Raw genomic sequence first — 112,696 nt, 5'->3', positions numbered from 1 at the left:
AACTCTCCATTAGTGTGATAATTATGACTTTGCAACGGACAGGCAGAAGATAATCAAAATGGCAAACAATTTACTGATTGATAGATTGAATGTTCAGACATGTTTCAGCATATATATATATATATATATATATATATATATATATATATATATATATATATATATATATATATATATATATATATATATATATATATATATATAAATAATTATAGTAATATAATAAGTTTAGAACTTTTACCCAGGCTATTATAATTAAGCCAGTAAGGCAGTAATGCAGAAATAAGTCTGTAAAATGATAACATTCACTTTTCCAGCACATTGATGCATAAACAACACAGTTAGTACACACACACAAACATCAATTTATGTTATCTTGTGCATCGTAGCTCAAAAAATTTGAGAACCAGTGATTTGTACAAGCCTGCTTGATTGAAATTTTACCGAAACATCCCAATATTCTGTATTAGGATTAATATAATATCTAAGATGCAATAGAAACAGAGCAGACCATCTTGCTGCCAGGTGAATATAGATGGTTAGGAGAGTGAAGCCCTTTAATTTTTAATTTATTAATCATTAAACATTATTACATTATTCATACGGGTGAACAAGGACCACTTCTACAGAAGGACGTTCACAACATACATGTTACATTATTATATACAGTGCAGTGCATTACAGTGGATTGTTATATGTGTATTACTGAAATGGAGGGATGGGGAAACTGGAAGGAAAGAAGGTTTCAGGAAGGAGAGAAGGAAAGGAGGTGGGTACCTGGAGGAATAGGAAGTTGTGAAAGCAAGTTGACTTTTTATTTTTTCAACCACAGTATAGTTTGTTTTATAAAAGTTAAACCCATAGAGAGAGAGACAGAGTGCCACATTTTCACAGCTACTTTTAGGTGAACCTACTGAAAGTTGACTCTTGTGGGAATATCAAATGACATACGTTTTGTCATGAGATGCTATAGAGAGATGCTATAAAACATTCTTAGATGGTCAACCTCCTTCCAGAGTGTGGAGACCCTGGAGGGCAGGTCAAAGGTCAAAGATCAGAACAACGTGCATGCGTGCTGCAGACATTCAGACATGTTCAGCCACCTGGAAAAATGGCTGACCTTTACCCCAACGTTTTCTCCTTCTGTGTTTAGGAATCATTTTTGGTGCTTTCCCTTTTTATATATAAAAAAATACAAAACATAACAGCGAAAAGAACTCCATTGGTTGTCCTGTTTTTTCTCCATTTTCATTTTTCCCCTAAACTTTTTTTTTTTGTTAGTTTTCCTTGCAACATGTGTTTCTTTTGTTTTTTTCTCCTTCAGTCACTTACATATTGACAAAGTATACAATATTTTACAACTGAACAAGACTGAAAGATAACATTTGATTTGTCCAATCAGATACAAGGCCCATGATCCTATATCCAATTAGAGAAGTCAACTGGAAGCTAGCCAGTAGTAAGCAACACAACAAGCCTATGGTGTGAAGGGAGCTGTCTAAATGCAGCTCTGCATTAACACGAGCACCCGCCCTCAGGAACAGTGGGCTCTGCTGGTTTGTCTAGCTTGATGTCGATCACTGGGAAGAGTCATGTTAGGGGAAAATCACACAGTTGAAAAACTCAAAATAAAGTAAAACATTAGCATGCTGCAAGTCACAGACAAAATCATCAGTCAGTCCTTCATACTTTCAAACATCCACCGTCAAACAAGATGTCACTTCTCTGACGGCCACTGTGTGGCGCTGTACTAGTGCATCCAATATTACCCAGGCTCTTTGCATTCTTTCTCTCTTAAGCATAAATGGTTTAATGGCTGATGCCTCTGTAGACAACTGGCTGGACTGTCTATTTGCACTGGTGCCGGCAGCCACTAAGAGATTAAAAGCAAGATGCCCATTTCTCTGCGTCTTGGCTCTCAACACAGTGAGTCACAGCAGCTGTAAAGGATACTGCCTTCGGGATTTGCGTCGTCCAAGCTTTCCATTCCAGGTAGGGCTGCTGCAACTCGACGAAACAGCTAGGATGAATGTAGAAAATAGAATAAAGACAGAATAAAAAAGATAAGGCCATGTCAGAATAAAGCAATGAGAAGATGCCAGAAGGTTCAGATCTGTTCAAATGTGTATCAAAAGTCCTTGATATGTTTTTTTTAAATGTAAACAGACAGTAATTTAAATGAGTGCTGCTCTCTTTCACATTTCCTCTTATATTGGAGGTGGCTAATTATTACATATTTATGTTAAGATTGAAGATTGGTAAACTTTCAAGGCTTAAATGCTGCTTGAAAACATTTTTGGTAAGGACAGTAGAAGTATTATGAAATGATCAGTAATGTCACACCATGCAGGTAAAATCTGATCAGTAGTTCAGTTTAAAATGTTAATAAAATTTGCAACCACCATAAAATGTGTTTATAGATTCTGCACAGCTCTCATTGGGGTGTCCTGTTGACTTAAACTGGTGATGTTAAATAATGTTCATTAACATTCAATAATGTTAATATTCACCAGTTTGCTAATGTTGCTAATATTTGTTCATATATTTTTTTTACATTGAAACAAAACACAATGTCTCTATTTCTTTTAGTTTGTCTTATTGAAGACTAAATTAAAACATATCTACAAGTTTTTCATTATTCATCTCATTTAATTAATCTAATAGTGAAGCATACATTAAGTATAGAAGTCTGACCACATTTAGGAGCTAAAATCTTTCATACATACAGCAGTTTTTTTTCCCCACTGTTACACACATTTATTTGCATAAATCATATTTAGCTACACTGGTAGCCTGGTCACTTTGGAGTGAAACTGAGTTTCCCTAAATGCTGTAAAACATGGCGAAACTGCAGGGATCACCTGTTTGACATTGCAGCCTGTCTTGGCACTGGTCTCGATGAACATGACGTTCAGCTCTTTGGCTCGCTGCTCTCCTTCCTCAATAGTGATTTGCCTGCAGGAAAAAAAAAAGGGCCAGATTGAAAAGCTGTTGCTTTCAATAGCTTCATGTTTATCTCACAAAACAACTCCATCTGCAGCAAACTGTTTGAATTGAATAAGAGCCAGTAAGTTGTTACCTCTTCTCCTCAAGATCTGTCTTGTTGCCTACTAGCATGATGATGACATCACTTCCCCTCTCTGTCCTGACATCATCAATCCATTTGCAGGTCTGCTGGAATGAATTTACATCTGTGGAGACCACAGCACCCATTTGAATCCAGTCTCCAGTTTCCATCTCAGTGGTGTTAAAACCAACATGTCCAAACACATATGCAATGACAAACAGTGGGAAGGTTACTGCTTACTTGTAATGTCATAGACAACTACAGCCACTGTAGAGTCTCTTATGTAGCTTGGAATGAGGCTCCTGAAACGCTCCTGTCCAGCTGTATCCCACAGTTGCAGTCTTACCTATATATGCACAAACACACACTTTCAGTAACTGCTTTCACATTAACTGTTACACCACACAGACTACACAGAAGTAATGGCCATGCCCACGGGGATAATCAGCTCATATGCAGGCTGGCAGAGGATAATATCCTGACATAGAAACAGCATTAATACTTGCTAAAGAAGATGATGCATAAGTGAGGCTTATTGGGATAAGAAAAAGTCAATGCTCCAAAGCTATTACTGCTAGAAATAACCATGGGATAATCATGTTAGTGTGTGAAGAGAGCAGTAATTAAGCAAATCAAATTAAGGATTTGTCAAAATAGAGAAAATTGGGACATTTAAAGCAGTAGGCACATCAAAACTAAGTGTATTTATTTATCTTAAGGGGTATTACTAAATGCAAAACTTAAACATCAATCAAGTAGTCCTACTGTCCGATCTTCCAGGTACATGGTCTTTGATAGGAAGTCAATTCCAATGGTTGCCTGTGTGAGAGGAAATAACAAGATAGGTTGTAATTAAATAAAAGCAAATACAGAAAACCTTTAAGCACAAATATCAGATTCCAGCACTAATTCAATTTGTTTTGAGCCAGAACATTCTGTATAGTTTTGTTGCTGCCTCAGTCTGCCTCAATATTGTTGAACAGTTGGAGGAAAAATAACCTTTCAGTTCATAGTTAAGTTAATTACTGACCAAATCTATCATTAATTAAAATTTCCCAACAAAAAACATGTTTTTATTGTTCTCTGAGTCTCACCTGATATGTGTTGTCAAAGCTGTCATACATGAACCTAGTGATGAGAGATGTTTTCCCCACTGAAAGAAAGCACACAGATGTTAATTTTGTTTGATGTGATCATTGAGACTCTTTACACTTTTCACATGGTGAAACTGTCATAACTAAGTGATTGTTAAAAAAAAAAGAATACTATACATATTACTGTAAAAATGATTAATACTAAAACTAATTCATTTAAAAGTTTCAGACTAAAAAAAAATCTAAACAAATGATTTAACAAAACATAGTTGTAGACCTACTCCTCAAAAGCTAGCAACTTACAGTGTGTGTGATAATTAATTAAATGTATTGGACATTACCACCAATACAGATCCTGGCAAAGACAGTCTTTTTTTGGTATTTATTATTATTATTTCTATTATGAGGCCATTGTAGTGCACACATGTAAAAGTAGCAAAAAAATTAACACAAAACTGCCTAAAACTGCCATATTACTTTGACAAAACAACTCACTGAAGTTCTTTAAAAGCAATAGAAAATGAAGTAATTATGTTTTGGAGCTGCAACTGTGTTTTTAATGTTGAATCTACCCTCGGGAAAAAGAAAACAACAAAATACCTGAGTGAATCCTGGAAATTTACAATTGTTTTTCACCAAAGGATCCATCAATTACTTTTTTTCCCCCGTTTGTGTGAATATATTAAATAAACATGAGGGAATTGAGATTAAAGTACAGATAAGAAATACCATCAAAGAAAATACATGTCAGCAATTTGTCTCTTGACAATAACATCTGCTTGCTTGATCATATATGGTAACTATGAGGTGCGCCCAATGAACTCTGTCTTTATTTCCATCAAGCCAAGCATGTTCAGCACAATCTTATATCAGGCCTCCACATGAGTGAAGGAGGACAGGGCTTTTCCTACAGGCCTCTGCCCTAAGGAAGAGTCCTCTGTGCAGACAGCAGTAGTTTGAAGCCGATTATGGGCATTGGCCACACAAGGCCCTGTTTCAGCACCGTGGACAGCAACATTGCAGTACAGGCCACACAAACACACAGAGACTTTTAGTCGTGATACAGCCATCTCATAGACATGCAGCACACACACTGAGGAATCACAATGTAAAACTCATACACACTACTGAGACTGCTGTCCAATAAGCCGTAATTATTTAATAATTTTTTTTACACCTCTCTGGAGGTCTAATATCTGAACACGTATTAAGGCAGCTGTATAGCGCTCGACCATTATTGATCCATTCCTTGTAAATGGTGCCATCACACCAAACAACAACCATCCACACCCCGCACAGACGGGTTATTGAATACATAGTATAATGTTGTGACTCTATAAAACCCGTTTTTAATTTGGTTATTTATGGTACCGACGAGGAGGCTGCGTGGTTTGGAGATGGTACAGACAGCGCCAGCCTTGGGTGTGTCCCGAACTGACACATGGGGGACTGTTTGTTTCCCTCTCTAAAAGAATAATAAGAAACCTCACTGGTCGAAGAAACGTTTACAAAAATGAAGGACCTGGCATATTAGAAGTGAGAAATGTGGATCAAATCAGCTGGTTTTATATGTATAAAAAGGACTGAACATTTTTGACGGTCACTGCAGCACATCAGAACATCCACATTCATATCGCCTGTTTTGACACGAATCATGTCCATTTTGTGGCAGTAAAACAATCCTGAATAATGGCACATTCATTAAAGTTGGCACTTTAATGTTACCAATCGTTCTAGTCGTGCTCAATTCTGGTGTTTAGTTCATGTGTATGCGGATTTTTTTCTTTCGTTTTTTTTTTCGCCTCGGTTAATCAAATTCCCTTCTGCCTCAGACAGTGCCAGAAGCAAACATGGGCGTCACACACAGCAAAACTAGCCCGGCGCCTCTTCTGGATTCACTTTAACCTCTAGAAATCAACGCAGATTACATACATGGCCTTGAACAAATACGCATGTTTGATGAGGATAACCCAAACATCCCCGAAGACTGACTCACCGCTCTGTTCTCCCAAAAATACAAGTTTAAATTTCCTCAGGGGATTCCCCAAATCTCCTCCAGCTGACATTGTGGCAGAAAAAGAGCTCAACTTGGATTATTTTATCTGTTCTTATCGCTTGCGCCTCTTTCTCCGTCGTGGATGCGCAGGGGGATCCTCCTCTACTCACAGAATAATGGGAATGCAGCTCAGCATCCCACTGTCAGTTTAAGGAGCTTGTGCGCCTGCGCGACCTCACCTATTTCGATTTCTCACCTTTCCTTTCGACCAAAGGAGAGATATCATATATATATACATACATATATATATGTACATATATATATATGTGTGTGTATATATATATATATATATATATGTACATATATATATATGTGTATATATATATATATATATATATATATATATATATATATATATAATATATATATATATATATATATATATATATATATATATATATATATATATATATATATATATATATATATATATATATATATATATATACATATATATATATATATATATATATATATACAAATATAAATATCTGTGTGTGTATATGTATGTTTAATTTTTTCTTGTATTTATTTGTACTTATTTGTGGATAACTTTGTGATGATCTATAACTTGAAAAGTTCCATATAGATGAAAATGTACTTAATTCATTAAAATTTTATTCAGCAAATTATGAAAATGTAGACTAATCTTAAGTTTTCTGCAGTCTTGTTGTCAGTTAAGAAAAATATCATATCGCATGTCACAATGAATACCTCAGACATCTTGTGTGTGCATCTTCAGCAATTTTACCAGTTTTACTATTTACTTTTACAATACCATACAATGATAATGCATTCTTAACTTTCTCCAAATGAACACATTTGTATAATTTTGTCCATAATAATTGCATTTAAGCTTAACGTTCAAAGTCAAAAAGCTCTGCCTCCTTCTCTTTCCAGAAAGCAAAGCTGCGGTCTATATATTTACAAATTTCTTCATTGTTGAAACAGGAGAAGTCTGTGTCGCTGCCACTCTCATCTGGAGTGGCACTTTGTACTAGAACCTTGGGGACAGATTTGGAGACTGGTAGCAATGATGATGACGATGGTGATGATGGGCAGTAACATGGTCTTGATTCTCCAAAGAAGCTAACTTTGAGGTCTTCAAAGCCATCGCTCCACTGTCGCCTGCCAGACTTGATTTCCTGGAGAACAGCCTTGTGGAAATCACGAACCTTCTCCCAGGGAAAGCAGCCAACATGATCAAAAACTTCAAAACAGAGGAGATGTCTCATTTTCCTCTCCTCAGGTGACAGCTCCTGCTCTAAAATGTGGAAGTAACCTAGCATAAAGAGGTCAAGCGTCAAGCTGTCATGCGTCATTGCAACACCATCCACATCTGGCAGGAATTGCTCTGGGGAGTAGGTAACCTGGGGGAGTGAATTTTGTGAGAGGATAGATGAGGTAGACAAACAGGACTTGTGAGCATCTCTGAGTTCTAGTTTATTCCTCCAGGAGTTCATCATTTTGTCCACAGCACCTCGTTGTTGGCAGAACTGAAACATGGAGGTGATTTTCTGTTGGGGTTGTGCTGTCGCCACTCTGCTCGATTCTGTCATCTGTCCCTGTCTTTGCCTCGCAGCTCTCACTGATATAGCATAAGCAGACTTCTTCCAGTGGCTCAGAAACAGAACAACTATGCGCTCTTTTCTTAAACTTGTAGTCTCCATTACAGGTGCACATCTTTTAGAAACATCATGGCTGAGGCCTTTGTTTACATTATGGCTGTTTATTCCTGAAGGTCCAACTTCATACTGACTCATCAACCCCTGTTCTCCTTGTACAACACCAGCAAAAGGATAAATGCCACCAATCTGACCCTCAAAGTTGGACCTAAGGTTTCTTACTGACACTCCAGACTCCTGGATCTCCCTTACTACCCTCTCTCTTCTTGCTCTGCTGTAGCTGTTGCTTTCCAAACGATGGCTGAAGGCAGATGCCATCCCAATGTGTGGTATCCTGCATCCACTGGATGTCTCTGCAGGTTTCTGTGCCATCTCTTGGCTCCGTTGCACCTGGTCTAAATCAATTCCAGTAGCATCTCTAATTTCCTGCAAGCCCTTCATTCCTTCCACCATTCCTTCCACCATCCTCCACTCATCCTCTTTTTCTGATGCTTGAGTCAGATTGGCGACCAACAGAGACATACTCCTCACAATCTCAGAGACACGGCTGCACCAAACAGGCAAAGCCAGCTGCATTTTCCCCTCAGAGTCCAATTGTTGTAAGACCTCCTTGTTGAGGGAAATGTTCACTATAGGATCAGGTAAAATTGCCCTTAGCTCCTCAGTCAGTCTGGTCAGCTCTAGCTCATAGGCCTGGCAGCGTTTCTGCAGTGAAACTGACTCAATCTGCTGCTGCAGGTAAACCAGGTCCTCTTCTGTTAAGAGCTCACCAAAGGGCCCCAAGACAGCATTGTGGGTCTGGGAGTACTTCCAACCATCCACTGGCACATAACCATTCACAGTATCCTGTTAGATAACAAAAAAGATATCAACTAACAATATAAAGAGATTATTTTGTTTAAGGAACAGTTCAGCACTGAGATGCCTTGAGAATTTTTGCACAGTCTCAAGGCACAAATGGGGAGTACCTGTCTCCTCTGCTCCTCTTCATCCTGAAGCCTCACCTGCAGCTGCCGCACCATCACCTGTCGTTTCCATTCAGCTATGGGGCGGCCTCTTTCATCATGAGTGGGTATAAGGGAGTCGATGTCAGCAAGGATCACATCGACAATTGGTAACTCCTCCAGCACGTCCTCGCTTTCAAGCCGCTGTCAGTAATCAATAATTTAAGTCAGAGTGACACTGCTGACCTTTCTTTTGGGAATTAAAAGTGTTTGGATTAAATCATTGTCATAAAATCCACTACAATGTATTAAGTGAAGGCCTTGATTCTTTAAAGTAGACTATGCCCAATAAAACTCATATTTTCAGCAGTGTGATGCTTTAGTAAGACTCCAGCTGGTAACATGGCCTGTCTGCAGCTCAGACCTGCCACCATGTTATCAAATTAGTTATTAATAATTATTTATCATTTTCAAGTGTTTTGCTTCCTTAAAAAAAAGCAAATCATTTTGAAAAAGAAAACAAAAATCTCAGTTTCAGTATTTGATGTGTTGCATCACATGTAATTGAGGATGTCCAAATTAAAACATTTTTTTATTAACCCATGATACCAGTCTCATCACAGTAATTTAGGATTGCGTATTGGTTGATACTGAATCTCGGTCCAATACGTGTGTTCTGATGACAAACTATACACCACACATTTAGTAAAGAAAATAAACATATAGAATTACAAATAAACTAAATGGTTTTTAGAGATGTAGGTCTGTATAATCTTACAGAGCGGAATGAAAATTTTCAATGATTTAAAAGCTCTGAACATATCTCTGTATTGATAGCTGTGCCATCGAGGTAATGCTTCTGCTCACATTGATCTGTTTGTCTGTTTTTATTTTCCATCTTTAAACAAAACTTTTATTTAACTTTTTTTGTTTGTTTGTTTGTTTTGTTTTTGACAATGTGTCTTAGTCAAGTTTAGATCCCATTAAATTTTGGAAGTGATCTTGAAGGAATTGTGGACACAGGAATTTTGAAAGGATTCTTCATAATATAGGTGGAAATGAAGTGCTTGGCAGAGATCTGCTCTCTCAGAGTGCTTTTCAGCTGTGTGCTAACTCTGCTGTCCCAGCTGACTTAAAAAAACAGAAACTGAGGAGTGAGCTAAACTTTATGATTCTGATAATCTAAAACACGGCACAATCTGCAGCTCAGTCCAATGCTTATGATAGGTTTATAGCCACATCATTTATTATTAATGATTATTCAAGTATAGAGTATGTACTGTGTAGCTTTGGCACAGTGTACCGACTTGTTTCTAAATGTAGTGTCACAGCCACCAGTATTTAGTAATTTAGATCTGTGGTCTATGATGACCAGGAAGTGCAAAACAATATTACAGGAAGAGAAATGCTTACATTTTCATGATACACATTTACATTCACTGTGAAACCTTTACATTGTCGCATTTGCTTGACTTTCTGTCATGTGTATTTGGTGAGTATCTCCCACTTCAAAATATCACGAATTACCAGACAATACCTTCAAACTTTTAAGCATCCTTTATGAACTTCCCTGTAAGAAACCAGCTGGTTTAAACAGTGTCCAACTGGAGGAGGAATGTGTTGGACTTTGTTGGTATGTTCCCGTTCTAACTTTATACAGTACTAAAATCTCCTATGCCTATTTATTTATTTATCTGTTTTTGTGTTGATTGCTGCCATCTTGACCAGGACTACCTGGAATAAGGCATTTTTAAACTCATATGGACCATCCTGGTTGAAAACACTGGTTCCAACATTGTCGCACCAGTTACAATCTGAAGTCTATTTGTATTTTTGCTGAAAGCCTCTTTGTAAAAACAATAGTTTAGCAACTATTATGCAACTAATACTGTTGGGTTTGTCATTTCTCAGTACATCTCAGTGGCTACAAGGCGTTTGTTTCTTATGAGAGACAACAGCGGTTTAAAACTTTATGTGGTGTAATGCTTGACTTTGAAATGTGTGCAGTGCTGCTCACCGTTTGTCCAGTGAAGACTGCAGTGAGGCCAGCATGCCTCAGTGACCTAATAGCCTTCATCTGAGACATTGGCGTGAGGTCCCTCTCCGGAGGCCTCAGGTGATTGAGTGATGTGACCACTGCAAACAAATGCACCAAAGGTAAACAGTCAAACACCAAGTTTTTATTTTCTTTATTAAACATTATTTGAAATTATATATGATGTATGTAAATATATATTCTATGTACACTATTTCTAAATACTATGCTCAGAGTTGGTCAAGTGTAATCTGCATAACATGAACTAACTCACCTGAGGAAGCCACCTGTACATGCTGGATAGAGTTTGTGGGTTGTCTTTTTGAGGTGGTGGTGGGGCTCATGGAGGAGATCACAGGTAATGAGGTGGGGTGACGAGGCAGGGGGAGCACTTCCTTCACTGGCTGCTGGGGACACACACGTTTGGCAAGAATGTGCAATGTTTTTAAAAAAGAAAAGTTTGTGTAGCATTTACTTTATAAATTTACCACAGTCTATTGTTTTATTTTTTAACTTTGCTTATTTAATTTGAGGCCCTGACCACAGGGCGGTTGGAATTTGTTTTAACATGTTTTTTAACTAAATCATTTAATTCATAAACCAGATTCTCTGGTACATTATTTTATGTTAAATTTGATGCAAGTTTTACAACTCATTACAGTTACCGGGTAGACGTGTGATGAGCAAGCCATCTTGTCTGCTCTGAACATTATTTTCCCTCCTCCCATGAGTCTCCCACTGCTATGAGTAGGCATTTTAATTCAATCCCTATAGTGATAACTGGTCACCTTGTTGTTCTCCATGTTGAAGCTGCTTTTTCACACTCTTTCAATGAAGGAGGAGCTCCTCTTTCTGAAATTAAAATGAACAAAATGTGAGACTGATAAAAACAAGAAATAGAGCTGCTGTTCAGCAGAAATGTGAAACAGATCACACAGCAGTGATCGACTCTAAAGCAATCTGCTAAGAGGCTGAGACCCCCCAATGGCACATACACACACACACACACACACACACACACACACACACACACACACACACACACACACACACACACACACAATTTGAAATTTAAAGACGCAGACCCCAGACAAAGAACGTAACTCCCCAGAGTACAGGTGCAAGCATCTTAGAGTTTGCGGACATGATTCAGATAACCAATCTGAATTATAACAGTTTTAACAAGCTGCATGATGTTAAATAGCCTGAACACTAATGGGATGATAACTACCGTGTACAACAGTAGAGAAATAGAAGTACAAGCCATTTTAAATGTGAAGGCTTTCTTAAAATGCATCACTTTATAACTACTCAGTGTTATTTTATAGTCCACTTGATTTCACCTGTAATGTTTTTTTTTTGCTTTTACCAACATAAAAGCCCTCAGTCCTCTTACACTAAAAATAGACACTTTCTAATGTGCTCTTATTGTTATCTTTGAGGAGATGATTGAAAGTTATCTAATTAAATAAAGATAAAGAATCTGTTGGAAGTTCAATGACAAGGTCAATCAGTCCATCTGTATTACTAAAATCAGCAGTCTTCCAGTGTAAAATACTTCACATATAAAATAACTAAAAACTAAAAATGTTCTGATTCGTCCCATGTCACTCTGCAATAATTACAAGGGCAGTAAGTAGAGTAATAACTAAAATCTATTATATACTCACATTTTAATCCTGAAAGTCCTGTAACAACACAAAATGAATAGTGGCAGGTTTCAAAAATGAAAAAGAAAAAAGAAAAATACCATTAAAAAATGAAAATGGACAGAAGGTTCTGAGGCTGATGCGCACGCTTCACGCAGTAGAAGTTAATAAACAGAAAACCAAGGAGCAGCATCACCTGGACCCAAACCTCAGATAGGGGGCCTTCTTACTGTGCATAATTAAAGGGGTGGGATAGGATGACCTGGACCTGGAAGTATAGAACGATAGCTCTCTGAATGTACAGTATATGACAGACCAAATACTGTATAATCCTGGACACGTGTGCTCAGACGTTTGTGTTGAAGATATAAGATGGCAGTCATATTATGCAAACTCACTGCTACTTCCAGCTGCTATTGACATGTCAACATTAGTATTTTCAAACACCAACAGGGTTTTTTTTTGTTTGTTTGTTTTTTTGTTTTTTTTTTATTGTTTCTACGGTAACCCCAACTGCAAACTTTCTTCAGTAATTCAACGTGACCCCCAATCTAAATGACTATTGATAGTTATTTTTTGTGTTTATGTGTGACCCACGATGGTATTCTGTAAAACATCACTCATACAAACAGAGAGAGAAGAAAACTCTTGAACATTTCCACATTGGAGCAAAGGTTGTCTCCCATTTCTGGTTTAACAGCTAAAAAAATATTTATGAATGCTAAAATACATTCTTTTTACAATAAGACCCTATTGCTGGTTGCTTTGTTTACACATGAACACAATATTAAACTTACTTTGCAGTGGGTTTAGACAACAGAATATGTTAAGGTTAAATTAAATCATGGTTGAGGCTAAAATCGCTTTTAAAATGTATTTAACTATTACCTTGGATCAAATTGTTATAACTCATAGGCAGCTGCTCCCAAAATGACAAGTACTAGAGTGTTGTTTTAATCTGTTTCTGATAAATGTGGAAAATTTGTTTATACTTTATTTTAAAAATAAAAATAGTCATGTAAACCAATGAAATAGACTGCAGTTATTCCCACAGTCAGTCAGTCATTTTCAGAACCGTTTAGTCCAATAAAGGGTCGCAGGGAAGCTGGAGCCCATCCCAGTAATCATTGGGCAAGAGGCGAGAGGCAGGGTACATCCTAGACAGGTCAACAGTCCATCGCAGGGCCTAAATCGCGCAGTTTTACATACAAAAAGTATATAAACAAACACATACTTTGTTGAAAATGCTGTAAGCGGACATTGACAAGAAGCCAATGAATATGTGCAATCCTTGAATTTTTTGTTGTTCACAACATATGTGTGATCAGCATTTGGTTACAACGTAAATTAGTTTGTCTGATGTCATTTCAGAAAATGATGCCTGCATATGTGAATACTGTCAAACACCTGTCAAAAGGCACGTCACATAAAAAATGACCAAAAATTGTAATTCAGAGTGAAGAATTTTTTTTTTTTTTTTTTTTTTTTTTACATTTTTATTCTTAAATACACAATTATCTTGGATGACAAATCAAAACAGCAAACCAAGCAAGCTAGGCTAGCTGTCTCAGACTAATGTATTTTGCTATAACTGTTGGGTTGACTAATTTCTTTCTACTTTTTTTTATCCTTAACATAAACACATCAATTTAGAAAAGACAAATACATTACATTTACTTATGTCAAGCAAACTAATAGTTTTGTCATTTTTTTCCCCAAAGTATTTAGTTTAACCCTACCACTTTCCCCTTTCTGGTGTCAGTCGTAGTTTAGTTCCTTGTCCTATAATATCAATATTGCTATAAATTCATGTCTTCAGATGTTGTTAAATGTGTGCTGTTCTTGCTTTAAAGTGTATCATGTACGGATGGATTCGGAAAGAGAAACATGAGAGGTGAAGGCCCCTGACTCAGTCCACGGCCTTTGTGTTGAGCCCAGTATTCCTGCCTCTGTTAATAGGGCATTAGTCTGACTGGCCCCACTGTGCTGGAGAACATGTTGAGTACATAATCAATAATGGAAGGCTGCACAAATGCAGCCTCACACAGACTGGCACATGTGTTCACCTGGAGCAAAAGTACAAACTGTTATGCAACAGACATAAGAGGAGCATTATGCATTAACAAGGTTGCTTTGTTTGAACAAACACTGTCCAGCTGTGGTCATAATTTACCACAGTTCTTAGATAAATAATGAAATAAAAATAAAAATGCCTAAATATCTGTCTCTTACTGTCAAATCTTCCTTAACATACTAAAAATAAGAAGTGGAAATTAAGGTTTGGAGTCAGGGAGTGTGTTATATTATGCCAAGGCAGAATATTAATTAAACTGTAAATAGTTTTTCTAAATGTTAAAAAATGAGTCTAACTAATCTCTGATAATCTAACTATTAGAGATTAAGATTACTGTTTTGAAGCATCATTTGTCAACTGTGCATATGGTGCTGTTTATAGCTTCATAATTAAATAATGACAAAATAATTTCAAGTAAAGAAGAAATCAAAGCTCAGATTTTTAACGATGAACTTCTTTAAAAATATGGACAGCTTTTTAAATAGATGATGATGTAAGCATACTTTGGATCTCTTATGACTGTAACATTAATGATAATGTTTTATTAGCATAACTATAATTTCCTGGATCATTTACCACATGTAAATAATGTTGTTCAGGAGGACACAGTTGATGGCAGGGAACCAGAAACGGGGACACACTGATTTTCTGTGTTTCTCTTTGAGTATATAGTGTTTTTAAGTGTGTGGAAGAAAAACTCATGTTGAGAACAAACCACATTTAGATGTTCAAAGTTTCAACACTCATTTATTTATTTATTCACCTTATTTTGTTTTCTTGACAACTTCTGTTATGTGTCCACAGACATGAGAAAGAACTCCAGAACACTCAAAAGATAAATGTGAGCATTGAGATTAAGATTTAATCGCATGTTTAGACTTGTCTGCTTCACTCAACCAGCTCTGAGCAAGAGTGCAAACCAGGATGCATCCCACGATCCAACACAATGACCTCATGCACACTGAGAGGAAGATATGTTCAAAGATGATCCCTGATCTGCACTCGCCACACTCTGGAAACACTTGACAAAGCAGCAGGTCCGGTTTTCTTAATTTTCATGGCATACAGAGGAAAAGAGAGTTTTAATATCTGTGTGATAAGACAACACAGAAATCTCCATTTATGTACAAGACAGAGGAAGGTTTCCAGTTATCATTACAAGGATCATGAATGACAATACTTTACAAGCAGCACTTCAGGAGTGGAAAGCTGTTGTCATTAGCGAGTGGTAAGGCAGGAGAGAGGGACAAGGCTCAGCAAAAAATGTGTAGACCTGCATGCTTTGATCCACAGCTATGACATTTAAAAGCAAGCCAAATGTAAAAAAAATTGACAAGATGTATCTTTCAACAATTACTGGCTAGCACACTAAGACTCATTATATCTTTTTATTATGATATCCTTGAACTATTGGGACAAGAGGCATTGCAAGCCAGTTGTAAATGAAAACCGGGCTATGCAATGAAAGTGGTGGCATTTTGACTGCTCACACAAAGCTTTTTTGATCTGCTTTTCCTCATAAAATCTGGGCTGTAAGAGTAGTTAAAAACAAACCTATTTTTTTCTAATATTTAAAAAATGTCAGCTTACAAAATAACTTTAAATAAAGATGCTTTGTGCATAAGTGCAATAGTTACATAACATAATGTGTGCTTCAAAATTTCATAAATAAAATTTTCTATTTGTTTTCTGTACCAGCAGACAACACAGCATACAATGACATATCTGTAAGATTAAAAAACAAACAAACAAGGTAAGTATACCAAGATGACCCAAAACCTTTAAAAAAAAAAAAAAAAACACAGATAAATGTAACAATAACCAATAATAGTGATTTCTGTAGGCAAAAGAGTTAGCGTTTATACACAGTTTTACTATTTAAGGCTGCATTGTTCAACAGGTTGGCCGGCCTGTCGAACTCAGTCCTTAAATCTGTCTGCTTCCTAACTGTAAATTAAGTTTGCCAACAATAATGTCATTAACATTTCAGACTTAAAAAATAAAAAAAAAACTACAGAGGTAGACAGGCTGGCTGACCATGTCTTTCGTGTAGTTTTTATTACTGGAAAATGCTTTATCCACCTTAATATATATGGGACCCAAAATTATAACAGCTGTTTTGTTTGTTGCTCCACTTAATTCTGTCTTTCTTCCGACTAAGCAGAAAGTGGCATTTAGGGCCATCTTGGTACAATGCACAGACAAAAGCAATAATAAACCATCCCTGGACATGACACTTACAACGACAAGGTAATCATACAGAACTGCATTCTGACACAAGCGTCAAGCCGTCAAATGTCAAGAAGCTACAGCACGAAAGCTATGAGGGACTCTGCTTATAAAGGCAACATTTACAGTGAGATATATGCTGTACTGTGCTGCTACAGGAAATTACAGACTATAGAGGATTGCTGATCATAGTCACTACAAAAAAAAAAAAAAAAAGACAGATCATCAAACAAATAAAGACATTAGCTGTTATCATTACTCTTTATAAAAATGTAATCTTAAATACTTAAAAAATAACTTTAAGCAACAGCGTTTAAGATGATGAAAGTGGGCAACAAGAAAAAAGGTGAAGAAAGGGAGGCACTATCTGGTGCATGAAGAACGCTATAGTTCACTGAAAAGAACTGCCCTCAACCACAGGTCCACAGGTCAACTTCATCCTTTCTATTGAGCTACAAGAAACAGTGAACTTATCAAATGGCGTCTAGTAACTGCTGGAGCATGACCAACAGAATAAGTGCTCGTTTGATACACAATTAAAACAGTTTGTCATATAAAATACCATTGCTCAATTTGGGTCTACTAAGTTTGCTGGGAATTTATTAAACTATTCTTTTAAATCTGAGTTACTGTCTTAAATCGCCTGCTAATACGACTGCACAACAGAAAACTTAAAAAAAACAATAAAATATAGGAAAACAGTGCTTTGGTTAAAAACAGTAAATGATACAATAATTTGATAACGACATTAAAGTGCCATGCAACAAAACTGTCAGTCTTGTCACAAATAAATAACAGTGCAAAAAACGTACAATAGCAATGATAAACTTTCCTTTGTGGTTATACCAACAAAGTTAAGGAAACACAAAACAAGCACCAGACAAGGACATGTTATCTCTCAGTGTAGTGGATTATTTTTGCCTTAGTCAGCCAACACACTCCGTTTTCATTAAACTAGTTTAAAAAAAATAGCAAAGGAACAACAGCTTACAATTCTGTCCTAACAAACAGCTTGTTATGCTACTTCTGAGTTAAAATGAGGACTGATAGCAATTCATCTCTTTGCTATCTGAAACCTTTGCAGTGAAACAATACACTAGAGAGCACCAAGCCGATCCAAACTGAGGTAATGGACAGTTTACATATGGTAAATGCATATGGAGCTGTCATACCTGTACGTAACACAGATCTGTGTAGAGAAACATCCAGTTAAATGTTTTTTTCCTTTGTCCTTTTCTTGATGCAATTAATGGTTAGTGTTTGGTTTACTACTGCTTTGTTTTTTCTATTTTTTGTCTTTTTCAGTGATGATACATAAACAAGGGTCAGGCCACATACTGTTTTCTTACAGGAAACTAGTAGCCTCACAGATGATTCCTACTTTTATATGAAAACTAATCAGAACTAGTCCCAATGCCCAGCAGAAGGAAGTTAACTAACGGGATTAGATGGTTGGTTTTTCCAATGAATTCATCTACAGGTCAGAAGGGAGCACACCATGCAGGGTTTGACAAGTTGACTGCAAAAACAGACAATGGATGGGTTTTGGCGGATTTTCAAAAGAGCAGTTGGGGCGGTCATCACATGGAAGAATATGTTTGTTAATATGGTTTTTGTTCATCAGAGCAGGAGGCTGAGCTGAGCTTTTAGATTGGATTGTTTATTTGTTGTTTTCCACCAGACTGGTTCACCTCTCACATCCTCTGAGGAGACGGGACCGACTGGACTGACTTTCGTCTGGAAAGCTTTGACCTGAAAGGAGAGCACATATTTGTGAAATGGACCCATAGCATAAAAAAAGCAGTACATTTTTTTCCTCTGCCACCCACCTGATAGTACCAGCCAACAGAGGGTTAAAAGCATACAGCCAGTCGTGCATCTCTTTGTCATTGGTGGCCTGCAGCAGTATCCCACGATGCTCAGTGCACACAGCAAACGTGTTTGGAGTCTGTGAGCACAAAATACTCAGATGTCACCAAACTCTATGCAGATATTGAGCTAGAAGTTTCACTTTTACACTGATGTTTGTTCATACCCGCAGTAATGTTTGCTTGTCTTCACTGTATTCCACCTTAGCAGATGACAGGTTGATGACAGCTCTCTCAACACTATCCCGCTCACTGCGGTACAGGTACACATAGGGCCTGCGTACCACCACGTAACGCCTCACCCAGCCGCTGGTGTGGGGTTCAAGGAAGTGCAGGTAGCCTTTCTTTGACACAATGGGGCTGAATTTAATGAAATAAATATATGTCTTAGAACAAAAGCTTGCTCCCAGAGGGCAAATGGAACTTTGGGGATTATTCTCTAGGGAATTGTGCAGCGTGTTTTGGAGCAACAAATGAAAAAAAGAGGAATGGTTAAAGTCTAATACCTCCAGAAAGTATTACCTGAACTAAAAAATGTATAATCTGAAAATGGTGATAACCAACATGCAGAGAAAATCAGATCTGAAGTTAGATTTTCCTTTATTCCCACTTCAATATCAGAAAATTATTTAATGAGTTTGTCAATCAATGCATTGCTACTTTAAAACACAAGTCACTGTCCCTAATACATGTTAAATAGTAATTTATTATTTAGATGTCGTAGAAACCACCAACAGTAGATGGCAGTCAGAGCTCTCTCAGGTTGAATCTGGATGATTTAACTCCCTGACTAAGAGATTTGTCCAGATCTTTAGTGTTGTGAATTTTACACCTTGTATCCTGAAGCTGATGCACTGCAACTCAAAATTCATCTTAAATTCAGTTAGTCTGATCCTAAAATACTAACAGGAATCTAAAAATAACTTTAAAAAAATAGAAAAGTACAAAAACTTTTATTTTTATTTTTTCAAAACTAATATAAGAAAGAATAGAGTTCTTTGAGATCTTCAGTGTTAAGTAGCTTTCAGTGTTATTCCTCAGTCAGAATTCCTGTCTGTTGTCATACTGGTAAGAGAATGACTTTCCATAAACACTGTGCTAAATTTTGTTTTAAATAATTGCATCTAAACACTTTTACAGTCATCCAAAGTGAAATATTTTGTGTTTTCTGACCTGACACGAATCTCCTGTATATCAGGAACAAAGGTGCATCCTTTGAGAGTTTTCTTTCTGTCCACAGGACTGTATGGGTCCAGGTCTGGTGTGGATGCTCCAGAACTAGGATCAGTGAGCCTACACAACAAAAAATACAGCATTTTCTGTAGTCAGTAAGGTAAAATTGCAGTTTTCAAATGTTCATTTAAGAGTACCCAGTATATTATAGTACACTGTTTATTCATATATACAGTATGTTATGAATTAAGATTTTTTTTTTTTAAATTAAAAAAAAAAAACCTTTAAACTAGAACTAAATTATGAATAACTGCTCAAAAATGCAAAAAAGATGTATTTACTGATGCAGTTAAGATAAAATGGGAATTATTTATTCACCTCATGTCATAATGTCCATCAACCAGTGAGGGGCAGGTAGAGGAAGGAGTGAGCGTGCTCAGTCCCGAAGAGGATGATTCTCTCATGAGGGATGCTGACATCTCAGAAAGCTGAACACACCCATGCACACACACGCAGAGCAACAGAAGTAACAGGGACATACAACACAAGACAGACAAATACAGATACAAACAAAACATACCAGCAACAATTAAGCAAGGACAACACAAACATGCATTCAGAAAACAACTCAATCAGAAGTTTGTCATTTTCCAGTAATGTACTGCAGAACCGACACTCAATCTCTCTGAGAGCCCCTCGCTGATTAGCAGAGTAAATAGGACATGCAGAGTTATTATGTTAGTGGAGGCTTTGCACTTTCTAAAGAGGAGGGGCAGTGAGAAATTAGGTCAGGAAAAGAAGGGGGGGATACTTAATCATGAGGAATAACTTGTGAATTGTGGCTTATAGAAGGTAGGTTATCAACCTGAGTCAATAATATTCTGAAGGAAATCCAGCATACATATTTCATTCAGCAGCTTGAAACAAACTAGGAGGTACCTGAGAATAAAATTTCACTCAGGTCTGCTGGGCACTAATATGTCAGGACAAAATGTTTTAGGAGATTTAGGTATTATGAAAATAATTGGTATAAGGTAAGGTTATGGGGGAAATAAGGGAAAAATCTCTACTGCAATATTTAGGTCACAGATAGCTGTGTAAGAAAAGGGGAATGCAGGTCTGAGATATTCAGTGAAGGTAAACATTAGGTTCAGAGGGATTTATGGGCCGGGTTAGAGGGCCTGGGCTGGGGCTCACCTTGCTCTCACTGGCACTGCTGCTCACCTGGCTGTACTCTCTGTTGAAGGTGTGCATCAGCAGACGCAGACACTGGAAAGAGGACAGTAAAAAAAAAACAAAAAAAACAGAAATTGAACTTGTGTCCAATCAAAGCAAAAAAAGGAGTAAAGTCAGTACAAAGGCCTCAGACACCAGCAGTCACCTTCGCAGCCAGCTCCCTCTGCCTCTGGCTGGGGCTGTCAGGGGTGGGGGCAATGTCCGCACTGTGGCTGAGGACAGGGCTTTTAGCAAAGTCGCTAATGTTACTGCTCTTGTACAGCGCCTCCTGTCCAGCCTGCAGAGTCGCCTCAAGCTTCTCCCTCAGCAGCAGGTAATGTCTCGTCTTCTCCACCTTAACAACCAAAGCACATTTTAACTCACTAAACATGATCTCAAAACAAATCTAAACAAACACTTCAGGAAATGAAGGACAGTGGTGTGCATGCTTAAAAAGACATTAAAGTATGAAGGGGTATAGTACTTAATAAAGTAAATAATTTACATAAATAAAGGCAGCCTATATACAAAAAAGAAAGAAATCTGTGTGATATATACACCAAAAAAACAGCAACATTGTCGCAACAGATACATTTCTCCACCATGCCAACAGAATATCACACGTCTTACTGAAAAAGCTTTAGGTTGCTTCTGATTTCATATAATTTCTTTCTGTGTCACAGCAGTGTTTACAACCTCCTTGGTGCAATAAACTAACCTCCTGCAGTAAACTGAGTTTCTCCAGTTCCCACTGGTGATCAAGAATGAGGCTGTCACTGCGAGGCCTCCATCCAGCCAGGTTTTCCTCTCCTCGCACATACGCCACAGAGGTGTCGAGCACACGCCTGCGACGACGCTGCATGCCTGATAAAGAGCAATAAACAGTTTGAGCTTTAGATACATCAAAACACAAATGAGTTTAATGAGTTTTTATGGATATTTTCGATCACCTGGACTTCCGTTGTCTGCAACATGGCAAAGAGTGAGTTCATAAACTCCTGTCACACGGTTACTGAAAGAGAGAAGGACATTATTGCTGCTGTTAAGAAGTAATTTCTCATTTAAATAAAGATCCTGTCTTTTATGTAGAAATAATTAGTTCAGAATGTGTGTATCCATGCATATCTACCTTTCTGATGGCCGGAGGCAGCCAGTGCTGAAGAGATTTCTGATGGAGCGGGAAGCTGGCAGCTTTGTGTCACGTGAGTAAAACACCATGCAGAAATCTTTGGTGATGACTGTCGGCTGGGTGCAGTTCTCCATCTGGTCACAACATGAAGAACCATTGAAAAACACAATGATAGGTGTCAAATATCTGGCTACAAAGGTGCCATCCTGCTATGATTTCATGAATATTTCTTCCCACATATGTACCTCTAGATAAGCAGAAAGGGTAATATAGATCTTCTCCCCGTATGGAGTGACTCTGTTTAGAAGCAGAGAGTTGTGCATGGAGCTGTCCCATGCCGCCTCGAACCGGTAGAAGGTTCTAGGATGAGAAAAACAATGTATAATGTATACAGGTGCAATTGCTAGAAATATAGCTCAATGAAAAGCATTCAAGCCCAGTTTGTTATCAAAAATAAGAATACAAAAGTATACAAAATAAAATAGATAAATTAAATTAAAGAAACTATAGAAACTATACCTATGGTCAACTCCCAAGGAGACGCTGCCATTTATAAAGGAAAAAAAAGAGAAACAAGTTATGAATTAGAAACTTTTAACTGCAGCTGTTAAAAGTTTGAGGTCTGTAAACAAAGCAGATTCACATGCAAACTGAAAAACGCTTTAAATGTGGTGCTGGACTGTAAAAAACACATGAATAATATTTTAAGGAAATAAATACTGGAAACTGTAATGTCCTGATGCAAAGCAGGTGAGTCAAATAAAAGCAGGAAGGTGTTATTTGAATATCAAATCAATAAAATCAGAATAACAAAAAGTTGGTTCGGAAATGTAAAATCAGAGGAAAAATCATACTTGTCATCATGTTTTGGCCAGAAGTATCCCGAGGACAAGATGTTGAGGGAAAGTATGTTGGGATCTATGATAGTCTCATCGGCCTCCGGAGTGTTTCGAATCCGACCTGTAGGGACATTTGTGATAAATTCTGGACTTTTTTTAAAGGAATTTCTTTTCATTTCTGAGTAACATTAGCAGAGATGCTACTAACCAATAACAAGCTCCTTGACCTCTTTCCACTCAATATCATTTCCTGTTTCGTGAGCGATTGTAACTGTGATCCTTCTCTGAATACCCTGCAGAGTCACCAGAGGATGGGAAGTGAATGTGTTTGTCTCAGTCAAGAAGAGAACATCGTATATAAACAACTATCATATAAACAACTGGATAAATGATGGCAGTATGTAGAAATATAGTCAGACCTGATGTAAGAGGAATGTCCCGTGGCATGGCATCCCACCTCTGTGGTCAACAACAGCTGGGATGTAGCTGCAGAGAAATAATCAACATTTTCCACTTTCACTTTGCTCCTGATATCCTTCTGTATGCACTTACTGTTGTCATATCGTGTTACTTTTATGGTAATCTGGTAGCAGCATAATTAGATTGTACTCACTCTCCATTAGCCTCGAGCTCGCAGATCTCAAAGAAGGCCATGAGGTCGTATTTAGCATAACAAGGTCCTGCAGTGGAGCGAGTCAGTGTGTTCAGCTTGGTGGCTGGCACTAAAACAGACCAAGGGAAAATCACATGTGTGAATAAAGGAATGTAGACCAAGCAAAACTAAAATAAGTTGCTGCTGATAGTGAAAACCAATTAAACTATATTTAAGTAAAAGTAATAAATGCCACTGGACCAGAACTGAATATCTCTGGACTAAACAATAAACTGAATGAACAATTGAAAAAAAAAAAAAAAATCCTGAAGATTCATTGGTTGTTGAGATTTTTGCGCCATGAAAATGGATTCTTAACAACTGCATATTTGACTAACAGTGTGTAACTGTTACATATCGTTAGTTACAGGTTCATCAACAGTCAGATCAAAATTTATAATAAATGACAATTTAGGCTCTGAAATCAGTCAAAAAGCTGAGAAGTTTAAAGATCTGTAAGCTGTACGTCAGTGCGTATGTTACTTGTACTTTAATGCTTGTGATTGCTAACCTGGTTTGGATAATGGCATCACCCGTGGGAACTGCCTCCTGGAGGGCCTGAGTGGGCTACAAAATAAAAAATAAATAAATAAAAAAACATAAAAAGACACATCAAACCATGACTTGTAATAAGCTTTAAAAAGTGAAAACTCAAATCCTCTCAGACCTGATCAAATCTTTACAGAGTTGGGGGAAAGGCTGTTTCTGATAGTGTCCGAACACTTCAAAGACAATGGGCTGAGTCTTTATGTACTCTGTGAAGGACTTGGTCACCTCAACGGTTATCTAACAGAAGAAAAAAAAAAAAAAAATTCAAACGCAATTCAGACTTTGTAAAGACAGGAAATCACCTTCAAACATGAAAGAGAAGACCTTGTATGGTGAGTAAAGTCTGCAGTAGAAGTGTTCAGTCATATTATTTCATAATAACACATAATTGTTTACTGCTCACATTTTGTACATGATAGAAGCCCAGCGGAGGTCCTCTGCCAGTGTTCTTCAGAGGCTCGGTGGAAAAAGCTTCATCATGGCGGTGAATGAAGCTGAAAAAAGTCACATTTATATAATGTGAGCCACGTTTGTTGGTTGTGTCAGTCATCCACAGAAGTAGAAATTGCCAGAGGCATTCAATAAGAACTGTAAGGAGTATAAAAGACATTCAAACCATCCATAAAATATAATGTAATTTTCTGATGCTTATCGACTTACTTAAACTGACAGAAGATGTCGGCGTATTCTGCTGAGATGCTGGAAACCTGTAGGACTGTGACTCTGAATGTGAAGGTGCTGCCAATCTTCAGGTGGGAAAGAGCTTTCTCTGGGGATAGCTCCAGTGGAAGGTCCAGACCAAGACCTAAACTCTTCACCGGGCTGCGAGGAACCTCCAGCGTGGCTGCATGGCACAAAAGGAATAGATGTGCAATAATATTTATATTTAAACAAGTTTATTACAGCAGATGGGCCTGCCTTGAGCTATATGCAGTGTGGAAATAGAGAGCTATGTAACCAATGAAAAAAAATTGTTCAAAGGCACATTATGCAGTCTAGTCTAAGTGGATCCTGTTCACGGTTCCTCTCACCTGCACAGGTATTGTTATTGACTTCATCTGCTGAGATTCCAATCTCAACAGTTTGTCCCTCTCCCTCCACAATCCGCAGATCTTCCTGGGAGGTGTTGGAGTGTGGCAAACCACCTTGACACGACTCAGTCTGGAACTACAACATTGCAATATCAGGTATGCCACATTTTTACAGAAACATGTGACTCCAATCCTCTTCTTTAATTTTCTACATCTGACATTAATTTGAAGTGCAGGACTTATTTAGAGAAAGATCAGTGATAACTGTGTACAAATACCTTCTCAAATTGTTTGTCTTCAAAGGAGATCTTGGCAGTGCCTGACTGCCTCACCCCAGAGCCATAATCAGGAGCCTCCTCATCAGCTAGATGGAGACAAAACAAGATGTTGCACTTGATCTTTGCAACCAGTTCCATTAAAACAAATGTAAAACATCTATGATGACATGTTCAGCAGCTATTATGAGACTATGAGTAATATTAGGTACCAGAAATGGCCTGCACAGCCACTCTAAGGAAGCCCTTAACTTCTCCCTTCTCACTGACGATGGCCACGCGGTGCACCAGGGGCACTGGGTACAGTAGGTTACTCAGGTACACAAAAGCCCTGAGGAAAGGAATCAATGTATTTACAGGTGTTTTTGGTTCTACAAGCATTTATTGAGCAACACCATAATAGAATTTAGTTTCAGGACTCGCCTGCCAACCAGTCGGAACCAGGGGAAGCGGTCATAGAAGGGGTCGCCCCCTGTCAGGGCGTGGTCACAGTCTTCCACTGCACTGCTGGGCAATTCTGCAGCACGGTCATACATCTCTCTCATCAGGTCCAGCCTCTGCCTACAGGTGCCACCATAAACAGAAAAAAACAAAACAATCTGAGGGTCACTAGGTGCTGCTTTATTCAATTAGAAATAAAAACTAATGAAGTTAGCATAAATGACAAGAGATTATCAAACGTAGATGTTATCTTTTGCTTGCTTTGAATAAACATTGAATAAACATTAAATAATGTTACAGATAAATAACTGAGCGTATACACATGAAGTGTGTTGAGCCATAAACCTACTGCTTTAATCACTGAATCTTCAGTACCTCAGTTTTTCCAGTGTCCAGTAATGTGTGGCTCCATTCTTTTGATCTTGTACTTCAACTGCGACTATTGTTCGAGGGAAAGGTCGTCTTTCCCGCTCTTTAGCCACACAGGGTGGCAGAAGGTCCGGCGGCAGTGGAGAGTACAGAGTGTCTGTCAACAGGACAAACTGGAACTGCACCTGTCACGATACAGCATCATTTTAACATTGTGTTTTCTTCTTTACATTCTTCTATTAAATATCTTTATGATCACATCTCACTATTATCAATCTATTTTTTTCTTTATTTTACTGCAGAGCCATGCTGTTATTTTGCTAATTTAGCTGATAAGCTGATCAGAGCATTGTGGCAGGTTCTTCATATACAAGCATAAAATGATACTGAATTTGAATTTAAGTTAATATTCATGGGACAACATGCAGACAAATTTAGGTAAAGCAGGTCAGAATATACAAACATTAGATGTAATGTTTTAGGAAACACTGTCAGTAGAACAATAGTTTATGTTTTACAATAATTACAACTAACCTTCTTCTTGAGCTCCACACTAATAGCATTGGCCTCTTTGAGGAAGATAGCATTGCCCCAGAGCAGATCCCTAAGGGAAGTGAACTGGTAGAAACGCCATTTTCTGAAAGCCCACAATGCCAGCTCAGTCTCACGCTTTGTCCATGGCACTGAAGAAAAATACAGGAAACAAATAAGAAAAAACTTCCAACAAATAAACACCAGCACAGAGATGCCTATCTTGTAACTTTCTAACAGTAATAAGTAATGGTATCACCTTCCTCCTCAGGCTCATCCTCTTCCTCGGGTGAGTCCAGGTACCGAGAGTCCACTTGTCTTTGAAGGGCCTCTAGTTTACTCTCATAGTCCTGAATGAGAACGTAGTTTGTTTTATCACTTTGCGATGATTTAGCACGTTGAAAGCTGACATGTATATGACTGTTTTAACTCACAAGCCTCTGTTGCTCAAGCAGGTTACTGGCTTCTTCTCTTTCTTTACGATACTGATCTTCAAGTTCCTGAAGCCTGGAAAACATGAATTTACTTAATACAAGCAAATTATGTAACAATTTATTCTAAATAATTCACATAACTATGACCAAAATAGCCCCAAAACTGGATGTAACCTAATAAAACCATGTAATATAATGTATCTTATGTTATAATCGTAATCATCTTCATAAATAAAGAAAATCCTCAACACCCACCTCTGCTCCATCTCTTGCTTCATATCAATGCCTTGTTTCTCCAGCAGCTCCCTCTGAGCAAACGCCCAGTCCACCGGCTCCACAGGCGTCTCCGCACATGGTGTCCTTTCTCGCTCCAAGCGAGCCTGCTCTGGGTCGTTAAAGCGAAACACGTGGCTCTTGCCCATGATAATACGGTTCCCTTAAAAATGTAAATGAAAGCATGAAATTTCAAATAACCATCATGCCATAAAAGATGATATTAAAGCTGCTGCAGGATAAAAAATTACATCAGAGATTAAATTGTAGAAAAGTCTAAATTTATCACCGTCCCCATTGACAAGTTTGGTTTAGAATGAAAACTGACATGAATGTTTTTTTTTCCATAATTTTTCTGCCAATATGTTTTATCTTGTATACTCTGCAAAGGACAGTAGTAGTCTTCCTACACATGCTTCTAATGAATAAGAGGATTTATTCTTACCAGAACGAAGAACAATAGGTGAGGTCACCCTCTTGCCATTGACATAAGTTTCTGCTCCCTCACATGGCTCAAGGACAACACATCCTGATCAAGAGAAAAGGTTTATAAACACAAAAATATTAGACAAAGTATTTTAAATTATTAAATTATTATTAAATTAATTCTATTATAGGATATGTATGAATTGGCTCGAAATGATGTGTATGTTGATTCGTGTATGTAAAGTGCCCTGTGACAACATTGTTGTGAAGTGGCGCTATACAAATAAAGTTGAAAAGTTGAATTGAAATTAATAAGAGTCTATTAATTTGAAGGACCATCTAGCCTTTACCTTCTCCCTGGGGCCCAGTGGTGCTGCTGAAGGTGCAGTGTTCATCTCTAATGAAATGGCCACTGAGAACAATGTCTTGGCGAGTCTTGGCATTTTCACGGCCAACCCTGAAAAGGAACAGCAACATTCAAATGATTAAAAACTACAAAGTAAGTAAAGTTTAATCTGAAAAAGAAATTGTTAAACCCTCACTTGGTGATGCCATCCTTGATGTAATACAGCAGACACTCAGACATCAGCGGGTCCTCGTTGAGGTTCACCAGATGAGGGGTCTAAGTGGGAGATATGGTCGTGTTGGTGTGAGTTGATGTGACAGATTTATGAAAAACTGAAATCAAATATTGACTATTGGGTTGGAGGAGTGTACATGCGCTTTGTTAGTGTGTGTGTGTGCGTGTGTGTGTGTGTGTGTGTGTGTGTGTGTGTGTGTGTGTTTGTGTGTCAAAGAGTGACACAACACAGTAAGCTTTGAATTTTTAAATTATTGTCTTTTTACTTTGGTGCAAAAGCTTTGTATTTATTTTTACTAAATATATTTTTTAACAAGCACAAATTGTTTTTCTTATATAAAGCATTTCTGTGTAGCTCTTTGTATGAAACGTGTTTTATAAATAAAATCAAATAAAATTTGTTATGATTTATTATCTTCATGGGCTACGCAACTGAGATAAACATTTTACCTTTTTGGGGGAGAAAACACCCACAGTACCTCCATCTTCTCTCATGGCAACACCCATCTCAGCCAGAAGGGCCTCTCTGCAGATATCAGGCAGAGATAGAGTCATTAACAATGTTTTCATAAACAACAAATTTATTGGGATTAAAAATGGTTGTGATATGATTAGCAGTTATTAAGTGATGTTTTTTTTTGCCAATGATGATGCTTCTATCAGTGTAAAACTCTCAGTGTCTTCTGTGTGAATCACAAAAGTCATCTTCATTAACGGTAGATTTACAGTAAGAAAGAAATTATTGAAGTTTACTAGTTTTAAAATGAACAACTAAATAATGAGTGAAACACACAATAACACTTTGCAAAATACCAACTTCAGCATGTTGATGTGGTCATAAAACAGTTATGTTTAGCAGATTCTCTAAGTGTTTATGTATGTTTTATCATGACTTCATAGTTTACTTGTTTGGGTTTTTTTTATAAAAACAGTAAATTTAGATGAAATGAAATGTGCTACATGAAATTTTGACAATGCCGTTTGTTAAATAGGATTACTTAAAAGGAAATATTCTGTGTCTGTCACTAGAAGGTGAAATGTGTCCAGAGGTATGTGTGTGTGTGTGTGTGTATCTGAGCTGAGTGATTGCCTTAATAATATGACCTGTATCTGTCTGTGGCATGTTGTTTGTTGCTTGATCGACTGCTTAGTTTACATAAGTCTAGTTCTGCTATTTCAAAGTAAAAAACTGTATAAAAAAGTGAATCTTTAACAAAGGGGGTAAATTAAAAACAGGGAACTCTATCAAGACTCTTGCTCTGTATTGGATTTAGCGCATCTGACAGACCCCTGTAATCGCCTCTGAGCGACTAATTTTGACGGTAGCATTATTGTAGATTTGAATTCAGAAAGTGTTTTCAGCACAAAGGCATTTTACACCATATATTCACAGATGTAGTTAAGGCTGAAAAAACAGAGGCTGATTTTGTGTTTTAGTTCTAGTTGCTATAAAAAATAACAAATTCATGACTAAATGCATACAAATGTATTTAGTAACTGAACTGTTTTGGTTTAACATATAATTATAGTATACTTTACTTTGCCATTTTTGTTTTTAAAACTATGCCAAAACTACAGCTGAAGTGGATGAAAATGTCCTTAACTTTTTGTAAATTTTATATTAAATCAAATCTGTGATCAACTTGAAAGAGTGACACAGTTCAATAGTTTTTTTTTTTTTTATAGTCTATATTTAGGGGAGAATTTTCAACCAATTGCTATGACAACCGATGTTAACAGTGCTAAAAAAAAACACAGGATAAGGTCAGATGATCACCAAAACGCACAAATACTCAAACTAACCTTTCCATACGAATGGCCTCAGTGCGACGTAGCTTCTCTTCCCATGTTTCATTCAACTCAGCAATGATTTTCTCTGTTTCCTGTTGATGAAGGAAAGGCGTATTTAAAAACAGCCTACAATGACAAGAGTTTTTGAATCATATCGTTATGCTTTGTTCTTCCCTCATCCTGTCTGTTATACCTTCAGCCTTTCAATTGCTTCCTCGCTAGCAGGGCTGAAGATGCGATCATGAAGGTTGCTGATGGAGCCGGTACGACTGGACAAAGCAGAGAGCGAGGGGGAGGGACTCATTCCCGTCATGGCGTGGGTCACTGTGGAGAGATCACCCCTTTGATTGACAGCCTGGCGATTATTGACAAAGTTTTTGTAATCGCACAGGTCTGCCAGAGAGAGAGGCGGTGCATGGAAGAGAACGAGGAAGGAAGGAAGGAAGGAAGGAACATACGCCAGGTATTCAAGGAGAGACATCAGGGATTGAGAGAAACACGGAGAGACATGGATTTAAAAAGAAAAAAAATAAGGGACCAACAGGGAGGAATACAAAAAAAGAAGAGAAGCTCAAAAATGGATCGGAGAAGCACGCACTTTGCTTATTAAAGCCATTGCAAACAGAGAGCAAACGCAACTGACAAAAGAGCACAAAACAGGCCTGGTGCTGTTTTTCTGGCGCTAAACTAAATGACACAATGAACAAGCTTGCAAGCAAAGTGATGATATGATAAACCTATACAGACCTAATACAGAGTGTGTGAAAAACATAACTGAATGCTTTTAAATAGTTTTAATTTTGGTTTTGTAGCATAGCTGCTAGCAGCACAGCCCTCCAAGCATCTGACTCATAGCTTTTATTACAAGAGCAGCACACAGAGAACCAGGGTAGACACAGTAATCTCAAATATCATCTCCTGGCTGGGTGTTTTAATCTCTAAACTTCTGGAAATATCTTCTCAATATCTTTATTTTTGTAAACAGCTAAATAAGTACATTATGAACAGATCCTCCATAGACATGAAGTTAAAGCTCAATATTTGAGCTTATAAATATAAATATTTGAGTTAACAAATTATTTTTGTTTGCAAAATTAAAAAAAAAGAAGGAAGGAGGAACTGTGTAAACGTGTAGATATCACAGGAGATTTTTTTTTTTTTAGATCCTAATTGACTTTGTGGGGCTACGACATTCATGCAGTCATCATCATGAAAATTATTCAAATTTAATTGGATGAGAACAACTTTGGCTGCGTAAGCACTGGAACAACCTAAAGAAGCCACAAGCTTCTCTATGTGGCAGCTTTGCAGTCTGCATGTTGCTATGCCAGGCTGAGTTCTTAAACATGCATTTAGATGTCAGGTTGTCTTTTATTACAAATGTTTTGACAGAAAGTTATATTCCTGCATGCCATTGCAATAAAGTTGCAAAGTATAAAGAGTTGTCAGAACAACTCTATGAGAAGTAAAAAAAGTTATGAGCCACAAGGCAATATGAGTGAAAGAAAAATAAAAAAAATAGGCAATTTGGGATAATGCTTGAGAAAAAATTACTCCAACGTGTTTATGTTGCTCCACATAATCAATAAATCTTCTATATATTTTTTTCAAATCTGTCCATCCTCAGACTTTAGAAAGCATTATTTTAAGATTATAAATTTGGTCTCTTTGGTTGTGGAGGAGAATTTCTTTTTTCTTTTTGTTGCAAAGCACAGGCTTGCTAGTTAAACACACATTTCAAACCAGTGATTGTGGGACCAGCGCAGCGATACACTGATAGGACAGAAAAAGAAAAAGACCATGTGTGAGAGAAGTCCTCATTTCAAGTTAATCTTCTGTCTTCGACAAAGTGAGAGATTCTAAGATTAGTGTTTTTACGTGTGACACTCACTTTCTATGATGTCTCCCAGTCCCTGTGCATAAAGTAGGTCTTTGAGGCGAGCCACCTCCTCTTTCAGCTCACGCACCAGGCGGTTGTTGGGGTCCTCATTGATCACAGCATTGCAGCGGATCTGTTTGGCACGATCAGCATACCTGGAGGGATGAGGACCATCAGGGTTTTAAAGCCATTGAATTACATACTGTAGTTCACAATTCTTCAACCTCACCACAGCAACCCTGATCAGGTAATAATTATACTGTATCAACAGCTAACAAAAAAATACTGTAGAAGTAAAGCTGGATGCAAGTCTGTGCTCAAAAAAAGTGCACAAGTCCCTCATAGTTACAAAAATAATCCATTGTCCCTACTAATATGCAAATACCAGAAGGAAAAGGTCCAAAATCATGAGTCAAAGTCTACAAATCAGTTTAAGTATTTAATGTAAATGGATCATTTTCACTAAAAATACATAACAGGTCAAACCACTCAAGATGATAACATTCACAAAGAGATTTTTTGACATTTTCCTCACCGGAGAGTACTGAGGGTTTCATCATAGTTAATATCTGCAGGGCTGAGAGCGGCCACCATGGCTGTGCGAGAGTTTCCACCTAGAACATAAGTCCATTTTGATAGAAAGTGAATTTACACATGAAATATCCGATGTTTTAGGTTTGTGTGTGTGTGTGTGTGTGTGTGTGCGTTTGGGGGGGGTAGGTGTGTGTTTGCAAACCTAAGTTCTCTCTCAGCAGCCAAGTCAGAACTGAATCCCTGTAGGGAATGAAGCTCTCCACCTTCTTCTTTTTCTTGTTCTGTGCAGAAAAACAAGAAAATATGTAAATATAAAACATTATTTTTACATTTTAAAGCCACAATAAATTCTACTTTCTGCAGAAAACTGTGATTTATATGCAGTTAGTAATCCCACAAACCTTGTTTGGTGCAGAGTCCTAAGAGTTGAAAGAGAAAAGCAAATGCTTGTTATTTCAATTTTATCACATGAGCATTTCAAGCCAACAACTGTTGAGTAAACTGTAAAAATCCTACCAGTTCAGCCAGAGCAGAAATAACTTTCCCCAGTGTGGTCAAAGATTTGTTGATGTTTGCTCCTTCCTGAAAAAGGACGCGACTTAAAGTCAGTCATTTATGCAGCCATCAGTGTATCCATGAGCACATTTTAGATTTAAGGATTGTTTTGAAACCTTAGAAGATAAATCCCCGCCTTAGTCTTACAAACACTGTTAAGAGCTGTTGACAGTAAAATCCTCTTACTTTCAGCCTGGTTCCTTTGGCTCCAGTTGAATCAGCCCTCTCACTGCCAGCCAAGTCCACCAGACTGATCTTACTGACCTAAAAATGCAGAATGAATGATCGAAGGATTTAACATTTATCACAGTTCATGTAATGTCATAAGTGGAGTATCTGTTTCTTTTCATTCATGTTTTTAGATTTCAGGTTTTGTAAACATGATAGTGAGCTGGGCTTTGTTGCAGAACCTTTTCTGATGTGTTGTCCGTCTCCATGTCGTGTTTCTTCTGTGTGAAGATGATGTTGAAAACAGCATGAGAACGGCTGCTGGTCTCGTTCATGTTGGTGGCAGCCACAGTTCTTAAAGAGGAAAAGGAAAGAAATTCACATTCATGCATCCAAGCACAGACCAAACTACTGCTCTGTCTGCATTCCTTCCACTGGTTCGCTGTCCCCTTGGTTACCTGGCCTTGTTTCCAGAATCCATCAGATCCTGAATGTCGTTATAGGAGGTGACAGCCAGTTTGGACAGATCTTCCACATAGGGTCCCAGCAGCGGGTGTTCTCTGACACGCAGGTTTCCCTTGTTTTTGGGATTCAGTAAGTCGCGCACACGCTCACAGTAGATCTCCATGTAACTCACCTGAGAGGAGGCAGTCATAGAAAGGTTTCATGTCTTACTGACTGTATTTCATGAACACCTAAAGCCACGACAGACTCAAATGTGTGTTTCTGAATTTATGATTACATAACATCACTAGACCTTGTAACATTTCCCATTTTAGTTAATTCATTTTATTTAATTCTTTCACTCACCTCCACAGAGTAAGACATGCTATTGTCATTATTGCTGTCATTGATCTTGGTGAAAAGGTCCTCACATAGCTAGTAGAACAAAGACACAGCAGTCACCATCTTTATCACTCAAAACACAACCAAAAAAGATCAATCCTATACCTTTGTTTAAGTCATATAAATCAGCTTTCTAAGACAGCCTGTTGTATTGTTGGTCTGAGGTGTATTCAGCCTTACCAGAGGAATGATACCCTGCTGGTCTTTTTCCTGCCGGCCCATCATGGTGTAACTTTTGCCTGCTCCAGTCTGACCATATGCAAATATGCACACGTTGTAACCTTCAAAGGCATGGAGCAGCATCTCCTCTCCAATGTCCTTGTACACCTGCATCTGGGATGCATAGTTGATGTCCTCAGGCTGCAGAGACCGTGAGAGTGGAAAAATTATCATTCTGCACTGCATGAATACAGACATCAAAAACACACACATGCCGAGGAGAGAAAATGTTGATCACTTTGATACAGTTGAATAATTCATTCATTCATTCATTTTCCGAACCGCTTATTCCAATTCAGGGTCGCGGGACAGTTAAATAAGTTTAAAGCAAATCATTGATTACTTGTCAATAATGATATCGATTAATAACATAGTTTTATTTGCTGAGAGCCTTGAGACTCACCGTGGTGTGTGACCAGTAAGAAAAGTCAAAGTTGAAGCTCTTGTTTTCTTTTGGCTGCTTTGGGTTCAGGATAGCTAAAAAAAAAACAAACAAAAGATGTAAGTTAAGGGTGTGAAAAACTGAGACGCTCCCAAAAGCTGCATTTATTGACACATGAACACTGAGTGAATTGTTTTGTATTTGCACATCCTGGTCTCCTTTTATTGCACTGAAGTAGTACTTTCCCTCTCTCTGCTCCTCTCTGTAACAGTGTCTGTGAAAGCAGGACGCTTACGCAAGACACCAAGCAGCTACAGTCCAAAAAAACAAACATGTATTCCAGGTCAAGGTTACATGCGTGAGGGAGTCAGAGTAGCTTAAAAACATTGACGGGGGTGCTTCAGTCATTCCTTCATGTTTCCTTTAGGAAATGCTGGATTATTCTTTATCAAAGAAAAAAAGCTAATGCAAATCATTGTAGCACAACTTTCACTGATTGTAAACTTTGATTTTAATGTAAAAAAAAATATTCCACATTTATACTTTTTTATTTTATTTACTTGTTTCTTTTTACTGTCTTATTTTGGTTTCTTTGTTTTTGTGTTAATTGCCAACCTTGACAATAAAGTAATTTTCACACAGGGTTTTTTGGCACTTTTGCAATGTAAATAAACTAATACCTTGATATGTGAGAGGCAAATACAAGAATGAAGTAGATTACAACACAAACAAATATATTTAAAAAAAATAAATGAACAGATTTAGCAAAAGACCTAAATCTCAACATCTTCATGATCAATTCAATTAAGTGTTCTTGTTCTGTGCCAGTCACGACTGCAAAACTTTAGTTACGAGTTACAAATAACTGAGATCAAATGACTTTTAGGATTTGTAAACAAAAGACAATACTAAGATATGACTTTGACAGTTATTTGAACCAAATGTCCGTAACAACTTGAGATAAAACCAGCACTAAGCTGTCTGTCAAAATGGCTAAGTCTGGATTTAACCAGAACAACGAAGCCTTTTTGGTCCTCAAGCGATTGCTTGATCCTACACACACGTATTGGCTTCAGCCCTCAATGGAACTTTTGTTTATTTCTCCAGCTGCAGAGACATTGCAGGCCTCCCTGCCCACCATTACGTAGCTGCAGGGCAAAGCTGCCTACGAGACAAATAATTAAGAGGAAATGTTCAAACTGTCTCAGTGTAGGCCAGACATGTATGATCAAAACAACAGAAGAGCACCACGGATTTCGCAGGTTTTACTCTGTCAAGTGTTATTTTAAAATGTGGGGAATGAAGTTATATCCTCATCAACAGTGAATCAAACTTTCTTAATCATTCAGAGAAAGATGTTGTTACTGAGTTGAGAAGATAGCTGACAGCTTTTTTTCCCCCCAAGTATTTTTTTCAAATTTTCATGGCCTTGAAAAAACATAGGTAAAAATATTTTCTTCCAATTCAATCACTAACAAGATAAATAATTACCATTCGAGCTAAATTGACATTGCATTGATGTATGAGCATTACTGTTTTATTAATGTTTTTCTTTCTGGAATTTATTGCATATCAGTACTTTGAGTGTGTTCTTATGTCTTTCACTGCATTTCTAATGAAAAATATTTTACATTGTAAACTATTAAAGCACTGAAGCATGATAAATCATACAATCAGCTTTAAAAATAAGGTGTTACTTTCAGCCCAAAGTCCTTTTTATTACAGACATGTTGTGAAAACATTAGAAAGTATTTAGCAATTAAAAATCATTTTGAAAAAATCTAAATCTTTTGTGTATATCCTAATTGCACATCCACTTTTCCCACAATGACAACACCTGAATATATATGTAAACATGTTTCCTGACTCAATGAAAAAGTTAAGTCTTCCTATCAATAATAAGAGATTTAAAACTCTGTTTCATGTCATGTTTTGAACTGCGATTGGCTTTACTACAAGACAACTGAACCTCCACAACTTGATGGGGATTTTTTAAATTAAGCACCAGGTAATTTTACCTGTATGATTTTTTTTTTTTTTTAAACTAAAAAAATTAAACTGAACAAAATGAATTTGTTACTGAAGCTAAAGCATCGTAAAAGAAGCTACCTAAAGCTATTTAAGATAAAGGCACTTTAAGTTACCTCTATGGAACAGTTGGACTTTTTTTTATTTTTTATTTTACAGAAACTGGTTTTAACTGGACTTTGAAAAATATACCAACACAATTTTAATAATGATGTAGTCCTCATAAGTAAGTCTGGTTCTGGTAGCCATGTAAAAACAGGATGTAAATGTTCAGAAGTCATTCAACAAGCTGAGGTCAAACTCACTCGTAGTGTTTCCTGACATCTGGATGATGCACTTGCTTTCTTTCCCAATCTCCCTGGAGTTGAAGGGACGGACCCTCACCGCCACCTTTACTGAAGCCCCCGCCATGTTGTATGGGTTGGTGTGTGAATGAGCAGAAGAGCTGGAGATCTATGTCGCTACAAACACACCTGCACAGGTAGATTATGAAATGAGAACATCAACATCACCTGACAACATTAAGCACAATTTATCATTTTGACCTTATAACTCATATATAATTAAGTCTACCAAGTTGAGTATCTGATAACTGTATTTAAGTGCAAACAGAAGAAACTCTTGTTAGTCACAAACAGCACAAACTTAGGGATGAATTAAGTCCTATCTATCGAAAACTGGCATGACACATACTCCTTTTTTAGAAGCTCAGCTTATCTATTGAGATTAAAACACAGTCTGTTAAACATGCTGACTAAATGGCTGTGCCATTACTTGGCAGGAAGATCATCAGCATCCCTGCCATTCTTCAGTAAAATGGCTGCTTATTCGTAGAGCAGCATCCCCACCATGACTCAAGGCCTTGTGATGAAACTGTATCACCTCACCGCTCAAAGAAAAATAACACGTTGTGCTTTACAGTGCGTTTTTTAACATAATCATCTAAATAATCTGCAGTTTCTCTTTAACTCAAGGTAGATTCGATCTTATACCCCCTCCCTCTCAAATCTACAAAAGGATTATGTAAAATCTGTTTTAGATTTGCTTCATCAGTCCGGTGTTTATCCATCGCACATAAATCGACAATGAACAAGAATCCACCATGTTTAATTGGAAACCACGATTAAATATGAGGGACAAAAATGACACGTTTTCTGAGAGGAGAACTGCGTTAAATGCTGTGTATATTTATCCATGTGAATATCGCCTCCATCTTGCTTTCCTTGCCGCACCTCAAAGGGAGGCCGCGTAAACACACACAGCTCAGACGCCACAGCATCCTCCACTGCGTCAGAAAGGAGGTCAAAGCGCATTATCGCACACACCTTTTCATGGTATGAAGATGCTCACACACGATTTTTGTCTGATTAAGCTGATGTAAACGTTTTTAAAAATATTAAATTGAGTATTTCAAACGCAGCCTGATCAAACGTCAAACATCCTGACGCAATGTCCCACAGGCCCTGAAACCATCAGCAACAAAATTACCGAGGCGAGAAATCCATCATTAACGATACAGTGGAGTGAAAAAATATCTGTTGTGTCTTACCTTAGCGACTCAGACTCGACAACCACAGGGGGTGAATCTACTGTCCATTCAAAACGGCGGTGCCTCCTTCTTGAATCTCCTCAGCTGTCTGTATTTTCTCTCTGTCTTTGGTTAGGCTACAGCATCACTTCCCACGGAGCATCCATACATGGAGGATCCGGCCAACAAGAAGAGGGAGTGTGTCTCAGCCAGCAGCAGCGGCGCTGGGTGGGCTGAGATCTGAACACAGAGGTGCGTCAGTGAGAGACGAGTGGGAGACAAGAGAGGGAGGGACGAGCGACAGCAGAGCTGATAAACAAGAGGATGGGTGCGCCGCCAATCCGTCCCTGGGTCAGTGTGCAGGCAGGGAAAATGGCGGTGCAGCTATGTGAGGGATGCTGAGAGGGAGAGATGACATCAGCATCAGCATCATCAGCAGAGGAGGGAGAGGATGGACCATAACATATAGGCAATTTAGAGACAAATATGGGCGACTATAAGAAGGAGGGAAGAGCTTTGACAATTTGAACAAACAACCCGGCAAAAGGATTTCACTGTTACCCGGATCAGTGTCCAACCTTTAAAAGAGAGGATTGCTTTATCATCTTTATTATCATAAGCCATTATGTTTCAAACTACTTTGATACGTGCTTGCCTCACATCCATAAAACAAACAAAAAGAAAGGAAATATTAAAAAGAAAGAAAAGATCATAACGAATATATAGTCTTTCTTTTAGAAATTATATTACAGCTAATTAAAGCAGCATGTTAAAGCTCACATTTGAAGGTACAATACATGGGCATTACGAAAGATAAAGACATAAACACACAGCAAATAAATATGGATTAATCAATTAGATACACCTTGTTTAAGCTAAAGGACCAATATGTAAGCAGTCAATATGAGGAATTGTATTTCCTTTATTCAAAAATAACAAAATATACAGAAAAAATGTTGGTGGATCTGATGGCAGATCTACACTGAAATGACTGAAAGGAATAAACAGTCCTGAATATTGTGAGTGCAAGTTTTGACAAAACTACACTGTGACACATTTTAATCAGAGAATAACAAACAATCACAATCTGTTGGAGGAAATCTGCAACCGAAGACACAGCTCAGGAAAAAATTATAAAATGACACATATATTCTGTATAATACGCAGATTAAAAAGACAAGTGAACCAATATAAACAGTCCGTGGGTACACCCAGAATGGCAAATTACTCCCACAACTCTGTGTGTTGGTGACATTCAACAGTGGCTCTCATACATGTTAATGTGGGACAAAGGAACAAACACATGTTTTAAACTGGTGCTATTATTCAGTGGCATTTGGAGGGCAGGTGCTCAGTGAAAAATAAAGGTACCTTGTGCAGTGTGTGGAACAGTTCAGACTGCCTTAGCAGTGTACTGTCTATTTGAGTGATTCTTGGTGAGTCAGTCAGTGAATTGTGGTACTAAGACCTCAAACCAGACTGTAACTGTCGAGGCCCAACTTCAATACTCTTCTACATTACTGAGTTCTGCAAACACATTTTAATTACCAGTAGGTATTGATTGTTGTCAAGTCCACTGATGTAAATACAAGATTACTGGAAGTGCAATGACATAGAAATCATTTCTGGTTGCTACAAAATAAAATATATTGCTAACATAGCTTCATGACTGATTTTGTGTGACCAAATCACTTTGTGGACAGCTTTTAAGATATTTCAGTAAAATTAGAAGAACGGCTCCATTTTAAAATCTGAGCTTGACAAAGCCCTAAACAGTTAACATGACTTATCTTTACTCTGACCGTTTTTCTTCATCATCTGCCTCCTCATCCTCCTTGCTGCTTGACAGCTGCTTTATACAAGAAAGCAGAAAGTGGCATCCCATACTTTCCTTTCCTTCCCCCATATAATGCTTCCTTTCCAGGCATGCTGCAACTGGTAAATGAAAAAAGACCAACAGTATGAATAAGACTGTGACATTACAAGGCAGACAGCTACTTTTCTGTTGGACATTTTAAAAATAAATTACTTTCTGTTTTTATTATGTAGCCTGATGTAAACCTAGACTGTTGTGACTATCTGTCTATGTTAAGGAAATGAGATACACAGTTGTCTATCGGTCATTTTATCTGGTTTATTTACTTTCTGCTCCGCACGCTCACACAGTCTAGCTTCTCAGTGATCACGCCAGCATGCACCACATGCAGCACAGTCTACGTATTTTTATTTTAGAAAAAAACAAACAAAACAACTTAAACTTTAATAAGGGCACTTACTCTGTCCAGAGAGCAAAGGTCAAGTACTCTATCACCACCTACTGTTTATCTGTGTGTGCCACTGCTATTACTGCTTGTATGTGGAAGTAAAGCTTGTTAAATGCTCCATGAAAAGCAACAACTTTGTTCTTGTTCTTAAGGATGCAAGAACAAAAAAAAATGTTTTTTTGATCTGGTCAGTTTTGGACTATATCATATTCACACGTCCAAATTTCAGTCTCATAAACTTGACTTCAATGCATTTTTAGTGACCCTGCATATTTATATTCAGTAGATATGGTTACATTTAACTCCAATTCTAAGGTAATGAAAACTACGTCTGCCCTTAAAAAACCTACTTTTAATCTTCAAGGATCACATCTGTTGTTATTTTAATGTCATATTTTATTTAGACATTTTGTAAATGTTCTGTTTTATTAATAAATGCATTAAAAAATACTACGCTTTTCTGCATTGACCACACCCACCTCACATTTGAGGTGGTTGTTGTTACAAATCACACAATACTTCTAAGAGCCTCAGAGACGAAAGTTCTGCCTGACTGATGTGTCGAGAACAAGCAACAAGTCGCCTAATCAAGTCCAAGAACAAAATTATGTTTTTTTGTTCTAGTGGCCCCAAGAACAAAAAAGAGGTTGTCTCTTTTAGAGTAAGCAACAAGCTTCCTGTTACATACAAGCAGAGAAGAGAGAACACTTTGTTATTTTCTACAACAGGAAACTGAATACATGCTTGCCACCTCTGTGTAAGTGTACAGCAATTAATTGTGAAATTGAGTGCTTCTTTTCATGTCAAGCTAAAAAAAAAAAAAGGCCAATGGAGGCCCATGGCAGCCCAAAGTATGAATAGTGTAGTAACTAAATTATTAAATAATTATCAAACATAAATCAACATTTTAAAATTTAGATATTATGGTTATATTAGGATGACTTTCGACAAAAAAAAAAAAAAAAAAAAATTAACATGTAAACATCATCATTGCTGGCCAATGTTTTACTATTCTCCTTCTCTTCCTCTTCTTTTTGGGCAGATTTTGAGTGCTGAGTCAAGAGCAACAACCAGTAAGAGAGGAAAACCAAATCTTACTTATTTACCAGCAGTGTAATTATTCACCTGACCACACTCAGAGTAGAACACCTTCTGCTGACCTCTTCATGACACAACAGTTAAGAAATACAGTTACGTTTTGTTCTATTATAGATAACATTTGGTTTTGCTGACCTTGTGCAATTCCTACCACCCCTTCAAACTCTTATCTAATTAGCATATTAAGAATTTTTCTTGTTTGACTGTTTGAAAAATGTTGTTCTGTGAAAATAATAAGTTTGAACATTTTGGCACATGGAAATTGATTTTACACATTTGAAATAGTTGTTTTTTAATAATGAACACAAGTGAAACAAAATTGGCCTGCCTATATTTGCTATGTTTGTCTGCCCCCCTTCTTCCTCTGAGAAAGCAGATTGGCTCTGTGAGAGGAGACTCCTCTTTTACAACTCAAAGGCCACTGTGACTGATGAAAAGGACAAAATCAACAAACCGCCTCAAACCAACCAACATCAACTGGTTCTAAGCAGCCAAGGGAAGGACTTCCCTCTTCTGTTCAGTTCAAGAGTCAAGTGCTATACGGATCTAAACCAGAAAAGTGTCACCAAAACCAGTTATGCTGGGCCAAAACTGTGAGAAAAGTATGAACATGCACTTAAAAGATTGTTTGCTGCGTACAACAAAAGCTTTCAAAGGTTGTGTATCCCTGGGAGACTGAATGAAGATGACACGCAGAATTGCTTAAATAAAAGTGGCATCTTATTTTTCTCTTTTTTTCTACGTTGCTTTAACACATATCAAGGAATAAGAGCTCTTGAGTGATAAATTGGTCTATTTAAAAGATGACACAATGATCCAGAATTTAGGTGCCTTATATGAGTGAACATGTTCTCTATACGTCAAAACTCATTCGTTTTACCATGACATTTTGTTGTGAGATTGTACACCTTGTTGCGTAAAATGACGCACGCCAGCCCTTGACCACCAGGTCAAAGACCTGTTTGTTTTAAATTTTCACTCAACTCACAGTGAGACGCAGTCTCTTCTTCTGTCAGAGACGGCTGTAGCCCTTGCAGGCTCCTCAGGAACAGTCGTGATGCAGCGGGCTTTGTTCAGCCGGAGCGCGTTGCTTGCCCAGCAGGCAGCAGCGGCGCTCGACAGTCCGCTCACCGCAAGGAGCGCATCAGTGCGTCAGCGCCTGGACCGCTCCATGTCCTCGGTCACCATCCCGCCACCGGCATGCATGCTCCGACCGCTAGAGGCGCCTCTCCGTTACCTTTTCGGACCGGGACCCTCAAATGTTCCTCCTCGTGTCTTGGCCGCAGGCGGCAGACCCATAATTGGTCACTTGCATCCAGAAATGTACGAGGTAAATGTTGTCGAAAAGTCAGGCTCAGGATGTGTTATGGTGGATATTTCAAGAACTGTGAGATGGAAATACACTTTATTTAGGCACTGAACTATGGAAACATGAATGGGAATGGTAATTATGCATCTTATTTTACTCAAGCCTTCTTGAAGTACTAAACTGAATGGCCTACTTTATCTAGATTTTTTTTTTTTTTACCATTAAAATGTCTTTTAATTTGTCTGTCATGTGCAAACACACGTAAACACCCCTGCCCTGAGATTATTGTACCTGAAAACTCAAAGTGAAAAACTGTTTTAACATTTTGTTATAGATCATGAACGACATCAAGAAAGGAATCCGGTACGCCTTTCAGACAGAAAACAACATGACTATAGCCATGAGCGGCTCCGGGCATGCCGCAATGGAGTGTGCTATGTTCAACACGGTGGAGCCTGGAGAGAGCGTGCTGGTGGCCATCAATGGCATCTGGGGAGAGCGCGTAGCCGAAATTGCAGAAAGAATGGGTAGGAGATTATACAGGACTTTCCTCAAGCAAGGGTCTTCAAAAAGGACAAGTCATAGTATTATTTGGCTTTCAACATTCTATATAACTTAGTTTTATTCTATTTGAATACTACTATTTTCTTATGAGTCTTTCTTTCTTTCTTTTTCTTTTTTTTCCTTCCAGGTGCCAATGTACACAAGATGATAAAAGAACCTGGAGGATATTTTACTAATAAAGAAATTGAAAAGGTTGGCACTACACCTCTCATTCAACTAACTATAAAAATGACTGAACTTTACTCAGTTGAACACAGTTGTGCCACAGATAACAAGAACACAAGTGTGACTGAACTTCTGCTTATGTTTCTATCAAGGCCATAGAAAAACACAAGCCTGTCTTGTTTTTCCTCACACATGGGGAGTCCTCAGCTGGTCTCTGTCACCCAGTAGATGGCATTGGAGACATATGCAAAAAGTAAGTCTGCCACCTTGCATGTCTGAAACAAAAATTAGGTAAACTTCTTGCTGCAGCTGCCTCATCTCTTGCAGACATAACTGTCTATTCCTGGTCGACACAGTTGCTTCACTTGGAGCAGCACCTATTTTTATGGACAAACAAAGTAAGACTCTGTTAAAAGATTATGCTCCTTTGCGATGTAAAGCCTGCTAGAGGTTTATTATGTTTCTCATTGTTTTCTAAGACATTGACATCCTGTACACTGGTTCTCAAAAGGCTTTGAATGCACCTCCTGGCACAGCACCCATTTCTTTTAATGACAGAGCTTGGTAAGGAGAGCCACTGATTTATTGTTTTAACTCGTGCTTGTTATACACAAAAGCTCTAATAGCAATGACCAGAAATTATTTAAAGATGCACAATGTTTCTGTTTTTTTATACAGCCACAAGATGTTTAATCGTAAAACAAAACCAGTATCATACCTCTTAGATATGACACATTTGTCCAACTACTGGGGTTGCGATGGTAAACCAGCCAGAGCGTAAGTAGTCTTAACATCCTTAAACCTTAACTTTGGCTTGTGACAGTAGCAGCCAAACGATTAGTTTAGTATAAATGCCTTTTAAGTTTTTCAGCGAATAAACCAGATGGCATTCTATTGGGAAGATTCACAAATGTCAATTACTGTGATGATGGTGTTTAGTGTTTGATGTAAAAATTATTAAAATAAATATACAAATAAATAAATAAAATGACAATATGTAACTTAATCATGTATACTCTGGAATTTAGATATCACCACACTGGTCCTGTCTCTGGATTCTTTGCGCTGCGGGAGAGTCTGGCAATCCTTGCTGAGAGGGTAAAGGAATATATTCACTTGTTTGTTTTGTCACACCAGTATATATACATACATACATACATATACATATATACATATACATATATATATATATATATATATATATATATATATATTTTTTTTTTTTTTTTTTTTTTTTTTTTTATTTTTAAATTATTGTATTTTTTTTTTTTTTTTTTTTTTTTTTTTTACAATATCTTGCTGAGGTTGCATTTAATCCAAAATAATCAAGATTAGTGGTTCCTTTAAAGTGTTCTACGTTTATGATGTTTTAGTCTCTAATTCAAAAAGGGTAAGAAGGTATCTAATATTTGTCTTGAATGAAGTCAGTCACAGTTATTGCTGCAAATGGAGATGAAAATTTACGATTACTCAAGAAAGATGAGTACAAAGAATTGCTCTCTCTCTTTTGTTGCTTGTGAGTTTGTACAGTTGGGCATGTGAGTTCCGGATTAACAAGAGGTGTGCAGTCTTATACTTCTGTTGCAAATTATCCACTAACTTAATAAATCTTTGTCTCCCTCTAGGGGCTGGAGGAGTCGTGGAGAAAACACAAAGAGGTGGCAGCCTACCTATACCGAGGACTTGAAGATCTGGGCCTCAAACTGTTTATCCCTGACAAGGTCAGAGCAACATTTTTCTGCCAACATGAAAAAAGAAAAAAGAACAGTAACAGTGATTCACATTATGCTTAGCTTAGTTAGTTTTGTGTCAGCCTACTTCACTAATGTATCCCTCTTTTTAAAATAAAAACTAAAGCAATTAAATGACATATGTCCTGCAGGATATGAGACTCCCTTCCGTCACCACAATAGCCATTCCTGAGGGTTACGACTGGAGGGAGTTGTTGGTCTACATCATGAAGCACCACCACATGGAGATGACAGGAGGACTTGGCCCTTCCATTGGCATGGTAGGTGGATGCTAATATTTCAGCCCAAAACAGAAACAGATGCCAAAGTAATGTTAATTTCAGTTAACTGAATTAATGCAGCTCTCTGAATCATCCTGCTGAATCACTGCAGGCAATGTTCTCATTAAATGTTGTCAAACTCTGTTTCAAAGGTGATGAGGATTGGATTGATGGGATACAACTGTGAGAAGGCCAACGCTGACATGGCACTGCACGCCCTGGCAGATGCTCTCAAGAACTGCAAGAAAAGCAAGGCTTAATAGCTGAAATTCCCACATCAGTGACTGTCTGCTCATTTATTAGGGAATGGAAAATAAATATCCAGTGTACCCACATGCAAGAAAAAGTGCATATATTCTGAAAGCCATCATTGCTTTTTACTACACAGATTTTAAACATTTTTCATGTATGTTCTAATGAGGACTAAGCTGAGGACACTGAATATGTCAATAAAGTTTGCTTTAATTTATTAAATGCTTCTCATGGATTAATGTTTCAAATCAAGACATAACCCGTTGACATCTCAATATGTCTTTTGACACTGAGCGTTATATCCATTTTCTTAAAGATTTTCTATCTTTTTATCAGGCACGTCTTAAGGATACTACATTTCCCAGGATTCCTCACTGTTGCAGTAAGAGTCATGTCAAACCGACGCTGGTGCAGTGCCCCTTGACTTGCGAATTATTTTTGCCTTTAAACATTTTGTGGGATTTATCCTCCATCCCGTGAAACAGACCACATTCATGGCGTGTCCTGTCTCTGGTGTTGGTAGGTTAATTGTTTACCAGTCATTATGAGACGGCTTTGTCACAAAGTGAAAGTATTTTTCACTGCTCCACGATCATGCTAGCTGCCGTCTCTGCTTGCTAACAAGGTTATCTTAGAGAATTCAGTTGTTGTTTCCAAGTTAATTATTGGTAGCTGTTTATATGTAAATAGTAATCTGTCCTTGAAACTGCCTGTACCCTTTTGTTACGTACAATTAAAGTAAGCAAGCAATGTGTTTCTTTCATTTAATCGAAGGCTGTCGACATTCACTGCAGCATCAACTAAAACACAAGACAAACTACGCTGCACGTCCGCTGCGACATCTGTGTGTCAAAGGACTATTTGTCATATTTCACAAACGAAATAAAACAGTTTTGCTTTAATTTAAAGCGGAAAACAACACTTCCTCCTCTGCCGAAACACACATCATAGTTGTTGTTGCATGACTGCCACCATCTGGACTTTATTTGAATAACAAGTACTGTCGTCAGTAGTTTCTTTTAATGCATCGTTTTGGCAGTGCATTTTTATTTAATTTAGTTATTTTCATACATTTTAATGTAGACAAAATAGTGTCTAAATCAACTCATAAAAAGGTTAATCAATTTCAAGGAGGAAAATAGGCTTTTTATAGCTATACACACACACACACATATATATATATATATATATATATATATATATATATATATATATATATATATATATATATACATATATATATATATAATTATGTCATTTATTTTTAAAATAAGCATCAGAAACATTTTTATTTAGACAATCTTTTTTTCCCTTTTAATACAACAGCGAGTGCTGTATGTTATATTGTTGGAAGGCCTGATTAGTCACCATTATACTGAGGTATAACTTTATTTTATAATAGGATCATAGTTTTGGCGAATGAACAACAACTCAGCTGAATGTGTGGGTAGAGAACCCTATTTTCTTCTGTGTGTTATTCTTGTTTTGAGACTCGTGCTATCAGGTGTCTGTGGTGGTATCTGACTAATATCTAATTGATATACAAACATCAAAATGAGATTCTGGAGCCAGTGCTCCCATATCATAACTCCATCCTTCAGAATGGCAACACTCCACATCATGGCCTGCTGTGAGTCCAGACCCCTGTCCAATTATTATTATGGTCGCTATTTTATTTTATTTGACAGGGACAAAGCATTTAGCCAAAAGGCTCATTCTTATTGGTTGTCCTAGGTCGGATCTTACGGATGCTCCCTGGATAAAAACAGACACAGTTTATATTACCATTATTAAAATCTTAACACCTACACACTTGTGGGATTAACTTAGGCATTTTGCTCATGATAGACCATCACTACATTTTCTGTTCTGCCAACCATGTTGTTAACTGACTCATGAAACAAACTGTTCTATGTTTCAAGATGTAGTTTTGAGTTTAAAAATCATGTTCTACACAAAACTACATTACTGTATATGGAGTAGCTTCTATTTTCAAGCTGCTTCTATTTAATTGTGTGTTTCTTGTAGCATCAGTGGAGCTGAATCCAGCTGTCAAACCTCTAAGCTGGCTACTTGGCACCTGGGAGAATGATGAGCTTGGAGAGGGCAGGTTTCCCTCTATAAAACCTTTCCATTACACAGAAAAATTGTACTTCAGTCATGTGGGGCAGCCAGTCATCAACTTCATGTAAGTACTCCAGAAGTTAAACTTAAAGTTTTTTATTTTCAAAGTTACATTTTTTAGCATTTAACTTCACGCCTCCAAAATGCTTCCTTCAGCCTGTTTCGCAATCATTTCTTTTGTCTTTTATACAACTGATTTTTCATTATTGCGTTATAGGTTCAATGCATTTCATGCAGACTCTAACAAGCCTCTGCACAGAGAATGTGGTTTTATACGAATGCAGCCAGAGACCAACAGAGTGGCATTAATCATCGCACAGAACTCAGGTAGGCTTTAAACCACTAAATGTATACTTGATTCTGTTATAAGGGATCACGTCTGTTCTGTGATTCTGTGGTCCTAGGATTGCCGGACTGACATGTTTTGCTTAAAAGATAAACTACTTGTCTCTTCATTTAGAAATTTAACACTCAACATACCTTAAAAATGATGTATTCTGTTTTATGACACATTGCAAGCATGCTGTGGTATTTGTCTCTGCAGAGAAATCCTTGTCTGGTGTTCCCTTGTTTTTTGGGCAAGGAAGATTGAAATAAAAAAAAAATTCTTTATTTATTTATTTATTTATTTTAATTTTCTCTCTCTTTTTTTCAAATTCAAATAGAGGCTTACAAGGTCTGTTTGTGCAGGTCTGGTGGAGATTGAAGAGGGAGAGCTCACAGAAAAGCAGCTGAACCTGCAGTCTCAAAAGTTGGAAAGAGTCTCTTTTGCCAAGGAACCGCATGTACAGCAGGTAAAAACTGTTCTGACAAATAAATGAGCTGATCTTTGCATTCATATTGAGCATTATCAAATAACACTAAAAAAAATGTGATAATGCTGTGTTTTTCTGAAAAAATAAGCTTTTAAATTCCATGAAAGCATTTTAATATGACTGGCATGGGAAATGGGGAAATTGAAGCTCCTGACAGAGGCCAAATACCTCCAACATGTGCTGATTTACCTAAACTCAAATAAACCTGTGCCTACAATACAAACGCCAGTCTTCAGTATTTTTAATACTTTGTAAAACCAGACTTTCTATGAAGTTGTTCTCATTTGCTCTTTCTAATTTACTGTCTCTTTTGTCAGATGTTTAACTCCATTCAAAATTGCGACCCAACAGTTGCCATAATAAGTTTGTGTCAGCTCACAGTCACATAAAGAATTTCCAGATTATAATTACAAACACATTATTTTAATAATGGTTTTTTGTTTGAGAAAATCACTATATAAATACTTGAAAGGTAACTCCTGTGCAGGCAATTCAAGTATATCTATGTGTTTGATAATATCTTAAAAGTTTCCCAATGCTGTTTCAAAAGGCTGACGGTCCAACTTAAGAACAGTGTTGCCGAGGAAGTGTCTCAAGACCTCGACTCAGTTTAGATGTATTACTGCAGAGCAAAATGAGACTTCACTGTCCATTAAATTTTTTTGTTCAACTTATTTTCATAAGCTTTACTGCTTTTGGTCTTTAACCTCACGTGGTCTTTTCCTGCAGATATGTCGAGTAATTCAGCTGCGACCAGATGGAAAGCTTGAGCAGACTGTTTCCATGGCAACAGACAAGCAGCCGCTGACTCAACACTTGCACATCACCTATCGTCGGTCATCTTAGTTCATCTGTCAGCGTTCTCATATGCAGCAGTATGTTGTTCCAGAAAGATGAAATATGTTAAGCACTTCATCAATAATCAACATCAGGTAGTCATGGGAACATATGTACAGTTCTCTAGTGGTGTAGTTTGATTGTATTGGTAAAGAAGTTATGCTGTCATACCTCTAATTACTTGAATAACTTAAAGCATTTTTTGTATATCACATATTTTATATATTAAGTTTGGGAATAACGGCTTTTTTTTCTGATGAATTAGTTCAAAGATTGATATAAATATGACAATTTTGCCTTTCAATCATGTTTTTGCACTTAAAAATGTAATATTGTAAGTAATATTGTGCAAATATCTGTGAGCTGTAAGTCTTTTGTGTGTGGAGTAGCTATAAAACTAAATTACTATATTTAATTTTGTTATAAACTAAAATAGACACGGTCTTGAGTTCAACACCTGATCAGAATGAATGATCACAAGCATCTTTAGCAGGCTGAAAAGCAAAACAACTGTGATGGTCCAAGCAGAAAGGAAACTGACAAAAAACAGAAAATGCCAAATTATGTGACGAATATAGCCACAGTGTGGACTCTGCATGCTATTTTACGTTTGAGTCATAGGGATCTGTTACACTGGGTGGTGTTTCCTTACTTGTGTTAATACCACACATTGAAAATCCAAATACATGTCAGAATTCAAATCAACTAACTCCAAGTAAATATATAAAGATAAGAAAAGCAGTCTCAATGCAATACAAAAACAAAACTGTTTCATTACTGTGCATGTTTACCATTTGTTGAATGTAATTAAATTAATTGGGAACAAATGATGACAATGTTTTATTTTGAAGTCAACTGAATGCAAAACTTTGAAATGTTTTCAGTTGCTGTACAATTTATAAAAATATGACTGACAAAGTACATTTTCTACAAATTTGCTTCTTCAAAAATGCAAGTAGAAAAATCTAAATTTATAACTTGTTCAAAGAGTAAGAAATTACATATTTACGACATAAGCATTTCTCTCTTTAATGTTAGGGTTTTGGCTGTGCCTAATTGGCTTGTTGACAGTTGAGCAATGTCTCAGCGTGGCATTTAAGTACCCCACAATAAAAATGGGGCATTAGCCACATTATATGGAGTATCTTCATGGTTCTGCAGGTGACATTTTTAAACCCAGTCATTTTCTTAGAAACTTTGGCCAGTTAAGGGTCAAGGGAAGCTGGAGCTTATCTCAGCTATCATTGGGAGAGAGACAGGGTACTCCTTGAACAGGTTGCCAGTCCATCTCAGTGCCGCACAGACAACCTTTTACACTCCTAAGGACAAATTAGAGTAACCAGTCAACCTAACATGCATGTCTGGATGGTGGGAGAAAGCCAGATTACCTGGCAAGAACATGAAAACTCCAAAGGCCACTGTTTGAATCTCTGCCCAGTGACCTTCCTGCTGTGAGAGCAGTGGAAACCACTATTCCACCATGCAGTATATGAGCTAAAGGCAGTTTCCCCTGGCATCATTTACAGGTCACTTCACTCATGTGGGTCATCAAGCCACACACTTCCTGCAGGTATCAGACAAATGAAGGTTTAAATTGGACTTTGCATTCTTATTCAGAAATCCTGGTAGATTTTAGTCTGCTGTTCCACCCCAACCATTTTAATTCACTGTCACAGGGAAAAGAGCCCCAGCTATAGTTCCCAAGGAGAGCACAAACATACACTTGTCTTCAAATATCAAGTTTTAAGACTAAAATGTTCCTCTGGGCTTAAATCCCCTGCTCCTCCTACAGAGTAGCCCATCACCAACCACTTCATTGCCTGCAGCTCTGTCAAACCAAACTTCCTACCTTAATTCTGAGCTGCAGTCCCACACCATTTCCTTGACATGGTCCACAGTGTCCATACACCATTGCATAATCACCCCTGAACTCAGGGAAAGGGTTGCAGTCACAGTACTTTGGGAGTAGTACAAATAACCATGCTAGTATAAGCATGAGTATAGATGCACTTCATTCGATTGCTTGTATACAGCAGAGGCAGAATGACGCAAGAAAACTACCTTCCTTGGCATTTATAAATTCACCCAACACCACCAGGGCTGGAATAAGGCAGTTTGACTACGCTACTGCAAGTATAAAGGCTATGAACAGTTGTTCCAAAAGCAGCCATTAGCTATACGCTTTTCAACCACCAAAAGAATCATGCAGGTTACTCAGCAATAAAGCAGGATCAGGACAACTGAAGACCAATTCAATGATTTATTTGAATGCAAACATGTGACAGCACCTTCACAAGAAGCCAACCTTGTACATTTTGACAAGTTATGGTGGAGAGGCCACCAATACCCCACAAGCAGGCAGTACTGACCACATTCAAGTGCTAGCCAGTTGAAAAATATACAAAGTTGAGCAAAACAGAAGGCAAAGAGGTCCTGTCAGCACCACTTACACCACACAAACATGTTAGGAAAAGCTTTCCTCTTTGCTCAAGGGGTTTTAATGTAGGTGATGTTCACGTGCTGGGTCGGCGCCTGCTTGTCTGTTGTCATAGAAACAGTCTGCTCCAACTTCCCATCTGATCGTAGATGAAACACTCGACTAATCTGAAAATGGAGAAGGTGAGGTTGCAAACATACAGCATTAGAGTTTATTCATCCAAATGGAGTTCAGCAGAAGCATTTGGTGGACAGTGAAAAAGTAAGTTCAGAGCAGCCAATTTATGCTGGTGCATGAAGACCGAGCCAATTCACCTCCTGTACGTGGGGCTCCTTGGCAAAGGAGATTCTTTCCAACTTGCGAGTCTTCAAGATCAGCTGCTTTCCAGTGAGCTCTCCCTCTTCGATCTCCACCAGACCTGCACAAGACCACCTTGCTAAGCTTTCCAAGCCTGACAATATTAGGTTGCGTTAAGTGGATGCAGTTTACCAGAGTTCTGTGCAATGATGAAAGCCACTCTGTTGGTCTCTGGCTGCATTCGAATGAAGCCACATTCTCTGTGTGAAGGCTTAGCAGAGTCTTCTGGAGTAGCAGTGAACCTGTGTATATTTTAAAAAAAAACAAAAAAAAAAACGCAGCAACAGATCAGCCATACAGGTCTGATGTCTGCTAGGAGGGATTTCTGAACTAGAAGGAAGCATGGTCCTTATCAAACTATGCAACTGCACTTTGTCTGCAGTGACACCTACATGAAGTGCATTGATGGTTGTCCCATATGGCTGAAGTGTAGTTTTTCTGTGTAGCTGAAAGGTTTGATGGAGTGAAAGCCTCCCTGTCCAGGTTCATTACTCTCCCAGGTACCCAGCAACCAGTTCAGGGGTTGGAGGGCTGCGTTCAGCTCCACTGATGCTATTAGCATTAAAAGAAAAAAGAGCCACGGCATTAAACACCAGTAAACACATGTCAGAACATCTCAAACACACTAGTAGAGGCCACTTTATCATAGAGTTGTCAAAGTGACCTTAAATATAAAGATGTTCAATTCTATTTGTTTATCATTAATGTGGACAAGCCCAAACAAAACCTGACAAACTGTTGAGATCCATTTAATTTGGATCAGGTGTGTTGGGAAGGTAGCCCTCAACTTCCTGCTTCCAAAACAGGAATAAAGATGTAAAGATACTTGCTATTAGAGCTGTTTGAAACCATACTAGACAAGTTAATGTAGTAATTTATAAGTATAAGAGTCTTGTATCTATTTAGAGGTAAACCAGATTTCTTTCAGGTAAGTCATGTAACCTGGACTCAAAAGTTGACCAAAATTAGACATAGACACAGTTCTGCTTTAGTTGAAGTCCAGTAGTTAACTTACAGGCACCGTTGGAAGACGATGGCATTGTGATCTGTTGCGGGAGGATAACTGGATTCAAGCTGAGATGCAGAAGTACAAGACTGGTGCAGCTCTGCAACACTAGCCACTGATGCAGGTTGAAGCCCTTTTATAGGCAGTCCAAGCGCTCCAAGGAACCTTGGGAATTGTAGTTCACTCTCAGATACTATCAATATGAAAATGAACCCTGAGAGAAATCACTTGAGAAAACAAAATATCAACTTTTATTGCATGTTTTTCCTTCCAGATGTCTCACTCAGATGTTTAGCAAGAATGCCCGTATGTGTGGAACAAACAAATCAGAGTCTGTTTGCAGACTGACTTAGAAGATCTCCTGACTTAATAAATAATGTGATGCACAGCCTTTATTCAAGTTCAGGTAATATATTAGATTAATATGATTCTCTCAACAACTTCTGCTGATCATTAAGATTCTTTTCAGCTGCTTTAGGCAGCAAAGTTATGTTCCAACCCAACTAAAGGTGCTTATTTGTGTCGAGACCACCAATTGACACTCTTGCACTTTGTGGACCTAAATGAAATATGTACAAAATGATGGCCATATTTTTCAATTTGTAATATTTTTTATGATAAAAATTTCACCCTGAAAGATCCATGCCTCTTTTGTTTAGGCAAAGAGGCATGGATTAAGAGGCACATTCCTCCGTCATCGCTCAGGCTGATGGTAAAGGAGCAGACCCATTTAAGAATCACACATCTTTTGAAAATTAGCTCTTAAACATTCCTCTTTTTGTGAGTCTTGAGTTTCTATCAGGACACATAATGCCATGTTTGTATTAGTTTTCTCAAATTTGTGGGTCTTAAGTCTGTAAGTATAATTAACTGTGGCAGTTACAGTAAGAGTTATGAATCTGATGTGGTGTTGAAACACTTTTCTGAATCATTCTGATGAATCACTGCAGACAATGTTCCCATAGGTTTTTGTTTTTTTTTCAAATCTCCTTTCTTTTATTCAATTATGTACTTAGTATCAGATTGATGGGCTGTACTTTAGACTGTACAGTACTTTAGGGTACAAATTCCAATGTCTCATTGGTACAAGTAAGTTTTAATCACATCAATCTAAAAGCCAGATCCTTGAGTGTATTCTGAGGGTTTTTAGGTCAGGAGTGTCCAGCCTTGGTCTTCAAGGGCCACAATCCAGCAGGTTTTCCATTTAACCTTGTTCCAAAACATCTGCCTTAGATTATTCAGTTACTGTGCATAACTTAAATGACTGTTGGCTCTATTTAAAGTTAACCAGGTATGTTGAAGCATGGATACCTGAAGAACCTGTAGCACAGTGGCCCTTGAATACTGACTTTGGTCACCCCTGTTTTAGGTGATTTCCCATTCCAGATTAATTGGATCAAACAGTTTGTTGCCTGATTCTGCTGGACCATGGATGTGCAGTTCTGGGTTCTGGTCCTTGAGAACCGCAGTCCTCTAAGGGTGCATTCATATCAGGACAGTCAGCTATTCGATTCCGATTGGTGACTCAGCTTAGTATTGGGGGGGTGTATCCATTCACATAGACATTGTGTTCACGCTGCACTTTAGTCACATGAGTCAAAGCATTGGGTCATTATATCCCTATTTCCACCAAAGGAGGCTCTGCACTTGTATTTAGCAAAAGAGAGGACAAGACCCTCATGAGGAAGAAAACTCTGTTGCGAGTTAAACATAGAGCACAGAACTATTGCTCTTTTGTTTTTTTAATTTTGTCTCATCCAAGTTTACTGCAGAAATACAATGCAACAATGAAAGCCATATAAACAACAGATGAGGCAGAAGGCCCTTAACACCATAGCTGTGTATTTACCCACAATGCTACACTAAGCCAAATACAGGAAATTACTTTTTTTTTCTTCCTGTATTTGGTCTGCTTGATGCGAACAGAGACCTGCATTTGTAGGCGGACCGAGTCTGCTTCTTTGGTCCGAATCAGAATTTGTTTGGCGCATTCACAGCTCCCTAAATGAAACAGACTGTCTGAGCAAACGGACTCAGATTCGAATCAAAAGGCTTATGTGAATGTAACGTAAGTGTCAGGAGTTTCCATGTTGCAACTCACCTGACCAACATCAGACTTAATTAGCAGAGTTGTGCAGAGCTTAAGATCAAATTCTGCACAAGTGTGCTAATTGCCCATTGATTTGAGCCAGGTGTGCTGGAGCTGGGAAACTAACACTTGCAGTACTGTGACTCTGGAGTTACCCACTGTTGTATATCATCCAGATGATAAAAAATAAATAGGGTTATGAGGGGCTGGTGGGTTATAGTCTTCCTCATTATCTCAAATTGTCAAGGTTAATACAAACTTTTGTCTTTTTCATCAGCTACATCAGTCGCCCTGCGATAGACTGGCAACCTGTCCAGAGTGTACCCTGCCTTTTGCCCAAAGACTGCTGGGATAGGCTCCAGCTTCCCCACGACCCTTACTTGGACTAAGCAATTAGGATAATGAATGAATGAATGAACTATATCAGTCAAATATTTTTTGTTTGAAGTATATTTAAGTAGCACGTGAACTTGACTCCTCTTAGACAGACCCCTTCCTTACTGTTTGTGTATTTTGTTAAAGCTACAAAAAAGTCCCCTATAATTTTTTTAATTACTGATATGGTGGCTTTAAAGAGAAAAAACTGGAATTTTTCGTCAGGTATTAATGAAGTATCTTTTGTTTCATCTAATTTTATTTCATTCATTTGATAGTGATGGTAAATTGAGAGTGCAATACAGTCAGTAAATACAGTCCTTTTCTATTTCATCATCACATATTGTTTTTTAGTTACAATGTAAACACTAACTTTTGCTGCTGACAAAACTTTTTTGAATCCTATAAATCATAAAATAAGGCTTAATGTTGTCTTGAAAGTCTGGTTCAGTGATTTCACTGACCCAACACACCTCATTCAGATTTACAGATAAGAGGCTTGTATGACAAAGTGTGATTTAAATATTCCAGATGTGTCAGTGTTACTGGGATTGACTTCCCCAGACATGTAGGATCAGAAAAAAATGCATGGCAGAGCTGATAATCAATTTGGTAATTCAGCCCAGGGTTTTCCTGTATTGATCAGCATGCATTTACATAAAAGGGATGGTGTGGGCAGCACCTGATTGGTCAGGTGATTGGTCAGGTGCTGAGCAGCATACTTCAGATCACTTTGTTACTGCTTGAATGTTTAAGGCAGAGCTTCCTCAATTTGTTCTTTTTCTTTCTTACATTTCATTAAGTGCACATCTTGCTCTGGAGCAGGTTAGCCACTCAGATGTAAGTTACCATGGGGATTTACACTGGCCCCAATCTCTTGAGCCAATGTCCTGTAGTTTAAGATGTTTCTCTGCTGCAACAAATCTAGCTCAAAACAATAGGCCATAAACGGCTCAGAATTTCACGATAAGCTACTGAAAATATTCACAAAAACAGTATCTTCTTGAGTCTCAGCAGTCGGAATAGCTCCCCATTTATAGTGCATCCAAAGCTTAAACGGCTCCACATTAGGTTTAGCTTTTTTTAATTCTGCGTTGGACTGAAATGCTACTAACGCAACACTGAGTGGCAGTCTAATATTTAATGCTTTAATGATTATAGTGACCCGTGAACTCCTGCATCCCCCAAAGCAGAGTAAAGCCCTCATTCAGCTTTAGACTACTCAGATTATTTCATGTGAGAAACTTCTTTAAAAAAAAAAAAAAAAAGCCTGTGATGATAAAACAACTAATCATTGGAACAAACTTTAAGCTCATTGTTTAGGGGTTTGGTTACACTTTATTGTGGATTTCAAAAGAAAAATCAGGCGCACACATTTACAAATTAACACTGACTTTCACACCCATAACACACAATTTTAGAAAGCTGTTGTAATGGCAGTCTTTATACCGCGGCGGTTTCAGTTGTTGGTCATAAAACATTAAAAAAATGTAAAATCATAAATAAACACATTTACACATTAAAAAACAATTCAGAATAGTCAAAACATTCACATTCAGTATTAGTAGTCCTCTAAGTTCTTTGGCTAAGAAAAAATGGCCACAATGTGTCAAAAACAGCAGAATATTTCCTAAGTAATATTAAATGAAAAGAAACACTGTGCTTTGGTCAAGTACGATAGCTTAAACTTATGAAGTGTAAACAGCTGATACCATCAGATATTGCTCTAAAATGAGAGCTTACTGCTGACTGGAACACCTCCAACAGCCTTTTTAAGACCAAGAAACCTCAAAAGTGCCATCCCAGTCAGCTGAGTATCAGTTTCATTGCAAACCCAGCTTTCACCTTCATCACTCCTCTTAAAATACAGATCCTATGACAAACTTCCCACCGAACATCAGTATCAGGACAACTTCACATTGCCGTGGATAAGCCTGATTTACTGCACTCATAAATTCATATAGCAGTGAGAAAAAGCAAGGATGAGGTGGGAAGTTGCAAATGATGTCATTTAAGACATTTAATAACATAGTGAATACGCTTTGGACGAAGGGTAATCACGTACAGGCTTATCTGACCCCAAGACAACACAAACACGCTGCTGATGAAACACTCATTGATGGCCATTCAGCAACAGATGAAAAATCTGCTGGTTGGCTAATTCCTCATCAAGCACAGCAACCCTCTCCAATCCAGCTTTTATGGACAGGTCTGTGATTTAGATTCCATAATATGCAAACTCCTCTGTTCTGTCGCAGTCATTCATGGCTCTTTCATGATGTAGATGTACATTGTAGTGAGGAAATACTTGACGGACTCCACAGCAGAGCTCAGCCAGTTGTATTCAGGGGTGAGATCTCTCTTCATCACACATTTTGTGATTTCAGTCTGTAAAGAAAAAAAAAACAGTACATGAATTTTTAAATACCATAAAAATTTTCTGTTTCATTTATCTGTAAGAAGTTATCGGTGGGGTTTTCCTATTAGTGTTCTCTGCATCGTTTTGTTTTTATTTGCCTTTTGTTTTTTGAACATGTACAAAATCTGCAGAGTTGTCCAAATACTACTGCAGAGAACAACTGCTCTCGTATGTTTCACAATGTAATTAGCCTTCATTAAGATGCGGCACATTCGCATCATACCAGATTATTGTGGTACAATTAAACCAAAGACCAAGCAACTAATTCCCAATGATTATCTTTATCAATGAGCGAATTCTGGGTTGAAGGAGTGAGGACTTATTTGCTTGACTTAAAACTCCTGCAGGGTCTCACTATAAACACATTTTAGAGAGAAGAGCAAATGAGCCATATTAGCAACATATTTTGTGTGTGTATATATATATATATATATATATATATATATATATATATATATTTTTTTTTTTTTTTTTTTTTTTTTTTTTTTAAACTTCAAGTTGTTTCTAAATTTCTCTGAACGATAAATCATGTAGCAGCATTAACATATGGAAATGGTAGCCTTTTATCAAGCGGTAAATAGAACATGCATGATGTTCCTAAATGACTTGATTATCACTCTGGCACTCACCCATCCTCCCCGCCTCTTCAGCCAAGGAACCAGGAATCTGCGGACAAACTGTCCTACAGTATCCACTAACATGTGCACTGTAGAGGTATAGCCTTGCCTGATACAGTCCACTGCCAAGGCTCCAGCTACTGCATACATGGATACCACCTTACCCCACGTTATACCTACAACACAAAAGCAAAACACAAAAAGATACAGCGGGTTAGGTTAAATTATCTTTATGAAAATGTGAAAAAGCACAGATGTTTAATCATTGCTGTATTATTAATCTCTTTACTCAAATAAGATCTCAGCTGAGCTCCAGCAGCTTAAGGTGATATTGATTCTGTTTGCATTCATGGGGGAGTTTGTTTGACAAACTAGAATTAAAAATAACACTAAATCCAGAAGACCTGAGCGTTTCTTCTCTACAGGGACAGAGTTTTCAGATTGGAGTCATATGCACCCTTTTCCAAGTGAGAACACTCATGTGTCTGAGGTTTCTGTTACATATTCTGACTTTATATGGTCCATGTGGGGCAGCAGGTGGACTTTGTACAGAGGTAAAACAGCAAATATCAGGTTCAAGTCAACAAACTCGAGCGTGCGTGTTAATGGGATTGATAAGACTTTTTATGAGACCAGTAAGGTGAAACAAAAATAAGACGAGGTTTCCTGCCAGCAAACGCGAGGTCTCTTGCCGTGACCATGAGTGCAAAGCACAGATCTCAGTTATGGGATGTTTAATATGTTCAAAAGTACTCAGAAGCAATTATGAAAAAAATACCAAGTTGTGATCCCTTGTCCTGGTTAAATTCATCTCGCTTCAAGAAGACCTCACATGAAAACAGCTTGATCTAAAAAGTAAGGGTACTCGGCTATTTCCAGGCACAGTTTCACAATAAAGCAGGGACTGTTATAATGACCATCACTGATGCAGAGCTGGGCCTAATGGCATTGGCCTCTTTCACCCAAGCTTGCTTTGTCATGAATGTTCCTTAGCACTGGCCCACAGCGTCTGACCACAGCTATAAAGGGGATAGAGCTGGGCGAGCTTAACAAGATCACTGTCTATGGAAGCTGCCAGAGCACGTCATGGCTCACTCCCTACTGAGAAGCAGGCCAAGAATAGAGACGAGATTGTCAGGGATAAAAAAGAAGAGGGCGGAAGGAGAATGAACATAAGTGGGAGGCAGGAGAAGATAGATGAAGGAGACTCAGACTACATTGATTTTTGTAGAAGACACCACAGTGCAGATGGCTGCTACACCCTGTCTAGAGACATGATTTTTAACAAACAAAAAAATAATAATAAAATTAAATAAATAAATAAATAAATAAATAAAACATACATACATACATACATACATACATACATACCATACATACATTACATACATACGTGTGTGTGTGTGTGTGTGTGTGTGTGACATATTCAAAAGTTTGTTGTTTTTTGCTTCAGGAGGAATCCCACGCCATTGCCACAAATAACAGCCTCATGATGTCAAAGCCACATTTGCTTGGCCAGAACACAAGCATAGAAATTATTTTAAGCAAGTATTCTTTCTTTTTTTTTTATGTATATCCAGGCAACCAGCCAAGTTTTACTTGTTCATTACACTGTATCCAGACTCTAATCTATCCCTAAGGCTTATACAGAGTACATAAAGTCACTTGTTGAGCAGCTCAACAAGTCATTTCTGCTTTTAAAGATGTATAAAACCCAAATGTTGTCATTAAAACGAGACAAAAATGGATCTCCACAGCAACAAAACATCAGCCAACAGACTCAAACAGTGTTATAGGGGACGCGTTGTTACCTTGTGATTTAACTAGTAATCAAAAGCACATTTTTAGATTATCTTTTTATCTCTAAATGAAATGTTTCAAGGTAATAACTATGAAATTTGCTAAATTCTAGTCATAGAAGCTTGAAAGATTCCTTTACCGCCTCTTTCAGTCAAAGAAAAACACTACCATAAGGACTCAAATAACGACTCAAAATAATGAGTCACTGTGTGGCTGTTGGATCCATTTATTTTGGGTATGGTGTGTTGAAGCAGGGATACATTGAAAACCGGTGGAACAGAGTTCAACAGCCCTGCACTACACTATCATTAAATGAAAAGGAGATGATCCAGTCCCACAAGTTTTTTTTTCCCCGAACTTGCATGTCATAGCATTTTTATTGGATTCAACAGCGTACCGGTAATGGAAATTTTACTCAGGACAGTATAAGTTAAAAAGTTTGTATACAGAGCAGGTTGTATGTAAATAATGTATAGTATATGAAAGGGAAATAACATTATTCCAGATTGTATGTAAAAGACTCCTGGAACAAGGTAACAATGAAAATATTCCATGCCTGCCCTCCTCCTACTTCAATCATTCTTTACCTTTCTCACCCACCCCCTTGCTTCCTCTTATTTGAACCGCTCATCGTCTTTTCTGAAGCTCTCAATGACAAAAGGTAACCAAAAAGGTATGTGTCTGCTGTCCTTATGCTGTACAAGTTTAATAAACTTTAGTGTGATCTTCTCATCAAGAGTCTTAGTAAAATCATTTCCACAACACAAACACATTCCTGTCAAAGACAAATGAACTTCAGTTGTCATTGCTTTGTCTGTCGCTTTCTCTTCAGCCTTATGAATTTTGTTTCAACCATTTACATGGATTTGTGATTTATACTTAAGTCTAAAAACATGTTCAGAAAGAGACTTTTGTGGTTCCACCCTCAGATATCAGAGACAGAAGCTCAGTCTGATCCCAGCTGTCTCATCAATGAGGTGTCTAAATAGCTGTTAAATGAGCAGCACTATTCCTTATAGAGAAAGTTTGATTTAAAAAAAACAGCTTCCTGTCCAATGTTCAAGAAATAAATGCATATTTCAGCAGTTTAAGGTTAAATCCTTTGCAATTTGGACTCCCAAGTTTTCAGACAGTAAAGAAGGTTTCGGCACAGTCATTTCAGGAAAAAAAGATACAGAACTTTATCAAAACTGGAGAGCATCACAACCACAAGACCTGGAAAATTGAGGTAAAACCCACACAAGACTGAAAAATTCAGACAGCAAATTCAAATTTAGATCTGAACTGAGAACAAGCCATAAAGGACAGTGTTATCTCTTGATGTCCCTGTTCAACCTCTGCTTCTGCAGTTGTATAATAATTTAATACAACATTCAAGCTTACATAAGATCATATGAGCTGTAATTCAATCAGGTGGCTACATAAATAACCATTAGTTAGAAAATGGTGAAAGTAATTAAGCCCTGTGCCGTTTTGAATCAGCAAGCATGACTGCTTACTTTTGGTCAGTTTTAGAGACATGGAGGAATAAGATTAAACTGTAGGGGTTTTTTTTTGTTTTTTTTAAGCAGACATAAATGTTGCCTTTTTAATTGGTTGATTTTTTATTATGTTTTATTTCTTGGCAATCAACTTGCCAATTTTAACTTGGGATTCACATATTATTTAAAGCCTCAGGTCAACAAAGAAAGACAGAATATCTTTTATTTCTGATGGTGAGGCTGCTTTGTGTGCAGAAACCATAGCCTGCAGCCGTGTTTAGGAAGCTGTTTCTAAACTTAGATGGTAGAACTAATTATTAGATGAAGTCTGCCTCCACCTACTCACACCCGTCCCCTCTGCTGAAAGCCTCTCTGAGCCAAACAAACCACACAAAAACTGCAGAATTTTGCCTGTTAAATCACGCTAGCTGCCTCCGTCCGTGGTCACACCTCAAAGTCACTTCCTGTGCTGGCACATCTCCTTTGACTCATAGTTAAACGCTTAATATCCATCTTGCTCATCATCAACACCTCCTGGTTCACAGCAGTCATGTACTGTACCTGCTGAGAAGATCTCTGTTGCCACGCCGAGGAAGGCATCTGAAACCATGTTCTCCATGGCAACAGAAATATTGAGCTGTCGTGCCACGTTCCTGTACAGGCCAGGCTGTATACACTCTAGCTCATCTCCTAGAAACAAGAAGCAAAGACAACACCAGAAGAAAATAATGTTAGAAAGAGTTGGGTTAATCTGACTGAACAAGATGAGACATAATAAAGGTGAAACAGTTTAATCAGATGTCATAATATCACATAAATGTAACTAAATTTCACAGATATCACAGCATTCAGGTTAAACATAAAACTGCACTGAGATATATGAACGCTGGACAGTCCAAGGTGGCTTCACACATACAGACACACACACTCAGATCCTTTACTCATCTCTTGCTCCAGGCTTAATGTCTTAAAATAGTCAGTATGTATGGTGTGCTGAAATCAACTGAATATGAAGTCTAAAGTGTTATTAAAGTCTAGTTTATGATATTTCACATCTATTTTTCACTCTTCCTGCTAATCTTGCTCCCCACATTTAATTTTTTTTTTATCAATAGTTAATTGAAACAAAGAAGCTCTTAATTTCAAACCAAAGAAGTAGAGCTGACATCATATGACATGAAAACAATGACTACCATTAAAGAAATTCCAAATAATGAATCAACCTGGGTCAGATTGCAATATATATTTTTCTCAGTGATCCACTGTGCTGAATAAAAAGGCCTAATTTCACACTGCAAATGAACAAATACAGATGCAACTTCTGCCAACTTAAAACTTCACAAAACCGGTATCTGATAAATGCAAAAATGCAAGTATAGTCGATATCTGAGAGATATTTCTAAAACTTACATCAATTCTACTAATGGATTTGGGTGGGGACCTAGAGACGTGATATTTAAAAAGCATGGCCTGATGTTTTTTTTTAGTTTAGACTAACTGTATTTAAGTAAAGTCTTTACAAAGGCTAAAGTATACATATACGTGCAAAAAAACAAAAACAAAAAAGGCTCACTCAACAATTCAAAATTGTCCTTTCCTTGAATACAAAAGTAAAAGTAAACCAATCCAAGTACAAAGCACAACATGCTTCGCCTTGACTGTTTCTCTTACCAAGACAGATGAGCACCATGGAAACCTCAGCGAGGGCTGCACTGGAGGGTGAAAATTTTATTTCACTTTTTGACCATCCCAGCCCATTCTGGTTGATTCTGGACAGGATGTAGTCTCTGCAAAGTTCTTTAGACTGGGACACCAGTTCCTTCTCGGTCAACGATCGGTCAAACACATCCAGGACCTCTGCAGCAAACACACTAGACTTCCGGAGAACCTCCATGTACGCCTGCAGGGAATCCAGGTCAGAGAGTCTGACCTCTCAGGGATCAGCTGTGTAATCAAGAATGTCCTCCTTTTCTCCCAAAGGAGCAAAGATTAGTGATGAAGAAAAAATGCCATCTGTGAGCAAAAAGTGACAGATAATAGAATTATTTAGAATGTCATTTTAGAAAGAACAAAAACCACAATATGCCCATTCGTGACTTGTTTCATACATTAAAAATAAAAATTCAAGAAATGTGGGTGTAGACAGATCCTCTGAATCTAAAACGGACCGGAAAATTACATAAGATCGTGATGGAGGCGTTATTATTGTGAGTCACATGGTGGGATAGTCAAGATATTGCTACATTTCTTGGATTATGCAACAACAAGCTCTGATACCAAATGATAACAGGGGAAACAGATTTTTTGGGTGGGGCAGAATTACACTTACGGTCTGATATTAAAATAAATATGTCATTAATCTCAAGAAATATGACTGACCAGACTGTTTCAAATGTTTAGATTTCAACTGCAAGTAAAGGTTGCACTCACCATCAACATAATATCCACAGAGAGATGTCACTCCTGATATTACAAATTATCCCGATTTATGAAGGAGGCTTTTCACTGCGGTTCCGTGTAGTGTCTCCCAGCCAGGAAAAAAAACTCAGGAGTAAAATTCTCCTGAACTTTCCTCCTTAATTGGTCCAGATAATTAAGAAACCAAAAGGCAAAGTTCTTGTCCTACATTCCCACAGGACGCATGTTTCTCTCGGTCCACTTGTTCTCTGCACGACAACGACAGAGCGACGCTGAATGACGCCTACCTGTTGTTCCACCTTCCCGTTGGCGCCCTGTGGTTGTGTTGGTTTTAGAGCCGGGAGAGGCACTGAGTGGAAGTTTTAGTTCCCGCCTCCCTCCGCAGCAAGCAATAACCTGCCTCCCCTGCGCAGAGAGGGAGACTGAGGCTACTTTCATTCACAGATCTGCGTGGATTAACTGGCGATAAATACTAGGAAAGGAGTCTCGTTTTCTCGTCACGGTTCCAACAACACGCAAAACTGTACTTTTTAGCCGACGTTTGTTGTACATTATATTATTTTTTGTAAATTCTGTTGTGGTTTTATTCATTTCAAAACTTTTTAAACACCTTTGATGCCGCTTAATTCGAGTAAAATGTATTATTCTTTTCAGCTCCACCTGGCCTAATTGTCCTTATGAGACCTCCAGTGGATATTGTTGTACTTTGCAGACTACAAGCGGAAATTAGTTTGTAAAATGTGTATAAAAAATATGGCTTTATTTGGACGTTTTTATTATCTTTTGTTTTGGCCAAGCCCCCTTCCCTTAGGTTGTCACCAGGAGACAAAGTACAGGACCTTGGAACAAAAACAAAACTGAAGTGATCGTCTTTGTTGGAGCCAAAGAGAAACGACTACAGGTCACTACAGAGCAAAGTCAGCTTATTATCACCTTCACAATATATCAAGAATAAAAAAAATATTATGTCACAGCAGGACCTGGATGGAAAAGGCGTCATCACCTGTCCCTCGGTAAACCCCTCGCTGATAAAGGAGCAGACCTGGGCAAACCCAGTCGTTACGTGAGCTTTTAATCTCTATTTTGGCCGCTAGGTGTCGCTGTTTCTCATTAATCGTTCTTGTTCCTCCTTTCCAAGACGCACAGGCTGCCACTGCCTGCCAGTGCCAAAGCGTTTGCCATCAGCTGACACAGTCAACACACATCTGCTTTTGTTTGTAGAAAGTGGTGTTGATTAAAAAAAAAAAAAAAAAAAAAAATCAATGAAAAGTTATGAACACTTATGAATGCCATTTCCAAGTGTAAGTACACATGAGCCTATAAATAGGCAACACATTTTCTCTAATGTGTAACTATTTTGAGTCATTATTTTCAGATGATGAAATTACTTCAATCTATATGGTTCACGAATGTCTTTAGACTGACGGCACTAATTTATAGGAGTCTATGAATCCAGTAATCACGTTTCAAAATCTGTCTGTCTCTCTCTGTCTTAAAACTAGCTGCCTTTGCTTACACTGATACTATACCAACAAGTACATCCTTGTAGATATACTGCTGCGGTCATAATTCATTGTTTTTGGTGTGTCTTAACTTTTTCTGCCATTGATATTGACAAACGCTGGAGCATCACAGTGCTGTGAATAGAAGCTTTTCCTGAAGCTCTACACCAATGATTGTATCTCCCAGTACTGTCTGCTTAAACAACTTGGATGACACAGCCATCACTGCTCTCATCACAGGTAACCACTCTCTTCAGGAATATCGCAGCACCAGCCGATACTGCACCCAGTGGTGTAACAAAAATCACCTTCATCTCAATGTGACAAAACAAAGACAATGGTAATCAGCCCCCCCCCCCCCCCCCCCCCCCCCCCCCCCCCACCCACCCACCCAACAGCACTTCCATTATCACTGACAACCAAACAGTCAGAACTGTTTGTCTGTTATGTCCCTGTGCATGACATAAATGTTTTGATAAAGTTTTATTTTGTTTTCGTTTGTTTTTTTTAGAAAAAGAACAGCTTAAGTTTTTTCTTTAAACAAAACATTTGATGCGATTTTGCTGCAGTTCACAGCTTTTAACAATATCTGGGAGTTATTATATCTGAACAATTTTGGACACACCACGAACATACTTGTTGGTACAGTATCTATGGCAACATCTGTAAACAAAGGCAGCTGATTGACAGAGAGAGAAAAAGACAGACAGATTTTCAGACATGGAACAGAAGACCTCACTATAAGTGTTAAAAGTATGAATGTTTTCAACAGCAGTGATTAATGCTGTACTAACATAAGTCTGAAAACCTAGACCTTCCTTTGAAGGTCTAGGTTACATGTCCCTTTTTCCTGGTCTGAGCCCCTGCTCCTGCAATGCTGTTATGCCTATAGTTCTTCATAAAACTTCATAAAACTCTGACTAAAGTTGTGTATGGTGGCTTTGCTGGTCCATAAAACCCACTGACAATGTGATACGATCTTTCCACAACATCCCCCACATCATTTGTATCATCTGGGAGCATTTTCTTCCATCCTGTGTGCAAAGTTTTTTATTTTTTCCCAACCTGCGAAGCTGCTGCTCAGTAATTAGCATGTCACCAGGTGAGTGTCTAGAAGATTCTGTTCAAAGAAAAGCTTTGTGGCAAAAAAGACAGCCTCGCCCTATTTTCAAACTAATCTGCTGTTATTCACTTTCATGAATTCAAAAGACAAAACCAACTTTTTTAAATTCAGCTTTAAAACATAGGTATCACTTTCTTCGTCAGCTCACAACCAATTCTCCACTGTTACCAAGAAAATGAAAGTTTTAGAAGGGATATGTATGTTTCTATACTGAATTAATATAATCAACTTAAATATATCCTATTTCCACTGATAATCAGAGTCTTTACTACTTTATGGCTAAAACATTTACATCTTTAATTCTTCTGTCTTAGATCTTCTCCATTTCTAAGATGGTCTTGTCGTTCGCAGAGGGGTCTACTTGAATTTGTACGAGATGGTCTCGGCACCTGACTTCTCAGTCAAAACACACAAGTATCAATCAGGTGGAGATGCGCCTACTGCAGGACCCCTGTAGCAGCTAGCAATCTATTGATCAGTGCTGTGACAGCAGAGTTGTGACTTTCCCCCCTTTCGCTGCCCCCATCCAATGTCTTTTCAGGAATTGAAGGTGTCCCTGCATGTCATTCTGGTGTCATGAATCAAGGAGTCAGTACATTCACCATATGTCTCCTTGCAATTACCATTCTTTTTTTTTTCCATGGTTGACTTTCAAAGAGACTGCTTCAGTTTCAAAGAAGTCCTCATTTGCAGTTTGAGATATTTTTATTACCTCTGCTAAGGCGAAAGTCATGTATTCAGCAGCATTGGTTTGCCAGTCATTAACATAACTCAAAAATTATAGACACATCTTGATTAAATTATCCAAAAATCTCAGAAATGGAATAAAAAACAACACCAAATGATTAGACTAGATTTTCAGGGTAATCAGGATCACCACCAGGATCCAGGATTATCTTCTTTCACTATGGGGTTGTAGGGCTTATGGGACTAAACAAATGAGTCCCACAATCATTGGGGGAAAAAAACAAAGCAAATAAATAAAAAACTAATAATATGGCTAATAATACTAATAATATTTTTTTTTTTAGAAATTGAAACTTAAAAAGTTTAAAACTGTTTGTTTCAGGATAGCTATTATTCCTGTTGCTCAGCACATGTTAGTTCCCCGATAAACCAAGGCACTTGAGACGACAAGAATAAATCTATACTCATGCATTGATAAGGATTATTCCACAGAGTAAACATGCAAGAGCACACTGGGTGTATGCGATCACAAGTGGATTTAGGTGAACATGTTGGGGTGAGCTGATGAATCAGTCTGTGTCTTTATGTTGGACTTTACTGTGACATCATCTAATGAAGCAACACAAGCACTACATGAGCTATACATGTAATCTTCAATACATTATTTTTTAAGATATCTGATTTTCATTCTTTTCATGTGCTTTTGGATTTACTTGATTTGGTTTTCATTTGTTGCAGGAATATTAGGTGGTTAAAGTAATTGTATAGCTGTAGATGTATTCACTAAAACCTTTAATCCTGTTCATGTTGGTGGTTGAATGTTTGTGTAAGCTTCATATTCATATGCTGGAATTGAATTTGAGTGTAATTATTGTGATTAATCATGGCATACATCTTTCTGTAGGATTTATCACCCACTTTACGTTTCCTTTTGGTTTTCTCAAATTTACATTATTTACCGAGAGTGAGGATTGTTTATAGTGATGAAGCACTTAGGGACTGTTCATATGAGTTATGTCAAGATGACATCCTCTCGAATAGCCACTGTATCATGAGCCACAGATCCAACTAGCCTAATCTTTCTCACTTATAAAACCTTGATACCCAAGACTATGTGTCAGGGCAGCATTAACCTTGAGATCAGAGACATTCCCTCAGGATGCCTGCCTTGATTAAATGCAGTTTGTTCTAATGAGAGTATTTTCATTTCTACAACTGAAGATACATTAAAAATCACTGCCAAAGCTGCTGCCAGTTAATGTAAACAGCATATAAATATGCCTGCCAAAGGTGATATTAAGACTTAGCACTCTAATTGGCAACCTCTCCATGATGCACCCAATCTGCGTAGCCTGCTGAATGCTGGGATAGGCTGAAGTCTCTCTGCAACCCCGAACAGGAATGAATGGATGCCCATTGTTCCACTCCATGCACCCAAGCCTTTTAGTCAAGAGAAAAGTTGCAAAGTATTTCTGAAAGATTACATCCCTACTTAAGTGTTTTGGTCTTTCCCAAAAATAATATTCATTGTCTCATTTGAGGTCCATTTGTGATTCCAGATACCTCCTTCTTGTCTACATGAATATATATGTATGCATGTATATATGTATATATATATATATATATATATATATATATATATATATATATATATATATATATATATATATATATATATACATATATATATATATATATATATATATATATATATATATATATATATATATATATATATATATATATATATACATGCATACATACATATATATATTATATGTATGCATGTAATTGGGTGTGGCACAGGATTGTGCTAAGACTGAGCAAGTGTCTAGGACCCAAGGACCACTGCACCAGAGGCTATGAATCCTTGTAAGTCAGGAATTTTCCATACACACTTCAAAAGTAGTAAAAAATAAATAAATAAATAAATAAAAATCCACTTTTGTTTGAAGAATGTAGAGTGATGTGCTTATCCATGGAAAAAAATAATTTTAGATTAATCTGAAAAATACCCCTCCAAAGTTGGGAACATTTTAAGTGCCTGAATTTTATGCCTTATTTATTTATTTATTTATTCATTCATTCATTGATTTTCCAAACCACTTAATCCAGTTCAGGGCCGCGGGGAACCTGGAGCCTATCCTAGCTGTCTTTTGGGTGAAGGCAGGATACACCCTGGACAGCTCACCAGTCCATCGCAGGGCTATTTATTTATCTATTTATTTATTAAATTATATAGTTAATTGAGGTTTTTTTTTTTCTTCAAAATGTCACCTCCGGTGTTTCAGAAATGTAACAAAAGTCCATGGAAATTTCTGTTCAGACAGAGCAACATTGCAATGTTGCCATTTACACAACAAGCACTGCACAAAATTACACAGTATTATGCAACACAAACACCCCAAACAGAGTAAAATTCCAAAGATGTCCATGTCACTGAGAAGTATGAGCCTCTGTGGCCATGTGACTGAGGTATTTCATAAACGGACATGTTCACATGTTCAGGTTCATGCTTAGCAAATCCTTATATTAGGGTAATTTAATCAGCTATGCTCAGTCTGACATATCCATAAGTGGTATCTATCCTATCCAATTTTTCACAATTAGCTAATCAAGGACCACTGGCATGTCTCGAGGACACTGTCTATTGTCTGTTCAGGGTTGTTGGGTTGTGTGTAACACTGTTCAATTGGTTTCAGAGAGAATAATTCTGACGACAGGGAGCTTGTTGTGTTGAGATTTGTTAAAAAAAAAACAAACAAAAAAAAAAAAACATGACCATGTATTTAGTGACAAACACATAATAACATTCATGATCACTTCATGCCATAAACAAGCATTTGTAAATAGTCAGGGCCCACATCCTGCAAGTATTGGCTACGGAAAAGCTTCACAGTTTTAGGCACATTCTTGGAATTTCTGCAGTGCTAGCATTTTGTTTGACTAATTGTCTGACGTCTGTGTCAAAGTGAGCTTATGTATATGCATTTTATGGAGACTTTGTCAGTTTGTGACGAAAGAAAACGCAATAATGTAAGGTTTTGGCATGAATGCTTCAGTTTTGCATAATCACTCACGTAAGCATGTGTAATCTTCCAGCTCCTTCAAACATCAGTGAGTGAAACTAAAACGTTAAATAGCCATGCATGTATTAGAGGAAAAGTTACACCTTCAAATGGTCATCACAAAGTTGCTAATCAAGTTTGAAGGGCTCCTGGAATTTTTCCTTTCTTTTTTTAATTCACCAACTCATTAAAACTGCTGTTTGATTTTTTTTGCACATAAAATTTAGCCTCCATTTAATAATAATATGTCCTATGGGCCTGCACTTTACGGCAGATGTACCATGTGCTTGATAATATGTAAACAGAAAGTAAGGACTCCTCCTCCTGTGAGGCAAAAGCACATGTTGCACAGGAAATTTCAAGATCTGTTCAGACCTCACACCCTTCTTGCTCGGAGAACAGGTAAAACCAGAGGCACAGCCAAGCCTGTCAGATGGGAACCCAGCCTCTAAGCTACATCCCTGGAAGGGATGGGCAACACCAAATGTCGGTAGGTGGTGAATGTGGCATATCTGATTTTACCTTTAACCTAAATCATGTGGGCGGGACATTTTTGGAGCAACATTATTACTTAAATTGAAGTGATGATTTAAGTAGATTTTAGCTTACTCGATTTAGTTTTTCGATTGTTTTTTTTAAGTTACCTTGTACTTATTTATTCATAATAAATATTCACATGTGGATTTTTACTCCCAACTCCATGACTCCATCCCCTTCATCACCCATGATGTGACTGTCCAATCACAAACAGGCTGAGTGAGGACATGAAGGTGGAGCTTGGCATTGAAACAGGGTGTGGTTCTGAAACTTGAAAGGTCTGTAGTAGTGACATGGGGTTTAAATTCAGCTGAATGAGTTGAGTCTTCACAGCAGACCAAGTCACTTCACTCAGTTTTGTATCTTCTCACTTAAGACTTTTAAAAGTCTTACTTGCTACACTCAGGTCCTGTTGGATTTCCAATTAAACTACTTCACCTCTGAGCACAGCTGGAGGCTATCACTTGCGCATTCACTTTGTATCTGTACTTCACCTGATCACTGACACACCTAATCTGCTGGATCCTCTGGACTGATTGCTGCCAACTCGGGCTGTGGAACTGTTCCTTTTTTCCTCTCAACCAGGAGTGCTGAGATCTTTTCCTCTGAAGGTGAGTTTCTAATTTATTTTCATGATCCAGGCTCTTCCAATAAAATACTTTGTTTTTATTGGAAGGATGTGTGTTATTCTGATGCAGCCTGGTTAGACTGGTGTGTTTTTATTTACCTTTTTTTTTTTTTTTTTTCTGCTAAGCGTTAGAATGACCTTGATCTGGATAAAACCAACATCGCAGTTCATAACTCATTGCCTCAGTAGGTTGTGTAGAGTTTGTCATGTGGGTCAAGTTTTATGCCTCACCTGTTTGACTTGCTTTGTTAGTCAGAACTGAGGAATCAGATATTTCACAATGTATCTTTGAAACCTCCAAAACAAAAGAATAAAACAGCCTGGGTTGTAGAAGCAGATTGTATACACTGTATTTATCAGAAAGATGGTAGCCAGGGTCACTGAGAGGGATGTTTGATGAGCCTTGCAGCTGTCACATGTTTATTTAGTCAGTGGGGAAGCAGGTGTACAGGTTGCTTTGCTGCCTGACAAACTCTCTTTCAGCTCCACCTGATCTCTCCTGCCTCCTTTAAAAACTCTTTTCTTTAACTTCAAGGCAAGCCACCAACATGCTGCTAGAGGCTATTACCAGCGTTGTAAAATTCCACAGTTATCTACAATCCAGAACTGGTGAGTTTTGTTCATCCTCTCCCTATTTTTTTTTTTTTTTTTTTTTTTTTTTTTTGGTGTCTTTTTATTTATTTATTTTTTTTAAAGGCATATGTCCATATGATTGTGTATATATGCTTTTATATATATATAAAAGCATATATACACAATTATACGTGTGTGTATGTAAAATGTGTATATATGTTATCTGGGGGAAATTTTTTTATAAATAAAAAAAAAAAAAAAAATGTATACCTGCTTTAGCAGTATAAACAGTCAGAAATATCTTATTAGATTTTTATAGATTGGTGCTTCTCGTGTTGCAATGACAGTTGACCCACCCGTGTGTGTGTGTGTGTGTGTGTGTGTGTGTGTGTGTGTGTGTGTGTGTGTGTGTGTGTGTGTGTGTGTGTGTGTGTGTGTGTGTGTGTGTGTGTGTGTGTGTGTGCACGCGCGCGCATGTGTATAACCTTTAAAGACCTATTGAGACAGTCATTAGGGTGTGCTTGCATTTTCCAGATGCCAGAGTGAGAGACTACCCTCTGATGCAAAGCCCCATCCAGATGACCTCCATCCTGTTGGGCTACGTCATCTTTTCATCATACATTGGACCTCGCCTGATGGCAAACCGCAAGCCATTTATCCTCAACAGAGTTATGATCATCTACAACCTTTGCATGGTTTTACTGAATGCCTACATTGTCTATGAGGTAAAAATATGCAAGTTATTTGCTGACTCAATCCAAAGTGCTTGTGTGTTTTTATTACACTTGGCGGGGGGCATGACTTGATAGTTCATCTCTTAGTTCAAGATGACACTACTTATCTTTACCCTGTGACCATGGCTCTAGCTGGCCTTGTCACTCTTACATACTTTAAGGTCTAAGGACCTTACTGTCTAAGGACAGTATTGATAATATTTCTCATCATATATTCTTTTCTTTTTTTTCTTTTTTGTTTTTTTTTGTGTAGCCTTCATATAAACTCAGACTCATTTGTAAAATTTGGCCTGAATAAATATTTTGGGGTTTTTTTTGTGTTTTATTGCACTTAGTTCATGATGTCTGGATGGGCTACCACCTACACATGGAGATGTGACCTCATCGATCCCACCAGTAGCCCACAGGCTCTCAGGGTAAGCTAGCAAATTACTAAAAAAAGCAAACATTATCTCAGGAATAGTTTCACTGATGTAGAAAAGAACTTAATTGTCTTTTGATAACCACTTATTTAGAATAATAAGTGATGTTACAACTCTTCTAATTCCTGCAGATGATTCGAGTGGCTTGGTTGTTTTATTTCTCAAAATTAATCGAACTTCTTGACACAGTAAGAACATTTCCTAATAATTTTTTGTTTGACCTCATGTCCAGTTTATTTAATCATTAATAGACATATCTCATGTTAACTGCATGTCAACTCATTTTTGTTAAAAGGTGTTCTTTGTGCTGAGAAAGAAGCAAAGTCAGATCACATTTCTCCACGTCTTCCATCACTCCTTCATGCCCTGGACATGGTGGTGGGGCGTCACCCTGACACCTGGTGAGCTTTACCCAGCAAACCTATATGCAAATTCATACATATTATAAACTTTATCTGAAAATATTAAAGCAATAGTATCAGTTTTCTAATTAAACTTCAACTTCATTCTCAAGCTGGTGGAATGGGCTCCTTTCATGCTATGGTGAATTCAGCAGTGCATGTTATCATGTACTCCTACTACGGGCTCTCCGCTGCAGGACCTCGCTTCCAGAAGTATTTGTGGTGGAAGAAGTACATGACAGCCATCCAGCTTGTATGTTTTTGTTCTGTTTTCTTGCACCAATTTTCTGTAATTAACACTATTGAATATTTTGGGGATAATAATGAAAGTTGTTTTTTTTTTTGGTTTTTTTTTTTTAATTATTTTTGCTTTTCTCTTTTTTTTCTGCAGACACAGTTTGTTCTGGTCTCCATCCACATCAGTCAGTACTACTTCATGGACAAGTGTGACTATCAGGTCCCCTTATGGATCCACCTGATTTGGATGTATGGTGTCTTATTCTTCCTCCTCTTCTCCAACTTTTGGGTGCAGGCCTACATAAGGGGCAACCGGCTTCCCATCTCAAACCACAAGTCAACACAGAACGGCTCAACCAGTGAACCTGCTGCTGCTGTAGCAAATGGTAAACACTATGAGAATGGATATACTCATTATACAAATGGAAAAATCATCATGGGCAAAGTGAAGAAAGTCTAACTTTATGGCTCTGGAAATGAGAATGAGGCATACAGTTATTTCCACATTGAATGTGCCACTTATTTGTGTTTAGCAACATATACAAGTGGCAGAAAGTTCAACATGCCACTTCTAAATTAAAGAATTGTATGGAAGTCTAGTGTTCTATGTAATATTCACACTAAGGGGATATGAATGGCATACTTTGCCAGTGATCTCTGCTTGTGACACTTTGTATAAAGTTGCAAAAACTGATGAACACTATATGAAATGGTGCTCATTTCCACTGATAGTATTCAACTCAGGCTTAACCTGCAACACTGTTTGGCTTTCACAGCCTTGGTTGCTTGGGTGTATGGCACTGTTTCCATTTATGACTCGTACATGTAAATAGCTAAAGTTAATTTCACCCATTCAAGTGAAGAAAGTCTTCATTGTAAAGGTCTTATTTATCTTTGGAAATAAAACATTGAAAGGTCTGTGTCATTTGGAAGTCAGTGGTGTGCCCAGCGTGAGCAGCATGCCACACCTCATTTTCTATTTGAGAATTGTGGAAATGTTATACTGTATATTACAGTGATGATGCTCACATTTGTGACTGTTCTCATGAAGTTAATAAAGTTAATTTCCTGTGCAAATGGCTTTAGAAGTATTTAAATGTGCAGGTTACATAATTGAGGTAGGGAGCAACTTAAACTGGTTTCAGCCTTTTGAAAGCTGAACTTTTAAAGGAATGAGCTTTAAGCAGTTTAAAAAGCCACATACTGTGAACATGTGCCAAAAATGGCTAAAAGGAATTTGACCCTCACTGATGTTGGTTCCATCCAAAAACCTAAGGTTTTTGGTTAACATTTTCTATGCTGTTCATGTTAAAATATGGTTCTTAATATGGTAATTTACCAATTTATCAGTTATAAGAAATGGAATGAGTTGTAAAGTCTTTTATTTAAAACCCAGTTTAAATGTGCAATACATATCAATACTTTCAACTACAGGCTAAAAATTCACATCAAAATGATGGCAATATAAAGTTTAAAAAAACATAAAAACCTTCTGAAACACCAAAAAGGAGTAAGAACTGGGTGGCAACCTTTATTTGTGAATCATTATATTTGCAAACTTTAGCAAGCATGAGAACAAAATGGAAAAAGGCAAGTTATCTGATTGACTGATGAATGACACTGTTAGTTGATTTGACCATCCTCTCTTTAGCCTTCTTCTTAACAGGATCCATTTCAAAGCTCTTCCACAGACGAATGGTTTCATCTCCAGCAACAGTTGCAATAGTTGAGTTGTCTGGGCTCAGGATCAAATTGAGAACTCTGTCATCATGTCCTGGAGAAAAAAATAAAAATAAAAATAAAAATTTAAAAACAAGCAGGTCAATAACTACTTATGGGTGTTTCTCTACAATTTAACCTTAATTGACACCTGGTATTGAAATGCATTGTCTAGATGTAACCATTCAACATAATTTACCATTTGCGATATCGTGCTCAATTTGCAAATTAACTGGAATAGCTTAAAAAAAATAAATAAAAAAAAAAAAAAAAAAAAGCCTAATTTAATACTGTATACCAATTCATTTTCCAGTGCACACTTCGTGTGCAGCTACAACTATGCAAGTGATGTAAATTGGACGTAAACATGGAGTGTAAAAAGCATCGTTCTTACTTGTATGACATCACATCTACATAGAATTGAAATTACCAAATAATTCAGATGTTAAAGTATTCTGAATAATTTGGAAATTTAATAACAAAATATGATCTATGGTGATGTCAGATGTGAACAGTGCAAAGAAAGTATTAGAGGTAATCCACTCAATGATCACTTACCATTGAGTTCTGCCACTTTGGTCAGAGAAGGGTACTTCCAGATGACGACATTGTTGTGGGCATATCCATGGGCAGAGACCAGCTCCTTATAGTTGGGTGCAAATACCAGTGATGATATCTGAAAAGCAACAAAATAATTCAAGAGATGTGTTGTTAAGGAACCACACCCCCATTTAGGATAACTGATCAAATTGAGAGTCAGTGTATATAGTTACCTGGGACTGAGTATCAAGTGAACTTATGCAGGCACCACTGTTTACATTCCAGATGCGGATGTGGCGATCGCTTGTACCACCTCCAGATGCAAGAATATTTGACTGCCATGGACACCAGGCTAGAGCCTTCAACAAAATAAACCAATTAATTCCTGAATTTCACAGGGAGGGGTTTCAACCTACTAAAGAATCTCACCTTGACAGCCCCCTGATGTTCGCTCCAGCAGCGGACCAGCTGGCTGTCGTTGCTGGCACTACCTTCCTGCACCCGAGGCCATAAACACACCATGTTGTCATTCCCTCCACTCGCCAGGTATCTCCCATCAGGGGACCACTTCAGACCACAAACTTCCTGTGAGTGAGCAGTAAGTGTGAAGATGTGATGGTCTGCCACCCTCACATCATGGTGATGGATGTGTCCCGATCTAGAACCACTGTGGGATGGAAAGAACAGCTTAAGATTTTGTTTTTAAAGTTAGTTTCAGTTTTCGCATCATAGATTAACTTTACCTAGAAAGAATATGGTCGTTCCAACTCAGACTACCAACTCTAGCTGTGTGGCTAGCCATGCTGCGCAAACGTTTCTGATTTTCAACGTCCCACAACTGAAGGAAGGAAGGAAGGGAGTAAAAGGAGAAAAAAAAAAAAAAAGGAAAAAAAACATTAAAATTTACAGTAATTTCAGCTTCGTTTCATCATGAAATTCAGTACCACACTCACTTGAACTTTGCAGTCACTGGTACCAACAGCCAGATAGTTTCCATCTTTTGTCCAGGACAGTGAGCAGATAAAGTCTTCCTCACGTTCCATTTTCATAAGGAGAATGATGTCTCCATGAGTGGCATCCCAGAGGTACACGCTGTTGTGAAGTGCCACAGCAAGTACGTTCCGACTGCTCCAGTCAAGTAGATTTAAATCTGTGGAAGTATATTTTCATTTAAAGAAAAGAAATTATTTCAACATTCAGTAAATTGTTGGATATGAAAGATGTGATAGGACAGTTTTATATGGGTGTCAGGGTGAAATGGCAAGCTTACAAAAATCATTTCGAAGATCAGGTGCATCCAAGATCCTGTCAGGTGTGGAAGAGATGTATCTGGTCTTTTTCAGAGAGGCAGGGGTTGTACCCTGGCTGTAGAGGACCTTCAAATTGTTTTGATACCCTGAAAAAGCAGGTGGAGACAAACAGTTAGGGAGAGATGCATAGCCTGGGAAGATGATGACAAAAAACACATTTTGTGCACAACATAGTGTTTATGGGCACATAGACATTACCTTCTGGAGCATTCAGTGGCTTCCCTCCAAGGTGAAGAATCTTTGCATCTTCAACGTTATATCCATTTAGTGAAACTGACCATGCCTTTTGACTTTCCTTAAAATACACACACAAACTATGAACATGCTAGTTTAAATCACAGTTGGTGATGAGATGTACCATATAACTTACCATTTGGCCTGGTGTGTTTAAGTCAACAGGTTCATTCTCTTTAGTTAGCAGGAAATTAGCCACATCCATTTGTTTGCTGTTTCTAACAGGGATAAAGCGATCGCCACCCATCTTCGAGGGAGTTTTTTTGTTTTTGCCTATGATACAAATGAGTGGTTTGGATTTATACAAAAACATCTTGAGCTTTATTCGATATACATTACATGCGCAAATGAACGCCCTTTACCTGGGGTTTTACTCGGCGTTTTTGATGAACTCAGCGAAACATTAGCAGATTTTCCAGGCGACAGACCACTCACAGTGGATGTGTTGGATGAGCTGGCCTTCCTTTGCCACCTCGCCATAGGAGCGTTTGTGATGGGCATGTCTAGCTTCAAAATACTGTGGATGTCGTTCTCAAACCCAAACTGAGCCATGTTGTCCACGTTTCAACAGTGCTGGACACGAAGAAGAAAATATCATTTTATATGGGCACAAACCGGTGTTTCAGGTAAATATGTTTTAAATTTGATAGCAGAGCTATCCATGCTAATCATAGTGTTCTCTTTATATACAGTATAACAACCAATAGTGATGGCTGCTGTTGAGATTTTGAGGGGGTGTTATAACAAATGTGTTTGATAATAGCTGACTGTGCTTAAATAAACGAAGTAACTCCGGCATTAGCTTTTACAAAATAATCGAAAATTAGCAACAACAAAAAAAACAAAAAAAAAAAACAACAAAAAAACAAAAACGCGATCACTGCTGAGCGGAAGACCAAGCAGGAAACTATTAAATATAAATTAATACAATGGATTAAGTCTTGAGCTCAAAGATGAACTTATGCTTACCTCCGGGAGACAACGTGGAAACAAGGTAGTGCCACTTGCGTTCCGAGTCTTTCTCTAAAAAAAATAAAAAGATTTGAATTTTGTACGGCGTGACGGAAAGCGGTTTAAATGCCAAACATTCTTCTCCTATTGGTCCGTTCAGAAAGCAGTCGTTATGGGTCCCCATTGTTATGGTAACGTTCACCAATGCGTAGCCCTGATTGGCGGACGTCACTTCCTGAGACAAAGTGTACATAACGAACACAACTCTACTATCTATCGCCACCTATGGGTTATATTAATGCAGTGATTGGATTGATTGTAGGGCAAGGCAAGTTTATTTGTATAGCACAATTCAACAACAGGGTGATTCAAAGTGCTTTACAGAGACAATAAAACATTAGAAAATAAAAAGCTTAATTTACAATTAAAACATGAAAGCAAGGAAAAAATAATCAAGAAACATGTAGATTTGGACTTTAAAAAAAACCTCAAAATAGCTTTGAATAAAAAATAATGAAAGGCAACTGAGAACAGGAGGGTCTTTAACCTTGATGTTAATAAACTGAGTGTTTCAGCTGATTTGAGGCTTTCTGGGAGTTTGTTCCAGACATGTGGAGCTTAAAAGCTTAATGCAGCTTCTCCATGTCTCGTTCTGACTCTAGAAACTGATAGAAATAAAATAAAAAATAAAAAATAAAAAAAAACTGCACATAACCTACATTTGGCATAGTTTTAATTCGGATTATTACTGCATTGTTTATTTCTATTGTTTCATAATCAGTGTGCAAATAAAACAATTACAGTGTTTGGTAAAACTGATCAGTTAAAATGTGGAGTGAATTTTTTAAATCATCTGTGTACAGTACACTTGTTGAAATAGTTTAACACCTTATGTTTGTATCATTTTAGCAATCACAGCACTGTTAACTATTCTCTGTCAGAAGGAGTAAACTACGTCTGACAGCACACTTAACACTGAGAAGAGAGTTAGATAAATTATTAACGTTTATAGTTTGAGTTTAAGTAATTTTTGTTCAAAACTCACCATTTTGTTAAAGAATGACTAAATTTAAAAGGTAGTTAGTTCATAAGTAACTGACTCTGCATTTTAGTCCACTCCACAGAATTTAAAAGCATGAAAAAGAAAAGGTTTCCAGAAAAAAAATTAAAAAAGAAAATATTTCGTACACTGTCATTCACTTTAGTTTTATTTTTCAAACACTAATTAAGTAAGCAACACTTATTGCTTACAGAGAAAGTCAGAATGCTCAAGTATAATTTAATCTAAATAACAGAATTTCATCTATTTCACCACAACAGCAATCCCTCCAAGGCTTCCCATTTTGTATTCTTGGAATCAAATATAAAACAGGAGACATTTTCAGTGAATCTTTAATTTCTTCTCCCCCCACTTTTAAACCAAAAGGGGAAAGTGATCTAATCAGTTCAGAAAGTGCTTTTTAAAAACCATCAGAGCCTTGTATGCAAATGAGCTATCACTTGTGATACAAAGGAGAAAAAAAGTCCTTTTGGAACACGTTAGAATCTTTTTTTTTTTTTTAATTTAATATATACAGAACATAAAGAAAAATCAGTTCATACAGCAAGAAAGTCTATACATTGTCATAAGTTAAGTAAGTGTTTGAATCAGAGAAATTAAATAAATCTGCTCCATGAATATTTGGCACTTCCATGAAGAGAAGACATTTACTTTTTGAGGTATTAAAAAATGTGTGTGCCAAAAGCAGCTTGCTTGTGTAATGACATGTAAAATATTCCATGACAAACTTTAGGTCCTATACTCACAAATACTTTTACACTGAAATATCTGCAGAATTTTCTATTTGTTTGCATCTAACTACATACAAGCACAACATGCATTTCTCTGTAACATTTCTACAAACGTGAAGGTTTGTTATTGAGTGACTTTAATATTTATGTGTACAGGAAGATCTGAGATTTTAGCTTGTATTGATCGATAAGGTGCAATCTATTCTCTTTGTTTCAATCGCAATGGTAAACTTAGCCAAGTTAGCATAGATGTAAGCCCTGCTAACAGGATTTCTACCTCGCATGTAAACTATGTAAAGAAACTGAGGTGTGAGGACATTCAGCTTTCCATTTCCTTAATCGCTTAGTCCAATTCAGGGTGGCGGGAAGCTGAAGCCTATCCCAGAAATCATTGGGCGAGAGCATAGACTGTAGGGCGATAGACAGGGTACACCCTTGTCAGGTTGCCAGTCCATCACAGGGCCATGCAGAGAGACAAACAACCATTCACGCTCACATTCACTCCTGGGGATCATTTAGAGTAACCGATTAACCTAACATGCACGTCTTTCAACAGTGGGAGGAAGCCAGCATACCCAGAGAGAACCCACGCATACATGTACAAAACATGCAAAGTCCACACAGAAAAGACACCGTTCAAACCTTCCCACAGCCGAGGCTCGAACCAGCGACCTTCTTGCTATGAGGCCCCTGTGCAGCCGAAGGGCACATCATGGGATTTAATAAAACAATGCCCACAACCACGCAGAACCTTAGACAAATGTCACTATTTTTGGGCCAGTGGTTCCCCAGGACACATCTGATACTGATTTGGGTTTTGATGAAGGCTGTTGAATTTGACTCAGCTATGTCACCCATATGCTTAAGGCAAGAAACTCTTTGGGGATCACCTGTCTTTCCAAATACATGTGTCTGCATTTTTATGTGTAAAGCATTTTCAAAAATATTTGTGTTTGTGTGCACATAGCTTTAATTACAATTCTGACAAAAAGGTCCGAACACAGGGAGCATGGGGTTGTCAGCTGATTGTGAATCACAAGGTTCGGTAACCACCTTGGTTCATATCTGCAGTTATATCTTTTATATCCCTGGGATAATGAATAATCGAGCCAAGGACACCTGCAGGTAAAAAAAAGAAGTCACATTATCATAAACATTACAGAAAAAATATTCATACAGATCTAATGAAATTGCAAACAAATCACAAAACTGAAGAGCATTATTATTTTCATTACAAACAGTTTCTATTTTTTTAAATCGATGTAAATGTCACAAGATGAGACTGTATTGATAAAAATCACCTAACTAAGCCACAATCATCTAAAAACATAAAACATACTCATTCACAGGGTACGTGGTTTAGAGTTCTTTTAATATTTGACTTTTTAATCAATCTTCTAAGAATGTCAGCTGAGAGATGTTCAGACACTAACAGAACAGCAGAGTTGTTGTTTATCTTACCTCCAGCAAGATTTGAACCTAAACAAAGTGGAAAAGAGAAAACACATGACCGTGCTTTACATTTCTGTGAAGTACAAGACATCCTGTGACAGGGCTTTTTTTTTTTCAAATAATGCCAAGTTATGCTGCATTTTGTGAGCCGAAAGAGTCATTAAACTTTAAAGCAGAGGTCAAGATAAACATTTCATGCTGCTAGATGAAAATACATCATGCATTGCTTTGTTCATTTATGCAGAAAGTTAAGAAATAAATATACAATTTATCTATATCATTTTCCAACAATAATAAAAACAACATCTATTTACTTACCATTTTTCATAGATAGAAGGAGACTGACAACGCTTAGTAAAACAAATACCCCTACTCCCAATATTGGGACCAGAATCTGAGAGACTGAAACTCCAGGAACTACAGAAAAAGAAACACAAAAACATTTAAAGTCACGTGAGGTTAACCATAAACAAAACAAATCATTTTAAAACATGCAAGTAGGCCAACTATTTGTAGAGGTGCACTACTGCAATTGCAAAGGCCAAGCTTTTTTAACTTAATATAACTCATTAACTTGAAAAAAAGAGAATAATTGACCCCTTAGTTCTTCAGAAAGCCCGAGTTGTTTCATAAGTTGAAAGCATCCTCCCTGCAGATGGATTCTCTCAGTCCTCGTGCGCTGTACTTCCTGGTCCCAAAGAGCTTTGAGGGCTAGTGCTTGGGGTACATGAATAGTCCATGTGTCATTGTGGTCCAGAGTCAGATACTCTTTATTGTCATAAAATACACGGTCAGCCCAATGCAGCTGACCACCTTCCACTATGCATTCCTGAGAGCGAAGAATGGTGTGCTCCCCTATATTGATTAAATAATTAAATGTTAGTGATTCCAAATTTTTACATGCACAGTTATTAATAGTATAAGATTATTGCCTTACTCAGAAGTGGAATCTGGTCCATGTCAATAGGAGGTGGCAGAATTGTCTCAGCTGACATAGATTTGATCATCTCTTTTACTTCCAGTCTTGAGCTTGTCAGTGGGACTCCATTTAAAAGAACTTGTTCAGAGACATGCTGAGCACCAATCACGCGCATTTTCTGGATCTGAATGATGATTACATCTAAAAAGAGACAAAGGGTAAATCGAAAATTTAAAAAAAGTGCTGCATTGTCATACCTGCATGTAATTTAGCTTCCACTTTTGTTTAAAATACCAAAAGTAAAATAAATAAATGAAAATAAAAGCTTGTCATAAAACGGCGCGAATTTTCATTAATAGAAAAAAAGCGGAATCAAACAATTACCAGTAAAGTTTTAAACCAACACAGTTTCTCCACTCTTACAGCCAGAGACAGCCTCAACAGATCTTTAGTCTCGAAAGTTTTTTTGACGTTGTTCTGATCGATGATGTGACTATTTACAGCACTGATTTCTTTTCTGCATTTAGGGTTGGATTACAAACAGAGGCTGCAAAATTCGCAATTTAAGTCGAAAAAGCACCTTTAATTGAGCAAATTATCATACTTATGAAAAAAAAAAGGGGGGGGGGGGGGGGTAAGTGAAATGGTATCATTTTGAATGTTTGTCTCAAGTTACAAAAGAGTTATTAGTTTGTTTAGATTACAGAATAATGTTGGAAGCCAATATAAATCTGTGTCTGCAGCATTAAAATGCAATGAAAAACAGAGACGTGTCTTACCTACAGGGAGAGACGCAGAAAGCACTAACTGACAAAGAAGTTGCACAAAAATCCCAGGGGAATAGCTTAAATACATTTTTCCTTATTTTATTTATGTATTTTCCCAGGGAGCTTAAGTGTCAAAGAAAAAGAAAAGCTCCGCAGTTGACAGAGGTGAGATTTCCTTTAAGCCATTAAAACTGAATCCTGAAGATAAATAAGTACTTGAGAGTGACTCAGGGACCAAAAACATCTCTGGCTACTTTCGCCTTTCGCTTTTATTTGCAATCATGTGACCGTTCACGTAAAGGGCTCTACACACTGGGGAGGGGAGTGGGGGTGGGGGGATGTTGGGGCTGGTGGGGACGTCGCTCCGCTTTCGTGCATTTGCGCAATGAACCTGCGCAATGAGGCGAAAATCGCTCCCCTCGCCCGCTTCCCCTTCCCTCCCCTCCACTTCCTGAAGCGATACAAGATGGTAAAACTTCTGATGCTGTCGCAGGACCACCACCCAGTGAGGGTTTCAGTGACTAGAATCTGATTCTTTCTGGATTAATCTTGAGGCCATCATATTTTTGTTTGGTTGGTCTGTTTGATCCAGTAAATTACTATTTCATGAACTAAATAACCGAGTATGAAATGTTTCATTATAATGTTTTGTTTATGATTTTCTTTTTCAGAATACTTCTGTGATAGGTCTGTTTTAGCTGATGCCAAACAGAATTATCGGTCTGCACAGAGGGAACTTGGAAATTGTGATGTGTTTAAAAATTACAATGAATGGAAAAGTGGTTTTTTACTACCCTCAAGCCTGCAAATGTCTTATCAGTGAAACGTATTGTAGTATGTCTGTCACGGCGTTGATTGCTAAGAAACTTTAGTTTTGATGGCATGTTTTAAGAAATTAGGAACCAAGCTATTATTACAGAGCCTATCATGTCACTATGGTGACAGTGATCAATGACAACTGTCAAGAATAAGATCCAAAATTTAAATTTGTGTTAAAATGATGAATTTGTTTTTAAAGTGAGCTGAATAGCAGCTTTATGGTAAGGGAAAATATCTATATTTCACATTTGTAAGTTTTAGGTATTTAATTCTCAAACATTTATCTAGCACTTATTGTGGAAGACGATATTTATAAATGTTATTCAAATAAAGAAATAACCATTTTTCTGTCAAAATAATGAGAAATCACTCCAAAATTCTGACACAAATCAATAATCCCGGCAAAGCATCTCAAAATACAGATGGCCTACTTTTCTCCAAAACATGAGAAATTAAAACTTTTAAATGTTACAAATTCTTAGGATAAAATCTGCAAATTCTAAATTCTTTTAGATTGAATTTGGAATATCCAATTAAACTCTTGACATACATTAAGAGAAATCAAGATTGAATACTGTGTTTATCCCAGAGGAAAAATAAATTTTGTTACTGTGTTCTTTGGTTTGTTTGTTTTAAATAAAAAGCAATAATTAATTAAAAGAATTTAATATTTTGTTCTGAAGGATGACGACTGCTGGCAAGAATTATCTCAGTCTTATATTGGAGTTGATGAAGGCTCACACTGAACACACACTGCTGTTTCTTGTGCAGAGGAAGAATTATAAGATCCACTATTCACCAGCTTGAGCAACATTCTTCTCAGAATCAGCTCCAGCAAGTCCAGGGTCATTCCCAGCAGAGAACCCCACTTAGTCAGGTTGTTCAGTTGGCCTAAGTCTGGCTCTGACGGCTGCAAAGCTGATTGCACCTTCCACATCAGACTTGGAGAAGAAATGCAACATCTTGCGGGCACTTAATGATTTTGTCTTTCTTTAGAAGTAGTGTCTACTTTGTTTCTCCTTGTAGATGTGCATTTCCAGTCTAGCATGTTGTCTGGCAGAACTATCAGGTTGTACTCCTCCATTACCTCCATCTCTTCTCCTAGGATATAGAGAGTGTTCTGTTTTATCTGTTCCTCCTGAATTTAATAGAAATCAATTTTGTTTTGTTTGTGTTTACAATGAAGCAATTATACTACACCAAGGCACAAATGGATTGACCAGTCCATATACTCAACTTACTGACCATCACTGATACATCCTACAACTGCAACGTCATCAGTTCTGTCTGGGGTTTTTTTTCATCATAGTGGTGGAAAAATCTAAAAATTTTTTGAGCTTGTATTTGGAAAAGCTGAAATAAAAAGTCTAAATTCTGAAATCCTAAATCCAAATTTAATAATGGTAATAGTATGACTGACTTTTGAGATACTAAGTCATGACTTTAGGTATATGATAGTTTCTTCACATGTTGACTTATATTAAGATTCTGAGTCATTTATGATTTTATTATACTTATCATTGTTATACTAGTCTGCTTGTTACTCAGATAATGAGGACCATTTTGCTCATGTTTCTCCCAGTCAGCATATGTGAATAATGGGTCACATATGAATTACAATTCTTGCCACTTTTTTTAATCACATCTGATTCTTTACATTATAAAACAAAACAGAAAAAAAAAACACAAGTTTTTGTTATTTAAAATAAAACTGAAACACGCATGGATGCTCAGACTCGCTTCTGTGGAGACAATATTTCCTGTTTATCCTTCAAGTATTAAATATTATGTTGATTGTAGTCATTCATTTGTACATCTCTTTTTATTTCTCAGCAGAAGCAGATCAATTTTTGTCATTATGTTGTGTCTCTTGGGATGTATGAGTTATAACACTGTCTTTTTATTGCCTTGTATGTTTAGCTTTTGCACCACGGCTTTCAAAAAGAAAGCATAGAAACTGACTTGTTTTGCCAATGTTTTTGTAATCCAGTGCATTACTACAGGGTGTTTATGTTTTTTATGTCTTTATTTTTGCAATACAAAACTATAGTTGTCATTTTATTAGTAATAAAAACTACATTAATGTAAGTAGTGAACAGATGTTTCAATTATTCAGTCTATTCTAATCAAAACAAAAAGAAAAAAAGGGAGACGGAGTTTTAATTGACTGGTCTCATCTATAAAACACCCAGGCTGAAACTTGGTTGCCCTCCAGTCCTGACAGCAGGTGTTCCTGGTTTGGTGTTATGGTGTTTGTTGAGTCAACAACAACCCTGGGTGGGGCATCCACACCTTTTCTCAGATTTGTAAAAATGTCTTATGAGCATGTTCTGAGGAAGGTCTGTCACTGAATTTTTTTTTTTTTTTCCAAACCTCAGACAAATAAAGGCAGAACAGCGGAAAGTTGTGGAATATCAGTTTTGACTTGAAAGCCATGATAAAGTGTCTCAAAATGCAGATATTCTCAAGAATAGATAACTTAGAATTTTGACATACCAAGTAATACCTTTTAATACTAGAGATTTTAGATACTTTTTCACTCCCATGTGAATTAAAGGTTAAGTATGATATAATAATAATAATAATAATAATTTTTTACTTTATTAATCCCAGTAGTCCATTTAGATTTAATAGAGGGCAGTGGATTTCCATTTATTGGCAAATGAGGAGCAGGGACATCTAGGACCTTGCTCAGGGAAACCACAATGATTCATTTTTGTTGTCAAGCTAGGTGACTTAAACCCATCTTCCAGACCCAAGTCATAATTACAGTGCTTGTCCCATTTTTAATATCTTATTCTCTACATGAAGAAAAAATAACTTTTTTATTATCAGAAATATGACACAAAAGTATGCTGGTAATATATTTTGACCTAATTTTGGCAAAAATTGTCTTTACATTCTTGTTACATACTAGAACCTGTACCAGCTGAATTGGTGCAGCATACAAACAAGTCCATCACAGTGCAAGTACAAAATGATAGACAATTGTGCAATGAACCCTCCAGTTCATGTTTTCAGACCATTTAAGATGGACCTAACATGCATGCATGAACCGATTCAGGTGCAGGAAAGCCATGCAGACTACAAGGAAAAGGCCCAGTTACGTAAGGAGATGTGCAACTCTGCACTACGGTACAGCCCATGTAAAGATGTTGTAAGGAAAGGTTATTTGAGTTTTCAGATGACAATAAGGGCCTCAGTGTTATGCAGACTATTCTAAAAGTAGATGGTATGCAGATGGAAGTGTCTAAACAGGCCACTGTGAGAGCACAGTCAACAAGCTTTTGGAGTCAGGTTTGCCTATTCTTCATGTAATTCAGCATGGTTCTTACCTAAACCACATTTTTGCAATTCTTAGTGTCACTGTCAAATGGCACTGCATATACCTGCAACAGAAATTTAACAGGGACATATTCGATTAACTGCTGAAACTACAAAATTTTCTGTTCTCGTTAAACTCAGTTTATTCTTGTTGTATTATCCCATGAAAATTTCCAAAGTTAAATAAACATCTAAATGAAAATGTTTTGAAAAAAAAAAAAAAAAAAAAAGGTTTTCTCTAAGGGGACAGGTCAAAGTTGCAAGCAGGTCAGACCAGTACTACCCTTTTTAATAGGCATGCCTTTGTGATGTGTAATGTGGTGTTGTTTTGTCTTGCGGAAAAATGCCTGCCTGTCCAAAAAGCTCAACTTGACAGCAAAACTAAATCTATAGTCTTAATGTTTTTTGCATTAATAATGACATTACAGAAGTGGGAATTAGCTTTGCCAGAAGGACTGATACAGTTACATGCCATTACAGGTAAAGGCTTTAAGACTTGTTGACAATAACAGCCTGGATGGCTTTTTTTTTGTTTGTTTTTTTCAAATTTTGTAAAGGCACACAACATACACACATCACCTGTGGACAAAGCTGGTATACAGCTGTAAGTGAAATTTCTGAGTGTAACCTTGTCAGTGTAATATCAGATATTGGTAAATGCCAGGTCTTTTTGTTGTGCAACTGAAGTGAAATATATCATTTTTAAACATTTTAATGATTTTGTCATCCATTTATTGATGAACTGGAGTTTCTCTGCTTATCTTTGTTCTTAATAGCCTTGATCTTGATTAGATACTACTTCCATGTCAAATAAAGATTGAAATCCCCCTTAACTGTCACCTGTTTAAAATTGTGGGATTATTTATTTGTTAGTTTGTTTTATATTTTGATGGATCCTGGGAAAGTATAAAGGTGATCATGGGGAAATTATATTATGCAGGACTGATCCTTTAGGTTATGATATGACAGAGAAAATGCATACTTTTAGCTAATGTTCTCAATAGTTATCAATTTTTAGAGTACACTTGAAAGAAATGCATTTTATAGTCAAGATCGTCAAAAGAACATAACCACTTGGAGCAAGTCAGATCATACTAGATATTTTTGTAGATAAATTCTCTTTGTAGTCATCAAAGTACAAATAGCTCACCTAAACCCACATGAACAACAAGGAATCTCAAAGCACAACAAAGATTGTGTCTTAAGGACACAATGTCTGTTCTGTTTGTTGATAATATTGCTTTTATAAACTCCAAACTGTTGGGCAATTAGCACATATGTAACTGTGAGATGTATTTTGAATACCCACAGGCAGCATTTAGGGGTAAACACAGATATAACCCTTGCAACAATTAAAACATCAAAATGTGTCTTCCTCACCAAAAGCAAAAAGAGGAACTATATATATATATATATATATATATATATATATATATATATATATATATATATATATATATATATATATATATATATATATATATATATATATATATATATATATATATATTTATTTATTTATTTATTTATTTTTATTTTTTTTTATTTTTTTTTTTAAGAAAACAAAAACATTACGTCCCTTGACTTGACAATAAGGCAGCAGTAAAGGAAACAGCAGTTCTTCCTGTTCTCTGGCCCTGTGCAGGCACTGATGAACATAGAGAAGCCAAAAAGGAAAAAAGGAGATATAGTTAAGCATTTTTCTTTCAGTAAAACTTAAAATAATGTGACTTAGGAAACACCAGATATACTCTCTCAAGTTTGGGAGGCCACGCCACCAAGTTAACCCTTTGTGCAAATCAGATTTCTGACAAAGGTTCATACAAATGTGGATTTTTCAAAATTAGACAAAAAGTTGTTTGATATGTATGAACAGAAAAAATTTCAAAGTTCAGGCATTTGCAAATATAGGCCATTAATATGTAACTGATGTGAAAATAGAGAATGTTGAATCGACATTTAAAAGGGGTTGTTTCCTCTAACTAAAAGAATGAAGTTAATCAGACTTATATGAGTATAAATTCAGTATCTCCATTGAGAATATTTTGACACTTCATGACTTCACTTCATTACAGGTACTTCATTACGTGTCAGGACCTATTGAAAAGTAAAAGCTTTAAATGATAAAGAATGGAAGCAATTCAAAGAGCTCAAAATGCGTACGTACAAAACCTGACGTAGCTGGGCTGGGGAATAGGTATTGGTTTTTAATTTGAAACTGAAATTAAGTCCGTGCACGTCTTGCTTCGTTGTGTAAAGGCGGCAGCAGCGCCCCCTTGTGTCTCATGGCGGTACGTGTCCCCCAACTGATTGGCCGAGCGGTTGTCAGGGTGTTTATAGGAAACATGGCTTCTCTGGCTGGTGGAGAGATGCAAGAAATGGAAGGTGAGTAAAGAAAAATATCAAGGGAAGTCGTCGTGTTACACATTTTTTGTGACCCCATGAAACTAGTAACCATTTAAAGGGAGGCGTCTGTTTTCATATAAACACATTTGGCATGTCGTTCTTTTCACTTTGTAGACAATCATCCTTGGTGTAGCTAACAGGCTAACAACAAGACGTTAGCGGTCGTTATTGATTTAAGATCTGGTCACGCGGCGCGTATAGATAATATTCATAACCGATGTCACAGTAGTGTTGTGGAGAGTGGTTTTATTTGATCACTTTCGGTTGGTTGCGCACTCAGCATGCCCATTTCTAGCTCTTAGATGTGGCCCAGTTGCGTACCTAGCATGGCTAGCTGTCTAGGTATGTATAATGTAAAGTAGCTAACTTTAGCTTACAAAATGACAAGGCTGAAAATGAAAGTTGGATTCAGCCCATAGAAATATATTAATAGTACGCAATATCAGTGTCTTCAACCTGCTCATCATCATGCACAAACATACACCATTAGGATTTATTTAAGAAAATCCATGAGTAACCTGACGGAGGATTAATGTCCCTTTAGTCATCCCAGCTCCTCAGTGAAAGAGGTGGAGATGGGCCTGGGACATTACTTCGAGTCTCATACACTATAAATTAAAAAACATCACCGACCCATAACAAAACGGTAGATCTGCATCTTTTAAGTGGGTTCAAACATTTCTTTTCTGGCTTTAGTGGATCGAAGGGGTGAGTCTGAGGAGTCTGGTGATGATGAAACCAGGAGGAAGAGTATCAATGGTGATGTGGACCCAAACCAGCCTTCTGCCACAAGTAAGTTATCATTAGCTCTGACACATACACATTGAGGTGTGTAGATTGCACAGTTGGTACAAGAAGGGGAGTAGGGGTATGGCGGTGTATAAATATGTTAAACAGCTGGTTGTTCAATATGATGGCACTTTATTGTTGTCAGTCTTCTTTCTTGATTAGATAAAGTTTTCCATCTCACCATAATAGTTTAGCATGTCTTGCTTTGATACCATTTTAGTGTTACGCAGTTTATTCCTACTGTTGCTGTAGGTAAAGAAGAGTCACCCGTCGACATGGACACCATAACCTTGGACCCAGAAGAAGAGGTAAAAAGATGCTTTTGTGAAAACTGTTTTCACTTTTATCTTTTATATTCATTGTATGATTGTAAATTACCTCTTGTAAAACAGGTGGAGTTTCATCTATGTGACTGCTTGTAAATTTACATATGCTGGATTATGTATGTATTATAAAAACAAAGTACTTCTGGCACATCATTCAAGCTATTCATGTTTTCTAGGATGTTGATCTTGTTCATTGTCGTATTGGAAAAATTGAAGGCCTGGAGGTGCTACGAAAGTCTAAAGTAAGTGACCTGTAGCTGACATTGACATGATGGGAGGACAGGGTGCACAGGTTGGGTTTTACTTTTGTTTTTATGACAGAAAGCAATCCAGCATTTTGTTGCACTTGACTATTGCAAGTTATATCCAGGTAAAGATGTGTCTGTGAGTTCTGTGGAAAGCTAAAATATAGGTGCAAGGTTTTTGTTAATTGCTTGCTGTTCATCTTTCCAGACACTCTCCTTACGACAGAACTTAATCAAAAAGATAGAAAACCTCGACAGTTTGAGCTCATTGCAAGAATTAGATCTCTATGACAATCAGATCCGCAAACTGGAGAACCTGCAAAACCTCACAGAGTTGGAGTAAGTGTTTTAAAAAGCAGTAGGTTTTTACATTAAAAAGAGTCTGCATATTTACACTTGAATCTAATGTGATGTGATAAATCCACAGGCAACTTGATGTGTCATTTAACATTTTGAGGAAGGTGGAGAACTTGGAGCAGCTGACTCAGCTCAAGAAACTTTTTCTGCTTCATAACAAAATCACCAACATTGCCAATCTGGACAACCTCCCAGGTCTAGAGATGCTGGAGCTTGGTTCTAATCGCATTAGGGTAAGGCAAATAGGGATTCTGTAGCAGAGAAAACCTTTATAAAAAAAATATGGGACATGTTAAACATTAATACAAAATCACATCTGCAAGATTGTCAAAAGTTCATCTCATTTTATCTGTTTGTTGTGTTTGCAGGTCATTGAGAACCTGGATGGACTTAAATCTTTGCAGAGCTTGTATCTTGGCACCAATAAAATAACAAAGCTGCAGAATATGGAAAGTTTACATAACCTGACTGTTTTGAGCATTCAGGTATTCTCATATGGAGGTATTTATGAGGTATTTATGAATATGAAGACAGTGGATGATAATTTTGGGTATAATTCTTTGCAGAGTAACCGGATCACTAAAATTGAGGGGCTGCAGAACCTTGTCAACCTGAAAGAGCTATATCTGAGCCACAATGGTGTTGAGGTCATTGAGGGCCTGGAAAACAATGTGAGTTATAGAAACTTTTAAAATGAATAGATACCAAACAGTTTAGCGATGCAGACATGTAACAACAGTTTGTTCTGGACATGCTTTTTATTTTTCCTGCAGAAAAAACTCACCACGTTGGACATCGCTGCTAATCGGGTAAAGAAAATTGAAAATATCAGCCATCTAACAGAACTGCAGGAGTTCTGGGTATGTATCATTTAAGTTCAACAGCAGCTTTGTAATTTCACTCCAGAGATTGTAGTTGGTTACATTACATGCATCAGTCCTCAGGTGGTGCCAGTCTCCCTGTTATAGTGCTCTTAAACCCAGTATGATTAGAACTCCCCTTTTAAAATTGTGGTCTAAAGTCAAAACAACCTCTGAAAATCTGAGTTCTCTTTTTCCAAAAAAAATCACAGAACAGTAATTGATCACAAAAATGATCTGTCTCTGACGCAGATAAGCATAAAATCCATTTAAACGTTCAGTTTTTATTCTATTTTCTTTGCTGCAAGAAAATATGGAGGTGAATCTCAGATTACTGTATCTAATATTGGCCACTGGGTAAGAATCAAGGGTTGATGTGGAATAGAAGACAGGCATTAAACTTTCCAATAAAGCTGCATATCTGCTGGAGGGAGGAAATTTTGTCAACATGAATGCAGAGCAGCTGAATGAGGACTTGGCTGCCTCAGTAGTGGTGTTGAATCACCTCATTGTGCATTAATGGTGAACACACACTTTTTATGGAGTCAGCAGAAAATAACAATTTACCTGCAACCTCCATTACTGCTAACAGAACAGAATACCAATTTACTTTTTTTGTGATTTGAAAAAATAAAATGTAGAGCTATTTAAGCAGACTTTACATTGAAAAAATGTTCACCAGTTATGCAATTTTCTCATTCACCATCATTAAATTGATCAGTGGATTTAATCAAGTATAGAATTATTATTTCTTAATCAGTTAGGAAGTGAGCAATAATGACATTGTTTTATTTTTTTATTTCTTGCATTCAAGACAATAGTGATGACAATTGTCTTTTAATCTCTCCTTTAGATGAACGATAATCAGATCGACAACTGGTCAGACCTTGACGAGCTGAAGAATGCCAAGAGTCTGGAGACTGTCTATCTTGAAAGAAATCCACTACAGAAAGATCCGCAGTACCGGAGAAAGATCATGCTGGCTTTGCCTAGCGTTCGCCAGATAGATGCTACGTTTATCCGCTTCTAAACCGCAGTGTACGATCCACTTGCCAACCTCAGTGTGTTCCCCTTCACCTCCTTGCCATGCCTATAGAGACACTGTGTAAAACATATTGGCCTCACTAGATCATTTAGCCACTCCATACTAAACATACATTCCAACACAAAACTCACCCATGACTCACTCAACATACATGTATGCATGTATGCACTCATTTGAACCTTAATCTGTGCTGTTGTTTGGAAGGTTTTTATTTATAAGGTGGAGTTGTGAAAATGGAAAAAAAAACTATCCAACACTCATTTCCTCCTTTGCACTTTTTTTTTTTTTTTTTTTTTTTTGTATGTATTGCATGTGGGATGCATCTTACATTCTCAAATCATGCGGTGTCCATCAGATTTTATTGATCACACAACTTAAGTTGCACTGTTGTCATATAAGAGGAAAGGGTGGCATTAGTGTTATTTGAGGGGTTTTCTGGTTTTAGTTCTTGGTTGAACAGAATGTTGCTGCTTTCATAAGCTAAAAAATAAATAAAAGACCAATTCAACATTAATAATAAATCCAGTTAAAACTATTTGATACATTTAAAAAAAAAAAATCTATTAATACTTATTATTTTTTCTTTTATATGGCATCAAAACTAACCCAGGTACCAAACAATAAGAATAACGTTTAGATAGAAGCCTTAAGACGCATGTTGATACCATGGCAATTTTAACTCAAAAGTGGTACATATGTATGTCCATTTAAGTGGTTACAAATGAAGGGGCGAGTTTGCTGTCTAGATGCCTTGTTTATTCCTTATCCAAATATTTTACAGTTCAAATATTCATTTGCTGATTAACAAGAGTGACCTCTACAGTAAAATAAAACTCACGAATGTAAAAATCACCTGGGTTTATGAAGATGATTCTGTAATCAGTGGTACCATCACTGTTTCTTTTGTTTTTGTATAAAAGGATCACTGGTTACAGTATTAGTTCTCTTTTACTTCGAATAAGTGACATTTTATTTGAACAGCTTACATTAAAATGTAAATTGTATTTGAATTTATATTATAAGGAATAGACTGGTATAAAGTGTTAACTAATGTAAGATAAAAGCCGTCATGTTGGCACAACATTTTTAGGCACATTTGGATATCTAAAAAAATTTCAATTATTTAAAGATGTCAAGGTTACACATCTGGCTTTGTTCAAATATAAATTCCAATTTATTTATTGATCATAATTGCCATAGGTTTGCTTGCGTAAATTAACAGTGACTCAAACAATTAAAGGGACAAATTACTCTGGTGAACTCCTGTAAATAATTCTTGAATACTCATGATTTACTCTGTTAATGCTAAAAGTAATGCATCTTTTATATGAGAATTATTCTCCACCTCAGGGCTGAAAGGTCACATGAAATCAAAAAGAAGCATCAAAAGTTGAAGTTTCTTCATTTTTTCAAATTGCCTTTTAATAGTCGGTCTCCTGAGTTTATATTTTATCTAATTTTATAAGCAAGAGAAAAACAAAATTTTGCTTTATGATGTAAAATTTTTCTTCAAAATAATTTCCAATGTTTTAAATCCAAACCTTTATATAAGTGGAGCATTCGTCTAAAGACTATGTAAGAAAATGTGCATTACTCGTTTGAGTTTTTTTATTTTTAGATTACAATTACAATATACAATTGACTAGTGAAATTGGAACTGCCACAGTGTGTATTTTGTAAATATAGATTGGACATATCATGTAGAAACCCAGTGCCATCATCACATCCCTTTTGAAAAGCGAAATTCTGTCATTTTGCTAGGCGGCACAACAGATTCATGTGACATACTGAACTAAAATAAAACTTTTTTGCTGCTGAAGGGCCATTTACACAATTTCTTTTAGCTATGTGTCAAAACTGAGTCATTGGGTTTTGGAGTTGGTTGAAGCTGTTTGTAAACTGAATGTATTATGCAAATAATAAAATGACACAACTAAAAAAAAAAAAAAAACAAGTCTGTAGTTTTATTTCATTCAGTTGCAATTACTGATTTGCATTTTTGAAGCTATATTAAATCTTTTTCATTAAAATGTTTATTTATGGCAAGCCAAATATTTAGCAAGAATAGGAAATCATTTTCATATTTTATGTTCTTGTATTAGCTACATTATTTTAAATACATAAAGAACTTGTATGAATTTTACTTTGAATAAAATGATGAGCTCCAAAATACTGAATGAATTTATTTATTTTCTATCTTCGAAGCTGTGTTTTAACCAAAAAATTGTTTTCTTGTCTGAATTTCAGAATTTGACTTTTACACACACACACACACATATATATATATATATATATATATATATATATATATATATATATATATATATATATATATATATATATATATATATATATATATATATAATATAAAGTTTATCTGGATGCAGCAATTATTTTTTTCTTTTCTGACTCACTGTTAAGTTAAATCTTGAATATGAACATGAAAATTGGCATTAAGAAGTTTTGAGAAATTTTAGACTAAAGAGTCTTCGTGGGAATCAAATGGTATTCAGGTTAGCCGGAACATTTTTGTGGTATGTGGTTTATACGTTTATACGTTGATGGAGTAATTTAATATTTTAAAGTAATATGAATAAATGTACTAATAGTGGGTTTTTATTGTTGGTTGTTTTTTCTTTTTTAACTACATGACCCATAATGCAGTGCCAGCTCGTGGTTACGCGTGGTGCTCGCGCCGCGCCAGACGGTTGGGGAAAAAAAGACGGCGTAGCGCATGCGCCACCTCTATGTTGTTGTTTGTGGCGGTAAGATGGCGGCGCTCGGAGACACCTCAGCTCCGGGGGTGAACGGGTTAATACAACAATTCACTGCAATAACAGGTAAAAATAACCTTTTGTATGGCATCTAATCTGTTGAGTTCGTTAAGATACACATACGAGAATTGCGTTCTTCCCTCAGAAAACATCAAATTAGTGCGGAGATGAAGAAAATGGGCGGCAAGTCTTGGTCTTGTTCCTGCGCTGTCAGTGCTTTGCAGAGGGAAAAGCACAGACAATTTTTAGCATAAGTCCAGTACAAAACGCAGGAGATATTTTAAAGCCACCAAATAAAAATATTTTCTTGATTAATTACCTTAACATATCATGTTTTAATCTCTATAGTTATAACGGACACATTTTTTTCAGTTCAGAAAGGAAATTTTCAGTTCTTTTAGCATGGCTTGTTGTCTCCGAGTGTGGAATGGACGTCGGCACTACAACATTCCACCTCTTCATCATCACCCAGCCTTCATGTGTTACTGACATCGAGGCTGTGACTGTGGTGTTTGTCGCACTCGAACTCACATGATTTTTGAGTGAAATTGTGTCATAAAGTAACTCAGTAGTTCATAGGCTCTTAGACATGATTAATGATGTTTCAGCTTAAAGTTATTAATCGTAAAAGAGAAGAGTAGAGGAGACTACTCGGAGGCTGCCAGTTTTGGAAAGTGAAACGGACATGCGCAGTAAAGACGGAAAGATTGTAGCTATCAGCTAAGGTTGGAAAGCTTTAAACACGACGGAATCAATGTACCTATGTATTACCTGCTGCACAGCCATTTAAAATTTTATTTATATGTTTTTCTGTCAGGCAGTACTTAAGTTAAATTCAATGAAGTAAAATGTTAGAGTCTGATTGGAAAGACAAGACTTGTTGCAGATCAGATAAATCGTCCACAATTAACTAAATCCAACCAAGTCGCAGGGTTATTGCATTTCTTTAGGATATTATCTGCAACTAAAACTTAAAAGTCTCAATTTAAACTAAACTGAGATTTTTCATAAATCGATGCCAAACTAGTAAATTTGCTTTGTTCAGATTTCACAAAATAATGGGCTTGATCTCAACTGAGACTAGAGGTCCGTTAACAACTGTTTGAACTATTGATGTAACCCAACAGTCACAGTGAGCAGAAATAGTAATAAACCTAAAAGTATCATCATATTATTATAATAAACCAAAGAGTATTTTAACATTATTCTGTTGATTATTTTAAAAGAATGCTATACCTCTTTTCTTAACTCAATATATGCTGTGCTTTTATAATACATGTGGTCACTGGACATTAATAAATATAAAGGATTAATACTGAAAGCACATTTTTTGTTGTTTCACATCTATTGAAATGAGTTTTAAGATATATACAGGCATATTAAAATCAGACAAAAGTTACAAATATTATACCACTCCCACCATTCTGCTCTCAATTTGCCATCTATGTAATGTTCACAGATTTGTGTTATCTCTTCACACGTAACAGTATTGTTTTCAACTCTTTTTTTTTCTTCTTATTGTGTGTAGCATTTTGCTTAATATTAATTACATTAACACTTGTAACTGCCAACTTTTTGTTGCAGAAAGTTAGTGTCTCCTTTTGCATGTTTTGCAAAACCAAATTGTGCCTCTAGATGTTAAAGATGACAGATATTGAGATAATCCCTTGTCAGGAGCATTGAAAGAAAGCAGAAAGTAGAATTCAAAGCTTTTGGAAATAGTGTGGAAAAAGACAAAGAAAGCTGTTTTGTTTTTTGTTTTTTTTCTTATTGTTATTTTTTATGATTTTATGTATTAGATTGTAAACGGTTTCAGGGATATACAAACAGGTCATGGTCAGCTCACATAAGCACAATGTGTATTGCTAATTCTGACAGGGTTTTTCCTCACATGTTTTTGCATGCATTCAGACAGATATTGGACAGTAAAAGATAGGGTGTTCAAATGCTCATGTGATTCATCAAAATCTGAGTATTATGTAGTTGCTATTAAGATTATCCAAACAAAAATGTCAGATGTCCTTTTTGTTAGATTTTAAATGCTTTCTGCATTTGTGTTGTTATCAGTGTTTGTTAGCCCTCAGTACTAATTGAAGTTTTTTGTTGCAGGTATTTTTATAATTGAAGAGCAGATATCAATAATAAGTGAAATGAAATATAGTTCATATATATGGTCTTTTATTAATATGTTCTAACATATTTAGAAAAATTGAATTTCAGTTTTCATAATTTTTTCATGAATTGCTCAGCTGTAGACTTGTCCATATCGTGCTTCTGTTCTGGAAGCTGAGTGGGTGGATTGATCAAGCTGATATATCCATAAAAAGTTTCAGCTAGAGTTATTATTATTATTATTATTATTATTATTATTGTTATTATATAACATAACTAGAAAAACACTTGGAGAACACAGACTTCCACCAGGCAGCTTATTTCCACTCTATGTTAATATGTTGTAGTCCTTCATTCATTTTATATTAATACACGATCCTTGATGCTTTGATGATGAATTCAGTGTCTTGGCTATATTGTGGTGTTTGTTACATTCTTATACAGTATATTCATTTCCTCTCCTTACAGCAATGAAAATTCCATAGATCCCTTATTTTTTCCTGTTTTCAAATGTAAAGTTGCTAAGAGACAGACAAATAGATAAACAGCAGGAGAAACATAACCTATGCCACTTCCTTGCCAGAGATGATAGTTATTCCTAAAATTGATACATTTGTGTCCAACACTTTTCTAGGGGCCACAGAGAGTGTTGGAAAACATATGCTTGAAGCATGCAATAACAACCTGGAGATGGCTGTGACCATGTTTCTGGATGGAGGTGGGATAGCAGAGGAGCCCAGCACCAGCTCCAGTTCAGCAGCATCAAGCAGCAGAGCTCCCCCAACAGAGTGAGTTCATACGCATCTCCACAGGATTATGTTAGGCAAAAGTAAAACTTCAATGTTTTTTTTTTTTTTTAAGGAAAGTTAGTTATACAATCTGCTTGTAGTAGATGTGTAGGTTTGCTTCTATAAATTACTGTATGTTGTCTCGTGTGTCAGTGAAGTGCGAGCTCCTATTCCCCAAAAGCAGGACATATTGGTGGAACCGGAACCATTATTTGGAGGTAGACTTCTTCTCTTTATTTCTCATGCATTTTTTTTTTAAAGCGTCTGTCAAAATTCCCTAGTTAAAGTAACTTTCCTTGTGTTTGTTATTATTCAAGTACCAAAGCGAAGACGGCCTGCTCGATCAATATTTGATGGTTTCAGAGACTTCCAAACAGAAACAAGTGAGTGTGTTTAAAAATATTGTGCAAGATTTGCTTGATAAGAATCAACAAAAAGAAAACTCTCAAGCTTTCTCAGCTGTATTGTGTTGATTTCCTGTAATAAAGAAGAATGTTTTGCTCTGAATTAGTCCGACAGGAACAGGAGCTGCGTAACGGTGGAACGGTGGATAAGAAACTGAGCACCCTGGCAGACCTTTTCCGTCCTCCCATTGAGCTCATGCACAAAGGCAGCTTTGAGACGGTGAGAAGTCACTCACAGGACATGTTCCACCGAACCATTCTGAGTGAAATACTAGAAACTATTTTGAACACCGTAAATGCAGTGACATACTTGCTATTTCACCCTCTAAAATAAAAATGTGTAAGAAATCAAATTATAAACTAAGTGCAGTGATTTACGAGCATTTAGGGATTGTTTTTATTTATTTACAATGGAAAGTCATGAATTTAAATGAATGTTTATTCAACTAATGCACACATGGAATTAATGCACACATGCAACTTAAAAAAGTAAAAAAAAAAAAAAAAGTTTAATGGGGGGGGTATCAACACAGCTCATAGCTAGTTGGGTTAATATCAGCTTAGTAGCAAATAGGTTTGGTTATTTAAATTGCAAATCTTTATATTTCCTATTTACATATAAATGCCCATTTTTTTAAAGCACATTTCTTGATGGCTCTACCGTTTCATAATGGGGCACACAACAGTTTAGTTCAATTTATTGAATGTGATTATTTGACAACTTAATGATTATAGATAGACTAAATCCAAATTAACATCCTGACTTTTTTCTGTCTTTTTCTTTTCTGTCTCATAGGCTAAAGACTGTGGGCAGCTTGAAAACAAATGGCTAATGATCAACATTCAGAACGTTCAGGACTTCGCTTGTCAGTGCCTGAACAGAGATGTGTGGAGTAATGATGCAGTGAAGACCATCATCAGAGAACACTTTATATTCTGGCAGGTATGCAATTATTTGTTCATTTAGCAACCCATAAACACAGCCACAACCAAATTTTGTATAAATAGTAGTACAAGGGAGAGATGACAGTTCATTGAGGCCAAATCTTACATAGGACTTCCTAAAAATGATTGTTGTTTGTGGAACAACAAACCTTCAGTGTTTCTGCTGCAGTTGTACAAATATAGCAGCAAATAGAAATCAGTGATCAAATGACTTGTTTGCCTGAGTCACATTGTTCCAAAACTGTGTGAAAGAAAGTAAATTATTTTCATTATGTTTCACTTGTTTAATTTGAGTTATTGCCTAATACACACACCATGGGTATACATAAAGTTTAAGTTGTGTATAACTCCAGATGAAGAAGTAGTCCCATTAGGATTATGCTAACTTTAGCAATGAGAGCTTCATTCAGGGTAGTTATTCTCACTCTCAGATGTAACTTGCTTTTGAAAAAGTGTTCACTAAATGGCTGTAAAATAGAATAAAAAAGAATACCTTCAAGAACTGACTAAAACTCATATAATTATTTATATGTGAACACATTTAAGAATGCATAAGGTTCTGGAAAGCACGTGCTAGGGAAGAAAAAACACACTGTTCACCAGAAATTGAATACTTTGCTAATGCAACCAAAATGAGGAACCATGTTAGCTTCTCTTTTCACCCTGACCTATTGTGTGTGTGACCTCAAAGAATACAGCCAGCTAAACTAATCAGCCAAGAATTAATGAAGTGTTACAAACTTTGCTCCTAAACTGGAAGACAGGAAAGAGTCTGTTATAGTTTTAATTGCTATGAATCTAATTACTTGTTCACTGAGAAGCTATGGTATTCCCAGCTGTTAAGCATCTTGCAGAGGATCTATTGGTTCCTAGCAGAACCTTTTCTTTACAGAAAAGGTTATACCTGCACGTTACAGCTCAACTTAAAGCTATAGCAGTCTTTAGTTGCTTTTATGCAAAAACAGTACCCACTCAGGTAGGAGTTAAAAATGTTTCCAAAGAGGAAGGTCCTGAAATCTCCACTGCCCCCATTTTCTGTGGCACAAATAAATTTGTTTTTCAAAAATATTTCAAGAAAGTGTTTTAAGTTGTCTTAAACTGTAAAAAAAAAGTTAGTAATAAACTCACATTTTACTACCATTTATTTTCAAATTTGGTATATTTCAAGGTTTAAGGTTTTTATTTCACCATTTGTGCATAAACTGATAGTCAAACCACATTGGAAATCTTGTGCAGAGCTCTCAGGGTCGTCACTTACAGGAAAGAAAGTTAAAAAGAAGTAAGATCAACTTAAGACTCAAAGTATAAAATGTATAAATAACTATACAGCAGGAAGACCCTATACAATGCATATTGCATAATAGAAATAGATAAAAAAAGAAAAGACAATATACTGGACAGGAAACAAAAACTGCAGGCAACAATGAACCTGTTATTGCACATGTCGTAAAAGTGGACTTACTGTTTGACTATTTACAAAGTTCCCTGGTTATGTTTAGCCATCACTCTGACTGGACCGATTATTGCACATGTAAGTTTTGCGGCTTGAAATTCATATTTGCATGTCATCCATTTTCTGTCTTTGAAGGTATATCATGACAGTGAAGAGGGACAAAGATACATTCAGTTCTACAAGCTGAACAAGTTTCCGTACATCTCCATCCTCGATCCACGCACAGGTATGTATTGTCAGCTAGAACAGGTACACTCAGGTTGCTGAATTTTAGCAGCTAATCAAAAAGATAAAAAAAGATGTGACTTACCAGATGTTTATCAATTATAGTTTGGCATAGCTCTGAAATGAACACAATACCTGGGTGTGTGAGCTTATTTTCAGAGAGAATCAGTGTTGGGCACTTATAGTTACTAGTTACTTCTTCAAAAAAAAAGTAACCACGTTAATAATAGAGTTACAGCATTATCAAGATAATTATTCACTCAGGAAAGTCATTATTCTGTGACTTTTTTCTTTGGTTTTTAATAGATGGATATGTTCCTTTTAACAGAACATCAAACTCAACTGTATGTTTAGTTATTTATACTAAAACTGAATATCAAGCTCTTCAAGCTGCTTGGTGGTCATGGCTCTTACAGACAACATGAAGACACACTTTGTTTCTGGATATAAAGAACATTGAACATGAAGTTTTTCTCTGAGGGAAAAGTAATGTTTGTAGTTCCGGTTTGTAAACTTTCCTTTGTTTTCTCTGGACTTACTGTTGCAGCATGCATCTCCTCATTCCCTCCACCAAGGAGGTTCTGTTTTTTCCCAGGTTTGTTTGTTTGTCTGTAAACAGCTTACACAAAAATTACTGGGCAGATTTTTGTCCTTTTTTTTCACTCTGAGAGTGGAAATTGGTCTGTCGTTTCCATGTGGAAGTGAAGTGGGCACGGAATATTTTAAAAATGATCTTTGAAATGAGATAGTTGACGGAGGTCTGCGCTCTCTGAGTGCTTTTCTAGTTTGTGTGTGTGGCTTTGTGCGTGTCTTTTCAGTTGTGTAGACTTAACCCTATTATGCCATGATATTTTACTTTACTTTACTTCAATTCAGCTTTATTTGTATAGCGTAACTTCACAAACAACGTCATGTAACAAAGTTATAATGCTGTTTATTTTACCATTATCATTCCCATTACCTCTGATGATATAGCAGTTTTGGCTAACAGTAACTTCAATTCACTTTTCCCTCACAGAAATTGGTGTTTGTTGTGCCTAAAACCTGACATAGATGCTCTGAAACTGACAGCAACTTGATTACAAAAAACAAACAAGATTTTTTTTAAACTACAATCAACATATTTGGGAGCCTTAGTTTTGTCCTCCCGTGTGGATCTAGTGTAACAAACAGTATTTGATAGTTCTGCAGAAGCTGCTCTAAAAATCCGCAGAGCTCTAGGGATCAATGTTATTTTGAAAAGTTGTGAGTTTTTAAAGTAAAAACTCCTCGTATTTTTTTTTTTTATGAAATGATAAATATTATTCATCCTGACAAACTGTACAAAAAACCATCCATTTACTCGTCATGTATTAATGAATTGTTGATGCAAATTGATCCGTCTCAATACTGTTCATGTATTTATATTACTTTCTGCTTTTGCTGACATTTTTTCCTTATAAATAATAATGGTTATTGATCTGTTTTGTTAAAATCACCTTTACTTTAACTTAGGTCAGAAAATGGTGGAGTGGAACCAGCTGGATGTGTCATCGTTCCTGGAGCAAGCAACCGGTTTCCTGGCAGAGCACGGGCAGCTCGATGGGCCATCCTGCCATGCTCCCCCTGCCAAACGAGCTCGCTCTGTGGGTTTCTTATCTCACGTGTCACCTCTAGTTGTTCTTATGTTTTTTGCTGAAATGTCATCTGTTACAGTTCACTACAGTTTAAAGGGACAAAAGTTTTGTTGTATTATTTCAGTTGTCCAAAGTGTTTTCAGCTTCAAGCAGCAGCTTGAAAAAAAAACAACAAAAAACAGCTGTTCCCTCTGTTTTCTGTTCTAGGAGAGTCTGATTGATGCCAGTGAAGACAGCCAACTGGAGGCAGCAATCCGAGCCTCCCTACAGGAGACCCACTATGAGTCTTCAAATGTCCCTGAAGCCCCCGACTCCCCCCGATCAGAGGACGAGTCAGATGCTGAGCCCTTCTCTGATAGCGAGGGACCCATCTCTGTTGATGGCTCAGACAGTGAAACAGAGAAAACTTCAGCCAGCAAACACACACCAGCTCCTTTGGCCACTGCAGCCCAGCAGCGTCTTCACCCTGATAGTTCGACTTCTTCCCACAGAAAGTCTCCGTATAAAGAAAATAATCACAGTCACAAGAAAGAGGAAAGCAAAAAGAACCACTTGGAGCCATTGGCTGCAGATGCTCGTCATCCCATTGCAGACTCTGGTGGGAACCGCTGCACAAAACAAACCGAAAGTGCTGGCACCTCCAAGATCAGCACAACCACATCTTGTGACGTGGACTGTCCTGACGACAACGGTACGACAAATAGAAATAATGAAGGGAAGTTATATGTTTGAGTGTTTGGATGTTTTATTGTTTAGCCCTTGGTTTAAAAATGTTCAGATTCTGGCAGCAAAACTGGAACAAGCCTACAACCAACTACTGAATCAAAAAGCCCCATGTGGAAACTGGATGTGGCGAACAGGAAATGCTGAATGGAAGTCTTAAGAGGAAGACAATGAATACATGTGCCAGAGCAAATATACAACACCCACTTATAGTGAAGATGTGACATTGTGTAAAAAAAAAAAAAACCCAGAAAACAATGATCTACAAATCCTTGTTGACCTAAATTAAATCACAAGAATCTGCGAATTGGATCTTTCCAACAAAGTATTTAGATCCAACCTAATTATATAAGTCCATTAGTCAGCTTCTCAGGCACTATTAAATGCAACTGAAGCCACCAGGGCTGCTGTTGACCTATTTGGTGTGTCCAGATGCTAATATGTTTCTTGAGGTTCGTTACAACTGTTTTCATAATTATAGCAGAAATGAAAAATCACTAATAATTTCAAGCAGTACAAGATGGGTTTTTTTTTTTTAAATTTGTTTATTTTTTTGTTTTTCTCAATCCAAGCTCTGCATCTCCCTGAGCTGTAATTTTATGCTCACAATTGTATTTTGACAGACAGTTTGCATGTGGATACGTCCCTGCAGCACATTCTGGAGCTTTTCCACTGAAGAAAACATGTTATTTGTTAAAGCTTAGCAGCTTAAAAACTAAAAAAGAAACCAATTAGACAAGAATGATATTTTCTGTGATTTTCCTCAACATTTAAGGTACTTGAAGGACTCAAATTTATGTGTCACTTTTAGTGTAATAACCCAAACCATTCATTGTTGGGTTAGATCCCTTCACACTTTAACAGACATCTGCTATGTTGTTCATGCACCAATACATGAGAGGCACTCTTTTTATTGAGGCACTGTTTTACTTAATGTTGTATTTCATAGTTTTAAAAAAAACAAAACAGTATTCCCTTGCAACTGCAACGAATGCCATGGTATGGATATTAACTGTATTTTTTTTAGAAAATATTATTAATTTAATTAACTTTTGTCCCCAAAGGACCCAAAGCCAGGTTGATGCTTCGTTACCCAGATGGACAGAGAGAACAAATTTCCTTGTCTTCTAAAGCTAAACTTTTGGTGAGTATACACCCTAATTACTATTATTTATTAAATAAACAAGTATTTTTTTCATGATCATCCTTAATAAAAAGTTTTATTTAAAATGTTAAATATTAGTTTAATCTCTCATCCACTGTTGCTGTCTTCCTTTAAGGCCCTGGTAAGACACGTCCAGTCCAAGGGTTACCCTAATGAACGCTTTGAACTCGTCACCAACTTTCCCAGAAGGAAGCTTGCCCACTTGGACTATGACATCACACTGCAAGAAGCAGGCCTTTGTCCACAAGAGACTGTATTTGTGCAGGAGAGGAACTAGCCTTCCCAGACTAAGTTGTTTTTCTGCTTGTCCATATCTTCTGGTAGACCTCACCATTTCACCAACAAGCTGGGACAATGATACAGGCCTTGACCCCAAAATCATCTGTTCTGGAAGTAGGCCCCTTTATTTTTATTTTATTATTTTTTTTACAGCCATTAGTGGATGGACTGCTTTCACCACTACCCCACTAGTTTCATTACTGACGTGTCCACGGACAGTCTGATCTCTTTGTAGTGGTATGCACTTGGCCAGTAAGGTGTAACAGGTGTCAACACTCTTGACTTTTTTTTTTTTTTTTTTTAATAAAATCTATTTTGTTCTGAAGCAGCTCATTGAAAGAACACACACAAAAACAGATCGCCTTTTCATTATACCCCAACAGGGACTTGTAAAAAAGAAATGCTCTTACCATCCACAAAGAACATGAAATGTCTTGAGTTTATTTTCTAGTTCTTTTTATTTTCTCTACATGGGACAAGTAAACGAGACTTTTTTTTTTTTTTTTTTTAATTCTTTAAACAGTTGTAATTAATTGGAAGGCAGAAGTGCTCAAAGAAAAGGTCCAAAAATTACAAGTAATGAAAACGTGTCATTTGATACAGCAGGGAATGAATGGAAGGGGGTACATGTCATTAGTCGGACCTACACTGTACAGCAAGGGATTAGACTGATATTTAGCTGTAGTCTTGTTTCCTTCCTTTTTATATATATATATATATATATATATATATATATATATATATATATATATATATATAATGCTGCCAAGACAAAAAAATGTTGATGTTGAAATATAACCACCAAAAACCAAGAGATTCTGCTTGGTCTTTTTATTTTTCAAATTTTTTTGTTTTACAAATAAATAATTAAAAATCCAAAACCCTGGCAGAACAGATTTAAACAAAAGTTTCCATAAGTAACTGGGAAAGAAGTGATGCCACAGATTCCAAGGCTTAGGGAATGTTGAAATATATAGTATTTCACTTTTTTCATCTATGTAGACATTTATTGTCCTAATTTTGATTTATACTGATACTGATTTTTTTTTTTTTTTTTTATCAGTTTTGCCATTGCCACTTATTTACCTCCTATGTGTAGTGGTGATACATCTCCGCATTTGTCCGCAAGTCAGATTAGAAAACGATTTGGACACTCAGCTTTTCACAGTACTTCATATGGACAGCTGGGGGTGGTAACGTGCCTTAATTGTCAATAAATACGAAGACCATTAACCATCATAAAAATGTGGGTTTAAATATTCTAACAAGCTTTCTGTGTGTTTTATTAATTTAAAAATACTGTAGATGAATATGTTTTTTTTTTAAATATTTATTTTATTTATTGGGGGATCAGGAGTATGCAGATGTATTTACCAAAGGAAAAAACAACAACTTTGCATCAGTCTTTGAATCTGTTGAACTCATGTCAAGGCCAACTGCTGTTCCCTCGATATTTTCCAGAAGTGTTGCTAAAATCTCCAGACCGGAGGTGCATAAAGCTGTATTTTCATGGCTAGAACTCTCTTCTTTCTTTTTTTTCCCCCTATCTTCTTAAAATAACAAGCACAGAAAAATGTTTAACCTTTTTGACAGATTTTTAAAGCCATGCATGCAAATGGTTGCTCTTAAAAATGCAAGCCATTCTGATAACAAAAAAATAGCACAAGAATAAATAATTAAATGCAATAAATACAATCCAGGGTCTGGGCTTCAGGAGGAGACCACCACCCCCTGCAAAAAAAAAACAAAAAAAACAAGCTCATCCACAATACTGACATAAAAAAAATTAATAATAGTGCGTGCAGCTGTCTTTTCCTTTTTTTTTTTTTTTTTTTTGCTTGGACAGTTTGTGGAGAAAAAGATTGCACCTACAAAGAAGCTGGTATTTTGTAATAAGCACTTAATGCAGAAATCCGGTTTATTTACTTGTTATAAGGCATGTTTTAGCAAGGCACTATACATTTTTATTCCCATACTAATCAAAACATCAATCTCTTTGCAGCCTTGCAGATGAAGGCGTTGCCACTGAAAAAGATCCCTCCTATCCAAATGAAATTAAATGTTTGGTTTGATATGCAGAGGCTGTTCCCTTTGATTTTGCAGCTGTACAAACAGATGAGTACATTGACTTTCTTTTGGTCCCTTTTTCTGTTTGGATTTTACATTTTGTTACGTGCATTCCTTCACCACCTGCTCTTTGCATAAAGACAAAAAGGGGTAACAATAAATTTGTTTCTGGATCAAAGAAAAACTAAACTTGCTATCCACACAAAAAAAAAAAAAAATCACTAACACGTCTAGATGTTTGAACAGCAGTTGGTTTGTGAATGATAGTATCTTGATTGTACAATCAAAAGTCAAAATGTGATCTTAAATTTGGCACACAACTCAATGTTACTTGCATTGTAAATTTGTTGATTTTGAGATGTGTGTGTGTGTGTGTTTAAGATTCTAAGCGGATTACGGGCAGCAGCAACAACCCACATTAATTTTACAGCAACACTAAATTTATTAATCAGTGCTCAAATTTTAATTAGGTAACTGGGACAGCAGCCCTCAGACCTGGTTTGCTTAAGGGGTTGTTTTTTTTTTACATAACAGGCTGTTGCCCCCGTCATCTGTACAAGTTTCAGCTGGTTCTCAGAAAGAATCAATAGAAGTTAATGTGTGGTCAGTAAGTCATCTCAGATCTGAGTTTAAAGGGGCACATAATTTATTTTACATGAGCTTCATTTTATTTGTTATAAGTAACTTGTCAGTAAAGTGTCTTGTGTATTTTGGTGCTGATGAAGCTTCCAGAAGTTTGGAAAGGAACAGCAGTCATGTCATAAAGGTTACTTCATGTGTTTATGCTTATTAGTTGTAAGAATATAAATCTTATCTTCAAAGCTGAGGGTGTGAGCTTGAATTTAGGGATGTGCGATACCAAACCTGTGATAGAGTACCATTAGTTTGTGGTACTTATTCACCAATATAAATTCTTCTTACCTCTTGAAGGAATATCTCGATTGCACAGTGTTGATTAACATCTTTGTAAGGGAAATAGGGAATGTAAATAAAACTAGAACAGTACTTGGGGGAAAAAATGCTTTTAAAACAATAGGAAACTTTTCTGATGTTTAAATAAAATAAAAATAAGACAAAATGAATAATTTTAAAATGATAAAATAAGTACAAATTAAGATCAATCACATTTATTTAATGGAAAATCATAAAATATGATGAAGCATAATGCGGAATACCTCCCATCAAACCTTTAAAATACCTAACTTCATGATTATGAAGGGTTTTGAACTTTAATGTATGTGGCTTTGAAACTAATTTAGTCCACTTTACTGAAAGAAAGTCATCACAGAAACTATGTTTGCATCAATCTGAATATGACTGAAGAGGTTCAACTGGTGAAAGGACTCATAATCAGCTCCAGCTTTTAGCATCTCACCTTCCTCTTTAATTCCAACCTACACACTTGTAAAAACTCTCTTTTGCTGTCACTAAACTGCATCATTTCTCCTCAGTGAAAAGCCTAAAGTGTTTTTCTGGGCTTGATGAAGTGTATTGTCATCATGTGTGGGTATCAGGATGAATCATTTGTGACAGAGTGTTACTGTGTGTCACAGTGAACTCCACTCTTTCCGCTCAGTCAACAACATAAGTGTTCAAAAAAACCTGCTCCTCGAATAGTAGTACATTTACTAGTATAGTATTTCACTCATAGCACATATGAAGATAGAGGCGTTTCATTAAGGGAACCAAGGCATAAAAATGAACTGCAGACTGATGATTGATTACTGTAGAGTACTTTGTTAACCTCCTTTGCTTGTTTCAGGAGAGAAATCATGGATGATAACCTTTTCTTCTTGGTTTTATCCCAATCAGTGAACATTAATCACTTTCAGAATTCCAATCAATCCCAGGAATCTTGCAAGGCAACATTATCAGGGTACAGAGATAACCACAAAAAGTCTACAATTAATTGTCCAAATATGCCTTTTTTTTTCCACTGGAAATAACAAACCTATGATATTAATATGGCAAATTGAGAAATAAGGGGAGTTTCTTAAACTGTGCTTTGCCATGTTTAGTTTGCTTAAGTTTTATCATATGGTGCTTCAAGAATACTTATGTCAACAGAAAGAGTACAGGGGAATAATATTTACCGTTTCTTTTTGTACTGTATATTGTGTGTATTAAATGTCAAACCATCCATTAAGCAACATCATGTCATGCTGGCTGTGGTATCAGGAGGCGACATTACACTGCAGAGGAAAGTGTCACAGACTGACAAAGGCAAAGCCATCTGCGAAGAGGCAGTGCAGACTCACAACACAGATAAGTACTGGGAAAAGCAATCTATTTGAGCAAGGACTTACTACTACAAAAAAAAAATCTTCAAATGGTGATTAGGTGGTTAGGTGATTTTTTGCCCTTTTTGTCTATGGTTAAACACAGAGTAGAGAAAGACAGATGTGAGAGAAAAAGGCTTCGGCAAAGAATTACAGCCACCCTCGGCTGTCGGTGTCAAAGGTGGACAGAAGCCCTTTGTTTTTGGTTAGTGTTAGATTAGATTGGATGAAAGGCCACTGTGCAGTGATTGGTATCCAAGCAAACACTCACACAACTGTTTGTATCTGCAGAACATAAGCTGTCAATACAGACTGATATTGACTACTTTAAAAACTCCGAACATTTCCAAATGAAAAATTTTTACGTTGTCAGTTTGAAATCTTATGAAATGGAGAAATATTTTTACAGTTTTAAAAATGAATAAATTTGATGCTTTCCATCTTAAATATTTTAATAATTTGGAGGCTTCAGCATTTGGTTAGACATGTGATGGTGTCACTTCACTGTTTTCACATGGTTCCTTGCCTGGAGGGAAACATAGAAATGCTGAAACTGCTGAATGTCAGAGGCATGAAATCACAATTCATGTTCACATGGCCAGTTTCTGGCAGAAAGGCCCCAATCTGTCAGATTTCACAGCACTCAAAAATGAAGCCTCCCCTCTGTATTGGGGTATTATTATGACTAAATAAATGAAAGTCGAGCACAGTTTAATTTTGACTGTTAGGTATCTATACTATAAGTAAAGACTTCAGAGTATCAGTACACTAATCCCTAAATAGAAGTGAACTGATAAGTGAAGAAGAATAAGAAGTGAAGAGAATAAACTGATCTTTTCAGCCAAGTAAATGAAACAATTCAAGAGTCAATGGTCAAGTCTCGTTAAAATTTATCTGATGGTGTTAAAAACGGATAAATAAAAAAATAATATAAAATTTAAAAAAAACCTACACACAAAAAATGAGAACGTGAGATCTTTCCAGTTGCAGTGAGACTGAGCATCAGTACATAAAAATGTTACAAATTCAATAAGAGCATGTTAAAATATAAATGCATTTCAACTGACAGCACAGCAGGGAACAACTCCTCACTTCGTTTCACTTTTGATTAGTTTATTAATAGTGCCAAATTGCAACAGCATGTAATCATTGTAATTCACATAATGCACATACA

At 37.0% G+C, this 112,696-nt stretch overlaps 11 protein-coding genes across 13 annotated transcripts; 5 read left to right on the top strand and 6 right to left on the bottom strand.

Moving 5' to 3' along the window:
• Positions 1-1,515: 1,515 nt before the first annotated feature.
• LOC306758381 (ras-related protein Rab-6B-like) lies at positions 1,516-6,227 on the bottom strand (the record flags this gene model as incomplete). Its single annotated transcript, XM_079243696.1, has 8 exons — positions 1,516-1,580; positions 1,954-2,020; positions 2,862-2,955; positions 3,080-3,191; positions 3,308-3,413; positions 3,833-3,886; positions 4,162-4,220; positions 6,158-6,227. 8 exons carry the CDS (start codon positions 6,225-6,227, stop codon positions 1,516-1,518), a joined length of 627 nt encoding a protein of 208 aa, XP_079099822.1.
• An 847-nt stretch (positions 6,228-7,074) lies between these two features.
• LOC306758473 (espin-like protein) lies at positions 7,075-11,513 on the bottom strand (the record flags this gene model as incomplete). Its single annotated transcript, XM_079243800.1, has 5 exons — positions 7,075-8,688; positions 8,811-8,990; positions 10,804-10,922; positions 11,096-11,228; positions 11,487-11,513. The coding sequence occupies 5 exons, from the start codon at positions 11,511-11,513 to the stop codon at positions 7,075-7,077; spliced, it is 2,073 nt and encodes a 690-aa protein (XP_079099926.1).
• A 6,419-nt stretch (positions 11,514-17,932) lies between these two features.
• kif1ab (kinesin family member 1Ab) lies at positions 17,933-37,371 on the bottom strand (the record flags this gene model as incomplete). 3 transcript variants are annotated; one of them, XM_079244419.1, is made up of 48 exons in its annotated part: positions 17,933-18,525; positions 18,603-18,721; positions 18,809-19,001; positions 19,815-19,934; positions 20,193-20,302; positions 21,012-21,083; positions 21,196-21,384; positions 21,748-21,893; positions 21,980-22,041; positions 22,159-22,292; positions 22,404-22,518; positions 22,678-22,701; positions 23,013-23,118; positions 23,206-23,290; positions 23,417-23,483; positions 23,611-23,719; positions 24,161-24,216; positions 24,317-24,435; positions 24,602-24,692; positions 24,859-25,042; positions 25,230-25,365; positions 25,508-25,593; positions 25,717-25,835; positions 25,928-26,065; positions 26,321-26,499; positions 26,849-26,997; positions 27,105-27,195; positions 27,280-27,352; positions 27,535-27,715; positions 27,998-28,081; positions 28,329-28,435; positions 28,521-28,600; positions 29,009-29,084; positions 30,362-30,441; positions 30,543-30,742; positions 32,084-32,122; positions 32,241-32,383; positions 32,764-32,842; positions 32,965-33,043; positions 33,164-33,181; positions 33,279-33,344; positions 33,504-33,581; positions 33,728-33,839; positions 33,944-34,122; positions 34,296-34,364; positions 34,512-34,691; positions 34,954-35,027; positions 37,266-37,371. In XM_079244419.1, the coding sequence occupies 48 exons, from the start codon at positions 37,369-37,371 to the stop codon at positions 18,468-18,470; spliced, it is 5,160 nt and encodes a 1,719-aa protein (XP_079100545.1). In that variant the 3' UTR covers positions 17,933-18,467. The 3 variants fall into 3 exon arrangements, with proteins under 3 accessions (XP_079100545.1, XP_079100547.1, XP_079100546.1); XM_079244421.1 differs by lacking the exon at positions 32,084-32,122; XM_079244420.1 differs by lacking the exon at positions 32,084-32,122 and having other exon boundaries at positions 19,815-19,960; positions 20,195-20,302.
• Positions 37,372-42,907: 5,536 nt separating this feature from the next.
• agxtb (alanine--glyoxylate and serine--pyruvate aminotransferase b) lies at positions 42,908-46,173 on the top strand (the record flags this gene model as incomplete). The annotated part of the gene is made up of 11 exons (XM_079243126.1): positions 42,908-43,180; positions 43,494-43,686; positions 43,851-43,915; positions 44,041-44,141; positions 44,216-44,286; positions 44,368-44,452; positions 44,567-44,665; positions 44,917-44,986; positions 45,514-45,609; positions 45,771-45,899; positions 46,052-46,173. 11 exons carry the CDS (start codon positions 42,908-42,910, stop codon positions 46,157-46,159), a joined length of 1,290 nt encoding a protein of 429 aa, XP_079099252.1. The 3' UTR covers positions 46,160-46,173.
• A 365-nt stretch (positions 46,174-46,538) lies between these two features.
• Positions 46,539-50,634, top strand: thap4 (THAP domain containing 4). The gene is made up of 5 exons (XM_079243566.1): positions 46,539-46,670; positions 48,180-48,339; positions 48,493-48,602; positions 48,966-49,069; positions 49,820-50,634. The coding sequence occupies exons 1-5, from the start codon at positions 46,646-46,648 to the stop codon at positions 49,934-49,936; spliced, it is 516 nt and encodes a 171-aa protein (XP_079099692.1). The 5' UTR covers positions 46,539-46,645; the 3' UTR covers positions 49,937-50,634.
• A 1,780-nt stretch (positions 50,635-52,414) lies between these two features.
• Positions 52,415-53,761, bottom strand: LOC306758472 (peroxynitrite isomerase THAP4-like; the record flags this gene model as incomplete). The annotated part of the gene is made up of 5 exons (XM_079243799.1): positions 52,415-52,531; positions 52,679-52,782; positions 52,854-52,963; positions 53,114-53,273; positions 53,737-53,761. 5 exons carry the CDS (start codon positions 53,759-53,761, stop codon positions 52,415-52,417), a joined length of 516 nt encoding a protein of 171 aa, XP_079099925.1.
• A 4,681-nt stretch (positions 53,762-58,442) lies between these two features.
• On the bottom strand, positions 58,443-64,402 carry bokb (BCL2 family apoptosis regulator BOK b; the record flags this gene model as incomplete). The annotated part of the gene is made up of 4 exons (XM_079243976.1): positions 58,443-58,579; positions 59,240-59,403; positions 63,070-63,198; positions 64,180-64,402. The coding sequence occupies 4 exons, from the start codon at positions 64,400-64,402 to the stop codon at positions 58,454-58,456; spliced, it is 642 nt and encodes a 213-aa protein (XP_079100102.1). The 3' UTR covers positions 58,443-58,453.
• An 8,617-nt stretch (positions 64,403-73,019) lies between these two features.
• Positions 73,020-75,298, top strand: elovl1a (ELOVL fatty acid elongase 1a; the record flags this gene model as incomplete). Its single annotated transcript, XM_079244449.1, has 7 exons — positions 73,020-73,080; positions 73,579-73,769; positions 74,114-74,194; positions 74,332-74,388; positions 74,496-74,601; positions 74,715-74,854; positions 74,993-75,298. The coding sequence occupies 7 exons, from the start codon at positions 73,020-73,022 to the stop codon at positions 75,296-75,298; spliced, it is 942 nt and encodes a 313-aa protein (XP_079100575.1).
• Positions 75,299-76,326: 1,028 nt separating this feature from the next.
• cdc20 (cell division cycle 20 homolog) lies at positions 76,327-79,645 on the bottom strand. The gene is made up of 11 exons (XM_079243971.1): positions 79,611-79,645; positions 78,995-79,214; positions 78,778-78,914; positions 78,606-78,702; positions 78,368-78,493; positions 78,051-78,247; positions 77,841-77,935; positions 77,527-77,764; positions 77,331-77,456; positions 77,116-77,233; positions 76,327-76,612 (listed from the first exon to the last, which is right to left on the bottom strand). The coding sequence occupies exons 2-11, from the start codon at positions 79,191-79,193 to the stop codon at positions 76,434-76,436; spliced, it is 1,512 nt and encodes a 503-aa protein (XP_079100097.1). The 5' UTR covers positions 79,194-79,214; positions 79,611-79,645; the 3' UTR covers positions 76,327-76,433.
• Positions 79,646-90,988: 11,343 nt separating this feature from the next.
• ppp1r7 (protein phosphatase 1, regulatory (inhibitor) subunit 7) lies at positions 90,989-96,615 on the top strand. Its single transcript, XM_079243263.1, has 10 exons — positions 90,989-91,049; positions 91,767-91,862; positions 92,112-92,167; positions 92,362-92,427; positions 92,639-92,769; positions 92,858-93,020; positions 93,156-93,272; positions 93,354-93,458; positions 93,561-93,647; positions 94,501-96,615. The coding sequence occupies exons 1-10, from the start codon at positions 91,010-91,012 to the stop codon at positions 94,675-94,677; spliced, it is 1,038 nt and encodes a 345-aa protein (XP_079099389.1). The 5' UTR covers positions 90,989-91,009; the 3' UTR covers positions 94,678-96,615.
• Positions 96,616-97,426: 811 nt separating this feature from the next.
• Positions 97,427-107,422, top strand: ubxn7 (UBX domain protein 7; the record flags this gene model as incomplete). Its single annotated transcript, XM_079243270.1, has 11 exons — positions 97,427-97,532; positions 100,213-100,366; positions 100,520-100,584; positions 100,684-100,749; positions 100,878-100,990; positions 101,567-101,713; positions 103,304-103,394; positions 104,888-105,018; positions 105,217-105,700; positions 106,797-106,876; positions 107,013-107,422. 11 exons carry the CDS (start codon positions 97,427-97,429, stop codon positions 107,172-107,174), a joined length of 1,599 nt encoding a protein of 532 aa, XP_079099396.1. The 3' UTR covers positions 107,175-107,422.
• Between the last annotated feature and the right edge of the window lie 5,274 nt (positions 107,423-112,696).

This window comes from Telmatherina bonti (genome assembly GCF_933228915.1).
Source record: "Telmatherina bonti genome assembly, chromosome: 7".
Classification (NCBI taxonomy): Eukaryota; Metazoa; Chordata; class Actinopteri; order Atheriniformes; family Telmatherinidae; genus Telmatherina; species Telmatherina bonti.
Note: the sequence above shows the minus strand (reverse complement) of the source record. Positions and strands in the feature narration are given on the sequence as shown.

Excerpts from the sequence above, each read along its gene's own strand:
- thap4 (XM_079243566.1), top strand. The coding sequence starts at position 46,646 with ATGGCGTGTCCTGTCTCTGGTGTTG. Across the intron at positions 46,671-48,179 it reads GTGTCCTGTCTCTGGTGTTG|CATCAGTGGAGCTGAATCCA; the intron begins GTAGGTTAATTG and ends TGTTTCTTGTAG. Across the intron at positions 48,603-48,965 it reads AATCATCGCACAGAACTCAG|GTCTGGTGGAGATTGAAGAG; the intron begins GTAGGCTTTAAA and ends CTGTTTGTGCAG.
- cdc20 (XM_079243971.1), bottom strand. The coding sequence starts at position 79,193 with ATGGCTCAGTTTGGGTTTGAGAACGACATCCACAGTATTTTGAAGCTA. Across the intron at positions 78,915-78,994 it reads TAAAACCCCAGGTAAAGGGC|GCAAAAACAAAAAAACTCCC; the intron begins GTTCATTTGCGC and ends TTTGTATCATAG. Across the intron at positions 78,494-78,605 it reads GCCACTGAATGCTCCAGAAG|GGTATCAAAACAATTTGAAG; the intron begins GTAATGTCTATG and ends CTGCTTTTTCAG.
- ppp1r7 (XM_079243263.1), top strand. The coding sequence starts at position 91,010 with ATGGCTTCTCTGGCTGGTGGAGAGATGCAAGAAATGGAAG. Across the intron at positions 92,770-92,857 it reads CAAAACCTCACAGAGTTGGA|GCAACTTGATGTGTCATTTA; the intron begins GTAAGTGTTTTA and ends ATAAATCCACAG. Across the intron at positions 93,648-94,500 it reads CAGAACTGCAGGAGTTCTGG|ATGAACGATAATCAGATCGA; the intron begins GTATGTATCATT and ends TCTCTCCTTTAG.